This window comes from Mercenaria mercenaria, chromosome 13, assembly GCF_021730395.1.
Source record: "Mercenaria mercenaria strain notata chromosome 13, MADL_Memer_1, whole genome shotgun sequence".
Taxonomy (NCBI): Eukaryota; Metazoa; Mollusca; class Bivalvia; order Venerida; family Veneridae; genus Mercenaria; species Mercenaria mercenaria.
Window position 1 is genome coordinate 67,693,089 of NC_069373.1, and position 144,179 is coordinate 67,837,267.

General features: G+C 36.6%; 4 protein-coding genes across 8 annotated transcripts; 1 reads left to right on the forward strand and 3 right to left on the reverse strand.

The window, feature by feature from the left end:
- Positions 1-20,020: 20,020 nt before the first annotated feature.
- LOC123529346 (uncharacterized) lies at positions 20,021-30,603 on the reverse strand. 2 transcript variants are annotated; one of them, XR_006682115.2, is made up of 3 exons: positions 30,294-30,603; positions 28,558-28,758; positions 20,021-20,550 (listed from the first exon to the last, which is right to left on the reverse strand). XR_006682115.2 is itself a non-coding variant. In XM_045309657.2 (2 exons), the coding sequence occupies exon 1, from the start codon at positions 24,184-24,186 to the stop codon at positions 22,189-22,191; it is 1,998 nt and encodes a 665-aa protein (XP_045165592.2). In that variant the 5' UTR covers positions 24,187-24,327; the 3' UTR covers positions 20,021-20,550; positions 21,064-22,188. The 2 variants fall into 2 exon arrangements, 1 of the variants encoding a protein (XP_045165592.2); XM_045309657.2 differs by lacking the exons at positions 28,558-28,758; positions 30,294-30,603 and adding an exon at positions 21,064-24,327.
- Positions 30,604-36,023: 5,420 nt separating this feature from the next.
- LOC123528544 (testin-like) lies at positions 36,024-66,985 on the forward strand. Of its 4 annotated transcripts, XM_053522160.1 has the most exons (8): positions 36,024-36,840; positions 50,316-50,410; positions 53,881-54,106; positions 57,927-58,154; positions 59,239-59,454; positions 59,895-60,053; positions 60,502-60,567; positions 62,173-62,311. In XM_053522160.1, exons 1-7 carry the CDS (start codon positions 36,799-36,801, stop codon positions 60,529-60,531), a joined length of 996 nt encoding a protein of 331 aa, XP_053378135.1. In that variant the 5' UTR covers positions 36,024-36,798; the 3' UTR covers positions 60,532-60,567; positions 62,173-62,311. The 4 variants fall into 4 exon arrangements, with proteins under 4 accessions (XP_053378135.1, XP_053378131.1, XP_053378134.1 ...); XM_053522156.1 differs by lacking the exon at positions 60,502-60,567 and having other exon boundaries at positions 36,025-36,840; positions 62,173-66,985; XM_053522159.1 differs by lacking the exons at positions 36,024-36,840; positions 60,502-60,567 and adding an exon at positions 39,536-39,586 and having other exon boundaries at positions 62,173-66,985.
- A 12,798-nt stretch (positions 66,986-79,783) lies between these two features.
- LOC123530243 (5-hydroxytryptamine receptor 3A-like) lies at positions 79,784-80,647 on the reverse strand. The gene has a single exon (XM_045311013.2). The coding sequence runs from the start codon at positions 80,645-80,647 to the stop codon at positions 79,784-79,786; it is 864 nt and encodes a 287-aa protein (XP_045166948.2).
- A 29,706-nt stretch (positions 80,648-110,353) lies between these two features.
- Positions 110,354-134,059, reverse strand: LOC128547779 (afadin-like). Its single transcript, XM_053520958.1, has 6 exons — positions 134,037-134,059; positions 130,219-130,339; positions 111,819-112,019; positions 111,284-111,513; positions 110,896-110,972; positions 110,354-110,538 (listed from the first exon to the last, which is right to left on the reverse strand). Exons 1-6 carry the CDS (start codon positions 134,057-134,059, stop codon positions 110,369-110,371), a joined length of 822 nt encoding a protein of 273 aa, XP_053376933.1. The 3' UTR covers positions 110,354-110,368.
- Positions 134,060-144,179: the final 10,120 nt, after the last annotated feature.

Here is a 144,179-nt window from a genome sequence, read left to right on the forward strand (position 1 = left end):
GTAGAACGAACCTTGGTCATGTAAGGGTAACGCACTAGCCCATTGTAGTCATCAATTTCTATTTTCAAACGAAGAGTTCAGCAGAAGTGAATAATGAAAAAAAAATATGATTGCGTATAATTATTTTGAATTCTTTTTCCCCAAATCTATTAATCGCAATGAAATTGCATGTATCTTATTTATTTCGACAACATTCACTCAGACTACTTGTTCAGACCACAACAGATATTCTCATTTTGGTATGCGCATGTGTCGGGAACGTAAACACTAAATTTTCACCGCTCCTCCCCTAATTTAGATCTAATACATTGCCATTTGTTTCACAGAATCTTATCATACTTTCTAGTTTGGTTTGGCAAAATCTAAAACAAGAGCACCACAATGTATCAATATACGCCCGAAGGTGTGACCTTTGACCCCTCAGTGTGACATTGACCTTGAAGCGTGTCATCCGAAACATGCGCTCTGCACGTCGTCTCAATTCGGTGAACATTTGTGCCAAGTGTCTTTAAAATCCTTCAAGCGGTTCAAGAGTTATAGAGCGGACACGAAACAAAGTCATATGACCTTTGACCCACTAAGTGTGACCTTGACCTTGAAGCGAGTCATCTAAAACATTCGCTGTGCACATTTTCTCGATATGGCGAACATTTGTGTTAAGTTTCTTCGAAATCCTTCAAGGGGTTAAAGAGCTACAGAGCGGACATGAAATTGCCTACGGACGGACGAACAGACGGACACCGGCGTCATAACATAATACCTCCTTTCAGGCGTATAAAAAGCCAAATACTAACAAAATTTGTAACCAGGCGGTGGATAAGATTGTTCAGATTAAAAGCAGTGCTTTCGGGTTTCCGCCATTCTTTTTTTTTCCAAACATGAAAAGTGTCCGTCCAAAATACCTAAATACTGGACGGGTCATTGGGCTACAAAACATAATAGTAATTAGAGATATTACAGTATTCTTTTGAAGACTGATGTAAGTAACTTCTACTTCTTTCCATAATCAAAATGCACATACGTGCCAAAAAAAAAAGACGTCAATATTTATTTATTTGCACTCAGCAAAAACGACTTTGATTGTCAGTAATAATAATTAAGGTTGAAATTACTTCATTTAGTATGCAAAACTTGCTATTTATGGTATAGCGTCTTGTATTTCCTGTCTCTAATGAATTCTAATTTACATTGTCACGTGAATGAAGATCATATTCAGATGAAGAGATATAAAGCAGCTGTGTCGAATACTAGAGATATTTGTTCCCATTTATTCTAATAATAAGTTTTGAATACAGTGATAATGAATTGTTACAGCAGTAAAGTTTGTGCTGTCTGTACATTACCAAATAAAAGTCCATCATGTTTGTTTAATTTCCCTAATTAAACCGAATTTATTTTAGTTTTTGTAACAATACGAAATTGTCTCTAAACGTCACTTGAAGGTGAGAAAATTAATGCAAAACTAGTCGATCTGATGCCCATTGGGAAAGATTTCAAAAAGGTGTGCATAGTTGAAGTTTATAAAACTGAAACTGCTTTATTTGATTAAACGCCTAATTTTACACATAGTATATTCACCGGCGTTGTACATTAAATTATACCAGATTTATATAGCGCCTTTACATAGTACAAATGCAGCCACACAGGGCGCATAATTCATCCTCTACTAGTACAGACACAGATCGATCTGACCAGAGGGACAGAGTGAGACAAAGCTCCCACGACAGAGAGATCAGAAATCATATACAGGCTTATCCGGCTAACTTAGCCTAGCTCGTTTCGAATAGACAGCCTGGTTCTTTAACGTGCCCAGTGTATAGCACTGATACACGCAAGGATTGCCTGGGTTCCTGACCAGTACACCTCTAGTTGGGTGGGAAACACTGAAAAGCGTTTCTGAAAATTCCCGAGTAGCTGCCGGGGATCGAACCCCGACCTCAGGATTGGAAGGCCAGTGTGCAAACTGTTTATGAAACTAGGTTGCGACAAGACATGACGCTAGTCATCTGACATTTATAAAGGAAATGTTACTCTCTTGGTGAAACTCAAAGAATGATGAGTTTGTCTTGTAGACAGCTAATTCTACTTAACTGCATCATACATAATTTCACCACATGTTACGTACGGGCAAATAAAACTGGCAACAGGTTGTATAAATATATCGCTATCGTATTCGTCTAGCTGTGTTTGAACGTGGCGGAACCAGTTCTGTAAATATGCATGGGATCGAGCCGAAGACTCTTCTGAACATAGGAAAGAATTGTTTGGTCAAGCTGTGCAAATTATTGATGTTATTTGGACACGAACAATTCTGACACCGATGAAGAACTAGCCTAGAACAACACACGTAAAAATAGACGGCCCTTTTAAGGGCCAAAGAATTGTTCCGTAAGTAGCTCTCCTCAGATTGTCATTGTTTGGTTATGAAATAACTGAATAAATATATGACTTATTTCCAAGTTTAATAGCATTTTTAAAGGACAAAACCGAAGCATGAAAACTATTTCTTCTAGCAAGCATACATTTCGAAGGCTTAGCATAAGTTTAGTCACAAATACGTTTTTATCTGACGTTTTAGTAATACCCGAAGGTAATGCATAATGTAAAGTACGATTTAACATAAAGCTATAGCTTAAGTTTAGTAACATTTTACTGGAATGGACGCAACGTAAACAAACACTACCCCTCTTTTAAAAATAGTTATTTCGTTTGTCTACTTGTACCAAAACTATTGTACGGAGTCTCTTAGATTACAGAAAAAAATATATCTTGTTTTGTTTCATGGAGTTAAAAATTCGTTACATGACGTAACCTTATCATTTATGTCACTTACATGGCTCCAACTTATTGACGAATATTTTGAAAATCTTAATTATACTATACATTTTGCAAGAAGTACGAGCAGAAATTAAATATCTATGATACGCATGTTTAAGGCTGAATTGGATCATTATAACACAAACATATCTGACGACTTTCACCATTTGAAACGGGAGGTATTATTGAAAAAAAAGTGTCAGTTAATTAAACAACTTTTATGAAAACAGTAACTCATTTTTAGAGCGTTTCTTTTATGCTTAACCTTCGAAATGCATGCTTGCAAGAAGAAACAGTTTTCATGCTCCGGTTTTGTCATTTAAGTAATACATCAATACTCTTGTACAACCTCAAATATAAAATCTGTAATGATGCTAGAACGATTCGTTAAACAAAAAAGACTGAAACAGTGTGTTATTATGGAATTCTTTGTGTGTCACAATTATTACATTATATAGCGTCAAATATCATAGAAAGCGCAGACAAAACAGGAAAATATTTGCTGGAAGATGTCAAGGAAGTAGACAGTATTGTTTGGTATCGTGTTAGAATTGAAATAAAATATGTCAAACAGTGGCTCGCTTGATTAAAATCATTTTCGTTCACTTGCGTATTATCATATAATACTCCAAAATAGTTTTATTCAATGACAAAATCAATGTGTTGGATATATTGTTTCTTAAAAAATTATCTCATTTACATGAAAACTGCAGAGTAGATGTAAATAAGTTTATAAAAACTTACCCTTTTCCCCCGAGAATAGCTGTGTATAAGAATGGATTGAGTGCAGAGCTGAATGGTTAAATGGATACCACTATCCAAGCGTACATATCTCCAGGAATGGGATACCCAGTAGAAGCTGCTACCAATTTATGATTGGAAATTCACAAAAATAAGAGAAAAAAGAATGGATGAAAAAATATTAATGCATATTGTTGCACAAGTTAAAGCATACCAAAAGTTCCTTCTAGGGCGCATCTTTATAAATATATAATGATCATCTTGTAAAATTTTGGTTGCAAAGTCTGTTTTATACTGCCAAAAATGTCAAGTAGGTGTTTATGCTAGTTATTATTTAACATAAATTGTTAAATCCAACAACAAATTAAATCTGTTACCACTTTCAGTTGATTAAATACGGCAATAAGACATTGACCCGGTCAATCCGTTATGATTCGATGCGTGAATTTGTTACACATAATTAGAGGGTCGCAATGGGGTTTGTTTTCACATATTAACCAAGCATTTGAAGATAACGATAATATTTAGTTGTGTACATGTAAATCTGTTTGTACATATGTTATGTTCTTCAAGAATGAAGGAAATAAAAGAATCAGTCAACCATCCTCGGGTTTAGTAATATGTAATCCATGGACGCGTTCAGTCAGAGAGTCGCCTCAATTAGGAAAGAATAGTTTTAACGTCTTAGGTTATTTCTAAGGTCGCGGAGTTTGACTGGCCAGCTTGTAATGACAACAGCTTTCGATATCAGTAGCTCAGTCAAGTGTGACTAACCAAACTATAATATTCCTTCTCAAGAGAGGGAATAATAGTCGCTAAAAATGTTAACCCAAAAAGTTGAATTTAAATGTCGAATTAGAATTAGAACTCGAGATAACCTTTCGTGAGATAATTCCTCGTTCTGGTTGTTCAGAACATATTGAAATGTCAGAAGTAATATACTGATACCACTATTGATTTTTGTCAAGTATACTAGAATCTATGAATATGTAGAGTTACGGAATAAAAAAAACACGTGATGAAAATATTAGGAACAGTATAGCAGACAAATATCTATATCATCACAGCACATAATTTCTAACAAACCTTCATTATTGAGCCTAGATCACTCTGTGATTGATCCAAGTATCTCAATAAGTTTGTACAAATGAAAATACTGCAAAAGTGCTTGCCTTAAAAATTACGATATCATTACTCATGTGTCAAAGATATTTACAAAAGAAACGAATACAAAATAAACAATTCATGAAATTCATTGTAGAAACGTTCATTCAAATCAACAATTTTATCTTTTCCTATCAAATCTTAAATTTTCGCTTGAACACAAAGTCCACGATATCTCGTAAGAGAAACGTAATAAAAACTTACGATTGTAATCGTGGAAAAAACAAATATAGGTCCAACAGGAAAAGCCACATTCAAAGAACGCAGCTGCCCATTCATGCTTCATATGGAATTATGGGTACGTGTAAATGTATACACATTTACAAGGCTGAGCATAATGTATGTGAAATGGGTAAACAAAAATGATTTCAATTAAAACACAGAGAGGAACAATACTGGGCACAGATTTGGAAAAGTCAATGAAAAAATCACACACACACACACACAAGGGAGTTTAAACTAGTTTACTGGCGCAGATCCTCACTTTTTAACTCGTAAACACTTATTATAATAATTCTCCTAAAGGTCCTACAGGTTGTTCTCTATTTTCATAGCAGAAACACATTGTAAAATACAAATATGCTAATGTAAATATATATTTATTAATCAAGACCCTATGGATCCTTAAAGGTAAGTACTAATTAAATTTCAGAAGCTAGGGCACCAATAGGAACACCGTTAAGGGAAAGCAATCCGTCCCTTGATTTAATTGTAATGGGCTTAGCACTAATTATGTTGCGTGTCTTAGAACATTAGACCATAACCATTTCAAACAAAATGTTTGACAATTTTTAATAAATAACAGTTGGAATTGGCTATGCCTGTAAACGTTACGAAGTTTGTATATTACCACTTCATACATATCAATAAGTAATAAGGAATCGGCAATAATATACATTTTCAATTGCATGCGAATTACTAACCCATTACTCCTGTAAAGAACCAGTGGTATTATAAAAGTTTAGTTGCATGTGAATTACTTACCCACTATTCCGATAAGAAACTAACTGCGATATATATTCACTTGCATGTGGATTACGTATTCCAATAGAGAACCATCATTTATACATTTTCAGTAATTACGTTTGAATAATTTATTTTCACATTTTAAATAACATATTGATAACTTACCCATTACTCCAACAAGGAACTTATCAGAAGAAGCTGGTTGTTGCGCAAGAATTAAGTTTCGAGCCACTCGAAGGTCTCTATCTCTCGACGTCTTGCAAATATTTTTCATGCTCTTTGACTTCCGCAGCACGATAAAAATTGACAACCAGAATAAAGGTGAAGAAATTGCGACAACAAATGTTGATACGGGATACCCCTGATTGTCGATTGCTAGTAAGCGGAAGTGCGATAGAGACTCACAATCTGGAGTAAAAAGCTACAAAAGATTATAGGAGCAACCGCCAAACCGAATGCAATAACCTATGAAATCAGTGAACATAATTAATGAGCCTGTTTGTTAGAAAATCTTATCTGTCCAAATGGAGACTTAAACACGAGCAGCCTGTCTATTGTGATTAAGCAGACAAATATTTTGCTAGCTTCTGTCGAAACAAAGGACAGTATTCCGGCGACCGGGCACTATACACTGTTCCTCCATTAATTGCCCATGATTATTGTATCTGGAAGGTAAAAAGTAGAAAATAATAAGTACGATATCAAGGATTAACTGTTATGAATGGTGTCATAAATTGCTGAAATTTACAAAAATACAATGTAGCGTGAAGAATGTTCTCAATAAAGGTTTCAATCTCCAGCCACCGGCGAGTCCTTCAGTATTGCTCAAAGTATGCACAAAGATATTGATAAAAAGACGTACGGAACAGGCCAATAAAATTGAAACTGTAATCGTTGCAGAGACTTTCAAATAAATAGCATTGACGAAAAATGCTCCTAATGTTTCAGACACATCACCTTTTCCGGAAAACAGAATCTGCCACAGCAATTATTATGAAGAAAACGCCCATTATGAAATCGGAAACAGCTTATATCCTCACAAATATTCCATGTGCAATTTTAAATCTTCCTCTATCGAAGATTAGACGATATAAGATAGATCCTATATTCCCGAGCAATGCTGACGTCTCAACAAGCCAAGGCATGGTCGAAAGAACTGTAAGGCATACAAGATCCTCGCAGGATGAAAATTCGTCCTTTGGTGTGTAACAGTTCTCTTCAAATACATAATTTGGACGGCTGTAACAATATTTTAATGTTGGTGTTTGTAAAAGAACACCAGTAAAAATGTTTTTGTTAAATAGAATATTTTTGCCATCAAAATGAATGTTTTCTACAGAGAGGCCACTAAAACCTAATTCTGCAAGTTCTTGTAAGGTTTAATTCGGATGCGTGAATGTGTAAAAGCCATTTGTCTTGACAGTTTTGATATTGCATTTTGAAAAAGTCAGGTTAATCTTAAACTGAGTTTTTGAGAAGACAGTACGTTTGTCAGGTCTTTATTTTCGCTTAAAATCTGCACTCCTTATGTTTGTAGGCATAATTTCAATATCTGGAAGATTTAAAAATGATGAATGGCGATTCATTTCTATAAATTGTGCAATTTGTAACATTGGAAGTGGCTGGCTGAAAAAGCAAATATGTAAGAACATGTATCAGAATCTATTAAGATATGAATACATAGGGAATGCTGACAACTGGTTATCGCAGTCCTTCAGACGCACTATGAACATGATGTATTTCATATCTAAATGACAGTTGCTCAAAACGCGATTGACAGCTTTGTGTTCTCTTTCATTTACATTATTTTAATTCATCAAGTGTTCCATAACGCATTTTGTTCGAACAAAAAATTTAAAGGACAAAAAATGGTAACGTTATATTTATGAAAATATATTTTAGTATTTTCTTATAAATTAAATTCCTTTCGAAGCATTGTTTTTTTTTACAAAACGTTTCTTTGCAAACAATGATACATATATATAGATTTCTCTCTTATTCTCTCTTCTTCTTAGGACTTTCTCTCGTTCTGTCCATCTGATCAGAATGCTCTGTATCGTAGATGTCGTAGAATATGAATTAAACAAGCAGAGCGACTACATTTGTATGTTAAGCACCTTTGAATGTATTTATCATGAAAGCATGCTACACGACTGGTATAATGCATGTAATAAGAATGATGATGATGATGATTATGATGATGATGATGATGATGGTATTTTTATATGAAAGGACAGTCTGGACTCGGTGTTTAACAAATTTAGAAAAGACACACCTGTAGGCGAGTCACTTTAAAATGTCCCTGAAGGAAGATTTGCACGTTTGATAAGCCGGAAGTGATGAAGTAACGTCATTTATCCGGAAAACGTAGAATAAAGCCTGGATTCGGCGTATGAAAATGAAATTAATTTTAAAAATTAATGGCGTTAAGATATAAAGTTAAGATATGATATTAAAACATTTGACACGATAAATAATTCAAAATAATGTCTTAAAATCAGCTTGAAATATGCGGATCACTTTAATCATGGGCAAATACCTCAAAAAGAAGCAAACTGACCTATACATTTTATTTCACAATACTATAGACTACATGTTTATTTACAATTATGAGAAATGCCTTTAAAATCTTCATTGTAGAAAGATTTCGGTTCGCGAAAATGTTATTTAAATTGTGATTTTCCCATAGATCCCATTATGAAAACTTGCATGAGGTCCAAATTTTATAAATCAGTCTTGAAAAATATTAAGCACACGATCTTCCCTTTTTTGTTTGCTGAATTTTCTAAGTATATTTTGAACGTTTGAAAAGTCAGGATTTAATCAAATTCGACATTGTAGAAAAAAAAATGACCCGAACGAGCAGAACTACCTCAATAACGTCGTTTATCTTACCTTGACATTTATATCCAACTGATGATAAAATATTCCATCTCCGTATATTGACATTGTTTATCTTTGACAAACTTGTACTTGTCTTGCGAATGAAATTCAATATTAATATTTCGCATGACTCGTTAAATTCGAAAGTATGGAGATTGTGAGATATTAGAAAACATATTATAAGCTGTTTCCGACAATTTCATACTGTCCACGATAAAAGCAATACCATTAATATTGTATACACAATTAACGAAATTGCTTACATACGTTTTATAATTACACATTAATTTTCCCTATAGCCTGGTAAGGTACAACATGTTCCTCCCTCATTCCTTACGCCATATGTTCAATGGAATTTATGGCTGATGCATTTTGTATTTTAGTAGCCGTATTACACTTCCACTTGTATAAAATTTGTTTGCCAGGCATTGAGCTTTCCCTTTCTCGAGACGAGTCCTCAATCAGAATTTTAACTTCCATTTTCATTGTTTGACCAAACTGAAAGAAACACTTTGTAAATAACAATAAGGAACAATTATAGTGTATGATTTGTTAAACAAATCGAAACAAAACAAAAACAGATATGAAGCATAGGCCGACTATTGCGTCCTACAAACAGCGTTATAACTGTCTTTATATCGCCTTTTACAAGTTTCTTACATTTCTACTGGTCAGTACACGTCACATGCAGACAGAATATATTCCCTGCTAGTACTTTTCCAATACCACTAAATCTGGCTTTTCTTTATTTCATATTTATTTCATATTAAATCCACTTACTTTATAAAAGCTTTAGGATATTTTATAGCATATCAGAATCTAAGAGACTTATATTCCCACAAAGAACTATATCGCTACTATAGAAAAACAAAAAGAAAAAAGGGTGCTAACTTTTATATAAGAAAACTACAGGTCGTTAATACAACCCGCTGAAATTACTCTTTCGCGCTTCTTTAAATTCGTTGTCCCTTTCCGAGACATAGAATTCTTACGCAGCCATTTTTCCTAGCATGCGATAGGAACATGCCGATAAAATACTGAAACGCGACAGATAAAAACCGCATCGCTGGCGTAATTGAATCAAGTCAGATTATCAGCTCCAGCTATAGACATCGTTTCCGAGAGTAAATATCGTTAGTTTAAGTTCGTGATTTTAGTCGTATCTTGCGTAAGAAGCGGAAATATAAGAACAATAACTCTGTATGGGAGACACAGCCGTGTTTTAAGTTAAATCATCGTAAAGCAAGGGGATTTACATATTTTACAACAGTTTGTTGTAGGATCGTGCAAGACAAAGGACTTAACAGGATGCGGGATGAAAGCCGAAGTTTCAAGACATTTCGGACATCGTGAAATCTGATGCTTTTCGAAAGGATTGAACATAAAGGTTTTTTTGTGTTTCTGATCAAACCAGTTTATAACCTGTATAAAGGAGCTTTTGTCCTTTGTGATTCAGTCAAAATACAGTCCACTGTGCATTTGATGGCTGGTTTTAAACAACTATAAACAAAACATGATGACCAAACGAATGATTTCCAGCTTCGCTCTCGCCTGACTTGGATATCCTCGACAGCGTATATCCCGTATCCTGTCACTAACAAGCAGTATAACTTAGATTACCCAAAATAATATTTTCCTATAGACATCGATACAGTTTAGTTCATACGACAACTGCACAGTTTTAATGAGTCATCCAGTAGCCACTAGCAAAGCTGGAATCTATATCAGAGTTAGATGTCTTAATTATAAAATATTGTTTTACAAGGTATTGGTCCAGTCTTACAAACATCGTCGTTTAGGAAATTTTGCAGTTATAAGGATCTTAAATGTCTGCTTATTATTTTCAAAATCCCGAGAGACATCATGGAATTTAAAAACGAGTCTTAGCGAGGACTTTTATTCAAGCTGGACCTAGGGCTGAGGTTTGAGAAAGGATTAACACCTGCCTTACTAAGGTAACGATGCTAGTTAATTTGTCTTGCTTACCGTTACTACAGTTATAAATTTTAAAAAAAACGCTTATACACTATGACGTCAAAATATGACGTTTAATTATGACGTTAATATGCGCGTATGAAGCTTGTCTGTTCCGTAGGTTAAAGGTTTCTCATAAATATTGTTTTAGACGGGCTCATTATTCAAAAATCATGCCCAAGATGGATCGCCTTAATGGTCATAATTAAAAAATTATGGCGTGAGAGGTGTTGCACATTTCATTATCTCTCATGAACAGACTCAATCAAACCAATTCTGCTATTATTATTCTTGGTTACATTCTTTGCTTCCAAAGGATCTTTTGACAGATTTTATTAACTATCACAACAGCAATCTGTAAGTGCCGTGTGGCGGCTGTAAAAAGTCTCCCCGTACTTAGAGTCAGTGTTGTTACATTTTCTGGTCTTTTAGGATCATGGAGTCCATTCAACATATGTGTAATAGAGTTCCGTTTAAGCTGGTGCTAGGGGGCGTGAGAGGTTTTGCACATTTCATTACCTCTCATGAACAGACTCAGTGAAACCGAGTCTGCTATTATTATTCTTGGTTGCTTTCTTTGCTTCCAAATGATCTTTTTACAGATTTTATTGTTCACAACGGCTGTAACACATTTCATCATTCGAAATATCCCCTAGTGTCTTTTGTGTGACCCCCCAGTTACACCTGAAACCATGACCTCCAGGTTGAGCAGGAGACACTTATATCACAAGACCGCTGCTCGCTGCATTTGTTTTTAGATTTTAGATATGTATCTAATAATTTTAGTCTACTTCACACTTGACTTAGCTTTCGCAGAAGCGGTGGTTCAAACACCGTGGAGGATTCATCGCAGAAACGATGGATAAATATGGACGGTGAATGTATTTCCACTGTCATTGGTAAGTTTACTAGTTTATTTTATTCCTCACATTTGGCTGGAAACAAAAAGTGAAACAGGAGCCCACATATGTACTCAGCCACACAAACTTGTTCATAACAATTCTTTGCCATTAATGTAAACACTTTTGATGAGGGGCGGCTGATTTTGTACAACTTTGATTAAAATGGTAGACTTTTTGTACAAAACGACCCCTGATTACGTTTGCATCATAGTGTAAGTATGACACTATCAGACAACAAATATTTATTCGTGATCAGCGAACTTTCAATGCAGATGCATAAAATAATTGACCAAAAAAAAATAAGACTGCGTCCGATTCCTTTAATTATTGAACTATTGAACTTACCCGTGCGTCGGCATTAGTCTATGTCGGTGTCCCGATTTGGTTCAGTTTTTACCAATCTTGGAAATGGATTAAATTGCCCACTGTTATTTACAGTGATGAAGTAACGTACCCTGAACAGCTTTTATAACTCTATTTTGCATTTTAGGACAAATTGAAATTTTCAAAGAACTTGACTAGTTTTGTTAAAATAGTCCTCATTGGTCAATGTGCAAAGATAATGAAGTTGCACATCAATATTTTAACCAATGGAATTGCACGGAAAGAGGTTTATGTGAGCTCCCACCAAGGAACCACACCCTTAACCAATAGCCAGTCAATACCAGTGATTACGGGTCAAAATGTAACTTTTATAAATGAGTCGGAAATAAGACACCCTCTCCTCAACTACAGAAAAGCCAGTACTAGTACAACATGTCTCTTTTCAAACAGAACCTGAATCAGAAAAAAAAACTGAAGAAACATGCTTAAAACAAGTTCATGTGAGAAGTGGATCTAAATATGAAAATAGCAAAAACTAAAAATGGTTAACGAGATCGCCAGACTTATGAAGGAGAATAATGATCTGAAGCGAAAACAGCTACAGCTTGAACAGCAAATAAAAAAATAACACACCAAAAAATGCAAACAGATCTTAAAGAAACAACCGCAAAATATTTGAGACTTGAAGAGGAAAACACCACACTATGCAAAAAATAAAAAACCACCACAGATGAAGCAGAAACGTTTGGTTGAGGAATTAATGCAAAGGCCATCAAACGATGACCAAATGAGCACAATAAAGGAAGAAATCAGAGAATTAAGATAGGACATACTTAATGGGCTACAAAATGTAACAACCCGTGTACAACAGGCTGATCCTAGAGAGACTTTACACAGAATTCAACTAAACAAAGATCAACACTTGAAGGACTTACTTCAGATACTGAACATACAGACAAAAATCAGTTGATTAAATTAACAACATCCAATGACTCAACAAAACAAAAAAGTTCACGAAAAATGACTTGAACATGCATTCTATTCTATTAGTGACCATTTTCCTGTTTGTCTGACAAGAAAAGTAATGAATAATGCAGAAAAAGGTGATTGTCCTAAAGTTATTAACTACAGAAATCTTAAAAACTTCAACGAAACAAGGTTTTAGGAAGATTTAACCAATCAGGCCTGGAATGTCATTGATATACTTATTTGATGATCCTAATGATGCTCTTGATTATATCCATAGCACATTTCTTACAGGAACAGGAAAACTTTTGACAATGGCTTTGACTATTGACTGCATTTGTAAGCAATTTATGTGTATTCAAGTTACTGCTCCACATAAAATACATATTTGTGAGCCACAATGATTCTATTTGAAGGGTAGATCTAGATAAGCCTTCAAGTGACTTTAAAACATTGTGGTAAATGCTCGATCAGGGTAGGTTCCTGAATACCAAGGCAAAAACCTGGTGTATGTGAGCTTCGCTATGTACGAGGTACGTTCTCGTTTATTTTGTATTAGGTAAACCAGTTTCTGTATTGTAAAATATCCATACGAGTGCAATATAAATAATTATGTCCAAGTTATGTTTCTAAAAACAAGAATAATCAGTCAAACCGGTAGTGCACAGTCTTAATAAATATATAACACTGAGAGTGTTTCTTTCAGGTTCTGAGAGATAATCTAACATCAATTAGTACCAGAGTATATGATAACTAGGTATCTATAAATACTGCATCTATCTATAAATACTGCATGACACCCTTGCGAGTATTTTATGCAGGTGCGCGTCAGTGCATAAGAGTTTAAAAGCAGGAATGTACAGGAGAATTAAAGTAATACATAAAGTATTTGTGAGAATTTGAGAAAAAGCTGATAGTGCTAATAAAAAGGCGAAATGTACAGTAAAAGGATTAAAAACAGCCTGGTCACTCAGAAGTCCTGGCCCAGTTTGGTTACCCCTTGCCTAAACTGTCCAGGGTAGGTGCTTGAGCAATGTCAGCCGGCAAAGAATTCCAGAGAATGATGGTAGCCGGGTAGAAAGAGAACTTGTAATAATTACAGGGTGTTTGAATTTGCCGGAAAGATTGGGAATGCATGTATCTAGTGAGCCGGGTAGGAGGTAAAATATAAGATGGCATTGGCACTGCAACCAGTCCATGGACAATCTTGTAAAACATCAGTAGCCTGGCATCATTTCTTCTGTTTGCAAGGGAACGCCACCCTAATTTCTTTAACATGTGTGTGACACTGCTGTAATTTGAATAGTCACTGGTGACCCATCGAGCGGCCCTGCGTTGGACCATCTCGATTTTATGTATGTTGAGCTGTGTATGTGGACTCCACACTGAGCTACAGTACTCTAGTTGTGGTCTAACAAGGGTTTTGTAGGCAAATTCCCTAATATTTTGCTGTTTGGAGGGAATATTGCGCTTAATGAAGTTAAGTGTTTGACCAGCTGTTGAAGTGACCTGGTTTATGTGTTTGTTCCAGTTTAGATCTGAAGTGATGCTAACACCAAGGTATTTTGCATCACTCACGGTTTCTAGTGTCTGCCCATGTAGTGTATAAGTGGATTTGTAAGGGTGTTTAGACTTGGAAATATTAATCACTGTACATTTGGATGGATTGAATTCCGTGTCCCATGTGTGTTCCCATTTTTGTAACCTGGTTAAGTCCTCTTGCAGAGTATGTTGTTGTGTAACATTGTTGACTGTGATATAAACAGCAGTATCATCAGCAAATAACCGGACCTGTGAAACAATATTTTCAGGCAGGTCGTTCATGTATAGCAGAAAGAGAAGAGGGCCGAGGACAGAGCCCTGTGGGACACCAGATGTGACCGGGACCTCATCCGACTTATCACCATTGACTAAGACGGACTGACGGCGACCGATGAGAAATGATTTGACCCACTGTAGTGTACAGTCCTGGATGCCATGTTGGTGCAGCTTATATAGTAACTTTAGTTGATTAACCTTATCAAACGCCTTTGAGAAGTCGAGGAGTATTAAGTCTGTTTGGTGACCTTGAATTAAATTCCTGGATAGGTCCTCGACAAGTTGAGTTTCGCATGACCGTTTTGACCTGAAGCCATGTTGAAGGTGATAAAGTATGTTGTTGACCTGGAAATGTTTAGTGATGTTTGATGCGACAATGTGCTCCATAACTTTGCAAAGAACACATGTCAGAGAAATGGGTCTATAGTTAGCAGGGTTGCTTTTGTCACCCTTCTTAAAGAGAGGAGTGACATTCGCCTTGGACCAGTCGGAAGGGATAGTGCCTGTTTCTAGAGATTTTTGGAAAAGTTTGGTAACCAGGGGGCCTATTTGTACACTTAGGTTTTTCAGGACTACCGGTTTTAAGTTATCGGGACCGCAAGCTTGGCACTCTGTAATGTGGACAAAAGCTTTTGGACACCATTTACACTGATGGAAATTTCAGACATTTTGGGGTATTGAGGCTTTGGGGCATTGCTAAACAGGTATTTAGTTTTCATAAAGCATAGCTGACCTAGTTTTAAGGGATTCATTGGAGTGAAGACGGACTGGAATTGGCGGTTGAGAACATTTGCCTGGCCCCTGCTATCTGTGATAAGGTTATCATTTTCCGATAGTGGGGCAATGCCTTGAGTGTCCTGTTTAGCATTTTTGATAGTTGAGAAGAGCTTTTTACGGGAAAAGTTTTGACCTGGTTTGGGGTGTTTTGGATCACCTGAGTGTGCTTCTAGGACATATTCTTGGTAGTTTGTGTGGGCCTGCTTTATCTCCATTTTGACCTGGTTTCTGAAAGTTTTTGTACTGATGTTTGACCTTTGAATTTGAACTGTTTTTGTTTTTTGTACAATTTATTTCTCTTTCTGATTTGTCTTTGATGCCTTGGGTGATCCAGGGAAGAGATGGTTTAGAACCCAACCTCTTGGAGGGAATGAAAAGATTTATTCCTTCATGGATAAGATCTTTAAATTCTTTCCACAGCTCTTCAATAGATTTGGAATGGAAGTCACTAAACATAGAAGGTGACTTTGATTTTACAAACTGTTGGAAATTGACCCAGTTGGCTTTCCGAAATAAGTGTACAATACGAGGTTTTTGTTTATTAAGACGGGGTTTGACCTCAGAGGTAATTTGGACAATATCATGATCCGAGATACCAGCTACTGACTTTACGGATTTAATAAGGGTAGGGTTGGATGTGAAAAACAGATCTAGAGTATTATTTAACCTTGTGGGGAAATTTACCATTTGTTGTAATGAGAAATCATTTACTAAAGATATGAAGTCTTCATAAAGTTTGGGATGGGAGCAATCGGGCTTGACTGTAGGGATGCTCTCGTCCCATGCTAATTTTGGGAAGTTAAAGTCGCCGGTAAGCCAAACTTTACCTCTAAGTTTGCTTACCATTTGTAGTGACTTGTACAATTCTAAGATGCTATTTTCATCATATCCATGGCTTCTATAGTATGATGCTAAGTAAAGAGGTTGTGATCCAAACAATTCCAGTTTTAACCAAATGATTTCACAGTTTGTTTGTAAGCTTTTCATTTCGGAAACTACGATTGAGTTTTTAACCAGTATGAAGACCCCACCCCCAGATTTACCTGTGTTCCTATCACGTCTGTAGGGGGTTTAACCTAAAATATGTGGGAAAATTTCACTATCGGTATGTTTGGATGTAAGCCATGACTCGGTTCCAAAAACTATATCAGGTTTTTCTGTATCAAGGAGAGTATGAAATTCTAATTTCTTGTTTACAATCGATTGAAAATTTATGGTCATGACTTTCAGGCAGGAGAAAAAGTTTTTAACATTCTTTTTCTCGGTTTTGTTTGGAATAACGGGAACTGCAGGATCGGACAGTAGGGTGAAACTATTTTAGGATTCATGGGATGACAATGAAGAGTTTAATAATGTGGAAAAATTTGACGACTCACAGTTCGTACAGAGCCAGGAAAAGGACTGATTGCTAGATATCAAATCAGAATATTGGGATTGACTGAATCCTTCGCAATGAATGTGGAACCAGATGTTACAGTTGTCACACAGGATGGCAGGGTCATTGTCAAGGACATTTAGACCACAAGTTCCGCATGGATAATCTGGACCCGGATTTAATTCTACATCGGCAGACAGAGTCAAGACAAGAACAAATAAATAACTTTTAGTCAGTCTTACCGAGTTTGTTGGTTTTATTTTGCTCACCAGACGACCTGCAAAGATTTTTATCATAAGAGAATTTACTGGGTTATGACGAGGTCTGATGAAGAGGCTACCCGTGTCGACATCACCTTGGGTTCCCTGTAACAGTGACTTACAGATTGAAAATAAAATAAAGCATGTCAGAATACCTGTAAACATTGCTACTTCCTGTAAGTTTCAGCTACTTCCGGTACAGGAATGTTTATATTTGGACAAAGGTCAAGGACGAATGGCGGGAAAACAGCTGATCTGAAAAATTTTACCAAACCGACAACCGCAACAAGCAACCTCCCTGGAATGGATTGGACTACTATTAAAATAAGTTCAATTTGATAAAACCTTAACTAGAACCAGAATATCGCTGCGAAAAAGGCTGGTTTCAATGAAAAATTGGAGAGCGGAAAAAAGCTTGTTAGTTCAGCACGACGCATGCGCACTCTATGGTGAGATTTTCCTTTCAAATCCATACGTGAATATATGCAGACCAATACCTTTGTCCAGCAGACTCAAATGTGACCGCAGTTAGTTGATAAGTTCTGTATTTTAGTGTGCGGCTGATTCAAATATTTCAATGCATTATGTTTCGCAGTAATCAGAAGACATTTTATATTTCATTTTTTTATTTGACTTTGATTTTGCATACTTCATATAAACAACTTTTTATTTCCTTGTTTATCTGTTTGATAATTGCATTCTCATCCATCAGATGTTCGTCAAAATCCCGAGACGAACTAGTTCATCCGAGGAACCTTGGTAGACCTCTGGTATGCGAGAATGGATAATTGTAAATGCTTGCATTATTTGTACACTCATTTAGTGTCATTTGTAACCTTTAGTTCAATCAATCAATCAATCAATCCATCCATCCATCCATCCATCGTCGATCGATCGATCGATCGATCAATCAATCAATCAATTTCGTTTTTTTTTTTTTCGGCTTTTCGGCATCGTAGTTTTGACTTCTTTCTATCGTACTTTTGCTTTTGTACCAACGTAGTATCGCGTACCTGTTACACATGCGCGAAAGATTCAAAACAATGGACGGAAACAAGAGTATCCCCTAACAACCTATTTCCGACCACCACCTATTTACTTTGTATGATTAAAAGCTTTACTAGCCAAATCTCTCTTTGCGATTGTTTACAGCGGAGACAGAACATGTTAAAAACCTATTCTCCCTAAGTTATGATACTTAGAAGTTTATATAAATTCCTTTTATGAATCAGTACTGTGTTTTCCGGAAATTTTTCTTATTACCAAAAAACCTGCATGTTCCCTTGGCTACTACATATGCTTACTTAAACCGAAATTCTTTATTTACATATCTTTTGCACTAAATGTATACCAACATTTTGAAGCATACCATACAAAATAATTATACCAATGCAATTCTGATGCCAGTCTCTACAAAGTTTTCTTCGTTTTCTGGCCCCGCTTTCACTAACGTTCTCAAGTCAAAATCTCAGCTCAAGTCTGAGAAAAATCTCAACTTTGATTCTCAGCTTGAGATTTTTCTCAGATTGGCCTTCACTAAAAATCTCTAAGTAAAATCTCACCTTCCGCGCTGAGATTTTTCTCAGATTTCTTGAGTCAAGGGTAGGGCTGTCTCAGTGCTTTTCTCAAAGAAACAAAATGGCGACTTTTCGACGATACAATATACGCCGCCGCCGTAGTCGGTGCCAGTTTCACGTTGAGTTCACCAGCATGACATGGATGACAACAAACTTCGTCGGAGACGGTAATTTCTTAATTTCAAGGGAAGTAATCCAAGTAAAACTAAAATGGCTGTGACTAAATACAGAGTTGGTGCGCCCGTGATATATTACAGACTCCGGTATATACCGGATACACTAAATTTGAACAAAAATACCTTAAATGTATATATTTTGTAACCATGGTGATTCTAACCCTAACCTTTAGTCAATATATTATGCACATTATACACTAAATGCATGCGGACATGCAAAAAAATGAGTATTTTTTCCGTGCGTTCCATTTGATAATAATTCCGCGCATGCGCCGAACGGCTGCACCAACTCTGCAATGAGAAACATTCAACTAAAATGGCCGATTGTTGCTAGGGACACTGTTTACGCTTTTAAAACACATGCAGCAATTAATTTACCACAAGGACAACATTATCAAACATTTTTACTGTTTCTAAAATGTTTCTTTCTCGTCTTGAATGCTACACACTTTTGAAGACAATATTTATTAAGTACAGTAGACGTTTTACTGTGCCTATGTTTCATACCAAAAACACTCGTACCGAGATATATTTACTTGTGCAGTAACGTCCATAGAAGTCCTTATTCTTGTGAAATTTCGTTTCACAACTTGGGGGTTATCATCAAGGGTTGATAAAAGTGAGCAGTTAGTGGTTGGCTCAAAGCCGGGACCCCTTGTTTACAGGGTGTGCACACTATCATCTGAACTAACCAGCTGCTGAAACAATTCCCCCTTTGTGGTAATCAAGTCCTATACCATAAGAAACTCCCCAGCTATATAAAAGTAGTGTACATAGAGGGGACTATTCCTGGATAATGCCTCTAGTTTATAAAACTGTCACAGTCCAATGTGTGCATCTAGTTAATTGAACAGATGGAGTAAAATGTGCATTCAGTCTACTGTAGGGCTCAATCTTGGGGACCCTCTCATACAGGACTAGTACTCTACCAACTAAGTTAACATACTGCTTAAACAAAATCTCCACTTTGTAGTAGTCAAGTCCTGTTGCCTCATAGGCCTCAGTAGCCAAGTGGTAGATGGCCCACCACTTCAGTGGGATATTGTAGGTTCAGTCTCTAGCCATGTCAAGTGATAAAAGATATTACATAATGGCATGATATTACATACGGCTTTATACACCAGCTTATTTATAAGTAATCACTCATTAATAAGCATTTGGAAATATTTTGTTTTGCATTTTGCAGTGCTGTTAACTATTAACATCTATAATTTAGATAGTTCACATTTAGCAAGTGGCAAATAGCATGATGTAATTGAATAAGCAGAAAAACTGATGGACACAAAGACAATGAAAAATATTTAAGTTCTAATAATTTATTAATGTTAACAGAAATTTTTATAAGTTGACAACAGTTTTATTCATTTATAAATAAATATGGCATTTCATAATTTGATAGAGAGGTACATCAATCTGAAAAGGAATTTTTTTTCCATATAATATACAGTACACTATCACAAATTTTATTTTTGTTATGCATTTATGGAGCAAAATTTCCTTTTTTTGTTTTTTGTTTCAATATGATTCAATTTTGCAACAGTATTTCAGTCATGTAATGGTGTTCAGTTAACCTTTTAAGTGTTCCTGCATTCTTTACAAGAAATGACTTGTGCTCACAGACAACTTCCCATTGTAAATGAGTAAGAAATGGTGGACAAATGTCTTAGACATGTTCTTCTCTCAAACTGTTAAAGATATTGCATGCATAGCATGTACTGGCTGGTAAATGTTCAAATATCAAGACCAATTGACAATGCGTAACTGTTTCAAAATGATCTTTATTACATCATGCTGCATGGTGTTATATCCAGTTCGTTATGTTACGATTGACTGAAAATATACAAAACCATGAATAAGTACTAGCAAATAAGTCACAATACATGTATAATGCTATTATAGCCTAGTAAATTATTATACATGTCAAAAAACAACTTAATTAATGTTTAAAATCTTTAAACTTCTTAACACAATAATAACAAATGTAACAATAGTGAATTTAAGCAAGATGAAACAAAGGGGCATAACTACGCAAGGCATATACAAGAATTTGTAGCAGTTACTTCCCTTGACAATAAGCAAAAGACAACTGAGGTCTTAAACGTAATAAAATATACAAACACAGCTTGAATACAAAGAAAATCGATCCTTGTTACTTAAACAATTGCTGTCCTAAATCTAGAAAACTGTAATAATCATTTACCAGCAACAAAACTTATTAGCGAACAGTCAGATATGGAAGGGGTACGAATGGCGCGTAACTAATTAATAGTTATACAGCATAATTGCTTGATTTTACATGTCAAGAATATTCAACAATAGTAAAGCAAATACTTATATTCTTACCAAATTATAGTACATGTATTTGAACCTTTTCAGTACAAAAAACGAACAATTTTCTAGAAAAAAAATACTCTGGAAACATGGCTAAACTGCTAACGAAAATCAAAGCAACATTATCGTTGTCGTCTCACAAAATGACTAAATGCCGGTAAGTACCGACCGTTACGAGTGGCACTTACATCCCAGCCCCTTAATTGTGAAGATAACATCTGACACAATTACTCAACACAACTTCAAAACTTAAGATAGAGTAACTCAATTTGCAAAAATAAATTCTTGAGGTTTGAACCATGTGCATAATTTAAAGACATTAAAGGTATTTTACAAAATACACTGTATTCTCAAACTAAAGTTTACAACATATGAATTCTCAAGTAATTCTCTAGTAAGGCCTTTCAAATATCTTCAAAAATAAAAATTTAAAAAAAAAAAAAAAAAAAAAAAAATTAAGCTATAAATGCCTCATCAGTTATTTAGCTCAACATACAATAGTTCAACATATCAGATAGTTCAATAGACAAACATGCATGTATAAGGTAGTTCCTTCAAGTAGTTCAATTTTCTCTTGAAACAACACACATAGTTCAATTTCTTCTGTAACAACAGTTTAGACTAGTTTATATCGATCACAATAATTAAACTGTTTCTCTTGCTGACTAGAAAAATTTACAAGATATTGAATACTACTTGTTATCAAGATTGTTTCACGGGGATTATTATGCCCCTTAAGAACAGTGAAGCAATCTATGTTTCCGCTTCAAGAAGCAAGCATAGCTTGTCAACTGGACGTACCAAGCTCGTATTGAACACAGTTTTCAACTTCACTTGCCTAACATGGCCTAATCTATCTGGAATAGTCTCTGTTACTTTACCCATCAACCACGAATTCCTTTGCGCGTTAGAATCTACAACTAGTACAACATCACCAACGCATAAATTTCTTTTGACGTCACACCACTTCTGACGTTCTTGAAGTAGAGGTAAATATTCTCGAGTCCATCGATGCCAAAACAGATCAGTCATGTACTGAACTTGTCTCCAGCGACGTCTGGTGTAATTATCTGTTTTCGCAAAGATTCCTGGAGGTAAACTTGGCTTACGTTTCATAAGAAGAAGGTGATTTGGGGTTTACGTCTCAAGGTCATTATGTGAATCTGAATTCCTGGTAATTGGTCTATCATTGATTATAGACTCAACTTCGCAAAACAAAGTATGTAAGGACTCATCATTAAGAGTTTGCTCCTTCACAACACTATTTAGAGTTTGACGTACAGTCTTAATCATTCGTTCCCAGACGCCTCCATGATGCGAGCCTGCTGGAGGATTAAACTGCCAATCTATGTTTTTCTGTAACATTGCGTCATGAATCTGACACACATTCCAGTCAGTAATCGCTTTCTTGAGTTCCTTATTGGCACCAATGAAATTACTTCCATTATCAGACCGCATTTTTGTCACTTGTCCGCGACGAGCAATAAAACGACGTAATGCATTGATGTACAAGTCAGTGTCTAGAGACGCGGCAACTTCCAAATGAACAGCTCGACTTGCTAAACACGTAAAGATAACACCATAACGTTTTACATAGCTTCTTCCTTGCTTAACCTCAAAGGGTCCAAAGTAATCCACACCTACGCGCGTAAAAGGTGGTTCATTTGGCGTGACTCGATCTTCAGGCAAATCGGACACTTTTTGTTCACCAACGCTGCCTCGCTGTCGTCTACAAACTACACATTTTGAAATGATTTTTCTGATAGCTGACGGTGCATTGATCAGCCAAAATCTTTCTCTTAATTTCGAAAGCATCTGGTTTCGACCAACATGGTTGAGATCTTGATGAATTTGTCTCATTATTAGACTAGAAACATGACAGTTTTTTGGCAATATGATAGGATTTTTGCTTTCAATTGGCATACATGACTCGTTTAAACGACCTCCAACACGCAAAAGTCCATCATCAAGAACAGGGTCAAGATTTCTTATCGAACTGTCTCTTTTCAATTTGTACTTTCCGGACGCGAGAGTCGCGATTTCCTCTGGGAATGCATTTTTCTGAGTATAACTGATGACAATTATTTCAGCTAGATTTAAGTCATGAACTGTTATGTCAGGACAACCACGGTCAATGTCACTAGAAAAATGACTTTGCGAACTAGACTTACACTTTACGCGTTGCAACAACTTTGCGCGAACCTTAAGTATCCAGGCTACTGCTCTTTTAAGTCTTAGCCATGAAGAATAGTGTAATATTAGTTTGTGAATTGGATCCTCTTCAACTGATTCAAAAGTAACATTGTTTGTAACTGATTTCACGAAGTTTATTTTCTTAACCTCGGGGTCATCATCAAGTAGAGAATCTGATACCTGAATGGTAGTTTCCGGTAATATGGACTTCCACAAAAATTCTGGTGCTTCAATCCAATGCCTCGAGAGGTCAGTTGCTGGAATACCCCTGGAAGCAATGTCTGCTGGGTTGAGCTTCGTGCTCACATACCGCCACTGGACGGGGTTCGAACCTTCATGAATTACCGATAGTCTATTAGCTACGAATGTGTGAAATCTTGATGTGGTATTCATAATGTAGCGAAGAACCGACATACTATCAGTCCAAAACACTGAATCATTCAACGGAATGTCAATTTCCGATTTCACCATTCTGTCTGTGCGAACAGCAACTGTAGCAGCTGTAAGTTCTAATCTCGGTATTGTGACCTGTTTCAACGGCGCAACACGCGATTTTCCAATCACAAATGAGCAATGAACTCTTTCATCTGAATCTAATCTGAGATATGTGACAATTCCGTATCCACTTTCACTGGCATCAGAAAAATGATGTAGGACAGCGGAAGTAATTTTTCCAAACAGTGATGGCTTCAAACACCTAGTAACGCTGAAGTCGGATAGCTTTTGAACATCATTTAGCCACAGATACCACCGCTCGACAACTTTTTCTGGGACAGGATCATCCCAGCCTAGACCTAACCTACACAGATCTTTCAAAAGATTCTTAGCTTGAAGCATAAATGGCGCCAGGAATCCCAAAGGGTCATACACGCTGCTAATCATAGACAACATCCCCCTCCTGGTAAGTGGACGTTCCTTGAGGTGGACCTTGAAACAGAACATATCGGACTCAACATTCCATTGCACCCCAAGTGCACGATCAATGGGAAGAACGTCTTTGTCTAGGTCTAAATCTTGGATCTCTTTTGCTCTGTCACTAGCAGGAACTGCCTACATTACCTCGCGACTGTTGCTCAACCACTTTGATATGTGAAACCCGCCCTGACTCAAAGCTTTTTGTAAACCTTTCACAACTGATTTCGCGTGATCAACAGTATCAACGGATTTTAAGCAATCGTCCACGTAAAAGTTTTTCATAACAGTGTCAGCTATTTCTTCATCAATGTCATCACTCCGGTCTTGTACAGTTCTTTTCAAAGCATAATTCGCGCAACTCGGCGAGGACCTTGCACCGAACAAATGAACCATCATTTGATATTCAACAATATGTTTATTAATGTCCCCATCTTCCCACCATAGAAACCGTAACAAACTAGCATCACGTTCTGGGACCCTAACCTGATAAAACATGCTATCTATGTCCCCCATAATAGCAACTTGCTCCTCGCGAAACCTGATCAATGTTCCAATAAGAGTATTCGTAAGGTTCGGACCTTGCAATAATTCTTCATTCAAGGACCTTCCTTGAAAACGTGCCGCACAGTCGAATACAACACGTATTTTGTTTTTCTTTGGATGGAATACACCATGATGCGGCAAATACCAAACACGTCCATCGTTCTGTGTAAAATCCCTACTTGGAACCTTTCGCGCATAGCCATTCTCCATCATCTTATTCATGAAATCACAGTACTGTCCTTGAAATTCTGCATCACCTTTGAAACGCTTTCCTAGTAATGACAGTCTGTGTATAGCTACCTGTCTGTTATTAGGCATTTGTATGTCTTTCGACTTAAATGGTAAGTTCATTACATAGTGTCCATTTTCAAACCTTGCAGATCCTGCCACTATCTCTAAAAATCGCTTATCTTCGCAAGAATGTTCCGGAACATCATCAATTACGCGTTCACTGAAATCAAGGTTAAAATTATTTCTAACTTGCTGATCAAGACTTGTCTGAATGAAGTTACATGTCACTGAAAACGCGTTTAAACATTCAGCATCAACATCACTATAGTCTATGGGACCATTTACAGCCCAGCCGAATAGGGTCTTAACCGCAAACGGAATGTTGTCAACACTGGGAATAACATCCCAAGGCTCCAGTGCCCTAGGTACGTCGACGCCAATCAAGAGTTCAACATCGCAATCCGACTGATCAATCGTAGGTAATTCAACGTTTTTCAAATGTGGCCATTTTTCTAGCTCGGACTTTGTTATTCTATCTGCAGTAGTTACCGGCAACTTTGTCTGAGAGTATATCTTTGGCAAGTCAATAACTTCATTCTCATCTAAAGACAAAATCTCTAGACCCGTAACAGCAAAACAGTCTCGCGTTTGCCTTTCAGTAATAGTCTGGATTGTGACTTTATGTCCTTTCCCTAATACATTTAATTTACTAAGTAAACTTTCAGAACAAAATGTTGATGTACTACCAGTATCAAGAAATGCGTATGTTTCTACAACTTTGCTACTACTTTTAGATTTAATTTTCACAGGAACTATAGGCAAAACTTGACGAATTCCAGCCCCTGTAGACGTTGCAGCCGTTTTTGTGTAAAATTTTTCATTGTCCGTGGGTTCCACATGGAGAATACTTGGGTGTGGTCTCTTGCAGATATGACATTCCATCTTCCTGTTACAATTTGACTTCTGATGCCCCGGCTTCAGGCAACCAAAGCATAAACCCTTTGATCTCAAGAACTGGTATCTTTCTTTAAGTGGCTGTTTGGTGATGTCCTGGCAAGAATTCAGCGAATGTTCAGCGCTACAATACACACACTGCACAACGTGTTCGGATAGACTTGTTTCAGGTAGTAACTCTCTATGTTCGTCATTGCTTGTATTTGTAGCGAAACTTCTATACGGCTTCCTCTGATTTAACGTAGGCACACGTGTACTATGCGACTCCACACTCATCACCGTTTTCCCATACAATGGGTCGTTGGCCTTCTTAGCTTCCCTTTGTACAAATGAGACAAGGTTGTTGAATTTTACAACGCGATTCTTTTCCTTTAACTCATATACTATTGTGTGCCACCTCTCATGCAGGTAATACGGTAACTTCATGATGATGCGCTTAATGTTCTCAGAGTATTCAAGAACCCTAGCCGCTTCCACATTCTCAACTGCGTATAAGCATTCCTTTAAAAATATAGAGTATTGATCTAATGCTTTTGGATTGTCTGCTTTTATGACGGACCATTCTAAGGCTTTTTTAACATACTCGTTAGCTACCACATCGGGATCACCATATCTGTCTTTGAATTCCTTCATTGTAGCTGTGAAACCTACTTCAGCACTCAAATGTGAATATCCTGAAGCTATTTTGTGTGCTTCACCAGTTGTAAACTGTAGTAAGAAATTCATGCGCTCATCATACGAATCAGTGTTATTTAACACTCTTGTCTGAAACTGTCTAATGAATCTGTTGTAGTCCATAGGATTTCCTTCAAACTTGTTAATTTCAGACTTTGGTTTATTCAGTTCACGCGTCACCCTATGTAGGCCATCGTTCTCATTACTATTGTAAATGTTAGTGGTATTGTAGGTACACTCTGGTTTCATGTAACTATTCATTTGAGGGTTTGCAGACTTTGGTAGCGTTGGTGGCGGTGAAACCCTTTCCATATCTGGTTTGAACTCTGGAGCATCAAGATTTAACGGTAAGTTGGTCTCCTCAAAAATATTTTCATCCATACGTATGCTTTTTTCTAATTCATCCATAACCTTGGTTTTAGCATCACTTATTCTAAGTTCAGTGGTTAATTCTAACTCTTCCTCTTTTATTTTCAGTTTTAACTTTTCTTCTTCGATTTTCTGTCTTTCCTTTAAAGCTGCGGCCCTTGTCAATAGTTCTATCTTCCTTTGACTTTCTTTTAACTTTTCTATTGATAATTGGCTGTATACTGAACTATGACGAGATACCGCACTAAATGTACTTCCGGTGCTTGTTTTAGAAGTCTTATTTTCGGCTTGTTGCATCTTCACCGAAAACCACTGTTCAACACGTTTTTTCAAATCACACAATAGTTCATAGGATAATTTCAATGCATCATCATCAGACTTTTTTTCATCAGGAGATAAGAATTGTTGATAACACTCATTAGCCTCAATAAATTCTTCGTAGTATTGAAGCCACTTTGCATGAGACTGTTTTATTACTAGCGGATCTAATGTACACTGTAACATTTGTTCCAAATTATCACTCTCTTTCTTCAATTTGTTAAGCTTCGCTTCTCTTTCCCTTTTCTTCAAGTTCATGGTATATTCACGTCCTTTCTCTGTTAAAGTTCTCTTTCGGCTAAGGTCGTCATCCATTTCCTCCATTTCACTGTATATAATTTGTCAATGTTGTACTGGCTGGTAAATGTTCAAATATCAAGACCAATTGACAATGCGTAACTGTTTCAAAATGATCTTTAATAATAACAAATGTAACAATAGTGAATTTAAGCAAGGTGAAACAAAGGGGCATAACTACGCAAGGCATATACAAGAATTTGTAGCAGTTACTTCCCTTGACAATAAGCAAAAGACAACTGAGGTCTTAAACGTAATAAAATATACAAACACAGCTTGAATACAAAGAAAATCGATCCTTGTTACTTAAACAATTGCTGTCCTAAATCTAGAAAACTGTAATAATCATTTACCAGCAACAAAACTTATTAGCGAACAGTCAGATATGGGTGGGGTACGTATGGCGCGTAACTAATTAATAGTTATACAGCATAATTGCTTGATTTTACATGTCAAGAATATTCAACAATAGTAAAGCAAATACTTATATTCTTACCAAATTATAGTACATGTATTTGAACCTTTTCAGTACAAAAAACGAACAATTTTCTAGAAAAAAAATACTCTGGAAACATGGCTAAACTGCTAACGAAAATCAAAGCAACATTATCGTTGTCGTCTCACAAAATGACTAAATGCCGGTAAGTACCGACCGTTACTAGTGGCACTTACATAGCATGCATAGCCAAAGGATCAAACTTAGAACTTTTCTTGATTCATAGTCTAGTGCTTTATATTCTGAGCTAGGCATGCAAATTGTCATAAGTGAAAGTTTCAAACCAAACCAGAACTTGGTCAAAATCAGACTGATCCATTTCAAACGATTGTAAATGAAGTGCCTCCATTCAGAGTATCAATTTGGTTTCTGTATTATGTTGCAAGCATGATTTTATTTATTGTTCTCCTTTATTTCCTTTTGAGTAAAATTAAAATCTTAGGCATGGTTTGAATTATAATAAAGTTTGCAAATTTAGGAAACATTGAGACTAACTAAGTCTAAACAATACATACTATAGTCTATACTTGAAATCACAGGCCAGACATCAGTATATGTACTGCCTTCAGTTCCATCAGTGTTTTGAAACGTTGGTGAATGATCCTAGAACAACTCAGAATGGATTATCCACTGTCATAAGCATCTTTTGAATCAGCACATAGCTCAAGCCTGACTTCTGTATAATAAGCTGAGGATCTTCATCAGCAGGCTGTGACCTGATATAAATTATATAAAAATGTTTGTCTGAAAATTGATCTGTAACCAGGTTTAAATATATAGTTTATTCCATTTATAAGAAGGAATATCAAGCTTTAAATTACACAAAGATTTTGATAATACAGAAAATCTTAAACACTAAGTTTGAGCCTTAGGTATACAAGATCAATGGTTACTGTGTACATAAGCTTATAATTATTAACAACATAATTTTGATATCTACAAGAATCTTTATAAAATTGTGTGTTGGTGTGTATTATAATATAAACCATAGATAAAATATATAAACATATAAAACTAAATAGATCTAGCATACTTTGAAACATATGCATTGACAATAAACATTTAAAACTGTTATCAAAATCTGTGACATTTCAGGGATGCCTTAAAATTGAAACAGCTTTTTCTTTCATAATGATTTTCAAAAAAAACAACAAAAAAAACAAAAAAAAAACAAACAATTATATTAGCATTTTATTGAGGAATTTTATATTCTGTCTCTATTTAGATCTACAATATAGAGAAGTGTTCAGTAAAAAAGGAAAAGCTTTAATATACAAATATATATTCTAATGATTGGAAATTTCCCATCATAAAATGCTATTATACTGTCATACAGATTTTCAAACTTCTGTTTCAAAAAATATATTTTGTTATCAATAGTTTTTATATAGTCCTGTCTCAAGTTATGAAATATAATTACAAACATGCAACATTTTAAAACAGGAATAAGCTAGGCCTATATATGACACTTGTAGTTTACATCTCAAGTGAGACTAATGTTTATACTATTCTCTAACATAACATATTGGTTATTCAGGAAGTCGGGGGGGGGATGAAAGTGCTGCAAAAATGTAATTAAAAAAATGGAACACATTTCAAACTGAAAGTGAAAGCTGAAATGAAAGTAGAACTAGGATCATGTAAAGCCTTTGAGACCCCCTCATGTAAATTTTCATAAATGGAAATTATACCTGACAGACCAATAATATTCATAGCACATATACACAAGTAGCAGATACTTTCTATAAAGGTCACCTTGTTTGGGTATACTTTGTATTTTGTCTTAAACAGTTCCTCTAACTGTCCACATTCTACCTTGAAGAAATGTCAATCTTTTTTTTTTTTTAAACACATTTTTTTCTAAAAATTTGTTTTTGTTGTGTGTCTAACATACTTACCTAGGTACTCTGGTTAAAAAATCTAATTAACTTTTATATTTTTTGCATTTTCAAAAACATACATACCAGTATACATGGCTTGCAGCACTTTCAACTTACAGAGTACCTGGCGAAATACGTTAGCCACAGAATTAATTTATAATCATGACAGCAATGACAAAATGCTTTGGAAAAAGAAACTTGATATCTTCTACAAAATAGAATGTGAGTATTTTGAACAAATTGTGTTTTTCAAGTTTAAAATGCCTACAGTAGAGAATGCATAGCTATTTATGTCCCTGCAATTATTGATATGAATACACTAATTGCAGTAATTAATATGTGAATCAAAAAACAATATACTGTATACTTACGGCTGCATATCTGATTCTCATAAACATATGCCCGATAACATAAAATTGTCACACGTAGTGTAGTGTAACAACATAAAGCTGTGTTTACCTAATCCCATATTTGGTGAAGAAAACACATGCAATATGACGTAGTACCCTCGACTGTGTGTTTGATTGGTTCAAAAGTGACAGGTTTGAAGCTGATTAATTATAATATTGAAAACACACTGCCATACTTTTGTACAAACACAATTTGGATATATCCCGAAACTGTACATGTTGTTTATGAACATTTCTCAACGCTTCGTTTCGTCTCAATAAATGAATAATTCCACTGCCCCTAACTATGCACTCGTGTTTGTGGGAAAGTTCACGCGGCTCCTTGGATGTTTGGCCGCTTATGTTTTAAAAAATTACGGCTCAGCTGAGAAAAATCTCAAGACTTGAGAAAAAGTTTAGTGAAAGCCAACTTGAGAAATTTCTCGGCTGAGACAATTCTCAGACAGTTCTGAGAAAATCTTGAGCTGAGAATTTTCTCACTTTGAGAACGTTAGTGAAAGCGGGGCCTGAGCATTTTGAAATATTCTGAGATTTAAAAGCTTAGCAGTACATTTGTACACTGTGATCTTTGGCAGTTATCAATGTAGCAACTGTGACACCTAGGTTCTCTCGAGTTACTGTGCAACATGATATAGCTCCTATTTTATGCTAACTGGTGAAATACTGAAAAATATCAGTGAGATATTTCTCTATATCACTCACAGTGCCGAACATTTTTTTCCCAGATAAAATTATCTCCCTTGAAATATATTCTTAAATTATCTCCCTTTGCTGCCTTTGGAAATCTCTATGATTATCCTAATACTCGAGCCATACACGAGTCATGTACAGCTAGACAATCCTATATAGAACAAGCTAGCTATACTAAAAATTGCGAAAGAAATAATATTAATGCTTTAGAAATGTTACCTTGGTTGCTTGGCCTTGCCATTATAGATTTGTTTGTGCTTCCTCTACTTTTCATTGGATCACTATTGTATGGTAGATTTTACTGGCTACAGCACATTTAGCTGGTTGTTGTCTTAGTTAATTATCACATTACATCAACTCAACGTACCAGTTGTGACGAAGTTCAAGTTGTGTTCCAACTTCCAAGTTCCATCCCTATTAAATTGTTACGCTGTGCAGCTCCTAGATCAATAATTCCTAGCTATATGTATTGAATTCGTGATGATATTAAATTCGACAGCTTGATTTACCGAGGACTTCCGCCGGATATTCTTCAGTTGTTTACGTTTTGCGTGTTGTTTTTTAAACTGACCTTCAGCGTGTGTTTGTGGTAAACAAAGCAAGCTTCCGGTTATTCAACGACGGCATTAACCCGAAAAGTTTTAAATATGTTTACTGAACTATTGACATTTGCCACAGTCTGTTATCAGCGGATTGTGTATTTTGTAAACAAAATGTATAAATGCAGTTTTTGCTTTTAAAAACAAAATGGCGTCGTGTTGATTTCACGGACCTAATCACCAATATTCGATATCAATGTGCCTAAGTTTCCATTGTAATTTAAATAAATCCGAATTTCGTCATGAAGTAAGGTCTTATTTGAACATGTAAGCACGTAATAAACAGAAAATTCGTTGATCTTCACAAATTAGCTTAAAATAAAAAGAAAACTTGTTTGTTTTCAGTGAGATATCGAAATATATCTTCACCGATAGTTCAAATAGTTTATATACAGTACATCTCGTTATATGTATATCGACAAAGACACAACACAAATTACAGTTCAATTGAATTTATTTTTATTAAGTTTTGGCGAAATATTGCCACGACTGAGTATATTGTGTAAGTAGTTTACTTGATGAAATTTTGAAATGTTAATCAAATATTATCTTTATAAAGTACATTCTGCTTTTTCGCTCCGATAACGGCAGCAAATACCCGAAATATATGCTATAAAATGCTATTATTTAAAGGAATAAGTTATACTTATATTAATGCCAGACATTAAGGAGACCATAGTTACGGAGTATTTTACCCACAAACAAATGCCATGTTAGCTCAGGTAGAGTAGAGTCGTAATTTCCTTTCACAAACACTGTCATGGTGATATCTTCTCATTTAGTTGCTCAGGTAACCTAGAGTCATGTGTACTTTTCACAAGTACTTTCATGGTGTATCTTCTCATTGACAGATCGGAATATATCACTTCTCAATTGCTTGTCTGGTCTCTCAGTCGGCTTGTGTTTAATCGCCATGGCGATAGGGTTCTTTTGCATTGAAACTATGTAACAAAACGGACAGCCAAAAACAAATTGAGGCGGGAGGGTGGGTTAAGAACATTTTAATTACGGTAAAAAGATTTAACCTTTAATTTTTTTTAAAGATGACGTCAGCTCGCCTACCTTCTTCGTTAGCTTCCATATTGGAAAAGGACGAACATCGAACTGTTCCACGCTTTTCTAAGGAATTTTCTCAATATATCGCTCCGCTACATGATACAATATAAGTAAGTGTTTTTTCCTTGCAATGAGTAATAGGGTTAATAATAGAAGTTATGAACCAAACATTATTAAACTACACATGCCATTCTGAATAAAATGGATGTAATGCAAGCGTTAGGTTACTAGTAAAGCGTGAAAAAGTCGCTTTAAAATAGCTTGAATAAATCTGTTCTGTTGGTTATTATTTTCTTAGTTTTCAACAGTAAAATGTTTTTTTTTTTTTTTTTTGTTCTAACTGTTATTTTGGCTCAGCTGTTTACAAAATCAGTACAACGATCATGTGGTTAGGCAACATAGAAATTATCCTAAATTCGTTGTAAATTGCTGTTTTGGTGACTGTTCTTAAGTCAATAAGAGCTGAAATGCGTGCAAAATACACAGCGATCGTTACGTCAGACCGAGCGTATTTGTCCGTCAAAGCTCGAGAAAACATGGCGGATTTTGACAGGCTTACTTTTTTCTTGTATTTAATTGCATACACATTCCACTTAAATGGCTAGGCCTATGGAATATGTACCCACACTATCAGTCTATTCGCCATTATTTTATATTATTAGAAAACGAGTGGTTTCGTAGTAAAATGCAACAATGTTCGGTGAGTGGTGTTCAAATGACGAACAGGCATGTCAAATTTGTCATATTTTATCATCGCATTATCAATAACGACGTAATCCAGCAATCCCCTGGTACTTATAAAGACACTGTATACAAGAGAACTGGTTCTACCGAACTTATTTTCGGTGGAGGTAATCCTTATGCCGTTGAAATACACTTTTTAAAATGCAACGTTAGGGGGTCACAATATTACCGATCACAATATGCCGTTGATGTTCGAGAACTACTTTCGTAAATGAATTTTTACCTATAACAAACGCCAAATACTTATCCTTTAACACCGAAGTCTTAATTCTTTATTCTTCTACAACATTTTTGTAGGTAGATAGAACTTCATTTTCACATCAATCTTACTAGTTTTATTGTTATTTCTTTGGTCCTTTAGCTGCAGTGTTCCTGTATACATGCATTCAGGTTTCCTATTTACCGGTACTAGAGAGCATATATCATTGTCTGTCACAAAGAGACCCCGTCAAACAAATTCTACCTTTACTTGGTTGCGTTCATGAGCAAGCAATAACGCTGGTAACTTTACACAACTGTGTACTTAGATTTATCCTCCATTAGTTTGGTTTTTCAAAAAATATAAAACAATCTGAACATCAAATTATTTTGACTAGGTAACTGGTACAAACAAATCACCCTCACAAGATTAATCAACAAAACAGCAGTACGGAAATGAAGTGCTGTATCTGAACGTATCCGAATATTTGTTATCCGAAATCATACAGTTTTTCGATTGTTTCTCATTTTTAAAATATCGTTTTGATGGTCTTACCACTGCTTCAGTCGATGGATTGAAGTCCTTACTGTTTATAGCTTTTAGCCAAGCACGCCTCGTATCCGGATTTTTTGGGATATAGTGCATCTTGTAAATCTGAAGACACGGACAGTCTTTGTGAGTTTGCCCAGTATGAACTTTACAATCAGAATTTTGCCAGCTGTACAGTTTCTTTTGATTATTGTTACATCCTACTGCAACACATTGCTTTCCTGAACTGTTATAATATGGCATTTAGTCAAAATATCACGTCAATTCGGCGTAATCAATTGATTTTCACAAAATATTGTCGTATTGTTTATCAGCAGTGGTGTAATGGCGGACGCGGAGAGTATTAAGGGAATATAATCGCGCAAGACTTAATTTATAGAACGTCTATGCTTCCATTCTATTTATAACTTACTGTTGAACTAGAACGTAAACAGAAATAGAGACTAGTGTGATGACTATTTCATCTTTGTTCAGTCTGGTGCTCTTTTTTATCATGACAACATTATCCTCCATTCTCGCTTTCAAATGATATGACGACAAACTTTAGAGAAAATTCATATTTTAATATCATTAGTGACAATTATAACATATTAAGAAGTATTTCATATTTTTACTCTGAGCGCATCTCGAGCGCTCGTGTGTCCCGCTGTTGAAGATGTAGAAGACTCTGCCGAAGCCTTTACGGTTTACAGTAAATGAAAGTATGCCAGTTGAAGCAAGGTTCTATAAAGCATAAAGGTTATGAGGTAATTTGAACCAAAATTCAAGCTCTGTTGGTGTTCTTTATTGGTAAAATATCATCTGAAATACTCAGTTACGTAAAAAGAAACTTTAAATAATAATAATAATAATACGAAATTAATACTGATAACAAAGTAAGATTAATGGGCGGAACATAGTTAATAGAATGTACTTGAGGTGCCTAACTATTCTAAGCTCAAAAATACATTAATCTCTTTTTGTCTACAAAAATATTTGGAGAATGAACGTAGATACGTTTAAGATTAAAAAGATATTTCAGACAGCGAGGATATTTTTTCAGGAAATACTTGTTTGACAGACATTGAAGAAAATGGACAAAGCCTCAGAGAAAGCCAAGGACAGGAAACAAAGATGTAGATGGACCCATGAGAAAATGTTTTAGTGCGACAAGTCAAATATCAACCCCCTAAAGAGAACAGGGTTAACAGTGACAATTTAAATAACAGAAATTTTAATATAACTGAGTGAATACATAAATATACTTATTTTATAGGTCCATTTTTCAATTTTATTTCGTGTCAGCTGAAATAGGCTGAAAAAAGAGAAGTAAAACAGTGAGAGAGCTTTACATTTTGTTGTTTCACCATTGTCGTTTTGTTTTCTTTTTGTTGTTTCGAACTCACCATAACATATTATGTAGCGATGGCCCTAACGGGATATCGTATGATTTTACCATATATAAGGGAAACTACTGCGACTTGAACAACTGATATTTATATTCCTAGTTATTGTCCACAGTCAATGCAAGCTTGTTAATTCTAAGGTTCTAAGGGACAATTAAAGGTGCTGGAGTCGTTGCCGACAGACCGGTACAAAATTAAAGCATTCTATGTACTTTTTAGTATATTATTCTACAAAACATTTTATCTTCCGCAAATAACTCTGAAATAAAAATACTTCTAAAATTGTTTGTTAGTGCGCAGTTAGACCTAACCAAAGAACATGATTTATATCAAGTCCAGCTGTTCAACACCTGTACAAAACAAACAACAAACCAACAAACAAAATTCATCAAAAGATGAATACGCATGCGCAAAATATTCTGGCAAATTATGAACACGTGCAGACGCGAAGAAAAGATGTTATAGTCATTATGAGTACTTAGAGAGCATATCGTGCCTGCATACTAAACATCTGATAGCTCTCACAAATTTATGATTTAGTATTAACATGCAGAAGTTTCATGTAACTTCCTGATTCTAACGCTCTCGGGATACTATTTTATTTCTCAGTTCTCTTATAAAACAACAGGGAAATAAATGTGTTAAGAACCTTCTTTATGGATAATTATTTTTTCTTAAGAGTCTGAAGCGGGAGGATCAATCTCTACATGTTATTTACAATGTTCAACAAGTGTTTAACATGACTTTGTAATTTGCGAAATAATGAATATACAAATAAGGATCCTGTATTAAATGGACACTTCAGTGCTGTATTATTAGTATTTATGTGATGACAAAGTCCAATCTACTCCTCTTGTAATAACCATTATTGAAAATTTGAGTTTAGCCATTGTTTACGATTTTGAATTGTTTCAAGGCGTCTTTTGTGCTCATTTTTTGGATTTACTCTACAATAACACAGAGTACTTTGTGTGTGTTTTTTTTTTACTTTATTCACTAAAACGATACTATTGTTAACTCACTTCAGTTTGTCTATATTTCAATTTGATAGGAAGATTGTTCAACATTAGATTATTCAACATTTGTTCACAAATATTAAATATCAACAAGGATTCATTATATAAGACAAGCTTTTCGTAAAATATCCGCTCAAGCTCAGTGGGGTTTATCAACTTTTCATTTTTGGATAAAGCGCGAATTCGGCCAGTTTGAAATATTAGGGACTCGATATAAAGGGATCTTAAATGGCGACGGGTCAGATGTTCTACAGACCACTTCAACAAGGCGTAAGTATTCTTTTTTGTTCGCACTCATTTTAAGTTCTGATTTTTATTTTATATTTTTTTAAACTACAAATGTACTGTAAGTCGGTATGATTTAAAAATTAAATTATAAAGAAATAACACTGAAGAGGTATTTTAAGCCGAGTCAAGTATACATATTAACTAGATTAAGGAAAATTCATTGGACACTGAAATATATTGCATCATATTTAAATATTTCTAAAAAAAAATTCTAAAAGTAGAATAAGGAAAGAAAAAAAAAAGAATGTTTGGATGTGGTGTTTTGTACTCAGTATTATCGTGTGTTTAAAACTATAAATGAGTTGCTCATTTAGCTCAAGGTCCAATATTTATATACTGAAACGAACTCGAAGAATGTAGACTTGTGCCAAGGGGGAAAATCTGGAATTCTCTATATATTTTTTATAAAGATCAGATTGTTCTAAATCTCGCAGACTTATATAAATAAGTTTATATTATATTATGTTTCATTTCTGCATATGTTAGAGAGAGTCCCTCATACTTGAGCAAAAATATGACAAGTTTTGAGACCAAAGACCTAACGATTTTACAAGGCGGGACAGGGTAGTATTTGATGATCTAAATCAGTATACATGTAGATGTGCTTTACAAAGTAAAATGAGTTTTTATTGTTAAACGAAAAAGATAGGTATGATAAGGCTAATGATAATCGATTTGAAAAATTCACGAGTCGAATTTTATAAAATACAATATCAACAGTATTTTGGGATCTAAATCAGTACACATGTGCACATGTGCTTCACACAATAAGATGAGTTTTTTATTGTTGAAGTAAATACGAAGCTAAAAACATAGGTAAAATAAGGCTAACGATAATCGATTTCATTTTATTTTTTAAACATTGTTGTGCATTGTTTTAGCCCAAAGCCTTTGTCAGATGATATTTTTTTTTGTTTTTGTTTGGTTTAACTCTTTAGTTTAGATGGTTACATTTCAGCTTTTGAGGGTGGGGGAAGACCCCAGGTACCCCTCCGGGCATTATTTCTTTGGGTAGAATCTTCAGAATATACTATTTATTAAATCCTTTACATAAAATTACATTATAAATGAATATTTGCTTTTAATTTTTATAACTTTCTTTTTAATCAGCGTAGTGTCTAGCCTCTCCGTCGTTACAAAACTTTAAATGTAAAAGGAAACTGTTACACTGAAAACAGATACTTAAACAGGGTGATTCACGGTATTGTTAAAATTTGTATTTTTGTCATTAAGGTTTGAAACAGACTGTCTTTGTTTGTGAATAATTCTGTATTTTAATTGTATTCATTGTCGCGTATTTTTAATCCCGTGACCTCATACATAATGAAGCAGGCTATGTACAATGTATCTTTCTCTCCTTCCACTTTGTCTCTGGTTGTAATCTCATTTTTAGATTAAGGTAATGGGCCTGTAAACTCGACAAAAAAAACCGTGTAAGGCAGTGCTAAAAGATCTGCTGATGGTATGGTTGATTCATTACTTATCAAGGAGCTAATAGGCAAATGTCATGCGACTCTGATATTTAATTCAACTTGGGGCTTCCGTGGTCGGGTTGTGACGGAGATTAGCCTTGCTGCCGAATTTTCGACGATGGTGTTTTTTTTGCATCAGGACAATATACACTTATCATGTAATTACCTCTCCGGACGTCTAGTACAGGTAGCAGTCTCGCGTAATATGTATTCAGTAATGACTAGCGAACAAAAAAAATAAAAGAAAAGAAAAAGACACACCAAACAAACAGCAACAATAGTCAATTTACCCCACTGCTAGAAACTAACTCCCCGCACTAGTGCGCTAACTGGCAAAGCTGGATTGTTAATGATCATATCAAGAGCTGATTTTAATCAGGAATTTCAAAACTAGTAAAACGTTTTGATATTATACTGCAATGGTACAGTGCCACTTTTCGATCTTGGACAGCTTGTTTTCAAATCCATCTTTAGATACTTCCATGTTAGCGAAATTAACGTTTATTACCTTGATGGAAGTATGCCCCGGGAACAAACACTGTCCCTTTAAGCCCTGTCCGTACGATTATGGGCAACAGAAGCTCAACAGTGCCAAAATCGTTATTACAGTTGGTTATAAGTAAAGGTTTTCGAAAATGTACGAAGTGCACTACAGCAATGCTGTCAAAGCAGTTTCCCAACTCAGACTTCAATCAATAATGTTAACCCACTCTGTATTTCTTCGCATGATAGATTACACCAAAGTTTTAGTAAATATGTCTCGTGAAATCAAATTAACGTAGACCTAATGCATTTGAAGTTGCCGACATAAATGTGTAGGCGTGGCAACTACACAGTAATACCAAACATTTCAGCCTTTCTGTTTATTTTCGGTTCATTGAAAAATGGCATTCCTAGACTCCAGAACGTTCTAACAGAACCTACCTGCTGAGCGAAATTGATTTACCCCTTCATAGAAGGTATTTAAAATTAGACCATGCATTCCAACAAATTAACATTCGTTAACTGCTACAAGATCCCCACTCTGCGGCGATAATTCGTATTAACGTACTTTTTAAGCGCATAATCTCTTGTAGTCTCTTGGAGCTCTTCCCTCTAAATACTTATCAAACATATTTAATTTCGTTGCTATAGTAACGTTTTTTTCTGTGATAACTGATTTGATATTTCAAACTGATGTTCCAGAAAAGTTTTGTTCTTGTTTCTTATAGTGTCAAATTTTGTTTCGGCCAGGTGTAATGGATTCTTCAGATAATGTGAGTTTTTGTTTTAGTTCTTTGTTTTCTGGGGGGTTTTTTTTATAAGATAGTGTTGTTCTTTTTATAAGAACTTTTTCTCTAGTATATCTTAGGAGGTATCTGCAAGCTCTTGATGGATTATAAACTGTCCGCATTAACTCTTAACAAATGTATTGTAATTTAATTTAAAGTACATTTATTCAGTCATTTTTATATTTGTTAGCCTTCATAAATTCTTTAAAGAGCTAATGGGTCGTAAAATCGGTTGATGGGTTTTCTCAATATATTTGTTTCAAATAATCATAGAGTTATTTGATGTTTATTATTTTCGCACATAGATGATTAGATTTTATGAACTTTTGCACTTTCCGATACCATAAATATTGAAATATGTGCGCCATTTCGGAAAAGATGCACGTGGATAAATTATTGGCTGGTGTAATATAGCTATTTTGTTTTCTCTCTATATATATTTCAGCTTTCACGCATTTGGCGATATCTTTCATATTTTAAAGATCGATGCTTTATCGATAAGTGTTCAAGGACTAAGTGGCGGACTTGCATTTTTATATAGTCTGATATAAATCATCTTAAATATAGAAAATGGATTTCTAGAAAACACAATTAATTTGGAACTGTATCAGTAGTGTATTTTGTTCACAGGAAATATCCTGCGGCTATTCAAATTTTGTTTTAATTATGTCTCTTTTCTTTTCAAAATTATAAGAGTGTAATGATTGAAAAAAAAGAAGAAGAAGAAGAAAAAAGATTATTTAGTCTCTAGCCAGACTACTGTATCAAATGTAAGAAATTGAATGATCTCGGGTGCTTCTCAGGAAATTAGGGATGTTATGGTAAAGCAAAAGTTAAGTATTTTGAGCACAAAATAGTCTTTGTTTTCCTCATTGTCCGATCGGACGTTGTTCAAGCTATATCTCGTGTCGGAAATGGATTATCCTCACAGGATCAGTTCAGTAAGTGTTTTGACACTTAATTAAAAATGTGTTTAGAAAATAATAAGCGTTGATATTAGAGCCGTGCCATGGGAAAACCAACATAGTGGGTGTGCGACCAGCATGGATCCAGACCAGCCTGCGCATCCGCGCAGTCTGGTCAGGCTCCATGCTGTTCGCTTTTAAAGCCTATTGGAATTGGAGAAACTGTTAGCGAACAGCATGGATCCTGACCAGACTGCGCGGATGCGCAGGCTGGTCTGGATCCATGCTGGTCGCACACCCACTATGTTGGTTTTCCCATGGCACGGCTCAATTATATTATGTGGAAAATGATATTTATTATAATGCGTTATGAGGTAGCTAAACCGGTCAAATCCTTTTAAGTTAAATGTTAGTTCATTATTTTGCTACAAACTTTACTTTCTATGTTCTATAAAGGAAGCACTAATCTATTTCACAAGGTGCCAACCACTATGAACAGAAGTAGCGGGCTCGACTTCTATACTGTAGTTTCGGCCATCTTACGGCATCCTTGCTTTTTATCTTTTTCAAAGAAGAGATCGCGGGAATTATAGAGGTTTTAGGTTTGGTTTCTTTACGGAACAGACGAAAGGCAATATTGGCGATATTGCAGGTGGTCTCATTACAGACAAGAAAAGAGGGGATAACGAGCCTCCAAAATTTTGATTCGGCTACTTAGCCTTTTTACAACAGGGTGGAGTTTGGGTCGAGCGTTTGAAAACCATGGGGTCTGAAAGTTTAGAGCAATTATGTAACAACTATTTGAAAGGAATATATCATTCGACAAAACTATTATCGGGACAAAGTCCCATCTATCTACCTACGCGCTTCCATACTGTTGTTTATTTAACATAATTTGGGATCTTCCTTTATCAGTCGATTAGCACCATTTCTTTTTATCTAGTAGATCTATCTGCACTGGATGTTTAATCTTCACAAAAACTAGAGACATCTGTTTGTTTTCAAATTAATGTTAATGCATTTATTTTGTCTCATTTATTTATTTATTTTGTTGGGTTTAACGTCGCACCGACACAATTATAGATTATTTTGACTCAACATTGTATTTGTTAAAACAAACTGCACATATTTTTCACATATCTTTGATGATTTCTCACGACTGTAGAGCTTTTTATTATAACTAAGCAAAAATTCCATCTATACACGATAGACCAAGTTCAACATGCATATCAGGCACATATCTCCATTCTACGAGTTCTTAGAATGTTTTTATTATCAGCCGCAACGCTTTTATCTGTCGGTTATCCACAAGGGTATATCAACGTTTATAGATGGGAAAAATGATACAAAACTATATAATCATATTCACAGATGTTCATATTCAGAAAACTATATAATGATATAGAAACTATGGGTGTTAAAAGTCAGTTTTGACCCTTTACCTTAGATGTCTGAAAACGAGGTCTGCATGTTTATAGATCAAAATCGCTTCATAGATACGTTGCCAAGGAAATGCTTCTACTTGAAACAATATGTCGAATAATGTATGACATTTTAGAATAAGCTTACCTTTAAACAATGATATGACATGCTTTTCAATAAAAAGGCAGTATAGTAGAACCATGTGACGAAGATGGTATACGCATAAGGAATATTATCACGGCTCTAATATATCGTTTATGTTGAAAAATAGGTGAACCATGGAAGCACTATTTGTTGGCGTATGACTGACGTCAAATAACAGGTAAACGTGACGTTAACGTCATATAGCCTTATTAAAAACAGCGAGGGTTTTCGCACTAAATAACCCATTCAGAGTGTGCGAAGTAAGTATAACATCATTCTTTTATACAATTTTGATCATGAAATGTCTTGTATAAAAATGTATGAAGTACGTTAATAGGTCAAATATGGTATCGCTCCTTCTCGTGGGCTCTGTGGCGCCGGATAATATGTGACGTGACTTCGTTATTGCCGTGTTTCATTAAAACGTACTCATATTCTTCCATATTAGATAGAGCTTTAAAATTTTATACGAGGGTTAAAAAACGGATTTTGGGCGCGTCACTTTCTTTTGCGAAACAAAAATACAGTACCTGGGCAATAACATTTATAATAGATGAAAATACAAGAAATTTTGAGCGCATGAATCACTAGCTTTAAACTGAGTTGTATCACTTCTTTGACGTTGTGGGAGTAAAATATAACCATGCTATATTTTAATATTACACTTACAAAATAACATGTTGACGCTCACTTAGCTTCTAGTATAGAATTCGTTGTCCAGAAGCCGTTGCATTTAATAGGAAAGAAAAAGCTGATTCGTAATATAAAGTGACTTACATTCCTATCTTTCTGCACAGACTAGCTCGTAGACTATGATGGATAACTTTTATTTTTAAATTTGTGAATATAACAAGTCTATATCTTTTGTTCATACCATACAATAACTTCTCAGAGAATATCAATATTAGGCTGACAGTTGTCACTACTACATTAAATAAAAGAAATAAAAATACAAAAGTCAGAAAATTTTGTTATAAATTTCGTTATTATCAGTCTAGTGGTTAGTCTACTTTTTGCATTGAATTATTGAACTTATACACTTCTCGTTAGAAGCGCGTATTTTTTTCAATTTATTCAACTTGTTTGATAGAATCGGTATAAAAACACGCTTACACATTTTATGTATTAAAACATCTGAAGAAAGCATCTAATAATTATAGATTCCTGGACCATTTTCGAGCTAATGCATTTCTCATTGTATTTATTATATATAAAATCAAGGGAAAATATAGCCGACCACTTAGGTACTTTTAAAATACCTCGTGCAAGCTAACAATTTAACAGTTCACTATTTATATATTTGTAAAACGTTTGTCAGCGTAACACGAACCCCTCTCATTGAAAATTAATGAATGGTGAAGTATAAACAGTTGATTAAATAACACCATCCAGAAAACAAAAATAACAGAAATTGTGATATGAATATTTGGTTCCTATAGCCAGTTATGCAACGTAGAAAAAAGCTAGGAACCTATCCAACATACTGTGAATATATTTCTGAATGTTCTTCCAAATTCAGAAGCCAACTACATTAATCGCCAATCGAGTGACTCTCCAAAAATTATCCAGTAAAGTTTTCATTGGAACCCCAAAGGAGTACTTAATCTATATTGTGTCCATGAAAACTTTCATTCTTGTAGAAAGTGTCATAAAAGGTATTATTTCAGGACACCTTATATAAAACACAGGTCCAGATTTTGCGCTATTGGCCTATTTATAGTTTTAACACTAAACTGTGTTGGGCTATAGTCAAAACTTAATGAAAAAATTATTGAAATTTATATCTGATGTCATGTAATAAGCTCTTTTGAACGACCTGCAGACCAGTTCTCAAAATTATTATCCAGGTTCCGAAACAATGAAATATTCCCTCTGATAACGGGTTATAATTTTGACTATCGACCGGAAAACCATCTCGTAAGTGTATATTACAATCACTTATATTTGTGGCCTTTTCATTATTTTACTCGTTTCAGTGTATTCATTTGTTTGAAGATGAAATATGGATAGTGGGCAATGATTTTACTTGGTCTATATAACAATTTAGTTTGTGGACTCTAGTTATGATGTTGTTTATAAATTAAATTTAAGATGTTATCAAGCCAGTGATTATAAACAAATGTACAGATTCTGTTAGCCAGATGGATGGCTTCTTTATCATTAACGAGATTTCGAACCTACATTAGTAGGAGGTCAGTGACATTAAACAATGGGCCACGGAGGCCATGTATTTTTGATTCCTCTGTATGTGACAGTTTGGTATTGTTGTTCGACAGTAACTGCGCAAGAGGAAGACGAAATATCATCAATGTCTGACAATTCAACGTAAGAGTATGAGGTCTTATGTCGGGCGTGAAGTGTGCTTTTTTATTAATTGAAGAGTTTTCCACTTGTCTGAGGAAATTATAAAAAAAAACATGTGACTGAGAGTGTTGGAATTTACGTCAAACTCGATCCATCACCCCTTTTGTTTTGTTTTCACTTCACATAAAAGCCACAATGTAACATTGTAATTTAGTATTCTAGTTCTTGTCACTTTTCTGGAGGTGTTTAACAGATGAGGAAATGTGTGTTAACAGAAAGGTTCTCGTCTTCAAGTGTGTGAGAGTAGGCTGAAAAATCTACACGAACCGATTTGCATTCATCGGGGCTTCTTATTCCGCTGGACACTGGGAGAGGTGGTCGTACATTAGGTCACTATTATGTATATATTACTCAGGGGTAGAATTTCTGGGCCAAGTTAAGGTGACTTGCTATTATATAGTTTATTATTATTAATATTAAAGTTTATTTTTTCTATAGGCTAAAGAGAACGCGCAGAAATGATTGAAAAGTACGATGCCGTATATAACTGACGTGCGTTTTTGTTTGAACATCCCCCCCCCCCCCCCCCCAAAAAAAAATACCCTTCACTACCTTTCCTAACAGGTCGATGCACTTTAAGGATTCACACGAATCTTTTGTTTTGAATTTCTCTCATTTGCTTATGCTATAAGATTCTGGATGTTTTTGTTTCTTTTATCGAGAAATTCTGTTGAGTTGAATGTCTGCTGTTTATGGTTCAAGACATTAAATGTTCCGGATTGTTTGTTGATAACCGATAAACTGTGCTGAAATACGTGTTTTACTGACAGAAAACTTGCCTTCAGGGTAAATGGAGCCAAGTCTTGAAAGTACATTAACCTTGAGAAATAACAGAGAAACTCGTGCATTGTGGTGTAAAGTGGCGACATGTTGAACTTATAGTGTACTTTTGTGTATACTTTCGTTTATTTTGTTGGTTTTCAAAAGTATTTCAGTTAAATACGGCGATCAGTTAAACCTGGATTCGTTTTCTTTTTAGTATAAAACATGTTCTCTGCAAATAACTTACAGCGACTTTCTTGCTTAACGCGATGTGATGTGCCTGTTAACATGGCGGGTTCCGTACTTAGGTTCTCCAATCAATTTATGCCCAGTCCTGCACCCATCATCTCAGTAACATTGTTTTTACCGAGTATATTATACCAGATTTTTATTACATTAATATGAAAAACCACTTTGATGAAAGAACAAAAAAAAATAATACAAAAATAATACTTTGAGCTATTAAATGACATAGCGCAAAAGGTATTCAGAATGGTCATAGACTATTTGGACATTCGAACTTAGTAGTACTTTCTTTGAACAATTTGATCGGCTTCTCCCTATTGTTAACTGCCCTTAAATCACTTACCCCTCATCACTGTGTTCGAAACCTCGCTTGGGGTCTTGGGGTGCAAATTCCTTCAGGTTAAGAAATTTCCCATCCGGCTTCCGGAAAGTTACCCGGAACTTAATCGGCCATCAAAAACTGGAAAGTCGGCATATTATCTGAAATTGTTTCAGTACGAAATAAGAACCCTACAAAACGAACAAAACAAGTTGTACGATTTTTAAAAAGAATTTAGCGTTGAGATATTTCCACACAGTGTGTTTTGTTCTATACAGATGGATCTTCTTAAATATTGATGCCAAGAAATATTGTATAGATAACAAGCTATTCGTTAATAATATTCACGTAAGACTGTAGTTCAATATCTTGTGAAAAAAGTAACATTGTTTTAAGGTAAAGACTTACTTTGATCGGCATCCGGTCACTTAGTAGGTAGAGCGGGCAAACTTGTTGAATTGAGCGGTGTGCGGGTTCGATACTCGCTCATGGCGAAACGTGGACTCCGCGCGTAAATCCTTCCGTCCGATTAAACTTATTCATGTTGGTTGGGTGGATTGGTGGGGAGAGTGGTTGCTACCGGTTACTTGCAGAGAACAAGGCGGTTTTGATCACTGATTATATGGAGAGACCAAAAACTAACGATAGGAAACGGGAAAGATAAATTCATGTAGAGTTTATGATATTCTTGTCAAGTGACCTTTGTTTGAGGACGACCAGCAGAAAATAGGGGACGGGATGGGCAGTTTTGGGTCAGATTTACATATATTTAAATCAGAACATGGGCAAGAAGTTTTGTTTACTTTAAAACTGGAATTTATAAAGGATGCAGTTTTCATTTCGAAGATACAGCAATTTAAATTCGTTTCCCAATCTAATTGTTCTTCAACTTTTATAAACAGTATTCAAAAATAAAGAAGCAGTATACATGTACTGATGGTATATGCAAATTGCTTACAGTAAATGCTTGAATATGGTTACGAAGACTGACAAGTTAGAAGTACGACCAACTATAAAAGTCAAAATAGTGTGTGTTTTTAATGGTGCAAAGAAGTTAGCCAACTGACCTAGACAGCTACAAGCATTTTCTTTAAAAATATGTAAGAATTTGCAAATGACGTTGATAAGAAATATATAGTCTCTAGTAAAATAAGAAAGGTTATGGGTTTTTAGGATATTCTTTCAGGAAGGAATTTGCGTTAGATTTTAATTGGCTTGTTTTCTGCCAGTCCACATCCCACTGATGGCCGTCCCCTTAGATGTAAGTATTTCGTAAAACCCCTAACAACTATACCTTGAACTAGGTTTTCTTTACTCAGACCCTTATTTGAATTTGGACTATCTTTTCAGGCTTTTCAGACGGCTATATAGTAAAATGCTTTCATAGAAAAAACATCTAGTCAGTAGCCGGACAAAAAGTTCGTTCTAAGGTCGTAACAACCTATCTTATATCCAAAATGACCAGAGGTCAATTAATTCGGCTCCAGAACCAGACGCGTCTTTGATGATACACCTAAAAACCAGTAGATATTATTGATAACACCGGTGTTGACGTTAATGCCCGGCCTAATGTTCATCTGTTGATATGTATCTTGTCATTGAGTACTGTGCAAAGGTAATGAGCTATGTAACAAGCCAGGAGAAGTGAGAATGAGAAATCACATATGACTAATACTAATATCAGCTCTTTCCAGAAGCCGGTAGATACAGCTACCAAAATATTTTGTTACTCACCAGTAGTTAACCAGGGTCTTAATCATCTGCTTCTGTTGATAAGAATCGCCAGTCCAGGTTCATGGTCAGACCATTTCTTCATAACGTAAACTATTATTGTTTTCTGTGTTCAGACCATGTGTGTTGCTCTACTATCAAGCTTGGTTTCACTTTCATTAGCATTCTAATTCATGTTTTTTGCCGACTCGGCAATTTTGTTGGGGACTGAAATTCGTAGATTTATACTTTACAATGTACACGCATTATACTCAACTTCGTGAATTGACCTAACCCTGAAGACCACGAAAGTTCATCTCCCATTAATGATTGATGATTTTACAGTATTCGAATATCTATTACATTTATGTCTCTCACCTATTATAAATATATGAAAAAAGTAAGAAATAAATATATAAATTCTGCGATTTCTTTAGTAACCAGACTAATGTAGTGAGCCTATATGGGGCGCCCTAAATTGCCGTTTAAGTCAAATGGTCCAGTGTATTTTAACACTATTTAGAAAAAATTCCTGACAACTTGTGTGATCTTTGTTTGTTGTTGTGAGAGGACAGTCGACAGCCAAATAAATATAAACTTTAATTCGTCCCAGTATTTGTGCCATAATGATACTGGATAAATGGACTTGATATCACTTTTAACTTTTAGCCAGCTTGCGGCAAATGATTTTGCCTTTGCAAACAGTAAAGACCAAGATCAGCCTGCACATCCATGCAGTCTGATCATGGTCTGCACTGTTCGCTATTCAGTCAGTAAATTTTCAGTGAACACACCTTTGAATAATAAGTGTTAATGCCCAAACTGAATGATGGACTAGTCCATTTTAGAAATATAGCAGGGTAATGGTTAACTGTGCAGTCATCTGGAAATGACTTTGATAGAGGTTACCCAACCATACAACAAAATTTCTAAAGTTATATTCCGTGTTGTGCTGTTGTTTGTTTTTATTACTTTGAAATTCTTGTTTGGTCGCCCGTTTGCAAGCTTTATGTCATTAGATTGTCGAGGAAAAGTAATTTATAGTCTACAATATATTACAGCATTATGAGTACATTGGATAGGATAATGAGGACACTTGACTTAGGAAGACTTGATGGATTGATTATTGTTTTTGACGGAACGATTATTAGCTCTGGAAATATGCCCAAGCAGACAGGTATAACTTGGAGACAAATTGGCGAGGTTTTCCTACATTGTTTATCCGAGTCTGACTCGAAATATTCTGTAATACAAATTTATAAAAAAAAATGACATAAAACAGGTGAACATACTAAATTAATCATTCTCTGTAAGAAAAATGTTGTTTACCAAATCAAAATTTGTAAGAGCGTTCTATAATATGAGTCATATTCGTCATGATCGACAGTTCATCTAACGGCATGGCTATATTAATTCGTATATTTTTTGTGTCTGCAGGTAAAAACGCGATCAAAAAATATAAGATTACAGTTAACTGTTATATGACCGAGAGCATTCAGACAAAATAAGAGCGTGTGTATACGTGTCGATTTTCTCGAAAAAAAAGTTTTTCTAGGATTTTTCGAAATACTTTATATTTGCTTTTATATGTTCATGATCCGTCGTTTTTATGCAAAACAATTCCAACAAAAAGCAACATATAGTCAAACGTCAAGCAGCGATTAACTCCCCTGGCAAACATTGATCACTGCCAGAAAAACCGAATGAACTGTTGCATATAATTTCTTCATGATATCACATTCATTAGATTTTTTCTTAAAACAATGCCAATACCTTCATATTTACTGTCAGACCGTTGCGTAGGCGATTGATACTTTATTGCTCATGAGATATCTATGTTCCTTGCAGCATGGTAGATAACCTATTATGAAATTGAAGTATCTTTAGAATTATGTCCCTTGCCTCTCAAACTAGACTTTTGGCTTTCACAATATAAAAAGAAAATGTAGTCTGTTATTTTTATTTCCACAAATTGTCGGCTTTTGGCTAAAGAAATTACAAACTTAGCTTGAAATTTAGAGCTGCCACATGATGTACGATCAAACTATGAACAAATGGTGGCTGCCTACTTTATTTCAGACACTTCAAATGGTGAAGGGGCTGTCATCAATATGTTACTTAATACAAGATTGAAGTCGGACTTTGTTTTCGGTAGTTAGAGTCCAATGACAGCTTTCAAAGTTCCTTGTTCACTGGTCGGACGATGTAGTATTACGTTTTGTCATTTTACGACGTCTTCAGATACTTTTAGTTTGATAAAATGACTTGTCACTTATACATTGGCCTAAACGGTTCCAGTTCACCGTGGATGCATTTGATGAAAACACCATTGAAAGTAGCATGTAATTGTGTTAAAGGTTTAGACATTCTGGAAAACATTGTATAGTTTTTTACACAATGTAAAATATCTTCATCTTCTCTGCAAGATTCCAAAATCTCTACAGAGCGTGAAAAATCAACAAATATTTCTGCAGCATATTTCATCGAATGATAATATATGTTACAATCTGATAAAGGCACGATGTGATTGATAAACCGTGTACATTATAGTTTTTTGTAGTTGTTGAACAAAAAAGTTGCAGTAGGTATGAAATATTTATCTTATAAAAGATAGAGGAACGGAAGGAAATAAAGCAGTAACAAAAATTTTGCAGTTTTTACTTTCGAGCAGCTTAAAATTACAATTTTCATCTGAAAAAAAGAAAGAAAGAAAAAAATAGGAATGATGAAGTCACTTGATCACTTTTGTACTTTGGTTATCCTTAATTATATAAATATCTTGTGATCTAAGGCAGAAAAGAAATTAGTTTTTTATCTTTTAAGTTTCTAAACTTTGTTTCAGAGTTGTGGCGAAGTAAAAGTAATTCCCAATGTTGACAAGCCGAGATGTCTTAAATGCGGGGATAGGTGCCCAGGGCTTGATCTTCATTACTGGAGGTGAGTATACTTATAGGAGCCGTGCCATGAGAAAACCAACATAGTGGGTTTGCAACCAGCATGGATCAAGACCAGCCTGCGCATCCGCGCAGTCTGGTCAGGATTCATGCTGTTCGCTTTTAAAGCCTAATGCAATTAGAGAAACCATTAGCGAACAGCATGGATCCTGACCAGACTGCGCGGATGCGCAGGCTGGTCTGGATCCATGCTGGTCGCAAAGCCACTATGTTGGTTTTCCCATGGCACGGCTCATAGTATGTTTCCGATTCATAGGCAGGCCGATGATGAGATTTCACATTTGCAAGGGTAGGCGTACCGTACGAGGTGTTGAAATACAGAATAAATTATTTCAAGTTAATCGCACAATTTAGCGTTTTTATTCAACTCGTTGGCACTTTTTTTTGGTAAAACAAAAGAAAAAAGTATTTATCTCATTTTATACATTAAAATGTATATCTTACGTTGTGCGTTTCCGTATTATCTTGCTAACATAGTTTTTTTTTCAAATTATTCCAATAAAATTCATAGTCATGTAAAAAAGGAAATAACTTAAAAACATACCACTGTTAGTTCGAATATCCCCAAATATTAAATAATGCTACGTTTAATCAATTCAGACTTGTAATATGTCTAACAACTTCTTTGTTTCCAGCTCACTTCAGGTCCAACTGTTCAGGATGATCTATTAGTATAGGTGGATGGTTCATCGTCAACATTTTAACATATACTTTTACTGTATTCTTCGAAACTGCTGGTCAGAATGACACAAAAGTGGGGTTGTCTCATCCTGACAATGACCTCTCTAAAGTTATTTCAATGGTTTCACTTTAGGGGCCGCGAGACGTAATAAATATATAAAACTTTTAACACCTATTAAATATTACCAATGTCTAGCAGTCTTGTACATTTTTACAATCCGTTCATATGGGCCCGCTTTGCTACTTTAAGGGTCAACCACAGCTAAACTAGGGGTGGGGGGCCTTTAAACGTCCAGTCCGGGCATTATATACTTGTTTTCGAGGGAAGGAAGTGGGGGCGAGTAAGGACCATTTAATGCCGTTGGGTAAAGGTCAAGGTACCAGTTACTGAAATTTCTTTTCGCTAGGATAATCAGACAGAACATATTCGTAACATTAATTAGAAAAAAAGAAATTGCGTAATAACTTGATAAGACAGAGATGTTGGGGCAATAGATTCAAGGTCACTGTTAGGTCAAGTTTACTGTTACCTAAAATAGAAAACGTTCGAAAAACCTGTTGTCTTTTTTTTTAATATCTACGTCTCTTGTTTTATCTTATGCTGACTTGTGAAGTACTTAGAAGTACATATATATATATGTATCAGTGAAATAGTTCTTTTTATCTCTCACTGTATCGGGACTTCAATTTCCGAGAAGAATTATTTTCCTTGCAAAATGTTCTTTTATTACCTCCCCCATTTGTCATATCAGATAAATCAGATAGAAGAAAACCTTTCGCTATGACGGAAACAGATATAACATTTACTTACTGAATGCAGTCATATCTAATGAAGAATAACATTCCAGAAATGCAGCATCAGGCAACCTTGGTACCTTACAATGTGCAGCGATCATAAAATTCCTGCGTGGGAGAGTGGGGGAAGGGGGTTCAAGTTCAGCTAAACAATCTGGTATTGGTCAGAGTCAGACTAGCCGTACCAGAGATTTAAAAAGAAAAACAGAAGAAATGCTCTAGAAATGTGATCGTGATTGCTTGAATTTACATCAAGTTATCTGCTCTGTGTACTTTCATTTGGTAGCTTTTATTTGCGACAGTTCAGTTATTTTTGTTATTGTCAACATAACGTGATGTGCCAGCAGTTTAGTCTTGTCATCATTTACAAGTAGTTTCCTAGGTTGTCTTTTCCGCTTTGGTCCATCCTGTTTTCGTGAGTTTCTGCAGATCAATATTTCCTAGTAATTTCTTTTATATATTTCTGCGTTTAAATGCAAATGGTTTCTCTAAAACTAGCCGTGAATGTTGTTTATAAATAAAAAATGGCGTCGTGTCACTGTGCAATAGCGTCAATGGTTATTTAGCGCATGCGTAATGTTACACGGCAGGATTTAATCATAAGCATGTAACGTAACAGAAAACATCGTTAAATATGAAAAGATATCATAAAGTGAAAGTAAAACATTTCTCATACTTGAAAATATTTAATGTCTTTCTTATCATTGAAGATATAATTATGTTGATACCGTCCTGAAATCAAAGCCTTGAGATTACTGATGGGGGTGGGGTTTTTTTTTGTAGATTTATTTTCTGTTTTGTGGCATGTATTTTATACCTCACTGACAGCTGGGATAAAGCAGAGAATTCCAGAATTTACATTTTGTCTGGGAAAATGTCATGTCGCCTGTATAAAATGTAAAACATATAAATTGCATGCAAATCAAAAACAAAACTTCACTGTAAAATATCAACATTCACCAACTTTACTTTATAAATATCTCATATATCAATTGCGCTATTGATAATATACTTCTGACATATTTGTAACACTCGATTTGTAACGAAACAAATGCCAGACTATTAAAATACATGCATAAGTAGCAAATACAAATGCGCTTGAAGTCTAAGCTCGACATGACCTCACATGAAGATATCTAATTGGTCAGCTGGCATATAGTGATGTAAGCATGGGCTTGAATGTCTTATCATTGATATATCTTATATAATCTAAATGATCGGTTGAATGGAAACATGTTAAATTAGGACTGCTTGATCGCTGATAATTTATCCGCTATGTTCATGAATAGATCTATTTTGTGTAGCGCATGAACACATTTTTGTTGTGATTTGGAATGCAATAAAGGTTCATGCACTTATAACTTTAGTAGCGGGTAAATCGCGGTCCCTCCCCAAACAAAACAAATAACCTCTACAACTTTACCATGATTGTATTCTCACTTGCAGTTGCGAAAGGTGATATAGAATTACTATGTACAGATTCCACCACATTGATTGATACTTTTAGTTTAATGGTTTATGCTTTGATAGGAGATTTACAGTTTAATGTTTTATCTATTCTATAAGAAAATGGGTCAGAACATTTCTTAAAAATTAAATATACTTGTTGTTTTGTTTTGATGCTGCTGATAGTGCCACACAGCAATAAATGTCGGATTTCATGTATGGGTCGTATCTATTATATTTTATGCTAAAACAATTGTTCTCTTTCACGATACCATGTGACATGAATATATTCAAGACCAAGGTCATTTGAGCGGCCAAGGACCGTCATGGCATTCTTGTTATTTAAGTTATAGTACATTTGTATACAATTTTGACAAACTATGTACTCATGAGGTTTTAAATCTCTGTATTTATTCTTTGTCTTCTTGACTCATGGTTTGAATCACCTTAGCATGTTTAATTTTGAATGACAAATTGTTATGTTTAACTTACCATTACATCAAGCTTAAAAGGAAATTTATTTTTAACCAGAAAAATATGCAAACACTGTCGTTGCGGACCAGAGGATCATGATCTCACAGATGATGACGACAAAGAGAAACAACCAGAGAAATTAGTTTTTGATGGTCGCTATAGCAACGCACGTGAGTTGTCCTCAAGGTTACACAAACTGAATATAGAAGATCCTGCTGTACAATCCGAGATAGTGACTCCGGAAAATGACCTGGTCATACATAGGATTGTAGCAGAAAATCTGGTAATTCTTGGAAATGAATTTATTCAAGTTTTTATTATCCTCTCTCTGTGTAACTCATGACCTTGATCTTTTGTTTTTTGTTCGGTTTGGCTGAAAGTCTGCGGTAAAGTCTTATGCAGCTTTACTGGGAGATTAAAATACCAAAATATTCTGATGAACAGCTGAGTTAAAACTGACTTCTCAAAAAACCCTCCCTCATTATTGCCTGGCATATAGGGATTAAACCAAAGGCTGTCTGTGTTTCAATATCAACGACGCTTATCACTTCAGTGGCAGTAGTAACATTCAGATTTACGGACAAAGCTTTCAGAGGCACAAAGTTTTATTTCTCGGTTGAATGTTTAATACTGTGTGTATTAAATAAGGATTTGATACTGTATATTAACATGCTTTTTGTTGGACGATATTCGTGCTTGAATAGTGGGGTATTTCCAAATATTATCAATTCTCGGCGAGGAAAATAGTCTATAAATACGCTTATATTTGATATGAGTGAATCATTTAATTAACTAGAGTATATTTACATTTTATTTACTGACAGATCTTTGTGCATATATCACTTATCAAATAATAACGTGTATGTATTGATTACTACGCATGGTAATTCCATATGAAATGAGCCGCGCCATGAGAAAACCAACACAGTGCGTTTGCGACCAGCATGGATCCAGACCAGCCTGCGCATCCGCGCAGTCTGGTCAGGATCCATGCTGTTCGCTTTCAAAGCCTTTTGCAATCAGAGAAACCGTTAGCGAACTGCATAGATTCTGATCAGACTGCACGGATGCGCAAGCTGGTCTGGATTCATGCTGGTCGCAAACGCACTATGTTGGTTTTCTCATGGTGCGGCTCAATTATTACTTGTCGGGTAACCATGTTTAATTTTTTCCATTATAATCTCGCGGCTTGCTAAATTATACAGTTGTAATAACAAGCTAACCTATGTTATACTCCGTTCTCTTGTAACCATTTCGTCTTGAATTGATTGCTAATGGAGTTACAATCAAAATAAAACAAGAGTTAGTTTATGTGCCAAGACTGAAAATCTTGAATTGTCTGCAAATGTTTGGCAATGTTCCATACCGCCCGTGTCGAGTTAATGCAAGTTTTTACAAGTGTTAAAACAGATTGTTAATAATGTGGTAGAAGAATTTAGAAAAAATAACAGATTTATAGCACTTAGTTACTTTTAATATAAATATTTTTTACGGAATATAATATGAATGATTACACTGATGGGTTTTTTTTAGGGGAGTAGGGTGTGGGTGGCGGGGGCGGATAAATAAGTTAATAACAGTTATTACTTATTTCATGAACACTGGTTGTGGAGTTCGAAACGAACGGTTGGAATTAGTATTGATATATTTTCTATTCCTTTGGGACAATGGACTAATTACTGATTCACTATAACAAATTTATGGTTAAGCCGTTACTAGCGTGGAGTAAGGGATTTTGCACATTTCATCATCTCTCACGAACAAGTTCGGTCATACCGACATTGCTATTATTTTACTTGCTATTATTTTACTTGCTATTATTTTACTTGCTATTATTTTACTTGGTTGTGTTCTATGCTTACAAAGTATCTGCTTATAGTTTTATTGGTACTGTATTTAAAGACGCTGACCTCCAGATTTTTACTTAAAATGATTTTTCTTTAAAAAATGAAATGTGTTCATAATATGAACATTAGAACATGAGTTTTTATTTCTGAACTATCTTAAAAATACCAAATCGAGAAAAAAAGGATGCCCGAGTCGGAAATCGAACCCGGGCCGGCGCGGCATTAAAAACTCTTTTGCGTTCTTGACCAATACATCACGAAGGAATACGTATTTTATCGAGTAACCCGTTACAAACGCTTTTTTTTAAATGTAAAAAATAGTAAAAAGACCTAATTCACCTTAGTTTCCGTAACATATAGTCTGACAGTAATTACGTTTCAAAGCTTTCTTAAGAAATATAACATGAATTCCTTGAAACCTAAAAATTTTCTTTGTATTGTTGTCGTACGATCTGGAGGTTAGTGCCTTTAAAGTACGATGCATTTGATAATTTCACGCAACAGTTTCATACGCCCGCACATACCACTCACGTGCTCAAGTAAAGCAAACTCAGTGACCTAAGGAAACTGATGGAAAATAATAACCATGTGAAAAGTTCATAATCGAAAACATGTTTGGAAGAAGGGTAAGGATGGGTGTTTTCTCTATAATTAAGTGTCGGGATATCAGGTCAAGAGGTCAAGAGGTGAAACAAATAAACTATTTCTTCTCCTTTTTTTGAAATATGATCACAATAAATAATTTGATAGCTTAAGTGGACGTCTTGAACTGTCGAAAGGGATTAAAAGATCAAGTATGGGAAATATTTTGTTTGCGTCCGTCAGACCCTATTAGGGGAGCAGAAGGAGACGACAAAGAACAAACGGCAAGATCTCGGTCTGTCGTAGTGATGTGGGCGACTTTGATTTTAACGTCAACTTTTATGTGTTTGTTTTTTTCGTTGAAACAAGGGAAATAATTATGACATTTTATTTTTTGACTTTAGCTCATTTTATTTCACTTCCTCTGACATAAGTAACAAAGTCGAAACTTGAAATGAGTGGTTATATTTTTTTAAGTACTAAATGAAAAAAAAAACAGCCTTTATAAACGTTAAAGGTAGAATATTTTGCTATATGTTTCTTACTTGTACTTTAAAACGGCGGTGATCCTATGTCAGATGAATTATTGAGTATATAAGTATATTTACGAAACCTGTGTGATTTCATTCAAATTTACAACTCGCATTCTGTAAGAGGTAATGAAACGAAGGTCGGTTGAGACTGTTGAATATAGCTAGGCAAGCGCGATGTTTGTTAAGCCTTCCCCACCTCTTCAACCCCTCCCTCCCTCCGCTCCCCACAACCCATACAGTAATTTCCCTATTGCTAGCATTACGAGGGAGAACGTTTCTGCTATTTCTTCGACCTTACTGCATATTGTATATTTGTACATTTTTTTTTTGTCGATTGCTGCTGTAATAGTCATCTATACTTTGTTTATTTGATATATTAGTTCAGTAAGCTTAAAACAGCCGGACTTTGATCAAACCTAGATAATTCGCTTTACGGTTAAATATAATGTAGTTTATCTGCTTGGATTCTGATTCCTCCATAGACATAATGACTGCGCTGTTGCATAAACCACTTCATTTTAGTTTTAATAGCGAGCTCGAAGAGCAGGCCCGAAGTGCTCGAGAATCGAGCTTTACGGTAACGCAAGTATACTTGCACACTTGGTGATGGATTTGAAAAGTTTCGTCGGAAGTTTTTAAAAAGCGCACCCTAGCGGATAGGTGCTCACAGGAAGTACTTCTTTCCGGAGTGAATACAGAACTTCATTCAGTTGCTAAAAAATATTCATCACTCAACAATAATTAAAGAATGATTTGAAGTTGTTTGAAAAAAAAAAAAAATTTTAATTTAAAAGATCAAGCATCGGCCAGAAAATGGAAAAAATGTCATTAATAAGCAGAAAGAAAAGGGAACGCGATAATGACGTCACCGTGACTCCGGCTTCCCATTAATTTTGCAACGTATGACATTCACTGTTTTAGGTATGGTGACACTAAATGTAGACTTTTTCAAGTGAATAGGTTCTCCTGAATTCTTGTGAGTAGTGAATAGTTTCTTTGTGACAATGATGCATATAATTTTTAGCTTAATCCGATTTCTTTGAGCTCGCTTTGAGGCTTTGCCTTATTTCATATTATATTTTAATATACATAAAATACGATGTTTAAAAAATAAGCACAGTTTATTTTCCTTTTGTTACAGAGATCACAGACTTATATATCCATGTTACCAAAAGACAAACAACTTTTTGCCGCTCAATTACGCAGACGACAATTACAGCGCCAACTTCCGCTTCACGATCTCCACGCAAAATTTTGTGACAGTCTGACAGAAAAAGAGTTTCAAAAATTCCAGAAATTTGCCGAAAAACGTAAAAATAAAGCAGTTGGGATAGGAAATGTTGGCCCAGTACCTCAGAACGGATTAACAGTAAGTCTATGTATTTATGTCCGTTTCTTTTTGTCTGCATGCTTAACTTGAAACGTGATTTGTATACATTAAATATGTATTAATTTAAATATTTATTAATATCTATCACGAAAAAAAAAACCCACTAATAAAACTATTGTTTAAAAAGACTTTGTATTGGCGGTATTTTAGAAAAACAGATAAAAGTAAGTGACAACTTAGGATATTTAACACAAAATTAAGATATTATGTACATGTATCTCGAACGAACATAACTATGCTCCTCAACACTAAAAGTTTTTTTTGAAAGACAGCTGTAATTTAAAATAACACTACGAGTTTCACTAGAATTTTCAAAAATCAAAATATATTCATTATTTCTGTGTCTAGCCAGGTTTATGATATTGCGATTTTCAAGACATTATGTTGCTGTGTGTTCATTTTAAAGACGTCTAGATGCTTAATTACGATAATTTGAGTCTCGATGAGTTCGGCTTATATTTTGAACACTGCTTTATTATCTTGTCATGTCATAATATTTCAGATAGAAGTTAGGGGTATTTGCCAAAAAGATGTCTCTTGAACAAGCTGTTGTAATCTATCTTGAATACCAAAGTCTGTTTAACGAAGTCATTTTGTAAGATGAAAGAACTATATTGGCCATTCCTTTGATAAGATGTGTTCGCTTTCAGGCAGTTAGAAATCGAACAGTTATCTGTTTAAAAAATAAAATATGCAAACATGTATACAGGTCACTGGTTTCTAATGGTGGAAGTACTTATATAGTTGGTCTTATACTTCATCCATAGTACATTGCAAGGTTAAATTTGTTACAGGGAGGCTAAAAGAACTTACACCTACCCCTCACTCACCCAACGGCTGAAAATTTATTACGTGATGATTGGCTAATCAAAATTGTATTAATTTCATTTAAGATATATATATTTTAATAAATGTACATCAGCCTTGCATTTATTTCGAAAATACCTGATAAGATACGACAGCAATAGCTAAATTGATGAAAAGGCAGACAACTGTTAAAAGTAAAGTACATGTATTTCGTGGCAAACAAATACGGGTACACAACTTTTTTGTATCCTTGCAGAGATGTCATAGATGCGAATTAACTATAGACTCGAGAGGTTTCGCAATGATCACTAACAGAATGGGTCCTTCAGTATGTTTTCATACCGGATGTTTCACGTGCGCCACGTGCAAGGAACTCCTGGTAGACAACATCTACTTCTTCAGAAATAGGGATATATATTGTGGTCGCCATTATGCAGAACTTGTGTATCCGAGATGTTCCGCATGTGACGAGGTTCGAGCTTTTTCTTTACATTTTCACGCAATCTCTCAGTTTACAAGACTTTTTATTTATTTATTTACGTCCGGTTAATATCTGTATTTCAGCGAAATGAACAAAATATGAACTGCGTTTGACTTTTGATTTATTATCTATAAGGTATTATATTTAATGTATGTACTGGCTTCGTCCTGGGATCGAACTCATGTGATATGGAGGACAGAGAATCGCTTAAGGTCGACTTGTTGCTAGAAATAACATTCCCCCTTTATAACTTTCAATGTGTACAATTGCTTCATAATTTATGCAATGTTTAGTTGATTACTTTTTCAAGCCTAACATATACTGAAATATTTCCGAGCGGGACTCTATCGTATCAAACAAGGGGAATAATTCAGTAGAAACAATAAATGACCACAGAAGAGTTACCTCCAGTGTTACTTTTACACTTGCAGGTTATTTTCGCACGAGAATATACACAAGCAGAGAACCAGGCTTGGCACGTGCAGCACTTTTGTTGTTGGTACTGTGATACTCCCCTGGCGGGACTCCGATACATCGCCCAGCAAAACAACCCCTACTGTGTCCAGTGTTTTGATAGACTGTATAGCAAGGTATGTGAAGACTTACTGTGTTATAGTTTTTCAGCAACATCCCTGTAATGGTTTTTATTTAATTCGAAGATGTAGTTATGCGAACAAAAAAGATGTTTTAAACTCTTAAATGTCAAAATGTCCTGACTAAATGTTTTGAAGGTTTTTGAGTCAGAGTCTTTCAAAAATTTGAAATTTGGTTTCAGAAAAAATCATATTGAAAGAGGACCAGTAGTAGGTCGATCATATAGCTTTATTCTGTTAATCAAGGGAGATAAACCTGCCATATGTAATACATGCCCTGTTCTGAATAGGTTTCAAACCAATTTTCATTCAGTGCGGCCACTTGGTTCGAAGAGGAGGGAATTCAGTATATAAGCTGTATTTTAATGTCACCCAATGGATAATTTTGAGGATATTTTAGAAAAATCTAGGAAGCAAATAAAACTAGTCATATATGATTTTCCAGATTCTGCAACGTAACGGCATTCCTGTGTAAAAATGATGTAACTTGGGTCATACATTACGTAACGTGGTATGTGTGTTGTTTGTTCTAGTTAACTATCTGTAGAAACTATGTTCAGGTATACTGCTGATATGTATTTAGGCTGCTTCAATCCTACGAGTGTTTCGAATGCATCTACTAAAACAATGAAAAAAAAAAATAACCAAGTCGAATGTAAGAATGTATAAAATGCGGGAACAGTTTGTTTGTCTAAAGTCTACCGACCATAAGAGAATTATGACTTTTGGCGTCGTTATAAAACAGCAATATTGGTGATGAAATTCGAAATCTTATTCTAACACGGTAATACTTCTAACATGTACCTTCAGTAGTTTAATGATTTTGCAAAGCGTCAGCTTTGAGGTATTTTAAATGTTTATTGCGAACTAAAAATTAGCTGGACTTTTCGTTTTTAATTTAGCAAAAAACTGAGCTGATACAGTAAGCATGTATACTATGAAATATTCGACAGTACTTAGAATGACTTTTTGTGTTATATAGAGTGAACGATGGCCAGAAAGGCGTGTCCGTTTTTAGTTCTTAGAGATATCTAGGAGTCATCAAACCTATTTATTATGAAATGTTCGTTCCGCTTTTATATACTAGTAAATGCATTTTTATTCTTCCATGCGATGTTCTGTGCATAGCCTTCTCAATGCTTCTGTGATGTCATTATTCATACACCTGTCTTTATTCTATATTATTTTTGTGTTATTTTCAATTGTTTATTAATGTAATGCATGACCCAAGTTCTCGTTTTTTCTAGAAACTGTTTGGTCTGCACTTATGTACATTCAAATGTATGCATTCTCATGCCGTTAAAATATTTTAGCATCATTTCTGATGTTAAAAGCTTGTCATTTATATGTATTTAAATTCAAATGTTCCAAACTGATTCAAATATGCTCTTCTGAGGCTATTTTCCTTTTTCGAACTGACAAAAAACAAAACAAAAACAAATCAGAAGTACATGTACATATATGTAAATACATGGATGTACATTATTAATTGCAGAGTGCTTTGCAGAATATATATATTCATAGTTGAAGAATGTTGAATGCGTCCTGTCCTAGTTTCATATAAAATTATGACATTTTATTAGTAATTCTGCTCGTGTAAGGGACGTTTCTAGGTATATGATATACCTCCCCAGCTATATTTTTATACGATTTAATCTTTACGAGTTCTTTCCGAAACGTAATATTGCACGACACACAGTGGTTGGCCATTAGTGAAATAGAAAATCTCTGAAAAGATTACGCTCTTAGCAATACTTGGGCTACTGCGTACCTCTTGCAAAAACATGTCCCAAATTCGTTCAGATGTAACTTTGATCTGCCCCCGTACGTTATATATTTATCTCAATACAAACCGAAAGTATGCGAAAACTGCATGTATATTTCGTATTAATTTTGTTCTTCACTTTCATCTCCATAAAATTTCAGAATCTTTTTCATATATTAAATGATACAAACATAAGTACACAAACTGGTATGTAAAAGCTGCCCGATAATCTAAAACAATGTTCTTTTCAAAGTTATGTTGCACTAAAGAACATTTTGATATTGTCACTGAGCATGTTTTCTTCTGGAGGATGTACTTGCATCATTACTGTATCATTCTACTGTTTTGCAGGTGTGTAGCACGTGTAGTAGGACAATTACAGCAGATTCGCCGGGTTTGTCGCATGGGGAATTCCACTGGCACGCGTGCCCGCACTGCTTTTGTTGTTATTGTTGTGGAACAAATCTGATCAACCAGCAGTTTTTACTCAAAGACGGGAAATTGTTCTGTAGTCTAGACTGCCGGCATACTTTTGTTAATTCGCCAAAGAATGCTTTTCAGCGACCTGTACACATTCATCATCATTAATATTAATTTATATATTTGATTTGCCACGTGAAAAGGGACCATCTTTACATTTCGTACTTTCGGTATTTTTCTTCAAAAATAAATCCGGATTACATTGTCAAACTATTTCTTTTCTCAACACTGTTTTAAAATGGTAACTGAATTGCCCATTTTCAAGGTGATGAGATATACTTTGTATTTGTAAGACGCCTCTTGTAGAGCAAATGACGTTTGAAGTCTGTTTGTTCTCTGACGTTTACGTCATATTTTCTAAATTAAACATAAATAGAGGTGTAATGACTTTCTTGCAGATAAGTTATGTTTAAAAGATTGAAAATACATTTATACTTCTTTTTATGTGAAAATTAAGATATTATGAACTAAATACTTAAAAGCCAGGAATGAAGCAACGTTTATGACAACGCTATACAGCGTTGTTCCTTCATGATGATCCCTTTAACGTGGCAGCTCACCAACGATATTATTTATTATTTGTATATAAAAATTTGGTAGTTTCATAAGTATTCATCTGTTTCTTCCAAGCTCATAACTTTTGGATTAGCGATTAAAAAGAAGCTTATTGCAAGGGTTAAGAAGTCCTTTTAAAATAAATGTTAAATTGATTTTGGTGTCAAACATACAAATAAAACAATCTTCGAACAACGTCTTCTATTCAATAGCTTGTCCGATTTCAAAATAATTTTACAGAATTTATTTGTGACCCGAATTTATAGTGATCAAATTATTTAGACTCATGGAAAACATGCCCGCTAGGTGCGTTGCCACTTTCCCCAAGATGTATACAGTAGGAACTTTTTAACGTTTCTGTCAAACTACTAGCCCAGTCTTGCAATAATTTCACGCGCATGTTTCATTGCTGACCATTTACAAAATATTATTCAAGTGGCTAAATCCATGGCCGTCAGGAGTTTGATCTCTTTTCCCTAAATGTATATACATGTAGTTGAAATTTTCAAATTTTTGACAGAAATAAGTTCATGAAAATGTTCCTTTTTATGATCATCTCCAAAGTGTGTTCAAGTTATTTCAATTTGTAAACCAGATCTAAAGACACTCAGTCGACATCTCTCCTACACCTCTGGTCTGATAATGATGCAACGGCTAGGTAACTCTCTATCAAGAGCGTTAACAAGTTCTTATTAGTCCCCTACTGGTTGAAAACCAGATTCGGGGACTATAGGAATGCGCTTTTCCGTCCGTCCGTCATTCTATCATTCCGAGCTCACATTTGCATACTTAGGTGGCTATAGGAACAATAGGTAACTGTACTTTTTCTTTGATGTCATTCATTCCGTAAGGCTTTTATGTGGCTATTTTTCTCTTACGTGGCTAAAAGAACAAATAGAGAGAACAGAAGAGTAGCCACATAAGTATCCATATGTATGAACATACGTCCTTCCGTCCGTCCGCAATTTCGTGTCCGGTCCATACTCTGTCATCCATGAAGGGATTTTATTATTACTTGGCACAAATGTTCCCCATGATTAGATGACGTGTCAAGCGTAAAACCTGGACCCCTAGCTTAAAGGTCAAGGTCACAATTGGAGGTCAACGGTCAACAGGGCCTTTTCCTTGTCCGGTCCATAACTCTGCCAGCCATGAAGGGATTTTAATATTACTTGGCACAGATGTACCTCATAATAAGACGATGTGTCATGCACAACTTTCAGACCCCTAGCTCAAAGGTCAAGGTCACATTTTGCAGTCAAATGTTAACATGGCATGAACAGGGCCGGTTCATAACTCTGCCATCCATGAAGGTATTTTAATATTACTTGGCACAAATGCTCCCCATGATGAGGTGACGTGTCATGCGCAAAACCCGGACTCCTAGCTCAAAGGTCAAGGTCAAATTGGAGGTCAAAGGTCAGTAGGTTTTTTTTTCTGTCCGCTCCATAACTCTGTCATCCATCAAGGGATTTTAATAATACTTGGCTTAAATATTCCCCATGATGAGACGACGTGTCTTGCGCAACACCCAGAACCCTAGCTTAAAGGTCAAGGTCACACTTGGAGATCAAAAGTCAATGGGACATTTTTCCTGTCTGGTGTATAACTTTGTCATGCAAAACAGGATTTGAATATTACTTGGCACAAATGTTCAGCACTATGAGACGGAGTGTCATGCGCAGTTGCCTGGTCTCTAGGTCGAAGGTTAAAGTCACACACAGAGGCCAAAGGTCAGATACAAGAATGACTTTGTCTGGAACACTTCTTCTTCATGCATGGAGGAATTTTGTTGTAACTTGGCATAAATATTCACTACCATGAGACGGATTGTTGTGCGCAAGAACCAGGTCCCTAGGTCTAAGGTCAACGTCACACTTAGAGGTCAAATGCCAAATTCAAGAATGACTTTGTCCGAAGCATTTCTTCTTTATGCATGGAGGGATTTTGACGTAACTTGGCACAAATGTTCATCACCATGAGACACTCTTGTTTTTAGAATTATGTCCCTTTGTTTTTACTATAAATAGCTTATATTGTAACTTATTCATTACAGGCCGTAGGGAAAAATTGAGACCAGCTTTCTGTGGTACAACATGCATATTACATCCGATATTTAGGTGTTGTTTTTTGACCTATCTTTACCTGGTAAAGAGTTTTGTGCGGACTTATATAGATTTTTTACTATAATAAATAACTTATATTATACCTTTTTGATAATTGCACCCCCTCCCCCACCAAAAAAAATGGTATATGAAAACAACTATAAGTTTTTATATATACAAATTCTAATCCAAGTGTTTTGTTATAACATATTTTATATATAGTACAATATTGTTTATACATCATTGACAGATATCAGTTCATTATGTTATACTGCAGTAGAGAAAATTAGGTGCCTTCCAGTAGGGGACTTTGTATTGCATGGCAGTACTTCATTCACTTGTTTATTTAGAAACATGGACACCAGGAGTCTTGGTCACTTTACCATTCATTAGTACTTTGGAAACAAATGTAATTGAAGTTGTTTCAAAGTTTCATACCAAAAATTACAAGAAGCTTAAAAACATTGATCATGATACTCATCCCAACAGGGAACAATTTTAGACTGCATATTTTAAATGTGGTTTTAGTTTTAAATATGTTTTTATGTTGCATTTATATGGACTGCAACTTTCAATGACTGAAGACTTTTCAGAGTATATCATATTCAATGTACATTTGTATATCATACATGTATGTCCTTCAAATGCTGCTAAACTAAACTTTTGAAAACGAGATGAGCCGCGCCATGAGAAAACCAACATAGTGGCTTTGCAACCAGCATGGATCCAGACCAGCCTGCATATCCGCGCAGTCTGGTCAGGATCCATGCTGTTCGCTTTCAAAGCCTACTGCAATTAGAGAAACTGTTAGCGAACAGCATGGATCCTGACAAGACTGCGCGGATGCGCAGGCTGGTCTGGATCCATGCTGGTCGCAAAGCCACTATGTTGGTTTTCTCATGGCACGGCTCAGATGGTTTTAGTAACAGTTTGTGTGATATGCCGAGTATGATAGATCTGGTCAGATACCGCAGTCTCATATCTGCCTATTCCATCTGTTACGAAACAGGAGTGGTTTCGATAGCATTGTATTATTTCAGTTATTTAGATATTTAAATGTTCCTCGCAATCATACGTGGCAAAGAAGTGCATAAATAGCGAAATAGTAACTGTCATAGACTTTGTACTCTTGGTTTGTTAGAAGTGTGATAGAAAACGGATACTGTGCATTTTAGGTTGCTAGGTCTATATATTTTGGCACTTCAGTGATTAATAAAATATTTGTGATTACACTTTATCACATTAGAGACTGCATTTCGTAAGCAATTTTCTTGACAATCACACAGAATATACATGACAGTAAGATGACAGACAAGTTCGAAATGCTATATATCCACTAAAGAGTACATATGCTGAAGCCTAAAGTAATTAATTTGTATTTAGATATCAAACGATATGATCCTTTCTTCATTATATTATATTAGAAAAATTAATGATAATTTTTAGATTTGGAAAAGTATACAATAAATGAATTAGGGAAGTAACCCAATAAGAGAACATAGAAATCAATATTGATAACATTATTTTGAAAATGAATGAACAAAGTCCCCAAAGGAAGTAATATATCTTTCTAGTTCAAGTAAATGGCATTTGTTTGAAATTGATATTGTGTAATTTGTAAATATCGAAAATAGATTATTTATTCACTTTAGTTTTGGATTAATCCTTATCATGCTGAATACGATTGATTCTGCCTTTGCGACCAATGTAGATCATGATCAGCCTGCACATCCGTGCAGTCTGATCAAGATCTGCACTGTTCGCCATTCAGACTGTATCCTTTTTTGTAAGCACCCCTCAGTTAATGGTACTGTCCAAATTGAAAAATGGACAAGTTCATTATAGAAATTTAGCAGGGTAAGGGTTAATAAAATAACGGGTTGTTGTTATTCTTCTAGTCTTGTTCAAGATGCTCAATCGTAACTTTGTATATATGTATATCTGAAAAAAAGTTCATTAAAATTCTAGTTTATATGATGCATACAACTGTCTTCTTTTGCCATTATTAAACTGATTATATCATATCTGATTGTTGTCGTTTATTAATCACATGTACCAATAAGCTTTGATAATGTGGCAGTTGAGTTCAATAAGTCCAGGGGTGTTCAATGATAATCCGTCATAGATCCATTGTAAAACAAATATTGGATTTACCTGTATGCGAAAATAAACAGTGTCGATTATATTTAGGTCAACTGACACATTATCGAAGTTTATTAGTACTAATCCCCAACGATAACGTGGTTCCCGCCGAAACGCGAGGACGAGTCTAATTCATGATAACGGATGAAATAACCATTCATAATGCTTGCACATTACTTGACAAGTAAATATCAGTATTTCTTTCATTTCAAATACCCACTAAGTATATGGCAACATAGCTCAGTTGGGCGAAAGGCAGATAATAATTGGGTGCAAGCAGATCGTTTTGTGGGTTCGAATCCTCACGAGTGTTTTTTTTTTTTTAGATTTTTTTCCGTATTTTTGTTTCTTTCTTAGATGGACGCCACTTTCGGTGTATGTGCGTGCGTCCGTACGATTTTGCCCGGACCAGAACTTTGACATCTTGTTTATATTTCGCATTAATGTTCAATGAGAAGGCGCAAACCCCATGTTCCTATCTCAAAGTTTGTCCGCAGCATTTCTTCTTCATGCATGGTAGGATTTTGATGTAACTTGGCATGAATGTTCACCATTATAAGACGGAGTGTCATGCGTAAGAAGCAGGTCCCAAGGCCAAGGTCACACTTAGAGGTCAAAGGTGCTGGTGGGCTCGACATTCTGCCCGTGGGCATGCTTGTATTTGTATATATGTCTTTTTATAAGACACTATTATGTTCATTATTTGCATGGCTTAGTGCATGCATTTAATAATATCATCTTTGTTATGTAATACACTTTTCCGATCTGCCATCTCGCCTTTAGATACCTCTGTCGTGTTGTCACAGAGCTCATGAAGGAATCTTAATTTTTATTCAAAAGTGAAAAAAGAAAATGTTGATGCTGAGTTTCGAACCCACACGGCAAAACATCTGTTGAACATGGACTGTATGCTTTACCACTGAGCTAATTCTTAACTGGTACAAAACCTCGAAATATTTAGACTGTAACATGTTAGTAAAATGTTGAATTCCCTATGTTCCATTTTAACCTATTTATAGTCATGTTTGTAAATATCAAGTTATCGTTGGGGCATAGTACTACTCTCGCACGGTATTTGTAACAATAACATGTTAAATGTTACTATTGAGAAAAGGAAAATCGGGTAGTGAAACTATTAACCGTGTCAATATAGTTGTACTACTTTTGAATCGTATTGACTACAAAGAAAACTGATTTACCATGAAGTAAACCCTGAATTACCAATAAAGACATAATCGACTTTTCCGATAATGTTTTCGTTATCGTTCATATCGTTTATTCTTCTTTCTACACCACGTGACCTGCTTTACCAAACATCCGGGTACTGATTCACTGTCGTCTGCATAATACAGTCGCAGATTAAAAATTGTTGCCAATGTGATACATATACTTGTTGCTAACATGGCAATAAGATAGTAACTGAAAAGAGGCATAGGGTTTGAAATTTTTGGTAGATTGTCACCAACCAACGTAAGAAACAAGGCAATTGCAAGAAGCATTATAATAGTGTACGAGATTCTTTCCCCGCTGTCAACTGGAATAAGAAATACAACATCGCTTAGAAAAGACATAAATATAATTGGCAATGGCGAAGCGAGGCTTCCTCTCAAAATTTAAATGCACATTTATACTTGAATATTCAGCAGTTGAAATGCTCTGAATGAGGCGCCATTTGAACTGTAGTATGTCATATCAACATTGTTTGTTGTTGATTTTATGCTCATTTCACTGGATGTATATCCTGGTGGAGTGAAACTTAATACACAGGCGTGACTATCCCATGGATAAAATGATCATCCATAGTATATGAAACTGAAAATATTTCTGCGGCGAAGTAATACACTGAGCCGTCAGCCATGAAACGAATAGACTGCAAATCAGTCCCAGTTCTACCAGTCATATCAATATTATTAGAAAAAAGCAAATTTGGCGTCCAAAATCTGCCGCTCTCTGTTCGAAAGTTTGTCATATTCCCATAATCAGCTGGGTTCCATTTCATCAAGTCATCAATCCAAAATAAGAACAATGAAGCAACCACTGAAAGTTTTTGAGTAACCTCGTCAAGTTCGTGCAAGGAGATTAAAGCGAAACTAAACTGCACCGTAGTTGTTTCTGACTGGTTGCTTGTAGGTCTGATGGTCCTGTCATAATGAGCCAGTTTATCATTCAGCAGTCTGTAGGTATCATTTATGTGATGACAGCTGACGAAAGTAGTTCCCATGAACAAAAAGGTGATGAGAAACTTTGAGTAGTTGCGTGAATACATTTCTCGTGCTAAAAGGAATTGCGGCTATTGAAGGAACAGGTATCTCTGGTTCTTAATTATTTTTTCTGTGTCTTTTGACACGGAAGTCCACTAGCTGTTATGGTATTCGTTGTATCTTAAACGTGCAAAAAGAAAAATGTAATGTTAAATGTTCATTACAATGTTCTGAGCGTTAACTAACTATGTAAGAGGTTGATTTATAAAAATATCAGATAAACACAACTCAAACACGACCATGAATACAAAAAGAAAAACGAAAAGGGACAAAAATGCAAAGTTTAACGTTAGAGCAGAACTTTCTTTTTTTATCAACGCAAATAATGAAGTTTGTTTGAACTGAGTTCGATTTTGTCCCATAGTCTCATACTTGGTCTGAAAAATTAAATTTCTACTGATATGACATTTTTCGAATATGATTTTTCTGTATGTTTTAGAAAATGGTTTGTACGTTTTGGGTTTAACGCCGTTTTTCAACAGTGTTTCAATTATGTAACGGCGAGCATGCTTTAGAAAATAGCAGACAATTTCAACACATTTATCAGTAGAACACTGACTTACTGAGCAGTTTGTGTGTATAAAGGTGGAAATCTAAATGTAGCAAAGGAAATTTACAGGAAAATATGTATGCAATTCATGTGATGAGATACATAAACAAATGAACACATCCTCCATGGAAATCGAAACAAAAATCTGATAAGGAAAAATACTAAGGAGTTTACTAAGAAAGACACACAAAAAAAGATGTAAAGGACCTAAAATGTAATGTAGCTGGACTGGTAGACAGATGAGAACATCAAGATGAGGTAAAAGAACTGCATACGGTACAAAGGATGAGATTAATCTTTAAAGAAACTCTTAATATTGGAGAAAATCAATAGAAAAAATAATTTGCTATTTTATGAGTTTCCAGAGAAAGATGAATGAAAAATAAGTACATTCTTAGAAACTGTGGAGAAAATGCAGCTCACTAGCTGTCACCGTAAATGATGAGGGGAAAGTGGAAAGTACAAGCAATTGTAAGGTTTCTGTCACTTGGTTTACACCAAATTCTTAATGAAAAACAAGGATTCTGTCAGGCTGTGTTCTGGTAGTTTGTGCAGAAGAAGCTTACATGATTAAAAGGTAAATTTGTAGGTAAAATATTATTATGGCAAATACTAAACTTTTTGAAATAATGATGACCTTGGGAAAATTCAATCTTGTTTTACAGCTACAATGTATAAAGATTTGTTTGCAAGAAAATGTTTATCAGTGATATAGACAGCACTCCAACTTTCATTTCTCTACACAGCACCAATAAACATACATGTAAAACTGTAGAAGGCATTGAGTACAAAAGATAATGCGACGGACGGACTGCCTTAAGGACAGCTAAAATACTAAATGCCTGTCGGGGATGGAGAAGTGGGGGTATAAGGTTGCTGTTTGGATCGATCGATCTGGAATGATTATAAAACGATCAGGATGTTTTGTTCAAATTACTCTAATTCGGAATTTTGGTACGAAGTTTTGCAGTAAAAGCATTTTAGTAATAACAGAGACAGAGTGAAAGTGGAAATTGCAATCGTTATACAATAATGTAGGCAGAGTTATGGACTTTGCGTCGTATCATATGATGGAGCAATTGCTAAAAAAACAAAACAAAGAAAAATATCAAACAGGGAGTGCCACGCACCAAAAGCTCAGCCTCCTCAAAACGAACCCCCCAGCACGCAAACGCGTGCACCACACACACACTCAAAGCTTACACATCAGGGCAAAACGAACAACACACACACACACATACACACTCAAAGCCAACACATAAGGACAAGACGAACAATAAGCATACACACACGCGCGCACACAAAGTCAACACACAAGGACAAAACGAACAAACAAAGGAACACAGTGGGGCACCGCCTTGGAACGGTCAGTGGCAAAAACACCACTGGGGAGCTTAAACCGGTTTATGGTGCGCACCCAACCTCACTCTTACCCCCACCATGTTCCAAAGACATGGGACAGTGTAAATAAAAGTAATCCCCTCCAGGTGAATCTCTAACACACGTAATGGAAACAAAAAGGCATGGCATGTAAAACACAAAAATGCTCGTGTATAAATATATAAAAAGCAAACCTTAAGAACCAAAAACGTATGTACTCAATGCCTTTTCAGAAGATAGAGCAACAAGAGAAACACCCTTAAGGGCCCGACGAAACAGGCCAGAAGACAAATATCAAAACAGTTCAGTCCTGGTAGGATTTAAAAACTGCTCATCATAGAGTCCTCCCCCTCTTCCGTCAGACGCAATCAAAGAGGGAAGCGTAGTGTCCAGCTGTAAACGGGTGAATCCATTCAATGATAACAGAAATGCAGTGAAAGGGCATCGAACATTTTACCTAAAGGCTTAATTATAAAGGGGCATAATTCTTGAAACATTTGTAATTATATGGCCTCTAGAGAGGTCACAAGGTTTTTCTATTTTTAGACCTACTGACCTAATTTTTGACCGCACGTGACTCAGTTTCGAACTTGATCTAGATATTATCAAGATGAACATTCAGACCAATTTTCATAAAGGTGGAAATCTAAATGTAGCCAAGGAAATTTACAGGAAAATATGTATGCAATTCATGTGATGAGATACATAAACAAATGAACACATCCTCCATGGAAATCGAAACAAAAATCTGATAAAGAAAAATACTAAGGAGTTTACTAAGAAAGACACACAAAAAAAGATGTAAAGGACCTAAAATGTAATGTAGCTGGACTGGTAGACAGATGAGAACATCAAGATGAGGTAGAAGAACTGCATACGGTACAAAGGATGAGATTAATCTTTAAAGAAACTCTTAATATTGGAGAAAATCAATAGAAAAAATAATTTGCTATTTTATGAGTTTGCAGAGAAAGATGAATGAAAAATAAGTACATTCTTAGAAACTGTGGAGAAAATGCAGCTCACTAGCTGTCACCGTAAATGATGAGGGGAAAGTGGAAAGTACAATCAGTTGTAAGATTTCTGTCACTTGGTTTACACTAAATTCTTGGATGAAAAACAATGATTCTGTCAGGCTGTGTTCTGGCAGTTTGTGCAGAAGAAGCTTACATGATTAAAAGGTAAATTTGTAGGTAAAATATTATTATGGCAAATACTAAACTTTTTGAAATAATGATGACCTTGGGAAAATTCAATCTTGTTTTACAGCTACAATGTATAAAGATTTGTTTGCAAGAAAATGTTTATCAGTGATATAGACAGCACTCCAACTTTCATTTCTCTACACAGCACCAATAAACATACATGTAAAACTGTAGAAGGCATTGAGTACAAAAGATAATGCGACGGACGGACTGCCTTAAGGACAGCTAAAATACTAAATGCCTGTCGGGGATGGAGAAGTGGGGGTATAAGGTTGCTGTTTGGATCGATCGATCTGGAATGATTATAAAACGATCAGGATGTTTTGTTCAAGTTACTCTAATTCGGAATTTTGGTACGAAGTTTTGCAGTAAAAGCATTTTAGTAATAACAGAGACAGAGTGAAAGTGGAAATTGCAATCGTTATAAAATAATTTAGGCAGAGTTATGGACTTTGCGTCGTATCATATGATGGAGCAATTGCTAAAAAAAAAAACAAAGAAAAATATCAAACAGGGAGTGCCAAGCACCAAAAGCTTAGCCTCCTCAAAACGAACCCTCCAGCACGCAAACGCGTGCACCACACACACACTCAAAGCTTACACATCAGGACAAAACGAACAACACACACACACACACACACACACATACACACTCAAAGCCAACACATAAGGACAAGACGAACAATAAGCATACACACACGCGCGCACACAAAGTCTACACACAAGGACAAAACGAACAAACAAAGGAACACAGTGGGGCACCGCCTTGGAACGGTCAGTGGCAAAAACACCACTGGGGAGCTTAAACCGGTTTATGGTGCGCACCCAACCTCACTCTTACCCCCACCATGTTCCAAAGACATGGGACAGTGTAAATAAAAGTAATCCCCTCCAGGTGAATCTCTAACACACGTAATGGAAACAAAAAGGCATGGCATGTAAAACACAAAAATGCTCGTGTATAAATATATAAAGCAAACCTTAAGAACCAAAAACGTATGTACTCAATGCATTTTCAGAAGACAGAGCAACAAGAGAAAGACCCTTAAGGGCCCGACGAAACAGGCCAGAAGACAAATATCAAAACAGTTCAGTCCTGGTAGGATTTAAATCTGCTCATCATAGAGTCCTCCCCCTCTTCCGTCAGACGCAATCAAAGAGGGAAGCGTAGTGTCCAACTGTAAACGGGTGAATCCATTCAATGATAAGAGAAATTCAGTGAAAGGGCATCGCACATTTTACATAAAGGCTTAATTATAAAGGGGCATAATTCTTGAAACATTTGTAATTATATGGCCTCTAGAGAGGTCACAAGGTTTTTCTATTTTTAGACCTACTGACCTAGTTTTTGACCGCACGTGACTCAGTTTCGAACTTGATCTAGATATTATCAAGATGAACATTCAGACCAATTTTCATAAAGGTGGAAATCTAAATGTAGCAAAGGAAATTTACAGGAAAATATGTATGCAATTCATGTGATGAGATACATAAACAAATGAACACATCCTCCATGGAAATCGAAACAAAAATCTGATAAAGAAAAATACTAAGGAGTTTACTAAGAAAGACACACAAAAAAGATGTAAAGGACCTAAAATGTAATGTAGCTGGACTGGTAGACAGATGAGAACATCAAGATGAGGTAGAAGAACTGCATACGGTACAAAGGATGAGATTAATCTTTAAAGAAACTCTTAATATTGGAGAAAATCAATAGAAAAAATAATTTGCTATTTTATGAGTTTGCAGAGAAAGATGAATGAAAAATAAGTACATTCTTAGAAACTGTGGAGAAAATGCAGCTCACTAGCTGTCACCGTAAATGATGAGGGGAAAGTGGAAAGTACAAGCAGTTGTAAGGTTTCTGTCACTTGGTTTACACCAAATTCTTAGATGAAAAACAAGGATTCTGTCAGGCTGTGTTCTGGCAGTTTGTGCAGAAGAAGCTTACATGATTAAAAGGTAAATTTGTAGGTAAAATATTATTATGGCAAATACTAAACTTTTTGAAATAATGATGACCTTGGGAAAATTCAATCTTGTTTTACAGCTACAATGTTTAAAGATTTGTTTGCAAGAAAATGTTTATCAGTGATATAGACAGCACTCCAACTTTCATTTCTCTACACAGCACCAATAAACATACATGTAAAACTGTAGAAGGAATTGAGTACAAAAGATAATGGGACGGACGGACTGCCTTAAGGACAGCTAAAATACTAATTGCCTGTCCAGGATGGAGAAGTGGGGATATAAGGTTGCTGTTTGGATCGATTGTTCAAGTTACTCTAATTCGGAATTTTGGTACGAAGTTTTGCAGTAAAAGCATTTTAGTAATAACAGAGACAGAGCGAAAGTGGAAATTGCAATCGTTATAAAATAATGTAGGCAGTTATGGACTTTGCGTCGTATCATATGATGGAGCAATTGCTAATCCATTCAATGATTACAGAAATGCAGTGAAAGGGCATCGAACATTTTACCTAAAGGCTTAATTATAAAGGGGCATAATTCTTGAAACATTTGTAACTGAATGTGGAAGTTGAATTTTGTGATGTTGCTGATGTGTCACAACACTTAAGTTTGAATCAAATTCATTAATCAAATATAGATATAAGTGAACGTAAATAAGTACTTACCTGACATTCTTAGCTAAAAGGGAGTACAATTCATTAAAATGTTGCTGCAAGACTGATAGTCAGAGAAATAATAAAGTTAAAATTAAAATTAACACAAAAACAACTAACCAGGAGTCTGGACGGACACGGACGCCAATGCAAGGCTGAGAAGGATAGCTCCCGATAATCGAGTTAAAACTGACCAAAAACATGACCCATTTGGACCAGACTGTTTCGCTTTAACCAGCATGGCACAAACGAACGATATTCCTACACGTATATATTAGCCAAATGAACCATAAGACATAAATATCGAAATGTGTTTTAAAACTGAAAACGTAGGCGCAAAGAGAAACATTTATACTATATTTTTTGGTGTGTACACTTTCATCTTGTCAGAGTATTTCGTGCTCAGGTAAGCAATATAAGAATTTTACACTTGATTAATGCCACAGACTGAGAGATACAGGACGTACCTTCGGAACCATAATCCAGGATTTATTTAGGTTGTTTTTAAGATAATTTTCTTCATGTACTACTTTTTTTTCATTTCCTGCAACTGACAGCCATGTTGTATCTTCCAGATTTAATTATCATGATGGGTACTAGATTGTTTGTTTTGGGTTAACGCCGTTTTTCAAAAATATTTCAGTTGTGTAACGGCGGGCCGTTAACCTAACCGGTGTTCCTGGAGTCTGTACCAGTACAAACCTGTTCTCCGAAAGTAACTGCCCCACATAATTCAGAGGTGGAGCACAAATGATGTCAGACAAAATGGCTTTAGTCTCTGTCCGGGGACCGAACTCCCGACCCCTCGATCCGTAGATCTGCGGTCTACGTATTGAGCTAAGCGGGCGGGCACATGATTTGTAGTAGGGAGATACCCCGTCTTTGTACTAAGGGGAAATACTTCTGAAAGTCGTCTACAGACAACTACTTGCTGCTCAGAATGCATGCGTTTTACTTGCATTTAGGGTCAGGGGACAGTAAATTTGAAAATTCCACAAATGCGCGTTGATATCAGTATGTAAAATACAATTTTGAACATTGTATTGCATATACTAAGTACTGCATCATTTGACATTTTCAACCTGTCGATTCCGTTGTTTTTATACTGAAAACGAGTAAAAGTTCCGTTCAGAACGCTCAATTTTGGGGCAAAAATGGCCAAGATTGTACATCTTGCTAGACATGTCACGTATTATCTGCAAATGACTGACCTAAAGCGTACATGTATATTTTAAAGCATGTGACCATACGAAAATAATGGTGGTGAGAAAAATGTCTCATAACCGTTTACTTTTTGTTCGTAAATTTGAGATAAATCCGTTTCGTTTGGCTTGCGACACCTCAGGTAATATTTTAGACCCGATTGTCTGCATGGAATCAAGCATTCATTTAATTCGAACGATAATTACTCGGCCATGGAAATTCTCAGTTCTATAGACATCATAAGTTACCGGTTGAAAATAAACCTTGATCGCCCTGTGTCCGTCGTCCGTCCGTCGTCGTCAACAATTTGACTGTAAACACTCAGGAGGTCACAATTTTGGCCTAATCTTAATGAAACTTGGTCAGACTTGAATTTTCCTATGGCGGCCTCTTTCGAATATTTACTATATACATAAATTACTGTCCCGGTCCCGGTCCGTTCGCTGTATACCACCACAGGTCCCTTTTCTAACACATATGTATACATGAATGTAAAAATTGGATAAAATTTGAGAAGATTTAATAAAATTTTCAGCTTTTGCGGAGAAACGAAAACACAAAGACTCAGAACTGACTTTTAATTGTACCAAAATATTATTAAAAATCTGTTCTAATTAGTATTTTAAACTTATTTTGTAAAAACAGGTGACAATCCTTGCCGAAATGTAAAATGGGCGGAAGGATTTGTCTCCTAACTTTTAAAACTGCAGTCTACAATTGGCCATTATCTGGCGTAAACTTTATATATGTTTAAAATTAGATTGTATTTTTAAATATGCGTTTAAAAGATGCTGGTATGCTGTTAAAGGTAATTGTATGATTTATTATAAAAACAGTATCAATAAAACATATATATTGTGGACTCTGAAAGATGTGCATTAAAATAATAAAATGATCAAATAATAAAATTAACGAGAGAGCTCTTTTAGGCTGCCTTTGTTAGTTATACTCATATACAGTCAGCTCCTGATACTATGGTTGTTTTTGTTCGTTTTTTAAAAAAAATAATTTTTTTTGAGTTTTGTCGCCAAGGCTCACAAACCTTAATTCGTATTTATAGCATCCTTTACTCAGCTGGGACTATCTTACCCCTATTGCAAATACCGTTGCTATTGCTATAAGCCTTACATGGTACGCCCAGACGGCCTGCATATACGAGTTCAAATCCTCTGGCAACTGGCGCTATTACTATAAAGTTGAAGAATCTGTATAAGTGCACTCTGATGCTGTACTACCCCTATTGCTGAAAGCCTTACATGGTACCCCAGACGGGCTGTATATAGAGGTTCAAACCCCCTGGTACTTCGTGCAATGTTTGTTTTTTTTTTTTGTGTATTTATTTTGCAACAATAAACAGGAAGGTCTAATACGTTGTTCCAGCAATAACATAGGACGGATCCAAAACTGTCGATCATTAATGTTTACATAAAACAGACTATCCGGTCGGGACTGTCAAAGTCGATTGACCTAGTTTACACAACAGACCACGTGCGTTTTGTTTGTGATACCGCTTGTGAGCACTTGGCCTTGGTATGAATAGAATAACAATAGAGGGCGTAGTTAGACGAAAATTAATCAACAAAAACTGGAGCTGTCCAAATGGATACTCATGTTTCATTGTTAATCCAAGCGGTTCATATAGTATTATTGTGCGTTTTATTCGACCTGGCGGGGCGGAGTTAATCTCTGACTTATGCAAATAATGTTAATCTCAAAATGCGAGCAAAATAGGCAGAGCAATATAACGACTAAAAATCAACGCTACTTTGGTTACAATGTAAGGTAGATAAATCAGGTTGCCGAATATACCACATATCATGCACAATAATGCAGTGGACCGTCGCGAAACCCCGCCCCGTCAGGTCGATTAAAACGCACTATATATGTGTAACAAATTGTCATTATGGTGTACAGGTGTGTTTGTATACGTTTTATTTGTCATCACGAGTGTTATGATGTGCTTATTTATACGATAGCTGTTATTGTTACCGGTCAACGCTATGTCGCATAGTAAAATATTTTTGGGGGTTCATTTGTAAATAGGTTAGGGGTATATTGCAGGGGTGTTGTGTGGCGGGATAAGTTTATATTGATGGTGTTGCTGATGCATAAACGGAACCATTGCTGGACGGAGAGCGCCGTCAATGTAACGCCGGACATTAACATTGTGACGACCAGTTCCGATTTTCGACCCTTAATTTTCTCGCCCAGACCATAACACTGCCAACCCCCGAATCGATCCCGTTCCAACATGCAATTATCAGTAAAAAGTTCATATTGACACCGAAAAATGTGTAGGCTACTCTACCATCAGCAACGCTGACATTGAAACGGGACTCGTCGTTAAGCAACGACGTTAAGCGACACCCTTGGTCACCTTGATCAAAACCTTAAATAAATACCTGCATTCATTAATGGCCCTTACGTGATAGTATTGACTTTCACTATACCGTTTAGAAAAAAAAGATCATGTTTGTTCTTTTCTTGGTTTTAAAAAGACAAATTGTTATGTCATATGGTGAATTTCAAGTTTTTGAGGGTGGAGGAAAACCCCAGATGCCGCTCCAGGCATTATTTAAGGCATGAGCGGTCACCTAGATAAACCCACTGACATTCCGAAAGACAGCTTTATGATTTCCTTACTTGAATGAATTCAACAATCAAAGCGAGGTTTCGAACCCACAAAGGGTCAAGATTACTGAAGTGATCGGATAAATGAAAAATACATGTTGTTATTGTTTATATAGGCTCTGGTATATGGTTAAATATAAATTTATGAATGGGTCTCTGAAAAAAAGAAGAAATAAAACTAGAGCTGCTTTTGAGAAAAAAAGCATGTCTCCCACAACTGCCTAATAATCTAGATTGGCATTTCTTCTCCATGTATCTGAGTCAACCATGCACCAAGACCTGTATCACTGGCATCAGTATTTTCGGTAATTCAATGGCAATAATTCCGAAGTGCCCAGGCCGATTTGGCTAGTTATCGAACTTGGCCGAGGACTTACTGACAAACACATTGTATTCAAGTTTGGTGAAGATCGGATGAGAACTGTTCGAGTTAGAGTGCGGAGAAGATTTGTACACACACACACACATATATTCTAAGGCTTAGATGTTTTGCGTCTCTTATCAAAACGTGATCTCCAAGTGATATATAAGCTATAAATACTCGGATAGAAATTTGATAAATGTGGAGGTATCTTAGGTCAGGCCTGTTTTAACCTTGACCGAGTAATCAAAAATGTTTGGTTATTTATTGTATCATGGAGCAAACTGATAACTCATTTTTTTAGACCGGGCATCGATCAGCTTCTATGTTTCTTAGGCCTGACTCCGCTAAGATAATATATTTGGTAGGCCTGACACCACTATTGTTTGACAGCATCTAATGCATCATCTATAACCACACGTGTACTGCTAAAAACAATAACGAAATACATAACTGTTGTTATAACAAATATAACAAAAAGAAAATAAAGAAAGCTATGTCAACGACATCACTGGCATCTTTCAATGTGATATTAATTTCGTTGTCTTTATCTTTGTTGTCGACATCTTTCGAATACACTGCCATTGTGATGTGTTTGCGTTTTCCTAGGTTGTGATGTATGGTTGACACTTGTCCATTTATTCTGCCATGACCTTCGATCTCCGTCTCTTCATTTGGTATATAAACACTGTTTATATTCGTGTTTGGGAGCCAATGAAAAGAGTCTATGTGTCTCGGGTTCTTCTTTTTTCTACACCACGTGACTAGTTTTGTCAAGCATCCGGGCACTGATTCACTGTCATCTGCATAATATAACTGCAGACTGAAAATTGTTGCCAGTATTACACGTATACTTTCTGTTAACATGCCAATCAGATAATAGCTAATATATGCCATTGGGTTTGAATTCTTAGGTAGATTTTCACCAACCAATGTAAGAAACACGGCAATTGCAAGAAGTAGTGTTATAGTATATGAGATTCTTTCGCCGCTATTAGATGGTATAAGGAACACAAAAATGCTCAAAAACGACATGAAGATAGTTGGTACTATCACATTAACGATGGCAAAACGAGGCTTTCTTTTAAAGAGTAAAAACACATGTATGCTTGAATAATCAGGCGTAGTGAAACTCTTTATTCTTGAATCTATATACATGTATTTCCAAGCACCGTTCTCGTTTGGGATATAATGCGCTGAGCCATTAGCACAGAAACGCGTATGCCTCCATTCTGTCCCAATTTTATCCATCATTTCAGCATCATTTGAAAGAACTAAATTTGGTGTCCAGAATCTGCCACTCTCCGTTTGAAAACTAGACATATTCCCATATTCTTCTGGATTCCATTTCATCAAGCATCAACCCAAATTAGTGACAGTAATGCAACGACTGAAAGTTTTTGGTTAACCTCGTCAAGTTTGTGTAAGGAGAGTAGTATGAAGCTAAACTTCACCACAGACGTTTGGGACTGGTTGCTAGTAGGTCTGATAGTTCTGTCATAATGGGCCAGTTTAACTTTCAGTAGCCTGTAGGTATGATTTATGTGGTGACAACTGATGAAAGTCGTTCCGACAAACAGGTATGTGATAAAAAACTTTGTTATTGCGACGAAACATACCTGGCTGATCATGAAGACTAACGCTTGACTGCCTTTTGGGATCTACAATATATAAAGTAAAGAACAGCTGTTCTTAAAGGCCTAGATTTTGGCAGTGGGCCAAGGGATTTCTGTCTTCACCAGCACAGTTGGGGGCTAATGACCATCACAGTATGGTTCCAGTTAACAAGGGTCATTGTTTATTGGAGAGTCAGATTACCTTAAATGTAGAGATGGTACCTAAAAAATTCAAATTCATCTTTACATGTTTTTTTCAGAGTGAAATGATAGCTAAGTGCACCAATTTTCTAAATATATTTATGATTTTCCTCTTCTCCATGTCAAAAATAGAAATATTTGATATCTAAAAAATGACTTTCTCAAAATATCTGAAGCAAAATGGACAACTCTTGTATTGACCGTTTTTCAAAGATTTTAGGACTTCCCCAATTATAGTCTATATCAAAAGCTCCCACAGCTAAATAAATTCAATAGAGTATAATGTAAGTTTACTCTACTTTCAACATTTTGAAAGAGCCTATACTGAACTTCCTTTTGTCTTTTAATAAAGTCAAATTCCAAGACTAGCCAAGAGTCTAAAATGCTTGAAAAAATTCTGAGTGAAAGAGACTGACATGCTCTTTATTATAAGCTTACCAAAACCATACCAAAAATATACCTTAAAGAAGTTATTAAAGATTTTATATTGTAAACAAACCCCTACACCATTTTACCATCAATATTTCCACTCATGAATGCACTCAATTCAGGTGATAATTGTTGATATATTTGTAAATGAGAGGCCCCAACAAAAACCTTTTTTCAAGTTGTGTGAACAGTATAAGTTTTAAATTAATGTTGATATCTGAAATTATCCGATTACTTTGTTTTCAACAATAAATAAAACACCTTTTAGTTTGTTTAGGGTAGTTGACCTGTAACGAAAATCATCAAATAGAGTAATCTCCATTTTTCAGCATTTATTCGTTTTTCAAGGAAAGCAAATGATCATGCTAGTTCCCTCCAGAGAATGTTTAAATTGAGAATTGCTTAAAATACATTACATAGAGTCATTACCTGTCAGCTACCTTAACATGTAGTAATTACAATCACTACCTCAAAACATTGTAATTATATTTGATGACAATGAATTTTTTGGTTACCAATTTAACTTTTTTTGTTATTTTTCATTGTTGGATATATACATTTTACATTTTTATATATAAATGTTGTGTAAAGCAATGTATCACCATTGAGAACAATAAATAAATAACTTTGGCTAAAAGATCAAAACTTAATAACGTTTCTTAATGTCGTAAATTTTCTTCAAAGGAATGTATGCAGTATTCTGTATAATGTTCATGCATTACTTAACTTTCTATCAGGGCCTGACTACAACTTACAAAATAACTGTGGTGTAAGTCATGAGAAAAGCGTGCGCATTGCAACTGAATACAGAGGGATTTAAACAAATGTAGGTCATATTTTGTCTGCCTGATAAGTTGTTTGAATAAGGACCTATCTGATTTTTCTTTCACTTTTGATCAATGTTTAATGTTGGCTTCAGTTTATTGGTCAATTCAGAGTTGTCTCCCTTTGATTTATTTGGGTAGGTACCATCTCTATTAAATGTGTATCAATTAGTGAGAAGGGGAAACAATGTTATTTATCTTAAATTGATATATAATTGATAACTTTTAAAGTTATACTAGGTTTTTTTTGGCATTTCTATGTAAAGAAAAATATTTGTTGATCAAACAAAATAATAAGATAATCAGAAACTTATTTTCACAATAATGAAATAATGATAAACTTACTTAAAGAAATATGCAGGTTTTTATTTTTTCAAAGTCTGTCTGAAGAATTGTGATATTTCAGAAAATTGTGATTTTCAATTGTGACTTTCACTCATCTAAAGCTTGCAGAATACTGTAAATAACATTTGTCTAAAAAATGGAAACAGTACGTGCATTTCAAATTCACAAAGCAAAGCATGAAAAAAGTCACTTTTGGCAACATACTGAAAATGAAAATTCAGTATAGATGGAACACAATAATTTTAAGTTCCGATAATGTTGATTACATGAATACAAGAAACCCAGTTTCCAATTAAAAATAATACTTGTGTTTTATTACCATTATTATTTTCTATATTATTACTGTATCTTTAATAATCCTTTATGTAATATAATAATAATTATTATGATTATTATTTTATTATTATTATTATTATTATAACATTAAAGTAATACTTATTATCATCTATATAATATCAAAATAATAATTAATATTATTATCATTCCACATTCACTGAAGAAAAAATAATTTCTTTCACCACCACTGCACACATCTTCATGGTCTAGTTGGGGTCCCTGCTGTGCTAATTGCCCTCTAATCAGTTACGGTTACATAATCGCTGATAAGCAGCAGATAAGATGGGAGTTGTATATTGGATTTGGGGGGGGGGGGGGGGGGGGGGGGGGGCACTTATATAGTAGTGAATCTAGGCCTTTAAGATCGTTAACAGATTATATTAGTAGTTTTATGTTTTTGTTAGGTTTGACGTCACACATAGACAATTATAGCTAAGCGGGCGGGCTGAATAACTTTAAAATATGCTTAGTTTGATAAATTAAATAAATGTTTAAGAAAGAGAAAGCAAATCTGTAAAATTATTATACGAATCACAAATTTGTAGTTTACATCTATGGATATAGTTTCATGAACTCATATAGATATACGTATATATAGAAACTGGTAAACTGCAGTTACGTAAAATGGTTGACTGCCCGTTCACGAACGCAAATCTCAACACAAATTTTTATCATAACGGTTCGCTAGGATTTTGATTCTATTATATAAATTCGGTTTTACCATTTTTTATGGTTAATTTTCGAATCCGCGGGATAACTTTTATCTCCGCTGTCCTGTAACTTTATGATATGGTGTAGATAAACAGTTAGAATGTGATTTTTTGCCAGTGACCAGTCTAAAGCGGTGCCGTTCTATGTTTCTTATTATTGTTAGTTTCGTCATGGTGTATGTAGATACCGTCCTATACACGATCAAACATACATTCATTGGGGTTGTTTTAGCATGTTCTTTTGGGTCTTGCTTTTTTGCGTCCTAACTATGCCTAAAATAAACTAGTGGTTATTGCGTCTGTGTGCCTTGGGCGGTGCCAAACAGTGTTGTTATATCTTACTTGTCTGTTTATCTACGTTATTTAATTGTGTGGGTGTTTATCTTTGGTATATGAATTTCTGCGCTACTGTGGTTTACGTTATAGTGTAACTGTGTTTAAAGAACGTAGCATTCCCCTTGTTCTACTTTCCCATTCAACCCCCTCTCCCAAGCCACTTTTCTACACCTTACCTCTTCCTCCCCCTCTATCTATATTTTGCATAACATTAAAATGTACTTGTTGGATTTTTGAAGCAACCCGTCTGTAATATTTTTCCGTTACAGCGGGCCTACTTTGCAAATGCACCGCTCTGGGGCTGTGTTTTTGGTGGTCTGTGCTTCCGAGAAGTCTACCCTTACTTATTATCTTTCATAACGGCTCCGTGCGATAGACTAACATTTGTTATTCACTAGTGTCAGCTTCCAAAGACAAAGACAAAGGTTTGTCCTAAACGAGTAAACGTACACTATTTAACAACTTTCTTTCTTTTCACAAACTAGCACAAGAACGAAAGAAAACATATTTGTTTCCAGTGATTTCGACATATTTCGTTAAGATAACAGTCCTGATATTTGCGCTAATGCTTCGCATCCTTATTGGTGACGATATATATCGATGACGATATATACCGATATCCCACGGAATCAAACACATGTTCTCTTAGATTATTAATTTTGTTTTCACAAAACACATATTCCTCCTGTAAGGATGAAAGTCTGAATTTCATTTCAAACAGATGTAAAACATCCATATTCGTATTTTATCGGCATTACAATTTGCCAAATGTTATTTTCTGCAATATTGAATGTAATGCTGAACAAGTGAAAAGATCAATTGTATCACCTAGTAATTCAGTTAAATGCATATAAAGTATGATTCTGTCCTTCAGTTCGTTCTATTAATACGATGGTAATTTGACTTATATTAGCAAATCGTTCATCCGTCTCAATAAGTACTATTAGCATGTGAAGTTTGAAGGTCCTGGGTGCAGTGGTTCGCGAGTGAAGTGCCTTCATGCAAAAAGTTAACATTGGCCCCTGTGACATTGACCTTTGACCCTAAAGTCAGTAGGGGTCGTGTACTCAATAAGTACTATCAGCATGTGAAGTTTGGAGGTCCTGGGTGCAGTGGTTCGCGAGTTAAGTGCCTTCATGCAAAAAGTTAACATTGGCCCCTGTGACCTTGACCTTTGACCCGGTGACCCCAATGTCATTAGGGGTCGTGTGCTCAATAAGTACTATCAGCATATTTAGTTTGAAGGTCCTGGGCGCAGTGGTTCGCGAGTAAATTTAGATTATTGCCCTTGAATTAGGCAAAGTTCGATGACGGGCGTATTTTGTGACAGTCAGGCACTCTTGTGTTTTGTGACAGTCTGGCACTTGTTTTTTTAACGTTGAAGACCTATACGGATGTTCAAATTCTAATTTTATCTTCTTTTTTTAAGTTTTGATCTACAACATAAGCATTTTTGTCGAGCCTGTAAGGGAGCGAAGACGTAGTTGTCCAAATGGCTGTTTGGTGTATGTGCGTGCGCCCGTCAGTGCGTCCGTCCGGATTTCTTTGTCCGAACCATAAGTTTGTCATTGATAGTGGGATTTTGAAATAACTTTTCACAAATTTTCACCACCATGAGACGGCGTGTAGCGCGCAAAGCCCGTGTCAATATCTTTAAGGTCAAGGTCACACTTAGAGTTTAAAGTCAAATATGGCTATAATTGACCTTGTCCGGACCGTAAGTTTTTCATTGATTGTGGGATTTTAAAATAACTTGGCACAATTGTTCACCACCCTGAGACGGTATATCGCGCGCAACACCCGTGTAAATATATCGTAAAGGTCAAGGTCACACTTTGAGTTCAAAGGTCAAATATCGCCATAGTTCACCGTGTCCGGACAATAACTTTATCATTGAATGTGGGATTATAAATTAACCTGGCACAATTGTTTACCACCATCCACTCGAAAGAATTCTTTTAATAGTATCATAACTGTCATTCCTTTTGACAGCTGTTGGACTCAACATGTTGTCCGCCTCGTAGTTAAATACATACAGCTGTTCAACTTCATTAGTTGAAATTTAAGAAATATATCAAAATGTTGTAATAGAGTAATTACATTGCAAAACAACTGGTGAATCAGTAAAACCTAGATACAATTCACAATAGGATATTATATATCAAAGAGTTCACAAACGGTTACTTGAACCTAATGCAAAAGTATGCATATTACTTTTAAAGGCGTGAAGTACGTTAATATATTTTATTGCAATTGTGCAGCGCGGCTGTCCATTATATTCCATATTGGATGATGTAACAGCTTTGATTCGAATCTTCGAAGTTTGATTGTTTTGCTGCTTTTACTGAGAAAAAATGAGCATAGCAGAAAAAGATTATTTGACATTGTCGGAAATATTTCACTCGTAAGCACTTTGTTTGGAATTGGCACTGTTCCAAATATTATCGAATGTTAATTGATTTAAGTACTTTAAACTTTAAGTATGAAGTATGTGTACATTAAGGTGGAAAGCGTTTATTTTTTAAGTTATTGGTTTCCTTTAATATAGAATTCAGCATATTCCTTATAGAATGCGTATTTTGTTTTTTTGATATTTCTGTATTTTTTTTCTCTGCAAGCCTTCAAACACGAGCATTAAAGTCCATTTGTTATGAATCATGATTTCACGTTGATATATTTTTCTATTTAATAATTGCCGTTAAGTTCTATAGCAATAGAGAAACCTCTATATGGCTGAAAATAGAAAATTTTCCGCTTTCAGAGGCGTAAATCTAGAACCCATGAGGGATTCTGGCCGGTTTTCGAAAGAAACTAGATATTATTAAAACTTAAGTTGTACGTAAGTGTGGTCAAAATCGAGTATAAAACGTCACTTTTATCGTGCTCACAAGGTACAATTAACTAATTTTGGCTCTTTCAGGGGCCAGTAACTCCGAAACATATGATTGCATTTGCCGGATTTATAACGGAATCCAACATCTATTGTAGTTAAAGATATTTTGCAAGTTAGTTCTAAATCAAACCATAAATGAAGTATATATGGCTGCAAAAGCAAAAATAGCACATTTTGGCATTGAAGGGACCATAACTCTCGAACAAATGACGGAATCTGACCAGTTTTCGAAAGGAAACGAGATATTATGTCAATACAGGTTTTGTGCAAGGTTTATTAAAATCAATTGCAGAATGTGATCTCTATCTTGTTCACAAGTCAAAATAGCAACTTTTGATCTTTCATGGTCCGTGACTCTTGAACCCATGAAGGGATCTGGCTAGTTTTCGAAATTAACGAGATATTATATCAATACAGGTTGTGTGCATGTTTTATTTAATCAATTGCAAAATGTGCTGACGATTGTGTTCACAAACCAAAAAAAGCAAATTTTGGCCTTTAAAGGGCCATAACTCTGGAACCCGTAACGGGATCTGGCTAGTTTTCGAAAGGAACCGAGATATTATGCCAATACAAGTTGTGTGCAAGTTTTATTAAAATCAGTAGCTTTGATTAAAATACATTTCAAAATATGGTCTCTATCGTGTTCAGAAGAAATTGTGGACGTACCGACGCACAGACGACGAACGAAGCGCGATCACAGAAATCTAAAAATAGTACAACTAACTTAGGTTAATAGTAGAAGGAAAGGTGTTCTTATTAAGAGAGATAGTCTGTTCTTGGTTATAGAGTAGTGCAATTATTGTAAAAACCTTACTAGTGATGTCACTAATTACATAGTTAGCTGACTACCTCACGGTTAGATTATTGTTATGTATTGTTAAGTGGTATTCCAAAACGCAAACCGCAGTTGAAAAACTGCAACATGTCCAGAACTCAGCAGCTCGCTTTTTCACTAGGATGATCCGTCACAGTCATATTACACCGGTACTGAAGGAGTTCCATAGGTCACCAGTGAAATACAGGGCACAGTCCAAGGTTCTGATCCATATCTTTAAGGCTCTACACGATAAGACCCCTGTCTATGAAAGGAATATTATAGAAGTGTATAGACCAGTTACAGACCTCGCAAGACACGTTGTATGTTGTTGCGCAAAAGACTAAAACCATGATGCATGGCTTGACGATAGTTTTTCATTCACCCCTTCGAAGCTGTGGAACTCCCCTCCCCCCCCCCGACGAGTAGGGAAGCTGACACGCTGTCTAGTGGTTTTGCCATCATCGACAAGGTATATAACTTCAATATTTTTACTTATAAGTTTACTGGTGTTAACTTCAGTCTTTAACTCCCTCTACTGTGCTCTTACACTTCAAGACAATGTAACTAAAATTTCTCTCCGCCAGACCAATTCCTTATATAAGTAACAGTATAAGAATGTTCATGTAATAAAATGTAATTCAGAAACCATGTATGTATGTTCTTTGCAAAAGCCAAAGCACCAAGAGACAAACCATTTAGGCCAGTTCGACTCTTGAGATGATTTTATAGCTGATAGTCATGGTGTCAACCACTTGTCTCGCCATCGTTAAATTAAATGGGAACTATAAAAGGGGTGAACACAAAACTACGATTTAAGGGCAATAATTTTAAGGCTGGCGATATTCGCTAGACTATTATAACCATATATCGGGTTTCCACAAAGTTAAACAGGTGCTGAGACAGACAACACAAAATACAATTTCATGCGCAATTCAAATAGTCTGCCACGTATATCAGTTTTGCCATAGAGTTGTATAAAGATTGTTAAACTTTCCTGTTTCAATAGACCTACTTGTTCAAACATGTTATAATAATGTTTTATTTTTCTAACGTAAGTACTTGAAAGATAACATTAGAAAATATTACATGATGATGGTAAATTAATTAGCCTCTATGAATAAAATGTCCGTATGAATGGAACTTTTTCGTAACTCAACACTGTTGACCGCTTCGTTATAGATTATGACCCCGGTCTATAAATGCTAATCAAACAAACGCTGGTTCCGAGAAACAATTGTCGATATGAGTTATACTACTGTACATTACTCGACGACCTAAAAAGAGATATGAAATATCAATTAAAATGAACTTATAGTGATACGAGTTATGTCGGGTCTTATATTGTAGGCTTTAAGAATCTATTCTTTAAGATCATTTGCTATAGGTACTACGGAACGAAATCGCTGCGTGGAATTGGCACAGTAACGTGAAAAGAAACAAATGACCACATTCTACGTGTTATATACCTAAACAGCGTACATGCTATATTTTGCTATAGAAATAATGTTTACATTTACAATAGAACTATTACATTACTTGATTTAACAGCAGTTTTTAAGGCTATTTTTATACTAAATTCGTTTTAAACATTCTGACGAATACTGAAAGATATAATGTAAAACGTAATTCATCACCAATTTCCTTAAAGGGTGGGGGCGTAGATGTAAGTTATCCGGACGGACGGACGCACGCACAACGAACAGCCATTTGGACAACTATGTCTTCGCTTCCGAGAGCGGGCTCGACAAAAATGTTCCTCATGATGGTATCCATAGTAGCACAGCTACTGATAAATCATGATTGTTATTCTATTATTATTATAAAGCTCTTTTCAAGTGCATTTGCACTTATAAACGTGCTTTACAGAATACGCTGCAAAAATGCAACCAGTCACAAGTTTATCGCCAAAAAAATTCTTTTTTCATTTTGAAATTGTCAAGTTCCCCCACTTTTGATTGAAATGTCCGTCAAGCACTATATTTCACAACTTATTCGTTTTGCAAGAGCTTGCTCAATAGCATTTAAATGATAGAAATCTTCATATCACCAAACAATTATTACAATAGGGTTACCGCAGTCTGACTAAAGTACATCTCCTATTACGCTACGCACAGGATCTGAGAACGACCTATTCATAGCCTCGTTCTGACGACCCTTTTGCTAGCCAATCAGAGCTTAACTTACAACATTTTGCAAATCTACCTGTAGCCTTGACTTTTGATATTTACAATTCTTATGCTGTAATCTGCCAGATAGCCAAGTTTCAAGTTTATTGGTAAAGTCAAGGTCCGTTAAGGGCATCTGACAACAACAACAACATGAAATGTTAACAGTAACAAAATAATGAAAATGGCAAAAAAACAAACCCCAACTGCGATGGCATGATAAATGAGTGTGACAGTTAATTATTATGAATGTTAATTGTTGCATATTTTCAGTGAAAGTTTGGAAAATAGGATGGTGTATTACCAGTAACTTTCGCAATGGAAACAAAAAAAAAAAAAAAAAACTAACGGACGAAGCAATTTCACTGAAAAAGACAATTTAGACAAAACATGCAATAAAAGGAAAGGAAGTTTGCCTGCTCTACATGTGAGACCCAAATATCCCTACTCACAAGCACCAGATCCCGCATCCCCACTCGTAGCTAAGCCACTTGTGAAAATACCGCACCCGGCGCTCGCACGCAAGAGACACCCCACCTACATACTCAAACAAACAAACTTTCCCTTTTATATATACGTGTATACAAGTGTGTAATATAAACGGAGAATGAGAGAACTGAAAGAAGTTACTTGCATATGGACATAATATGTTTTCAAAAGATTGACAGTTTTACTAATACTACTTTGTCGGTGCTGTTCATTAACTGTGAAAGTTTGACAGCATTTGGATTTTTATAATAGTACTATAATATTTCTTTCTTTCAACTGTAAAATGGTCACATTTAAACAGATAATGAAATTCATCACCCAAAGCATTTTGATTACACAAGTTACAAGTTCTAATGTTTCTATCAATGTTAAAGAATCTTCCTTTTTCAATAGGTAATTTGTGATTCATGCATCTAAATTTACAAAAAGTATAAGATAAGTTCAATGACAAAATGTTAAAATATTTTTCAAAAACAAAATTTTCTTTTTAAATACGATAATTGAGACATTTACTGGAATTTTCTAATGTACTTCTCCATTTTTGAACAAACTGATCTTTAAGCCTGGAGTTAACAATATTCTTAAACAAAGTTGGAGACAAAACTTGTTGTTCTAACCAAAAATTTGACAAACCGAGGTTATCTAACGTGTTCTTAACATACCGAATCCAGTCTAACTTCACATTTTCACGTGTGTATAGCATAAATGATGTTTTATACAACATATTGCATAACTTATCACTTTTAGCATTAAGAACTTTACACCAGTAATTAAGAATACGATTACTAATTTGCAGTGATAAAGGAGTTATGCCGAGCTCGCCATAAATCATACAATTTGGAGTGCTCTGCTTAAGATTTAAAACAAGTTTACAATATTTATGTTGGAATCTATCAACAATATCAACATTTTCTATACCACATACCTCCGACCCATACAAAATGATAGGAGCAACCATTGTATTAAACAAACTTAACTGCATGTCAATAGGAAGTGCAAGTTTGCGTGATTTTTTGATAACCGAAAACATAGCCTTTCTAGCTTGGTCAACCAGGTGCCTTTTTGTCAAGCCAAATTTACCATTGTAAGAAAACTGTACACCTAAGTAAGTAAAATGGTCAACAATTTCTAAAGTATTATTATCAAATAAAAAATCTGGAATGTTTCTAAGACCCCTTTTATTTTTCCAAAAGACAACAATCTTAGTTTTTGCAGAATTTACTTGCAGCCCCCAAAGATTACAATAACTGGACATAGCATTCAAAGCTAGTTGTAATTCATGTTCACTATCAGCTAAAATAACAGTATCATCTGCATATAAAAGCATAAACAGTCTAAGAAAAACAGCCGATTAGCTCAGCCGGTAGGCCACTTGCTTTGTAAGCGCCTGGCCCCGGGTCCGAGCCCTGGAATGAATACACATTTTTCTTACTCTCTGACATTCGAACAAGTCGTCTGATTGGTTAAAATAAAAATAGCAATACTGGAAATCCAAAATATACAGAAGACGTATGTGAATGGGTCGTTCTCAGATCTTCGTTTAGAAGATCAAGTACTTAAGTCAGATTGGGTTTATCGTTATCATAAGGTACGGAAGGTTTTTACTAAATTTTACAACAAATCACCCAAACTGTTATAGAAATACCTGGTATAATTCTAGCAGAAAACACCTTTAAATCCTGGTTTTACAGACCCGGGATACTATGGAGATATAGTTTAAAAAAATAGGAAAAATAAACACATTCCTGATTTTAATCAGATATTTGTAAAATGTGTTAAAAATTTTATCAAAAAGGGATACAATGCAAACATCGGGAAGCACAGTGCCTATTTGGTGATAACTCCTCTAAAGTTAATTGCTACGCTTTCTTATTTGATGGTGCGATGACTAATAAAATGTAAGAGTCGATGATGCTTTTCTCCAAATCCTAAAAACGGGCTCTTGGTGCTCTTGACTTTAGACAAGTTGTTGAGCACATTGTTGTAATATACCTTTGATGTATCATAATTTCATGTTTAACTAAATATCTGGTTTTATTTCGCTAATGCTACAGCCTTTCTCAACAGGGGTGGGGGTGAGTTTACATTGTGCTGTTTAACTTGTTGAAAATATGGTAAGTGCGAGTTGGTATGCGCTAAGCGCGTTTAAAACGCCCAGTTTCCTTTATATAGGTTACAGACCGTTTATAGGCGGTGCCCCTATTTTCAACTTGTTTGCTGCCCGTCTTGTATTTTGTGTTGCGTTTGTTGTAAGCATTTCTTTCCTCTTTCCCCACACTCCCACTATCGCTCCCTCCATCCCTTATCTTGAATTTGCGCTTCCTTGCTTTTACATCCCCTCTCCTTTATACTATAAGTAAGTTAACGTGCCCACCTTAATTTTGGCTACCGGAGTCCTTGTGCGATGTCCTATTTGTTGTTTTTGAATATTCACCCTTGTTCTACTTTCCCACTCACCTTCCCCCTTTTTCTATATTTTACATTAAATTAAAATGTACATGTTGATTTTTTCTGTTACAGCTTCTTTTTGTTGTGGGCCTACTTTGCAAATGCGTTGCGTTATGGCTGTTTGTTGTGCTCTGTACTTCCGGGAAAATCTATCCTTACTTTCTTTTCACATTAACAAAACACGAATATAAGATCATATAGATGTAAGGGACTAACCATCTGAACTTCTGCGAGTGGGGTGGGAGGCGGTATAGATTTGTCTCGGAGGCAAGAAAAATGGTTTTCGTTTACTATTATCACCTAAATACAACGGCTAATGTCCACTGCACCAGCCCTATCATTAGGTGGATGGCTCCTTCGTCGGATGTTTCAGCGCAGTCCACATCCTCCAGAGTTGTGCCGACCAAGGTGATCAGTCTTGGCCAAGGACTGGCTGAGCTGTCCATCGCTGCTCTCTCTTCTGTCATAACCATTGTGAGGCTGCCTCCGCTTGCCGACATATGGCTGTGATTGCCCGTATTCTTTTCATCCCAGTGATGCCATGTATGCTGTAGGGCTCCATCAATGTTTGGTACTTAGCCTTCTTTCTCTCATGGGCTTCTTCTATCCTCTTTTCCCGTTGCACTGTCAGTTCCAGAAGAACAATCTGTTTTATCTTTCTGGACAACAGCAGAATATCTGGTCGTAGAGTTGTGCTTGCAACATCTGGTGGGAATCTCAGCAGCTGTCTCTTCAAATTTACAAGAAGCTCACAATCTGTTGCTGTGACCAGGAGTACTGTTGATCTGTAGTTGCTTGAAACCGATCCTCCCTCCTTCACGAAGTTGAAGAGTGCTGCCCTTGCCTGTGCTGGGAACTTCTTTCGTGCTGCATCCAGGCTGGCCGCAATCTCGCTCAGGATCTTGTCATGTTGCCATCTGCCATGAAAGTCAAAATTTGTTTAAGACCGGCATATGTTTTCAGAGTGAACTATTTTTTTTCAGAGGAAATCAAATATACTTTTTTATATTTTTTTTTATTTACAAGTTAATATGCACGATAAAAATATTATCCATAGCGAATACTTTACTTTGGTATTGAAATAACTGAAACAAGACGCAGTTTGTTTAAAATCATCGTTTCCAATCTTAGGCAGTCTATAATTCTTTAAGCAAAATGGTTCAAAGATCTGGTATTTATGTTCACATCTATATACTCATTACCATATCAAAGAAAAAATGAGCCGTAAGGTGCAAAGCCAGCCAAAATCTGAATTTTTCATGAAGCTCTGGTGCATATTGGAGTCATTATGATAGATTATACCTGTCAAAATTATGTGAAGGCCCAACACTTTTTAACTAATAGATGATTACAATGTATGCCAATATCCAGTAGCTACCATGAAAATTCAAGCAAAAATTTGAAAAGTATGAAAGTTGCTGCAAGATGCAGCAAGGATAATCCGCGCCAAACAAATGAGTGCAGGTATTACTAATATAACAGATGATATAACGATGCTCGTGTCTTTCTTGTAGATCCCAGGTACACATACAGTCTGATGGGGTATCATGAATTTTTGAGAAAATGTATTGAATTTTTGAGAAAATGTATAGCCGTTGTAGTGTGAGCAGGAATTTTATTGTTGTATTTAGTGACCTGCTAATTGGCTAATCATGACCAATATGCGAGATTGATCTCTAATTTTGGTATATGGAATAAAATGTATACACAAGGTTGTTCTTAACTTCAGACTTACTAGTTGTTCATTCGAAATGACTGAATTTCATAGCCTTATACACAACACATTGTGTTCTGTATACCTGTTCTCTCTATACTTTATTAAGGTTTAGGAGTATATTATCAAAACATAGGAATATTTTACATTTTACCTGACCATTAATGTTCTGCCGTACTGTCCCGAACGTTAGATACTAAAACTATTCGGAAAAGTAGTTCCCTTTTGAAAATGAATGTCATCTATAAAGAAATAAAAATAAACAATTGCTAAAAATTGTGTTCCACCAACATATTAACAGTTCGTTGGAAATGATGAGTTTTTAAAAGTGTTTGACAGTCAGGAAGTGCCTTTAGGCAGTCCTTTTCAGTGTTTAGACTATATTAATGAACAGCGGAAATCCAGTCTACTGGCAGCCGAGATAGAACAATTAAGAAAAGAGAAAGACATGTTACAAAAGCTACTAGTAGAGCACGCATTAACGTTTGCACGTGTATAATATATCTTAATATATACATATATAAAGTTTTATCGTGTTTTTTGCGTTATGCACTTAAATCATTCATTTTTATATAAAGCTTTTATATCAATTTCTTCATATATTTTTTAAATTCCTCCCACTGTTGCTACGGATAATGTTTAATATACCAATATATATATATATATACCCCGGTATGAGTTTTATCAATATCTAGTATCTACAGGAGATTTTCATATGCAGCGGCGCAACTGAAAAGATTATGAAGTATGTTTGTCAGTGTTTCGTTGTTACTATGATATTACAGGACTATATTAATGAACAGCGGAAATCCAAAAGCCGAAATCGAACAATTAAGAAAAGAGAAAGACATGTTACAAACGCTACTAGTAGAGCACGCATTAACGTTCGCACGTGTATAATATATCTTAATATATACATATATAAAGTTTTATCGTGGTTTTTGCGTTATGCACTTAAATCATTCATAGCTATATGAAGCTTTTTTATCAATTTCTTCATATATTTTTTTAATTCCTTCCACTGTTGGTTCTATCAATCTCTAGTATCTACAGGAGATTTTCATATGCAGCGGCGCAACTGAAAAGATTATGCAGTATGTTTGTCAGTGTTTCGTTGTTACTATGATATTACAGGACTATATTAATGAACAGCGGAAAACCAGTCTACTGGCAGCAGAGATAGAACAATTAAGAAAAGAGAAAGACATGTTACAAAAGCTACTAGTAGAGCACGCATTAACGTTTGCACGTGTATAATATATCTTAATATATACATATATAAAGTTTTATCGTGGTTTTTGCGTTATGCACTTAAATCATTCATTGTTATATGAAGCTTTTATATCAATTTCTTCATATATTTTTTTAATTCCTCCCACTGTTGCTACGGACAATATTTAATATACCAATATATATATACATTTGTATATAAATACACCCCGGTATTAGTTTTATCAATATCTAGTATCTACAGGAGATTTTCATATGCAGCGGCGCAACTGAAAAGATTATGCAGTATGTTTGTCAGTGTTTCGTTGTTACTATGATATTACAGGACTATATTAATGAACAGCGGAAATCCAGTCTACTGGCAGCCGAAATCGAACAATTAAGAAAAGAGAAAGACATGTTACAAACGCTACTAGTAGAGCACGCATTAACGTTCGCACGTGTATAATATATCTTAATATATACATATATAAAGTTTTATCGTGGTTTTTGCGTTATGCACTTAAATCATTCATTGCTATATGAAGCTTTTTTATCAATTTCTTCATATATTTTTTTAATTCCTTCCACTGTTGGTTCTATCAATCTCTAGTATCTACAGGAGATTTTCATATGCAGCGGCGCAACTGAAAAGATTATGCAGTATGTTTGTCAGTGTTTCGTTGTTACTATGATATTACAGGACTATATTAATGAACAGCGGAAAACCAGTCTACTGGCAGCAGAGATAGAACAATTAAGAAAAGAGAAAGACATGTTACAAATGCTACTAGTAGAGCACGCATTAACGTTTGCACGTGTATAATATATGTTAATATATACATATATAAAGTTTTATCGTGGTTTTTGCGTTATGCACTTAAATCATTCATTGTTATATGAAGCTTTTATATCAATTTCTTCATATATTTTTTTAATTCCTCCCACTGTTGCTACGGACAATATTTAATATACCAATATATATATATATATACATTTGTATATAAATACACCCCGGTATTAGTTTTATCAATATCTAGTATCTACAGGAGATTTTCATATGCAGCGGCGCAACTGAAAAGATTATGCAGTATGTTTGTCAGTGTTTCGTTGTTACTATGATATTACAGGACTATATTAATGAACAGCGGAAATCCAGTCTACTGGCAGCCGAAATCGAACAATTAAGAAAAGAGAAAGACATGTTACAAACGCTACTAGTAGAGCATGTTCTAAAAAGCGGCCACCCTAAAATGTAAATTCACCACGCAGACGCGCACACGACCACACACAATCAGGAAAAAAAAGCAAGAGTGGGGCACCGCCTACGGACGGCCGATGGCCAACAATATGGTGGGCACATAATCGCACTCGCAGTAAAAAGAGAGAGGGGCGTAAATGAGGACGACGACGGGCGTGGGATGGAAGAGGAAATAAACACCAACAAAAAACTGTCTTACTCTCAGTTATAAAAAACTGTGCACTTCAATGTAAAAACATTTTCCTCGTTTGGAAAGGATGTGTTTCTAAATGCAGAACGTTCTCGTATAAAAGAAAGCTCTGAAGGTAATGGCGGAAGTCTGTGAATAAGTTTTATTCTGGGAGGCATTTGACCGCATCGACAATGATGTGTGTGTAAGATGGTTTGCGTGTAATTGTTGATGGTTCCTATGCAGAACAGAGAATACTATCTTTTCTCAAATCTTTAAAAGACATTCTAAATTTTAAATGCTTACAATTCGTCCTTTGAGGCAACTTTTAAAAGAACTTCACACAAAAACAATAATAGATATCCAATAGGGAAAGCCACGCTCAAACACTAGTCTATCAATTCGATTTAGGAGTCACTTTAGCGGTAGACAAAACCGGTCAGCCGACGACTAGGATAGTTTTCCCTGGCTTTTAACTTGCTTCAAAAGATGAGGTCAGTCGTATTTCTTAAATTGTTAGATTTAATGGAGAAAGAGAATGCGTTAGCTAAATCAAAAACAACTTAAGTGCTGTGTGGCGGCCGTAAAAAGTCGCCCGACTTCATCTCAGAGTTGTTATATTTTCTGGTCCTTCGGGATCATTGATTTCAACTCATTTAGATTTGAAGATTGAATACTGCTTAAGCCGGTGCTAGGGGGCGTGGGCAGTGTTGCTTTTTCCATTACTGCCCATGAACAGACTCAATCAAACCGAGTCTGCAATTTTCACTATTTGCCTTGTTCTCGGTGCTTCCGAGGGATCTACTTTCCAGATTTTATTTATTGAAGTTGCAATCATTAATGTAGCATTTCTTTTGCTTTCTACGCTATTCTTTTTATCACTCTCTTTAATCGCTCAGTGATATATTCAATGGTAGGTAAAGCACAAAATAATCATTTTAGGATAACGCTTGAAATAAAACGGTCCAAAAATTGATAAGCATTTTCTCTCTGAACACATGGGAGTTTCTGTTATACATGATTGACCAGAATTTATAAGTGATAGCACATGACATAAGGTTAAGGTAAGCCTTTTAAACGGGTTAAACCATAACTCGGTTTAAGCTCGAAGTCGCCATATTACCTATAAGTGTGCAATTCCGATGTTAAACCCATCAAAATAAATAACTATAGAACGGTTTAAGCTCCCTACGGTGGTTAAGCCGCCGGTGCCTTGCTGTGTTTAGTCCATGTGTGTTAACACTTTGTGTTGGTCGTGTGCACGTCTGCGTGTTAGATTTAAGTTTGGGGAGTCTGCGTTTTCACAACGTCGCTTTCCCTATTGGTTTGTTTGTTTTGGGTTTAACGCCGTTTTTCCACAGTATTTCAGTCATGTAACGGCGGGAAGTTAACCTAACCAGTGTTCCTGGATTCTGTACCAGTACAAACCTGTTCTCTGCAAGTAACTGCCAACTTCTCCACATGAATCAGAGGTGGAGGACTAATGATTTCAGACACAGTGTCGTTTATCAAATAGTCACAGAGAACATACGCCCCGCCCGAGGATCGAACTCGCGACCCCGCGATCCGTAGACCGACGCTCTACCTACTGAGCTAAGCGGGCGGGTTCTTTCCCTATTGGATATTCATTTGTTTTTCACATGATTACAGATTTTGAAATGCTCCCGTTGTTGTTCCAGTTTTCTTATTGGTTGATTATCAGTCAAAAGATCGTGTAAAGGTGTGACTATATGGCAGTCATAAGATAAATTCAGTAACAAGCAAATCAAGACATCTTGGTTCTCGTTTGGCGCTACTATGTTTGAAATTCAATTTATGCTTTTAATGTGAACACATTTGTGGTACAACGCAATAACAGATGCTTAAATTTCAGCGTTTCCGAAGGCTCGCACAAGAAACAGTATATTACCAAAAAACAAATAAAATCTGGAAAGTAGATCCCTCGGAAGCACCGAGAACAAGGCAAATAGTGAAAATTGCAGACTCGGTTTGATTGAGTCTGTTTATGGGCAGTAATGGAAAAAGCAACACTGCCCACGCCCCCTAGCACCGGCTTGAGCAGTATTCAATCTTCAAATCTAAATGAGTTGAAATCAATGATCCCGAAGGACCAGAATTAACAACACTGAGATGAAGTCGGGCGACTTTTACGGCGCCACACAGCCTTACACCGCTGTGTGAAGTAATAAAAACTGTAAGTAATCCTCGAAGCACCGAGAACAAGGCAATAGTGAAAATGCAGACTCGTTGATTGAGTCTGTTCATGGGCAGTAAGTAAAAGCAACAGCCACCCCCAGCACGGCTAAGCATATTCAATCTCAATCTAAATGATTGAAATCATGATCCGAAGGACAGAAATAACACACTGGATGAAGTCGGGCGATTTTTACGGCCGCCACACAGCACTTAACACCGCTGTTGTGAAGTAATAAACTGGAAAGTAGATCCTCGAGCACCGAGAACAAGACAAAGTGAAATTGCAGACTCGTTTGATTGAGTCTGTCATGGCAGTAAGGTAAAAGCAAACTGCCCACGCCCCTACACGCTAAGCATATTCAATCTTCAAATCTAATGATTGAATCAATGATCCCGAAGGACCAGAAAATATACAACACTGAATAAGTCGGCGACTTTTTACGGCCGCCACACAGCACTTACACCCGCTGTGTGAAGTAAATAAATCTGAAAGTAGATCCCTCGAGCACGAGAACAAGGGAAATAGTGAAAATTGCAGACTCGGTTTGATTGAGTCTGTTCATGGGCAGTAATGGAAAAAGCAACACTGCCCACGCCCCCTAGCACCGGCTTAAGCAGTATTCAATCTTCAAATCTAAATGAGTTGAAATCAATGATCCCGAAGGACCAGAAAATATAACAACACTGAGATGAAGTCGGGGCGACTTTTTACGGCCGCCACACAGCACTTAACACCCGCTGTTGTGAAGTAAATAAAATCTGGAAAGTAGATCCCTCGGAAGCACCGAGAACAAGGCAAATAGTGAAAATTGCAGACTCGGTTAGATTGACAAATATCAAACAGGGAATGCCACGCACCAAAAACGCAGCCTCCTCAAAACGAACCCATGCAAGTAAAGTGCGGGCACATCTTCAGTTATAAGCTGATTATATTGTTTCAAATAATTTGTCGGGTAATACAAAACTTACCTATCGCTACACAATTATATATTTGAAAGCAATTTAGCACAGAAATGGGGCTAGAAGGCGTGGACAGTAGCATGCATTTCAACTACCGTCCATGAACAGGCTCAATCAAACTGCAATTTTCAATATTGCCGTGTTGAGCGACCTGTGAAGTTTCCACTTTTTCTGTTCTATTTTGTTTAAGACTGTCGAAACCTGCGTGACTTTTGCTGCTATAATTATGTAGCTTACGATTTGCAAATAAAATGTAGAAAGTAGATCCCTCGGAAGCACCAAGAACATGGCAAAGAATGGAAATTGCAGACTCGGTTAGATTGAGTTTGTTCATGATCAGTAATGGAAAATGCAACACTGCCCCTCCCCTAGCTCCGGTTTAAACAGCATTCAATCTTCAAATATAAACGAGTTGAAATCAATGATCTCGAAGGACCAGAAAATAATTTAGTTTTAAAAGAACACTGAGATAAGTCGGGGCGACTTGTCATATAACTTTGCTTATTTTTTCTATTGTGTATGTTAAGAAGTGTATGTTAAGAAGCACTGTTCCATGACGATTGCCATTTAGATAAAATGTATTTGTTTATATTAGGCCTAAAATCGGTATGTGGTAATTTCAAATTAGATTGCGATAATAAAAGGGATTTCTTTGCTGCAATATCAGCATCCGCGTTTCCATGAATACCAACATGACTGGGAATCCAACAAAATATGATACACTTTTTTAAAGATAGGTTCATGAACCCTGAGAAGAATATTTTGAATGAATGGATTTTACATATTTCGGTTATGATTTGACTGTAAAACAGAAAGCGAGTCGGAAAAGATAATAAATTTTTCTTCACTATATTTTGATATAAATTTAGAGCTAAATCAATAGCTTTGGCCTCGGCTGAAAATATTGTTGCATTATTTGGCAAACGTAATTTTGACTGAGCAAGGGAAACACCCGTAAGAGCCCGACGAAACAGGCCAGAAGACGGAAATCATAACAGCTCAGTCCTGGTGGGATTAAAGAACTACTGATCATAGAGTCCTCCACCTGTTACGTCAGACACAATCAAAGGGGAGGCTTAGCGTCCAACTCGCAAAGGGCTGAACACTAAACATGCGGTATGTCTCAAAACAGTTGGGTCATAACCTCTTTTCAAAAAACGTTTGATGACTTTCCTAAATATAATTGAAAAAATGCCATGACCCAAAATCTTACGAAGTTTGTAAACCACATCCCCATAAATAGCAGGTTTTTATATACCTTCTCGCAGAAGTGTCTTTAAATTGTTGTTGTATTTCAAAATCAAATCTGAATTACGAAAGTAAAATTTGGAAAAGTATTTACGAAATTTATAACGGTAGCCCTGTTGAAGACGCTTATTTGTAATATATAAGTTACGTTCATTAAAATCCTCAACATGACTACACGCTCTTGCAAACCGAATTAACTGAAAAATATATATCCCATAAGATGTAGCGTGGGTACATCTCCATCCAAATGCGGGAAATTTACAATACTGAAATTAAAATCATCCCTCTTGTCATAAATTTTGGTATAAATAAAACTGTCGTAAATAAAAATACTGCTAAATCTAGAAATGAAGCAGTATTATACGAGTTGTTAGTTTTATTTAACTGTACCTCCCTGAGATAAATATTTTCCCCTAACTGATAAAAAAAGGATTATCCATATTAAGTATATCATCATCCAGATAGCGTGATGTATGATTAAATGCACTGTCTGCCTGTGTATCTTGAGAAAGGCTCAACATAAAATCTCTTTCATAACAATATAAGAATAAATCTGTGACAAGGGGTGCACAATTTGTTCCCATGGGAAAACCGATTACTGTCTGAAAACTGCATTCCCAAACCCGACGTGAATATTGTTCAATAAAAAGGAAAGGGCTTTATAAACTTCGTCACAGGTCCACATAGTAAAATTCTTTACAATGCAACTAGTTAAAAACGCTTTATTTAAACTGCAAGCGAGAAAATAAAATCTGAAAAGTAGATCCCTCGGAAGCACCGAAAACAAAGCAAACGGTGAAAATTGCAGACTCGGTTTGATTGAGTCTGTTCATGAGCAGTAATGGAAAATGCAACACTGCCCACGTCCCCTAGCACCGGCTTAAGCAGTATTCAATCTTCAAATCTTAATGAGTTGAAATCAATGATCCCGAAGAGTAGCATTTTCCCTGGCAAAAGTCTTTTGAATTAGGGCAGTTAGTTTTTCATTTATTAAGTCATGAGTTACAAAGCGGACATTAAATTGCTAACATACAGACAGACGGACACTCGGGGTATAATAGTATACGTTCTTTCGGCATCCGCAGATGTGTTCATGTTTCTCAGCTTACTCGTTTTGCAAGAGCTTGCTCAAAGATAAGAGGATTTCAATGACATAAATCTTAATATCACCATGAAATTGTTACCACAAGGTTACCGTTTCCATAAGCTACGGAAAGCTTTCAGTAAATTTAACTACAGGTCGCCTAACTTCTAGAAAAATACATTACGAATGTAAAAACACTAAAAAAAAAAAACAAAGACAAGTTTAAACAGGGAATGCCACGTACCAAATTCGCAGCCTCCACAAAACGAAACCCACAGACGTACACCGCCTTGGAACGGTCAGTGGCAAAAACACCACTGGAGAGCTTAAACCGGTTTACTGTGCGCACCCAACCACCATGTTCAAAAGATTTTGTTTGTTTGTTTTGGGTTTAACGCCATTTTTCAACAGTATTTCAGTCATATAACGGCGGGCAGTTAACCTAATCAGTGTTCCTGGATTCTGTACCAGTACAAACCTGTTCTGTGCAAGTAACTGCCAACTTCCCCACATGAATCAGAGGTAGAGGACTAATGATTTCAGACACAATGTTGTTTATCAAATAGTCACAGAGAACATACGCCCCGCCCGAGGATCGAACTCGCGACCCCGCGATCCGTAGACCGACGTTCTACCTACTGAGCTAAGCGGACGGGTACGGGACAGTGAAAATAAATAGTTATCCCCGCCAGGTGAATCTCTTAACACACGTAATGGAAACAAAAGGGTATGGCATGTAAAACTCAAAAATGCTCGTGTGTAAATATATATATTAAAACTTGGACTTACACACTCTGCTTACTCGTGATGTATATAGTTTATACAATTCGGAAAATTAAACATTGTCGTTATTTTAATCAAATGTATGTAAAATGGGTCATGGTAATTTTCCAAATGTATTTGGTAAAATTATAAAACGTTTTATTAAAAGAGGTTACGACCCAACTGTTTTGAGACATACCGCATGTTTAGTGTTCAACCCGTTTACAGTTGGACACTACGCTTCCCTCTTTGATTGTGTCTGACGGAAGAGGGGGAGGACTCTATGATAAGCAGTTTTTAAATCCTACCAGGACTGAACTGTTTTGATATCTGTCTTCTGGCCTGTTTCGTCGGGCCCTTAAGGGTGTTTCTCTTCTTGCTCTGTCTTCTGAAAAGGCATTGAGTACATACGTTTTTGGTTCTAAAGGTTTGCTTTTTATATTTTTATACACGAGCATTTCTGTGTTTTACATGCCATGCCTTTTTATTTCCATTACGTGTGTTAGAGATTCACCTGGAGGGGATTATTTTTATTTACACTGTCCCGTGTCTTTGGAACATGGTTTGGGTAAGAGTGAGGTTGGGTGCGCCCCATAAACCGGTTTAAGCTCCCCAGTGTTGTTTTTGCCACTGACCGTTCCAAGGCGGTGCCCCACTGTGCTCCTTTGTTCGTTTTGTCCTCTTGTGTAGGTTTTGTGTGTGTGCGCGTGTATGTTCCTTTGCTTGTTCGTTTTGTCCTCGTGTGTTGGCTTTGTGTGTGTGCACGTGTGTGTGTGTGTGTGTTTGTGGTGTGCACGTCTGCGTGCTGTAGGTTTCGTTTTGGGGAGGCTGCGATTTTGGTACGTGGCATTCCCTGTTTGATACTTGTCTTTGTTTTTAGAAAATTTATCAATAGAGGATACGATGCGAAAATTTTATTATTATTATATTATTATTCCAGATTCATATAGCGCCCTTTTCATGATAAACACGTTCAAAGGCACTTTACATAAAGCAAACGCAGCCACACAAGGCGCGAAATTCATCCTCTACTAGTTCAGACACAGAGCGATCTGACCAGAGAGACAGAGTGAGATAAAGCCCCCAGAACAGACAGAGAAAATGTTTATTAGATATCGTCATGGAACAGTGCTTCGTTCAATAAACTTCATGATATCAAACCTACTCTAGGGGAATGGCACCAAGGGAACAGATCTGTTCGCAGGGAGGAAGTTGATCTTTCTCGCTGTCGGATAGGTCATACCCGCTTGACTCATTCTTATCTTTTGAATAAAGAAGGTCAACCCAAATGTGTACCATGTCAAACACCAATAACTATTAAACATATTCTAATCGACTGTGTGATCGGCGATATATGACCATTTTGTGTCGATTCGCCGTACAATCCAACTCACTCACTAATCGACTGTGTGGACTTTGCTACACAACGCAGTACATATGACGTTCAATCTTTGAAAGAGTTATTTGAAAACGTTTCAGTCGGAAATATCTTATCGTTTTTAAAGCAGATAGGAATATATAAAAAAATCTAACATTTCATATTTTTGTTTACATCTTGCAATATTATTGTTTGCAGCTGATATTTTAACACATACGTATATACATTTTTACAGAACTGATTTTAGATATGCTTTACATGGATGTTTTTATGTATGTTTTACATTACTCATAGTGTGCTTTACATTTTTACATGGATGTTTTTGGGTATGCTCTACATTTTTACATCGGTGTTTGTGCTTTGCAGTTGGCGTTTGCAATATGACTTCTTCTCGGCGATATATGACCATTTTGTGTCGATTCGCCGTAAAATCTAACTCACTCACTCACAGACGTGTCCGGCTAACTTAGCCTAGCTCTGCGAATAGACAGTCTGGTTCTTTATCGTGCCCGGTGTATAGCATTTCTTCAACAATTCAAGTAATACACAGAATGGAAAGATCCTTGAAGAGTTCCAAGAGCTTAATTAGTTAAATAGGACAAAAGTTATGTGCCCCTGACATACAAAAATCGCTATATTTTACACTGTTCAGTCCTTCAAGTATAAGTTTTCCGAGAAATCTACCCTTAGCTATTATCAATCAGGTGGTCTAGATAACTCTGGACTTAACCTTCCTTTACTTAAATTTGAATGGATATTTCTCAGTAACTTCTGACAAGATAGATTTGAAATTTCATCAGTGTCATCGGTGTACTTAGATGACCAAGTTAATCACATCTGGATTGATTTATGTCAGATTACCTCCCTTTGTTATTAACCGCACAATAGAATTTATATTCCCAGTCCATTTGTTTAATATTTATGACATATCAGATACTTTCATTTACATAAATATCACTCGTGTAAGCAATCTTGTCCTACATAACATGCCATCAGTGGGCATTGCTTATAGTAGTGTTGGTATGAATGAGGTTAGGTGCACCATAAACCGGTTTAAACCCCTAGTGGTGGTTTTGCCACTGACCGTTCCAAGGCGGTGCCCCACTGTGTTCCTGTATTTGTTTGTTTTGTCCCTGTGCGTTTATTTTGTGTGTGTAGTGTGCGAGTTTTGTTCGTGTTGGCCTTTGGGGAGGCTGCGTTTTTAGCTCACATGAGTTTTTGTGATCGCTTGATGTCCGTCGTCTGTCAACATTTAGCTTGTGTATGCAATAGAAGCTGTATTTTTCAACTGAACTTCATGAAATTTCGTCAGAATGATTGCCTTGATAAATTCTAGGCGAATTTGAAATTGGGTCATCTTCGGTCAAAAACTAGGTCACTAGGTTTAATCAAAATAAAAACACTTGTGTATGCTATAAAGGCTGTATTTTCAATTGATCTTCATGAAATTTAGTCAGAATGATTGCCTAGAAGAAATCTAGGTAGAGTACGAGTATGGGTTTCCAAGGCGGTGCCCCACTGTGTTCCTTTGTTTGTTCGTTTTGTCCTTGTGTGTTGACTTTGTGTGCGCGCGTGTGTGTATGCTTATTGTTCGTCTTGTCCTTATGTGTTGGCTTTGAGTGTGTGTGTGTGTGTGTGTGTGTTGTTCGTTTTGTCCTGGTGTGTAAGCTTTGAGTGTGTGTGTGTGTGTGGTGCACGCGTTTGCGTGCTGGGGGGTTCGTTTTGAGGAGGCTGCGCTTTTGGTGCGTGGCATTCCCTGTTTGATATTTCTCTTTGTTTTTACCAGGGGTCAACAACATGGTCACTAGGACAAATAAAAAATCTTAGTGTATGCGATAGAGGCTGTATTTCTAAATTGATCTTCATGGAATTTGGTCAGAACGATTGCCTTAATAAAATCTAAAAAACAAAAGAAAAATATCAAACAGGGAATGCCACGCACCAAAAACGCAGCCTCCCCAAAACGAAACCCCCAGCACGCAGACGCGCGCACCACACACATACACACCCAAAGCCAACACATAAGGACAAAACGAACAACACACACGCGCACAAAGCCAACATATAAGACGAAACGAACAAACAAAGGAACACAGTGGGGCACCGCCTTGGAACGGTCAGTGGCAAAAACACCACTGGGGAGCTTAAACCGGTTTATGGTGCACCTAACCTCACTCTTACCCCCACCATGTTCCAAAGACACGGGACAGTCTAAGCCAAGTTTGAATATTGGTCGTCTGAGGGCGAAAAGTAGGTCACTAGGTCAAATCAAAGAAACACCTTGTGTATCTGATAAAGGCTGTATTTTTAAATAGATTTTCATGAAATTTTGTCGAAATGACTGCCGTGAAGAAATCTAGGTCGAGTTCGAATACAGGTCATCTGCGTTTAAAAACTAGGTAACTACGTCAAATCAAAGAACAAGAGGACCATGATGGTCCTGAATCGCTCACCTGTCCCCACATGACCCAGTTTTAAACCAAGTGTGATGTCGTTTTTGTCTATTATTTGACATTGTGACCTAGTTTTTGAGCTCATGTGACCCAGTGTTGAATCTGATCTAGATATCATCAAGATAAAAATTCTAACCAATTTTCATACAGATCCCATGAAAAATATGGCCTCTAGAGAGGTCACAAGATTTTTTATTATTTGACCTACTGACCTAGTTATTGAAGGCACGTGACCCAGTTTCGAAATTGACCTAGATATCATCAAGGTGAACATTCTGACCAATTTTCATGAAGATCCATTCAAAAGTATGGCCTCTAGAGAGGTCACAAGGTTTTTCTATTTTTAGACCTACTGACCTAGTTTTTGACCGCAGTTGACCCAGTTTCAAACCTGACCTAGATATGATCAAGATAAACATTCAGACCAATTTTCATATAGTTCCCATGAAAAATATGGCCTCTAGAGAGGTCACAAGGCTTTTTGTTATTTGACCTACTGACCTAGTTATTAAAAACACGTGACCAAGTTTCGAACAAGACCTAGATATCATCAAGGTGAACATTCTGACTTACTTTCATGAAGATCCATTGAAAAGTATGGCCTCTAGAGAGGTCACAAGGTTTTTCTATTTTTAGACCTACTGACCTAGTTTTTGACGGCAGTTGAACAAGTTTCGAACTTGACCTAGATATCATCAAGATAAAAATTCTGACCAATTTTCATACAGATCCCATGAAAAATATGGCCTCTAGAGAAGTCACAAGGTTTTTTTGTTATTTGACCTACTGACCTAGTTATTGATGGCATGTGACCCAGTTTCGAACTTGACCTAGGTATTATCAAGGTAAACATTCTGACCAATTTTCATGAAGATCCATTCACAAGTATGGCCTCTAGAGAGGTCACAAGGTTTTTCTATTTTTAGACCTACTGACCTAGTTTTTGACCGCAGTTGACCCAGTTTCAAACTTGACCTAGATATCATCAAGATGAACATTCTGACCAACTTTCAAACAGATCCCATGAAAAATATGGCCTCTAGAGAGGTCACAAGGTTTTTTTATTATTTGACCTACTGACCTTCTTTTTGATCGCAGTTGACCCAGTTTCGAACTTGACCTAGATATCATCAAGATGAACATTCTGACTAGCTTTCATACAGATCCCATGAAAAATATGGCCTCTAGAGAGGTCACAAGGTTTTTTTATTTATTTGACCTACTGACCTAGTTTTTGATGGCACGTGACCCAGTTTCGAACTTGACTTAGATATCATCAAGATGAACATTCTGAATAACTTTCATGAAGATCCCGTGAAAAATATGGCCTCTAGAGAGGTCACAAGGTTTTTTTTATTATTTGACCTACTGACCTACTTTTTGACCGCAGTTGACCCAGTTTCGAACTTGACCTAGATATCATCAAGATAAACATTCTGACTAACTTTAATACAGATCCAATGAAAAATATGGCCTCTAGAGAGGTCACAAGGTTTTTTTATTATTTGACCTACTGACCTAGTTTTTGATGGCACGTGACCCAGTTTCGAACTTGACCTAGATATCATCAAGATGAACATTCTGAATAACTTTCATGAAGATCCCGTGAAAAATATGCCTCTAGAGTGGTCACAAGGTTATTTTTATTATTTGACCTACTTTGACGCGCAGTTGACCCAGTTTCGAACTGACTAGTATCATCAAGATGAACATTCTGACAACTTTCATTAGTCCCATGAAAATATGGCTCTAGAGAGGTCACAAGGTTTTTTTTATTATTTGACCTACTGACCTAGTTTTTGATCGCAGTTGACCCAGTTTCGAACTTGACCTAGATATCATCAAGATAAACATTCTGACCAACATTCATAAAGATCCCGTGAAAAATGTGACCTCTAGAGTGGTCACAAGCAAAAGTTTACGCACGGACGGACGACGGACGCTGCGTGATCACAAAAGCTCACATTGTCACTTTGTGACATGTGAGCTAAAAACCGATATCTTCTGCACATGTAACAAGTAAATCTTAAATTTATCGTAAGAATCAAGTGCAATGAATAAGACACACAACATCTAATGTCGAATTATAAAACAGAACATTCACCTCACTTTGGGATCAATTTCACAAAATCTTGATCTATTTGGCAGCAAAAAGGGTGGGCTAATATAGAAGACCTCAAGCTAGGTCTTAATTTTTTTTTTTTTTTTGAGAAGTCACTACTCCCTCCAGCCAATTTAAGGAGAAATGGAGAGACCATGGGGAGAAGTAGGTGACGTATAGAAAAGTTTAAGAAAAGTATAAAACAAAGTTACAGCACCTGCCTACAAACAAGTTTGTGAGACGTGATTGTAGTTTCCTTGTTTCTGAATAAAAACCATTGAACAACCACTGGTTTTTCTTAGTTACAGTATTTCTCAGATAAGGATTATGGTTCTGATCCAAAATCATGAAAAAAATTGTTTTCAAAAATTCCAACTAAGCTTTGCTAAGCATACGTTATCAAGCTCAACCTATCACACTGACTTATACAAAATCTATACTGGTTGGCGAGATAGTGTTGCCGCATGGATAACTTCGGCGTCTCAAAATAAAATCGATTAAACTCTTCAATCCTTAAAATCAAGTTCACCATCGGTCAGAAACATTCAAAATCTACAATTACTGAACGTCTTGTGAAAATCGGCAAATATTTTATGTATTTACAATTACTTGGAAGTTTTGTTTATAAAAATCGCTGTCAAAATAGCTGGGGATTCCGCTTCTGATGCGCATGCGCAAACTGCAGTTTGTTTCGATGTGCAGATTATAACACATTACAGACGAGTAAAATATCGCCAAAAACTGCGATTTTGTGCCGAGGTTATCTCGCCAACCTGTACTTTATGAATAATTACATTGCATTAATTTTCAAATCCAACCATTCAAATCAATTGATACAAAATCTACATACTTGTATTGCTTGTGGAATCATCTGTGCTATTTTGTTCACCACAGACGTCAGTTTGTGTGCTCGATCTGATGGACTGATGGATCTGATGGTTCAGGTCTGTATGCACTCGAAAGTCTGAACCTGACTGCTAGATACATCGTGTATGTTGGAGAAAGTTTAAACTGTGTCGCCGATGCATTTGTGTCTAAGATAACAGTGCTAAGGAAATCATTCTCCTCTGAAATTACAAATTAAAAACCTTAAAGCAGCAGTTTGAACTAATAAAACTATGAATAATATTAACCATAAACCGCAAGCATTTCAACAAGGCATAAAGCCTATTTCTGCTTACATTACTGCTAAATTACTCCTAGAAACTATAACTGTAAGCATAATAATAAGTTTATACTGGGACATTTATATTTCAAACCAATCAAACCCGTTGCTGTCACCATTCTGTCTGTAATTTAGAATAAGACTCTTAAATCTCTAACATTTTACAGTGGCTTTGTTTTCTTTTGTAAATTTGTACATTATTTTAAATAAAACAATGGAGCTACCTACAAAATCGCACTACAGTTAAATGTATACATACTATCATCTCTAAACTCTAGACTAGCTGGTAATGCATCTTCAAACTTGGTACCATCCGGCCGGCTATCACGTGGTGAACTGAAAATACACAGAGTAAGTTCAGAGACAGACAGTTCAAATTACACTAAATTGATTTAAATGAAATCAAACACTAATGTTAATTATTCACTTGTTTCCATGGTAAACGTGCTAAATTCATCCAATACTATACTGCTGCATATACGGCTGCTTACTGTATTGTCTTTATAAAACGCAACTGCTTCTGGTTCATGCTTTTCCACTGGGTTGAATACCCTATGTGAAAACCCAGTCCATCTGGCCTGATGAAGGTAAGTGTTTCCATACAGGAACCTTTACAAAGCTGTTCCTGTAGTACTTAATATACTAACCCTCTGGGTACATCATCATGAATGCTGCCCTGCATACTGCTGCCCTGAAGACTACTGTGAGCACTTTGCCTACTCTCCTGCCTCTGTGGGTGATTAGGCCGGGAACCATCTGTCATTGTCTCTACCCTACCATCCATGTCGAAATTGGTCTCCTGAGGCCGGTTTGGGAATGGAGGAGCTGTGGCTTGTTTTTGTGCTAATTCCTGAGGCATTTGACCCTTCCTCTGTTTCTGCAAAAGTAAATTACCATGTCAACCCAACAGTAAGTGAATTCTGAAAGTTTCCTTCTTAACATCAAGCATGGACAAACAAAAAATTTAAGATGTGGATATAGATCCACAAGTAACTGAAACTTCCACAAGAGATACTGAGAGAAGACTCTTGATAATTAGTCCTCAGTCAAATCAGTAATTTTTTAAATCACCCCTGATTACCTGATTGACTTAGAAATTATCTATTGCTGATTGCCCAGTAATGTTATTACAACATAAGTCATAACTGTTTCGAAACCAGAGAAAAAGAGAAACATATCTACCCCTTCCCAAGAAGGATCAAAGAATCTGAATGCGTTCTGTTTTCCAAACTTTACGGTCATTCCATGCTGAAGTAGTGTTGTTTCATGAACTCTCTGGTTATTGACATACGTCTCGGACTCCCTGCTGGTTGGTGTTACTGTGACTATACCACTTGTGTGAGCTATTACACAATGACGAAGCTGGATGTTTGGTCCAAATAACTGAAAGAATTAGATAACCTCTGGTTAGAAGTTTCTGCGTACACATCGGAGTAACCTACTTTAATATTCAATTGATTGAACTCTTATTTATAATAGTTCCTAACTCTCTTGATTAACTCTACGCAACTGCTTCTGACAAGAAGCAAATCTGCAAGACAGCTGAATACAAAAGTAGGGTCCTTTTCACTAAGTTTATAGCTTTTCAAACCCAAAACCGTGATTCTGGCCAAAATTTCAAGATTCAATATTCTGTTCTAAAACAACTCTAAGCAAAGTGGTGAAACATATTTTACCATGAATTAAAAACAAGAGCACCGCCTTGCGGGTGCTGACGCTCATCTGATTTTTTGTGTGTAATAGAAATATTGTCCTACCCATGATTTTCTAAGTCTAAAAAGGGCCATCATTCTTGCAAAAAGCATAATAGAGTTATGTTTCTTGATGTACAGTGTCCACTTATGATGGTGAAAAACTGTTGCAAGTTTTAAAGCAATAGCTTTGATAGTTTATGAGAAAAGTTGACTTAAACATAATACTCAACCAAGAAAATGATTTTCTAAGTCCAAAAGGGGCAATAATTATTGCAAAAAGCAAGATGGAGTTATGTTGCTTGCTGTACAGGGTCAGCTTATGATGGTGAACAAGTGTTGCAAGTTTCAAAGCAATAGCTTAGATAGTTTAAGAGAAAGTTGACCTAAACATAAAACTTAACCAAGAAATCTGATATTTTCTAAGTCCAAAAGGGCCATAAATCTTGCAAAAAGCAGGATGGAGTTATGTTTCTTGCTGTACAGGGTCAACTTATGATGGTGAACAAGTGTTGCAAGTTTTAAAGCAATAGCTTTGATAGTTTAGGATAAAAGCTAACCTAAACATAAAACTTAACCAAGAAAACTGATTTTCTAAGTCCAAAAGGGGCAATAAATCTTGCAAAAAGCAAGAAGGAGTTATGTTTCTTTATGAACAGGGTCTGCTTATGACGGTGAACAAGTATTCCAAGTTTCAAAGCAATAGCTTTGATAGTTTAGGAGAAAAGTTGACTTAAACATAAAACTTAACCAAGAAATCTGATATTTTCTAAGTCCAAAAGGGGCCATAAATCTTGCAAAAAGCAAGATGGAGTTATGTTTCTTGCTATACAGGGTCAGCTTATGATGGTGAACAAGTATTCCAACTTTCAAAGCAATAGCTTTGATAGTTTAGGAGAAAAGCTGACCTAAACATAAAACTTAACCAGGCAACGCCGACGCCGACAACCGCTCAAGTGATGACAATAACTCATCATTTTTTTTCAACAAGAGGACCATGATGGTCCTGAATCGCTCACCTCTTTCCACATGACCCAGTTTTGAGTATGATGTCGTTTTTTCTATTATTTGACATAGTGACCTAGTTTTTGAGCTCTTGTGACCCAGTTTTTAACTTGACCTAGATATTATCAAGATAAAAATTCTGACCAATTTTCATGAAGATCCATTGAAAAATATGGTCTCTAGAGATGTCAAAAGATTTTAATAATTTTAGGCCTACTGACCCAGTTGACCCAGTTTCAAATTTGACCTAGATATCATTAAGATGAACATTCAGACCAACTTTCATACAGATCCCATGTAAAGTATGGCCTCTAGAGAGGTCAAAAGGTTTTTTTATTATTTGACCTACTTTTTTACGGCACGTGACCGAGTTTCAAACTTGACCTAGATATCATCAAGGTGAACATTCTGACCAATTTTTATGGCGATCCATTCACAAGTATGGTCTCTAGAGAGGTCAAAAGGTTTTTCTATTTTTAGAACTAATGACCTAGTTTTTGACCGCACATGACCCTGTTTAGAACTTGTCCTAGATATCATCAAGATGAACATTCAGACCAATTTTCATACAGATCCCATGAAAAATATGGCCTTTAGAGAGGTCACAAGGTTTTTCTATTATTTGACCTACTGACCTAGTTTTTGATGGCACGTGACCAACTTTCAAATTTGACCTAGATATCATCAAGATGAACATTCAGACTAATTTTCATACAGATCCCGTGAAAAATATGGCCTCTAGAGAGGTCACAAGGTTTTGCTATTATCTGACCTACTGACCTAGTTTTTGACCGCACGTGACCCACTTTCAAACTTGACCTAGATATCATCAAGGTGAACATTCTGACCGATTTTCATGAAGATCTCATGAAATATATGACCTCTAGAGAGGTCACAAGGTTTTTCTATTTTTAGACCTACTGACCTAGTTTTCGACCGCACATGACCCAGTTTCGAACTTGACCTAGATATCATCAAGATGAACATTCAGACCAACTTTTATACAGATCCCATGAAAAAAGTGGCCTTTAGAGAGGTCACAAGGTTTTTCTATTATTTAACCTACTGACCTAGTTTTTGATGGCACGTGACCCAGTTTCGAACTTGACCTAGATATTATCAAGGTGAACATTCTGACCAATTTTCATGAAGATCTTGTGAAATATATGGCCTCTAGAGAGGTCACAAGGTTTTTCAATTTTTAGAACTACTGACCTAGTTTTTGAAGGCACGTGACCCAGTTTCGAACTTGACCTAGATATCATCAATATAAACATTCAGACCAACTTTCATAAAGATCCCATGAAAAATATGGCCTTTAGAGAGGTCACAAGGTTTTCTATTATTTGACCTACTGACCTAGTTTTTGACGGCACGTGACCCAGTTTCAAACTTGACCTAGATATTATCAGGGTGAACATTCTGACCAATTTTCATGAAGATCTTTTGAAATATATGGCCTCTAGAGAGGTCACAAGGTTTTTCTATTTTTAGAACTGCTGACCTAATTTTTGAAGGCACGTGACCCAGTTTCGAACTTGACCTAGATATCATCAAGGTAAACATTCTGACCAAGTTTCATGAAGATCTTGTGAAATATATGGCCTCTAGAGAGGTCACAAGGTTTTTCTATTTTTAGACCTACTGACCTAGTTTTTGAGGGCACGTTACCCAGTTTCGAACTTGACCTAGATATCATCAAGATGAACATTCTGACCAACTTTCATCAAGATCCCATGAAAAATGTGACCTCTAGAGTGGTCACAAGCAAAAGTTTACGGACGGAAGCACGGACGGACGACGGACACCGCGCGATCACAAAAGCTCACCTTGTCACTTTGTGACAGGTGAGCTAAAAACATTGTGTATGCAATAGAAGCTGTACTTTTCAATTGATCTTCATAAGATTCGGTCAGAATGATTGCCTTGATGAAATCTAGGCCGAGTTTGAATATGGGTCAGCAGGGGCCAAAAAGTAGGTCACTAGGTCAAATGAAAGAAAAACATTGTGTATGCAATAGAAGCTGTATTTTTCAATTGATCTTTATGAAATTTGGTCAGTCTAATTGCCTTGATAAAATCTAAGCTCAGTTTGAATATCGGTTATCTGGGGACAAGAAGTAGGTCACTACGTCAAGACATCTTGTGTATGTGATAGAAGCTGTATTTTCCAATTGATCTTCATAAAATTTGGTCATAATGATTACCATTATGACATCTAGGTCGAGTTCTAATATGGGTCATCTGGGTTTTAAAAGTAGGTCACTAGGACAAATCAATGAAAAACCTTTTGAATGTAATAGTGGCTGTATTTTGCAATTGATCTTCATGAAATTTGGTCAGAATGATTGCCTAAATGAAATATATGCCATGTTTGAATATGGGTCATCTTTGGTCAAAAACTAGGTCACTAGGTCATCTCAAAGAAAATGTTTGTTTAAACTCAAGAGACCACATTTAAGGTCCAATAATTGTGAAAATTGGCCAGAATATGTTTCCATGAAATAACTAGGTCAAACATGCTTACTGTTATGTGTTTCTCAGACGAGCGACCTTGGGCCATCTTCGCCATCTTGTTGGAACGTGGCTTTCTCTGTTGGATATTTTTTCTTCTTTTTATGCTCACAATTGTGTTGTTTGTGCCGTGTGTCGGCCGTAAAGTCTCCCCGTACATTCAATCAATATTGATATATTTTCATCCTTCAGGGATTGTTGTGCATTCTAAACTCTCGGCCTCTGTCAAAGATGAGTTGTCTATACCTTGTAGAAGGTTCTGTGTTCACTGGCATTCGTGGCAATTTTAGTTATCCCGTCCCACGGTACCTTTAAAAACCGCCAGCGCTTTTTTACCGTTTGTGTTTAATTTTCGCTTAACATTTTCACTTAATTTTGAACTTTTGGCTTTCTCTATCCGAATGCCACTTTTCACAGAATGGTATACATCATATTATTATAAAAGTACATACAATAGGGTTCCGAAATTAACTCTTTCACCTCTTCGGTTACACTGCATCTTCTATACATCTGCCTAATGACTTAATACTTTTAAGCCTAGCGGTAGAGCTTCCGCTTCGAGTGCGGGAGGTCGTGGGTTCAATCCCCGGCCGCGTCATACCAAAGACGTACAAATGGTTCTAGTAGCTTCCTCGCTTGGCGCTCAGCATTAAGAGGATAGTGCTAGGACTGGTCAGTCCGGTGTCAGTATAATGTGACTGGGTGGGGTACCATGTCACGTGTCTACAGCGTGATATTCCAGTGAGGCAGCGCTATAAAGTTGGGCATTGTGCTCACTCACACACTGTTTTAAGACATGCACCTTTTATTAGCCTTTTTCCATTGAAGCTTCCTTCTGCGGAGTCATTTTGTATTACTCGTACTTATTCAAATTCTACAGCTATCTTTCGTGATAATCTGCCACTCACCTTTAAAGAAATATCAAATTAAACATAAATTTTCCACAGAGATGTAGAGGGTACCGTTCTTTGAACAAGTGCAATTACAAGGCGATTGTTGCAATCATTTATCGCATAGGTCTACTAAAAAACAAAGACTAATATCAAACAGGGAATGCCACGTACCAAAAACGCAGCCTCCCCAAAAAGAAACCCACAGCACGCAGACGTGCACACCACAATCACACACATACACGCGCACACACACAAGGCCAACACAAGAAGACAAAACGAACAAACAAAGGAACACAGTGGGGCACCGCCTTGGAACGGTCAGTGGCAAAAACAACACTGGGGAGCTTAAACCGGTTTATGGTGCGCACCCAACCTCACTCTTACCCCCACCATGTTCCAAATACACGGGACAGTGTAAATAAAAGTAACCCACTCCAGGTGAATCTCTAACACACGTAATAGAAACAAAAAGGCATGGCATGTAAAACACGAAAGTGCTCGTGTATAAATATATAACAAGAGGACCATGATGGTCCTGAATCGCTCACCTATCCCCACATGACCCAGTGTTGAACTGAGTATGACGTCGTTATTTCTATTATTTGACATAGTGACCTAGTTTTTTGAGGATATGTGACCTAGATATCATCAAGATAAAAAATTCTGACCAATTTTCATGAAGATCCATTGAAAAATGTGACCTCTCTAGAGTTTCTAAGGTTTTTCTATTATTTGACCTAATGACCTAGTTTTTGAAGGCACGTGACCCACTTTTGAATTTGACCTAGATATCATCAAGGTGAACATTCTCACCAATTTTCGTGAAGATCTCATGAAAAATATGGCCTCTAGAGAGGTCACAAGGTCTTTCTATTTTTCGACCTACTGACCTAGTTTTTGACCGCACATGACCCAGTTATGAACTTGACCTAGATATATCATCAAGCTGAACACTCTCACCAATTTTCATGAAGATCCATTGAGAAATATGGCCTCTAGAGACGTCACAAGGCTTTTCTATTTTTAGACCTACTGACCTAGTTTTTGACCCCAAGTGACCCATTTTCGAACTTGACCTAGATATCATCAAGATGAACACTCTGACCAATTTTCATGAAGATCCATTGAGAAATATGGCCTCTAGAGAGGTCACAAGGTTCTTTTTATTTTTAGACCTACTGACCTAGTTTTTGATCCCACGTAAACCAGTTTTGAACTTGACCTAGATATCATCAAGGTAAACATTCTGACCAATTTTCATGAAGATCTCATGAAAAATATGGCCTCTAGAGAGGTCACAAGGCTTTTCTATTTTTAGACCTACTGACCTAGTTTTTGACCGCACGTGACTCAGTTTCAAAATTGACCTAGATATCATCAAGCTGAACACTCTCACCAATTTTCATGAAGATCCATTGAGAAATATGGCCTCTAGAGAGGTCACAAGGTTTTTCTATTTTTAGATCTACTGACCTAGTTTTTGACCACACGTGACCCATTTTCGAACATGACTTAGATATCATCAAGGTAAACATTCTGATCAATTTTCATGACGATCTCTTGAAAAATATGGCCTCTAGAGAGGTCACAAGGTTTTTCTATTTTTAAACCTACTGACCTAGTTATTGACCGCATGTGACCCAGTTTCAAACTTGACCTACATATCATCAAGGTGAACATTCTGACTAATTTTCATAAAGATCCCATGAAAAATATGGCCTCTAGAGAGGTCACAGTTTTTCTATTTTCAGACCTACTGACCTAGTTTTTGACCGCACATGACCCAGTTTCGAACATGACCTAGATATCATCGAGATGAACATTCTGACTAATTTTCATGAAGATCCATTGAGAAAAACGGCCTCTAGAGAGGTCACAAGGTTTTTCTATTTTTAGACCTACTGACCTAGTTTTTGACCGCACGTGACCCAGTTTCGAACTTGACCTGGATATCATCAAGTTGAACATTCTGACCAATTTTCATGAAGATCCATTGAGAAATATGGCCTCACGAGAGGTCACAAGGTTTTTCTATTTTTAGACCTACTGACCTAGTTTTTGACCGCACGTGACCCAGTTTCGAACTTGACCTTGATATCATCAAGTTGAACATTCTGACCAATCTTCATGAAGATCTCATGAAAAATACGGCCTCAAGAGAGGTCACAAGGTTTTTCTATTTTTAGACCTACTGACCTAGTTTTTGACCGCACGTGACCCAGTTTCAAACTTGACCTAGATATCATCAAGATGAACATTCAGACCAACTTTCATAAAGATCCCAAGAAAAATGTGACCTCTAGAGTGGTCACAAGCAAAAGTTTACGCACGCACGGACTGACGGACGGACGGACGCCACGCGATCACAAAAGCTCACCTTTTCACTTTGTGACAGGTGAGCTAAAAAGCAAACCTTTAGAACCAAAAACGTATGTACTCGATGCCTTTTCAGAAAACAGAGCAAGAACAGAAACACCCTTTAGGGCCCGACGAAACAGGCCAGAAGACAGATATCAAAACAGTTCAGTCCTGGTGGGATTTAAAAACTGTATATCATAGAGTTCTCCACCTCTTCCGTCAGACATAATCAAAGAGGGAAGCGTAGTTGAACACTAAACATGCGGTTTATCTCAAAACAGTAAATAAAACGTTTTATAATTTACCAAATACATTTGGTTTGTAAACCACATCCCCATAAAAAACGGGTTAAGAAATACCTTCTCGCAGAAGTGTCTTTAAATTACTATTGAACTTTAAAATTAAATCAGAATTACAATAATAAAATTTAGCAAAATATTTACGCAATTTGTAATAACGGTAGCCTTGCTGAAGAAGTTTACTTGTAATATATTGACTACGTTCATTGAAATGCTTGACATGACTACACGCTCTGGCAAACCGAATTAAATGAGAAAAATATACCCCATAAGATGTAGCCTGAGGTATATCCTCATCTAAAAGGGGAAAATTTACAATACTAAAATTAAAATCACCCCTCTTGTCATAAATTTTGGTATGTATAATACTGTCATAAATAGAGAGATGTGAGTGTAAAAATGATCAGTATCCGAATTGTTAGTTTTAATTAACTGAAGCTCCCTAGGGTAAATAGTACCCACCAATTGACCAAAAAACGGATTAAACCATAAACCGGTTTAAACTCCCCAGTGGTGGTTTTGCCACTGACCGTTCCAAGGCGGTGCCCCCACTGTGTTCCTGTATTTGTTTGTTTTGTCCTTTTGTGTTCATTTTTGTGTGTGGTGTGCGAGAGTTGTTCGTGTGTGTCTTTGGTTAGGATGCGTTTTTTTGAACGTGGCTTTCCCTGTTGGATATTCTTCCTTGTTTGTTATCCATATTAAGAATATCATCCAGATAGCGTGATGTATTATTAAATGCAGTTATAATATCTGCCTGCGTATCTGGAGAAAGACTCAACATAAATTCTCTTTCATAACAATATAAAAACAAATCTGCGACAAGGGGTGCGGAATTTCTTCCCATGAGAACACTTTAACACTTCAAATGTTAATGGAAGAAATCATTTATCGCACAGGTCTACTAACACTTCAAATGTTAATGGAAGAACTTTTGATGTAAAACTGAATTCTGACATTGATTGAAATACTTCCCATATCATGATATGTACTGACGTGAAACGTACCAAATTGTTCAGTATGTTGACCATACTGGGCGATCTTTGAAAATTCGCTTCCGTGAACATTCATACAAAATACGTAGTCGGAACAAGTTTACTACCTTTTTATACCAACACTTTCGTAAGCCAGTAAAACAACTCGTATATGATTTAAATACCACCTCTAGGCCTAAAATTCAAGCCAGGCATTTAGCAGCATTCAAATAGATCAAAAATTTATTGTCACCGTTTCCGTTGGGCTTAAATGATGATATGTATCAGGAAACATATCTCTAAAAACCCTGATTATGACATCTTTTCTAATCTTAACATTAGTAAACTTGAGGAGGCTGCGCTTTTGGTGCGTAGCATTCCCTGTTTCATATATTTCTTTGTTTTTAAATCTAGATCGCATGGAAAAAAACTCGATGTCAGTATTAAGCGTGAATATAAGGTCAGTATATATGTACCAGATTCCTTAAATTGTACTGAAAGTAAATAGTTCTATATTTTTCCACGCATTGAAAAACACCGTATATATTATATATTTTAGCTCACCTGAGCACAAAGTGCTCCAGGTGAGCTTTTGTAATCACCCTGTGTCCGTCGTCGGCGTCGTCGTCGTCGTCAACAATTTGACTGTTAACACTCTATAGGTCACAATTTTGGCCCAATTTTAATGAAACTTAGTCAGAATGGTACCCTCAATAAAATCTTGGACGTGTTTGATATTGGGTCATCTGGGGTCAAAAACTAGGTCACCAGGTCAAATCAAAGGAAAAGCTTATTAACACTCTAGAGGTCACAATTTTGGCCCAATCTTAATGAAACTTGGTCAGAATGTTACCCTCAATAAAATCTTGAATGAGTTTGATATTGGGTCATCTGGCTTCTATAACTAGGTCACCAGATCAAATCAAAGGAAAGGCTTGTTAACACTCTAGAGGTCACAATTTGGGCTCATTTAGATTTGAAGATAGAATACTGCTTAAGCCGGTGCTAGGGGGCGTGGGCAGTGTTGCATTTTCCATTACTGCTCATGAACAGACTCAATCAAACCGAGTCTGCAATTTTCACTGTTTGCCTTGTTTTCGGTGCTTCCGAGGGATCTACTTTCCAGATTTTAATCAATCCGAATAAAATTTGGTCAGAATGTTACCCTTAATAAAGTCTTGGACGAGTTTGATACTGGGTCATCCGGGGTCAAAAACTAGGTCACCAGGTCAAATCAAAGGAAAAACTTGTTAACATTTATGACTGTATCTAAATGATACTTGGTCAGAACGTTAAGCTTGATTATCTATAGGTCAAGTTCAAATCTGGGTCAGGTTGGGTCAAAAACTAGGTCACTAGGTCAATTCAAAGGAAAAGCTTGTTAACACTCTAGATGCCACATTTATGACTGTATCTTTATGAATCTTAGTCAGAATGTTAATCTTGGTGATATTTAGGTCAAGTTCAAATCTGGGTCATGTGGGGTCAAAAATTAGGTCACCGAGTCAAATCAAAGGAATAGCTATTTAACACTTTAGAGGCCACATTTATGACCATATCTTAATGAAACTTGGTCAGAATGTTAATCTTGATGACTTTTAGGTCATAGTCAGGTGAGCGATACAGGCCTTCATGCCCCTTGTTTTAATAGGTCTAAATAGAATAAGTGGAACCTCCACAGGTCGTCAACACAACAAACAATGAAAAGTTGCAGGCTCGGTTCATGGACGGTAGTAAAATGCATGCTACCGTCCACGCCTCTAGCCCGGGTTGAGCAGAAACTCAACATTTCACATGCTAAAAGTACAAAAACATGCTTTAACGGACATCCGCAGTGTGTTCTAGCAGGTAACTCAACATTTAACATCTAAAAGTACAAAAAACAATTTTAGAGACATCCGCAGATGTGTTCATACGGCGGTGAACATGGAACCTTCAAGCTACACTTGCGTGTAATTCCATGAAAAGCGGCGTATGGTCCCCAGTTAAAATAATGGGTTTGCCCTAACGAGAAAACAATGAGCAGAACTAAACAAACTGGAATTTAGAAAGGGGATCTGAGGTTATGGAACCAGCATATCCCAGGAACTGCCAAAAGGTAAAATTAAAAAGCAGGCACCATATCCAAGGGGTGATTAAACAATACCCAAAGCTATGAAAGTGGGAGTATTGGAACCACCTAGGCCGAAATGTTCATGCTGAGAAACTAAACAGTACCAGTAACACGACATAAAAGTCGTGCTGAACGATCTGAGAAGATCGAAATATAATAGCCCTGACTGAATGTACGAGGAGACTTTTTACGGCCGCCACACAGTACAAACAACGCCGTGAACCTTGGTGACTACCACAGGTATCAGAGGCAAACAGAATGGCAGTAATGTATTATGATACAGCATATATACATGTATACTGTCACGCACACTCGAGGAAAACAAAGGAGTACAGTGGGCCACCGCATTTAAACGGTCAGTGGCAAACCACAACTGGAGAGCGTAGACCGGTTTAAGGTGTCCCTGACCTCACTCTTACCCCCACCATGTTTAATCAGCTCAGTAAGTAGAGCGTCGGTCTACGGATCGCGAGTTCGATCCCCGGGCGGGGCATATGTTCTCCGTAACGATTTGATAAACGACAGTGTCTGAAATCATTCGTCCTCTTGGTTTTACGCCGTTTTTCAACCGTATTTCAGTCATGTAACGGCGGGCAGTTGACCTAACCAGTATTCCTGGATTCTGTACCAGTACAAACCTGTTCTCCGCAAGTAACTGTCAACTTCCCCACATGAATCAGAGGCGGAGGACGAATGATTTCAGGCACTGTCTTTTATCAAATCATACGGAGAACATATGCCCCGCCCGGAACTCATACCCCCATGATTCCTAGACCAACGCTCCCCCTACTGAACTTGGCGGGCGGGCCAATCATGATCCAGTCATAGGACATTGTTAATGAAAATTATTCCCGCCAGGTGAAAATAAATCATGGAAGAATATCAAATAGGGAATGCCACGTTCCAAAAACGCTAGTCTCCCCAAAGGCCCACACATACACAAAATAAACAAAAGGACAAAACAATCAAATACAGGACACAGTGGGGCACCGCCTTGGAACGGTCAGTGGCAAACCCACCACTGGGAGCAGTTTAAACGTTGTTGTCCCTAAACGCGCCCACACATTTCCAAAGTCACAAAGGCACATCTAAATAAGGAACAGTGCCCCCGCCTTAACGGCGGGCAACCAACTGGGAGTTTAAACCGGTTTATGGTGCACCTAACCTTACTCTTACCCCACCATGTTCCAAAGTCACAAGAAGTGTAAATAAAAGTTATCCCCGCCAGGTGAAACCCGAACATAAGTAAAAGCAACAGAAGGCAAGTAAAAGCAACAGAAGGCATGTAATGTTAAACACAAAAGTGCTTTTATATATGCAATCCTTAAGAACCTACTGCGGATTCATAGAAAGTTACAGTAACTTTGATATAAAGGAGTTTGTGACACTTTTTCTTTCGTTGTATTTGCTCTATTTTGATTAATATACTTGATTTTTAAAATGTCAAATGAAAATCACATGATCTTCAATGAATACACGATAAATATATCTGTCCCTTACAAAAATGTGTATACATCTGTCATAATGTTAAGAATAATTAGCAATTTTTTTTCAAGAAATGAAACTAATCTTCAAATCGAGGTTATTCCACTTACCAGACGGCCCAATGATGAAGATTTGACAGATTCAACTCGGCGTAAAAATATTTAGATTATATTCCCCTGGCCGCAATAAGTTTACGGATAGATTAGGCATTTACTGTCTTGGCAGAGAATCGCCTATCTTTTTAAATGTAAGTAGTAGCAACACAATGGGGCCTCCGGGCCAAGTGGTTAAGGTCACTGACTTCAATTATTGTTGAAAAAGACGTTAAACCCGAACACACACACACACACACACACATTCTCCTCATCCTATGGAATCTCCGAGGTCTTACACTTGTGGGCACTTGTAACTGTATAGTTACACATACATACAGTTTCACAAATACCTCTGTCTTAATATATTTTGTGTAGAAGTTGAAATTTGCAATAAATGTAGTTTAGGAGCGAGTGATAATATTTTGTTTTATTATATTCCTATATAAATTCTGTAAAAAGTCGGCTTGTATTTCACAATTAAATATGAACAGACAGTCAAAAATTCCGTATTGTACCTTTTAAATTCCGTATTGTACCTTCCGTATTGTATGCTGCCGGACTATTTTCATAAATATTCATGACCCGACACATTTCTATAAATAGCGCACATAAAAACTTCACGAAGTTCCATTTAATATCGATAAACATTGAAGATTTTGTTCAAGAACAAAACAAGAATCAAAATGGTAAACGTATATAATAAAACGGTCATTATAACAGTAGCTAGATCTGGGACTTTGTATTCGGCTCGAGTGGATTTTGCAAGGTCCGATCACACTCGGCGCTTGCGCGCCTCGTGAGATCCGATCTGGCAAAATCCACTCGAGCCGAATACTGCATCCAGAGCTCCAGATAAGCTTTTGGTGCAATTGGGTATTTACCCATCACTTTTTGTCTGAATTGGGTATTGGAAATTTGAATTGGGTAAAAATAATATCATTACCCAGCCTTTTCAGAAGTAATGGGGTATTTGCTAAAACCAATTGGGTATTTTACCAATCTCGCACTAACAATTGAGTATTTTTTGCTACAGTATACATGGTATATATCATATAAACAGGACTAAGTATTAATGCGCCCTCAATGTTTAATACAAAAATGTATTTAAAATTGTAATGAATGTTTCATACTGTTGTTTTCTTTTTCACTTTTAATGCAGTCTGAGATCAGTTCATCCACAATATCCCGAACGATGTGGTCACCGCAATATGCATTCTCCCAAAAGATGTCATCCAGTATTGGTGACACTACATCGTCACAAACAGATAACTGTCATTGTTGAACAGCAAAATATCCCACTAATTTGTTTGTTTGTGCTGCAACAATGTTTTTTCCTGCAACCTCTTTACATTTTATCGGCGTAAAATTGTTTACAAAGCGTCCAAATAACACCGATCAGCCGACTGAATGGTCCTGTTTTTTTTCCGATAATTGCAACCTGTTCTGCAGTAACGTATAACCATCAGTCAAATCTAGCGTTAAAGTCTCGTACCCGTTCTAGTTATAAGGAAAATGCGATACGCAAGCTATTTTTTACGAACTGGGTATTAGGAATTTTAATTGCGTTTCAGTACGCACACTGTATGAATTCAATTGGGTTATCTGCAATTTTAATTGCGTAAATACGCAAATACGCAGCTTATCTGGAGCTCTGCTGCATCCCTGATCAATCTACTGTTATAATAACCCTATTACATTTCACTGCATAAAAATCAAAATTTAGAAAACAAAAGTACTTAATTCAGCGTTGCGTTAAGTGCAAATGTGCTCCTATTGAATACTTACAACTGAATAATGTGTAGGCCCTCCAAGGGCCGCTAGGCAACGTCGCCTCATTAACGTTACGTAACGATGTTTGTTATCTGTTCGAAGAAGGAGGGGATATTGTTTTGCAGATGTCGGTCGGTCTATAGACCTATCCGTTTCCGGATGATATTTCAAGAACGCTTGGACCTAGGATCATGAAAGTTGACATGAAGGTTGGTCATCACCAGCAGATGACCTCTATTGAATTTTGAGATCTGTATGTCAAAGGAAAAGGTCACAGTGACCCTGAACAGTTAAAACGGTTTTCAGGTGATAACTCATGAACGCTTGGGCCTAGGATCATGAAGTTGATAGGGAGGTTGGATATGACCAGCAGATGAACCCTATTGATTTTGAGGTCAGTATGTCGAAGTTCAAGGTCACAGTGACCTGGATCAGTAGAACGGTTTCCGGATAACTCAAGATTGCTTTGGGCTATGATCGTGAAAGTTGATATGGAGGTTGTTCATCACCAGCAAATGACCTCTATTGATTTGAGATTAGTAGGTATAAGGTCAAGGTCACAGTGACAAGGAACAGTAAAACGGTTTCCGGTTAATAACTGAAGAACGCTTGGGCCTAGGATCAAGAAAATTGATAGGGAGATTGGTCATGACCAGCAGATGACCCCTAATGATTTTGAGATCATAAGGTCAGAGTTCAAGGTCACATTGGCCAGGAACAGTTAAATGGTTCCTGGACGATAACTTTAGAACGTTTGGGCCAAGGGCCATGAAAGATGATAGAGAGGTTTATCATGACCAGCAGATGACCCTTGATGATTTTAAGATCAGTAGGTCAAAGGTCAAGGTTACAGTGACCTGGAACATTTAAACTGTCTCCAGACAATTACTTCAGAACGTATGGGCCTTGGATCATGAAACTTGATAGGGAGGTTAGTCATGACCAGTAGATGACCCCTATTGACTTTGAGTTCACTAGGCCTAAAGCCAAGGTCACATTGACCCGGAACAGTTAAACCCTTTCCAGGCGATACCTTGAGATTGTATAGGCCTAGGATCACGAAACCTTATAGGGGAGTTGATCATGATCAGCAGATGACCCCTACTGATTATGAGGTCAGAGGTCAATGTCACATTGAACCAGAACGGTAGAACTTTTGTTTACAGTGAGCAAATAATTTATGTTCCTTGTGCAGTTACTGAATGCATGAAAGGGGCATTTCGTGTTCGACGAGCTCTTGTTTTCGGGAATGTTGGTCCATTCCTGTACTAGCCCAAACAAAAAAAAAGGCCCACTAAACACTGTCAATAAACGCCACTAAAACCATGAACCGCAAGCGAGTTGTTAATCCAATAAACACCATCAAAACTGTATTCCAATTTCACATGCAAATGAGCTAATGGATCGCTAATTAACACAAATGTGTAGTTCGCTACACAACACAGTATATATTATGACGTTCAATCTTTAAAAGTTATTTGAAAACGTTTCAGTCGGAAATATTTTATCGTTTTTAAAGCAGATAGGAATTTATCAAAAAATCTAACATTTCATATTTTTATTTACATCTTTTGCAATGTTATTTTGTTTGCAGCTGATATTTTACTACATGCTTATATACATAAAATAGAAAAAGTGGAAACTCCACAGGTCGCTCAACACAACAAAAACAAAAATGTTGCAGGCTCGGTTTGATTGAGCCTGTTCATGGACGGTAGTGGACATGCATGCTACCGTCCACGCCGTCTAGCCCCGGGTTGAGCAGAACTCAACATTTACACATGCTAAAAGTACAAAAAAGCAATTTAAGGGACATTCGCAGATGTGTTCATACGGCGGTGAACATGGAACCTTCAATGCTACACTTGTGTGTAATTCCATGAAAAGCGGCGTATGGTCCCCATTTAAAATAAAGGGTTTGCCCTAAACGAGAAAACAATGGGCAGAACTAAACAAACTGGAATTTAGAAAGGGGATCTGAGGTTATGGAGCCTGCATATCACAGGAACTGCCAAAAGACAAAATTAAAAAGCAGGCACCATATTAATACATTTTACATATTACTGCTTTTAGATATGCTTTACAGTGTGCTTTACATTTTGACATGGATGTTTTTAGGTACGTTTTACATTTTGACATAAATGTTATGATTTACAGTTGGCATTCGCAATATGGCTTCCTCTCGGCGATAAATGACCATTTTGTGTCGATTCACCGTAAAACCCCACTTACCCATTAACAACACGCTAATGGAGCGCACAATAGATCACTCAATGCTCCTCATCGATGTGGGTTCGATCCTCACTCGGGGCGTTGAATTCTTCATGGGAGGAAGCCATCCAGCTGGCTTACGGAAGGTCGGTGGTTCTACCCAGGTACCCGCTCGTGATGAAGTAATGCACGTAGGGGCACCTAGGGTCTTCCTCCACCATCAAAAGCTAGAAAGTCGCCATATGACCTATAATTGTGTCGGTGCGACGTTAAACCAACCAAAAATTAAAAAGATTACTCAATGGAACGCATAATAGATCGTATAATGGATCGCATAATAGATCGCATAATGGATCGCTTAATGGAACGCATATATAATAGATCGCTTAATAGATCGCTCAATGGAATGCGTTTCATCAAACTGATACATTCCTAAATACAGGCTGTATTTAATTGAAACCATGCATTCAGTTTTGGCAAATCGTTTATGTGACTAGGTGTAGCCTGGATTTGCAGAGATATGTTGTAACTGTTTTTTAGGCCTTTCTGTTAAAATTATTCAAATATTAATTTGTCACAATAATGTTAACTATATATATATATATGATAATAGTTACAAATTTAGCAATCATTCAATATTTTCATGATCATTTGGATGCAGTTTTTTACAAATCATTTGATAAATCATGCAGCTAACAGAAATTCCATCTTTGTGAAATATTGATAGACAAAGAGAAACATACATTTATTAACTAGTTTCCATATAAGTAAGTATACAGGTCATTTGAATCAGCGTTTCAAAAACTATTGCGTTATATTTAATAAATCTTTGAATTCTAACATACACTTATCTTATTGAAATCTTACCGTCGTTTATATGACTGAAAAAATGTTGAAAAAGACGTTTAACCCGGACACACACTATAATGAATCACAATGTAAACATGCATTTATTAATCCCCCGCCGTGGCGGAGGGATTATAGGAATGACCTGCGTCCGTCCTTCCGTCCGTCCGTCCTTCCGTCCGTAACAAAATCGTGTCCGGGCCATATCTCCTAAACCCCTTGAAGGATTTTCATGAAACTTGGGTCAAGTGATCACCTCATCAAGACGATGTGCAGAACCCATGAGTCAACCTTGTCGGTTCAAGGTCAAGGTCACAACTCAAGGTTTAAGCCTGCCATTTTGTGTCCGCTCTATATCTCCTAAACCCCTTGAAGGAATTTGATAAACTTGGGTCAAATGATCACCTCATCAGGACGATGTGCAGAACCCATGAGTCAGCCATGCCGGCTAAAGGTCAAGGTCACAACTTAGGGTCAAAGGTTTGAGCCTTCCATTTTGTGTCCGCTCTATATCTCTTAAACCCCTTAAAGGAATTTTATAAAACTTGGGTCAAATGATCACCTCATCAAGACGATGTGCAGAACCCATAAGTTAGTCATGCCGGCTCAAGGTCAAGGTCACAACTTAGGGTCAAAGGTTTGAGCCTTCCATTTTGTGTCCGCTCTATATCTCCTAAACCCCTTGCAGGATTTTCATCAAACTTGGGTCAAACGATCACCTCATCAAAACGATGTGCAGAACTTATGAGTCAGCCATGTCGGGTCAAGGTCACAACTGAAGGGCAAAGGTTTGAGCCTTCCATTTCGTGTCCGCTCTATATCTCCTAAACCCCTTGAAGGAATTTTATAAAACTTGGTTCAAATGATTACCTCATCAGAACGATGTGCAGAAATTATTAGTCAACCATGCCAGCTCAAGGTCAAGGTCACAACTAAGGGTCGAAGGTTTGAGCCTTCTATTTGGTGTCCACTCTGTATCTCCTTAACCCCTTGAAGGATTTTCATCAAACTTGGGTCAAATGATCACCTCATCAAGAATTCACGAGTCAGCCATGTCAACTCAAGGTCAATGTCACAACTGAAGGTCAAAGGTTTCAGCTCTGTATCTCCTAAACCCCTTGAAGGATTTTCATGAAACTTTGGTCAAATGATCACCTCATCAAGACAGAATTGTGCAGAATTCATGAGTCAGCCATGTCAGTTCAAGGTCAAGGTCATAGCTAAAATCAAAGGTTTACCCTTTCACTATCCATAGCAGTGGCGGGGGATTTAGCTGTCCGTCAGACTGCCTTGTTTATACTGAATTGAAAGTACATTTATTAAGAAAATACCTTTAGTTGTAAATCATAGAAAATAGCAACAACCATTTTCTCTTCAATAAATCCATATCCTGTCCATCCTCTACACTTGTTACATACAAAATGCACTAAATTCTGTCCCTCTATATTATACCTTAGATGAGATTAGATAACACAACCATAGCAACTAGAACTAGAAGATCTTCTGTAATGGTACATTGGATGGAATTAAAACCATAAGTTTATAAAAGAGGGGGAAGCCTTATGAATGGCTGTGTAAAGTTAGTAACTCGCTTCAAAATCGCGATCCATTTAATGGAACACGTTCCGTTAGCGATCCATTGCAACCATTTCTTGATTGTTTCAATGGATCACTAATAGAACGCACTAACAAACACCAAAGAAGCGGTTTTGATAGTGTTTATAAGGTGTTTTTATAGTGTTTATTCGGAATTTTTAGCTCACCTGAGCAATGCTCAGGTGAGTTTTTCTGATCGCTCAATGTCCGGCGTCCGTCGTCCGTCGTCTGTCAACATTTAGCTTGTGTATGCGATAGAGGCTGTATTTTTCAATAAATCTTCATGAATATCGGTCAGAATGATAACCTTGATGAAATCTAGGCCGAGTTCGAAAATGGGTCATCTCGGGTCAAAAACTAGGTCACTAGGTCAAATCAAAGAAAAACCTTGTGTATGCGATAGAGGCTGTATTTTTCATTTAATCTTCATGAATATTGGTCAGAATGGTAACTTTGATGAAATCTAGGCCGAGTTCGAAAATGGGTCATCTCGGGTCAAAAACTAGGTCACTAGGTCAAATCAAAGAAAAACCTTGTGTATGCGATAGAGGCGGTATTTTTCAATTAATCTTCATGAATATTGGTCAGAATGATAACCTTGATGAAATCTAAGCCGAGTTCGAAAATGGGTCATCTCGGGTCAAAAACTAGGTCACTAGGTCAAATCAAAGAAAAACCTTGTGTATGCGATAGAGGCTGTATTTTTCAATTCTTCTTCATGAATATTGGTCAGAATGATAAACTTTATGAAATCTAGGCCGAGTTCGAAAATGGGTCATCTCGGATCAAAAACTAGGTCACTAGGTCAAATCAAAGAAAAACCTTGTGTATGCGATAGAGGCGGTATTTTTCAATTGATCTTCATGAATTTTGGTCAGAATGATTGCCTTGATGAAATCTAGGCCGAGTTCGAAAATGGGTCATCTCGGGTCAAAAACTAGGTCACTAGGTCAAATAAAAGAAAAACCTTGTGTATGCGATAGAGGCGGTATTTTTCAATTGATCTTCATGAATTTTGGTCAGAATGATTACCTTGATGAAGTCTAGGCCGAGTTCGAAAATGGGTCATCTGGGGTCAAAAACTAGGTCACTAGGTCATATCACGTAAAAACCTTGTGTATGCGATAGAGGCTGTATTTTTCAATTGATCTTCATGAATTTTGGTCAGAATGATTACCTTGATGAAATTTAGACCAATTTCGAAAATAGGTCATCTGGGGTCAAAAACTAGGTCATTAGGTCAAATCAAAGAAAAACCTTGTGTATGCAGTAGAGGCTGTATTTTTCAACTGATCTTCATGAAATTTAGCCAGAATGATAACCTTGATAAAATCTAGGCCATGTTCGAAAATGGGTCATCTCGGGTCAAAAACTAGGTCACTAGGTCAAATCGAAGAAAAACATTGTGTATGCAATAGAGGATGTATTTTTCAATTGATCTGTATGAAATTTGGTCAGAATGATTGTCTTGATGAAATCTAGGTCGATTTTGAATATGGGTTATCTGAGGTCAAAAACTAGGTCACTAGGTCAAATTAAAGAAAAATCTTGTGTCTGCGATAGAGACTGTTTTTTTTCAATAGATTTTTATGAAATTTGGTCAGGTTGATTGCCTTAATGAAATATAGGTCGAATTTGAATATGGGTCATCTGAGGTCAAAAACTAGGTCACTTGGTCAAATCAAAGAAAAAACTTCAGTATGTGATAGAGGCTGTATTTTTCAGTTGATCTTCATGAATTTTGGTCAGAATGATTGCCTTGATAAAATCTAGGTTGAGTTTGAACATGGGTCATCTAGGGTCAAAAACTAGGTCATATCTAAGAAAATGCTTGTTTTATCGCAAGAGACCAATTTTTTGGTCCAATCTTAATGAAAATTGGTCAGAATATTTGTTTCCTTGAAATCACTAGGTCAAACATGTTTTACACTGTTATGGAGTGTTTCTTAGGTGAGCGACCTAGGGCCATCTTGGCCCTCTTGTTTGTTTGTTTTGGCAGCCTTGCTCTCAGCTGGGGGAGGGTCTGCGGCACGTGGCCATGTCTTTTTACTCATAGATTGAGTTCGTCCCAAAAGTTTTCCGTAATGTACAATTCGAGAAACTTGGACGGCCAGTCATACGTTAACGTTATTACTACGAAACAGCGTTAGTGTAGCTCTTGCGATATGACAGGAGGCTCGTCCTGTACAAGCCCAATACTACGTTTGTTTCGCACTATGGAAATACCTCGGAATACTGTACCGCGTTCAGATTGCCGTCGATGAGTACTATGTTCGTCTTATGGTGCATGGACACCCCTGCCCAAACCATAACTGATCCCCTCCGTACTTGTCACGTTCGATGGCATTTTCAATAAATCTCTCTCCCCTTTCAGGATATATCTGGCATTTTCAATAAATCTATCTCCCCTTTCAGGATATACTCGTGTACCATCATTGCCATGTAAACGAAACTTATGTTCATCTGTGAAAAAATGACCCCATTCTGCTTGCGTGACCCGGCGATGACGCCGTGCCCAGCGGTCTCTCTGTGTCTCTGCGTAAGGACAATGATCGTCTACAACGCATGTTACTAAAACAGCCGCCTGTTTAAGCGGTAGTACATTCCTCGTGTTTCTCTAGCTGTTTGAACAGCAGTGTGTCGTCGCTGTTGACGATGGATCCGTACCATCTGCTAGTCATGTACGGTACTTTTAACACGTCGGCGTTGCCGGTGAGAAAGGTTATCCGGGCCGCCTTTAACTTTGTACTTGACTATCAGCACTCCAATTCGCCTTGCAACCTGCATGATACACTCGAGCTCTTTATAACAATATTTGTGATAATATTGATCAGATGACACTAGATTTATTTACATTATAAAATCCGTTTAAATATTAAAATGATAATGGTATTATATAAGTTAACACTTACCCGTGATTGCGGGACTCCAGCGTTGAAAAGCCCCACGGCCATTCCCCTTTATAGAACATACATCTGTCCCACAGTTTTGTTTTTATTATATGGGTCGTTAAAGTATATAACTTGACCAGGTGCGATTTTATTTCTCGCCGTTCCACCATTTTCTTGTGAAATTTGCCCAATGACAAAGATTCAGTGAACCGTGAAATTTTAACAGCGGATGACATTATATACATACTTTATAGTTAATAGAATGTACACAAACTTTCGATCAAAAATAGAAATAAAATAAAAATATAGGGGATTGAAAGCAGGAGAAAAAACAGTGTCCAAATGTATTTGGAGTTAATACTTTTTACGGTTTTTATGTGACTTACTTTGTTTTTACTTGTTTGTTGAGACTTAAGTTTCGAAAAGAGAGGGTAATACTGATAACTAGCACCGTAATTTTGAATTGTGCAGTAAAACTGTCGCCGTATGAGGTAAGAATTTTGTGATTCTTTTATAGACTGTAGCAATATACCATGCTTCTGATCAATCCTATGCTTCCAAGGGGTCGTTTTAATAGATTTCATTTATTATCTGTTCGAGATAGTAACTTGTTCAGATGAATGTTGTCTTGTGCTTTTTGACATCGCTTTATCCCTACTTACCTTTCCGCTAACTGAGGGGTCATCGCGACTTGATTTTATCAAAACAGTTTCTAAACGGGTTGACATACAAAGAGATCTTCATTCTTTTATTAAGACAAAAACATTTTGTGGAGTCCCGGCATCTGAAGCGGATGCTAAGTAAACAAAAATTAATATTCAAAAGTTCTAGCACTATTTTCTCGTATTTGTCATATAATTTCGCAGTAAAGCTTAGAATTTTTCGAACAGACGTGTATGTATATGTAACAAAGATCAAAAGATGAAAACAGTAAAATGAACACATTTCAAAATTTTCATGCACGTCTCTAAGAAAGTTTGAATTCAAAGATTCAGTTTTGAGATGATCACCTCACGTGTACCAATTCAAACTAATGCAAAGTCACTTGCACTGTCTCATGATTTTAAAATGTCAAGACGTCACAACATGTATCTTAAAGAAACGTTGAATAATCTTTCAAGATTTCTAGGTTTCTTTTACATTAGAAAGCGCTGAAGGGTATATCTATGTAGGTATTTATATGCATCTATATCTCTACTGGCGTATAGTTTAGAAAGAATTTTTGATTATTGATTATTCATATTCTTTCGCATTCAGGTATACTTCCTCACTAGTAAAAAATAAAAATGATATTTTCACGGCTTTGAAACAGCAAATATTATATTCCGGTATTTCATCGAAAACTAGAAAATCAACATTACCACCGTATGTGTTATCAAACATTTGGAATGTAAATCCAGTCGGGTTATCTTTTAATGTGGTATTGAGGCCAGTGTCCTATCTTAACGAATTCAACATCAATGAAATTTGATCAATTTTCTATGCTTGATTTAAAAACCCTTGTACCTAACGTAATTTTAACCAGAAAACGGTAATTTGTTCTCCGACTGGATCGTGAACTGCACAGACACAATATAATGCTATGTGACGTTGTAGAATTCAAGTCAATTATTTACGCTGTAAAAGGTAGCCATTTTCAGACGGGTTCTGAGAGGCAGATCCATTATTTTCCTATTTTGTACTAAATTGCTCAAAGTAGTCGACAGATGGATTTTCAGTCAAAATTATTCACGTGAACTTATCGCTCCCAGAAAATGTGTGCGGAGTGCATTTATTTTTAGGTATTTTAGGGGTATATCTATACTTCAGCGCAGTTATTTAGTAAAGTACAAGTTGAAGGTAATTTCCTACCATACCAACAACCGGGTTATTAGTTGCCACTACGATACAACAGTTAACGTGTATATGATTGAATTCTTTATGGTTATTATCACAGTAAAATGCCTTAAGGTTCATTCTATAGCCAAAATATTGACATTTTAGTGCTTTTCTTTACTACACTTTTGCGAGTTTTTACTGAAGAATTCCACAATTTGATGAATGAAACGCCTATTGAAATTGATTAAGCTCTCTTTTGAAGTATATAAAAATAAATGCCAACTTTTTACCTGAAAATCCTGATAAAAGACGGAAAAAATTATTTTTAGATCGACAGCTACTACACGCAAGCAGTATTCTGTTTAAAATTGTGACCAAAACCTACCTAAATGAAAGATCTACTTCCTGCGAGTAATTATTTTTTAAATAAATTTGATAAAAAGGCCTGTTAGAGTCGATCATTTCAGATAATATTTATTTCTTTTTTTTTTTTTCATACAGACATCATCATTTCACTATTGATTTGAAATAAACATGTGTACTTATGATAAAAATCCATAATATCATTACAAGGCCAATACACATAAAAGTCGGATGTGTCAATTTTATTTTTAGAAACGGTTGCGGTCACAAAGTAATTGACAGAATTAAGGTATAGGTCCATGTTTCGGAGAAAAAAGTTCGAACGTCATTAAATCATAGAAAGAAAGCATTGTTTTACTTGAAAATTTAACAGTGTATAAAACATTTATATTATTCTATAAAATCGTCAATTTACTGATATATTTATTGAATTCCGGAACGGGACTGCATGAAGGGGCCACTCTTCTGGACAGTTCAGCGCCTTTGAAAACTCACCATTTTTTTTAAAAGCTGTAACACGTCTTCGTTTTGATGCATTTGCAACATCGTGTGAGTGTTGAAACTTTACATAACTAGGTAAAACACCGTTTTTGACAATTGTTTACATTTATTTCTTTACAAATGGCATTCTTATTTAAAGGGGGACAACTCATTAAGAATATTTTAAGTATCCAACTCTGTGGGACAGAACAGTAAAATAGAAAAAGTGGAAACTCCACGGTCGTTCAACACGACAAAAACGAAAATGTTGCAGGCACGGTTTGATTGAGCCTGTTCATGGACGGTAGTGGAAATGCATGCTACCGTCCACGCCCTCTAGCCCAGGGTTGAGTAGAACTCAACATTTAAACATGCTAAAAGTACAAAAAGCAATTTAGAGACATCAGCAGATGTATTCAAACGGCGGTGAGCAGTAAAACATGTATTGGCCAGAGTTGTGTGTCAAGATGCTGTTCATTCGTTAAAAAATCTGTTGTTTTGTCATATACTGCTAAACCTTAAATGTAACTTTCAGCATATTTTTTTCACACAAAAATGTGTTTGTGCGTAGAAATGTGATCAGGCTGAGCACATGGCCTTATGAATTACATAATTTTCCTCGCTTAACGTGAAAACAGTTTAAGGACAGGATTCACAAGCATTCAATTTATACTTAAAAAATACTGTTGAAAAACGGCGTTAAACCCAAAACAAACAAACAAACAAACAAACAAACGGAAAGCTTTCAGTAAATATTACTACAGATGGTCGGAACTGATAGAAAAATACAATACCAATACCAACCTTAAAACACTTTTAGAACTTTGACTTACACACCCGGAATACTAAGGTGATGTAGTTTATAAAATTCGGAAAATTAAACGTGGTCCTTATTTTAATCAAATATTTGTAATGTATGATAAAAAGCTATGAAGAGGATACGATGCGAAAATCGTGAAGCACAGTGCATGTTTAGTGATTGACCCCTCTACAGTTAATCGCTACGCTTTTCTATTTGATGGTGTGATGACTAATAAAGTGTAGGACTCCAAGATGCTTTCCTCCTAAATCCTACATACAATGGACGGAGGGAGTTGATTTTTGTTTCGCAGTTTTCTTAGTCGTGCCCTTAAAATAAGGCTCTTGGTGCCGACTTCAGGCAAGTTGTTGAATACATTGGTGTAATTATACTTTTAGATTTACCTTAATTTTATGTTTTACTTTATTATACTGTTATTTTAGCACTAATGTTAGAGCCTTTCTCAGAGGGGATTTTATTTACAGTGTTGTATAACTTGTTGAAAATAGGGTAAATGCGAGGTTGGCATGCCCTAAACGCGTTTAAACCCCAAATTTCTTTTATATAGGTTTCTGACCGTTCTAAGGCGGTGCCCGTATTTTCAACTGGTTTTCAGGGGCCTCCGTGGCCGAGAGGTTAAGTCGCTGACTTCAAATCACTTGCCCCTCATCGATTTGGGTTCGAGCCTCCCTCGGGGCGTTGAATTCTTCATGTGAGGAAGCTATCCAGCTGGCTTACGGAAGGTCGGTGGTTCTACCCAGGTGCCCGCTCGTGATGAAATAATGCACGGAGGGGCACCTGGGGTCTTCCTCCACCATCAAAGCTTGAAAGTCGCCATGTGACCTGAATTGTGTCGGAGCGACGTTAAACCCAACTAAATCAAATCAAATCAACTGGTTTTCTGTCTGTCTTGTATTGTATGTTGCGTATGTTTTCTTGTTTGCTGTAATCGTTTTTGTCCTTGCTTCCCCTGTTGCCCCCCCCCCCCTTTCTCCTTGCAATTGCGGCACATTTTGGATCCCCTCCCCCTTTTACTTTAGGAAGTTTCCGTGGCTGCCTACTCTTGCTACCATAGAGCTGTGGCGGTGCACGGTTGTTTTTGCCTGCTTATATGGGTGTGTTTGTGCCGTTGTTTTCCTGTGTCTTACTTGTTTGTTTCTCTATGTTATTTAGTTGGGTGTGGCTGTGTGTTTGATTTTGGTGCATGACTTTATGCGCTTTTGTGGTTTACGTTGTAGTGTGACTGTTATTAAGGTACGTAGCATTCCCTTTGTATATTCATCCGTCCACTTCCCCCTTCAAATTCTCTCTCTCTCCCCCCCCCCCACCCCCCATTTTTCTACTTCCTCCCCTACAGCTTCTTTTTGTTGTGGGCCTACTTTGCAAATGCGTGGCTCTGAGGCAGTGTGTTTGGGGCTCTGTGCTTCCGGGAAATCTACCCTTACCTATTATTTGTTTGAGTCAGGCGCGTCACAAGGTAAAAATTGAGGGAGTGACTTGGGTTTTACGGCGAATCGACACAAAATGGTCATATATCGCCGGGAAGAAGTCATATTGCAAACGCCAGCTGTAAAGCCTAAACATTGATGTAAAAATGTAAAGCATACCTAAAAACATCCATGTAAAAATGTAAAGAACACTATGAATAATGTAAAACATATCTAAAAGCATCCATGTAAAAATGTAAAGCCTATCTAAAAACAGTTATGTAAAAAGGTATGTACGTGTGTGTTAAAATATCAGCTGCAAACAATAACATTGCAAGATGTAAATAAAAATAAGGAGTGTTAGATCTTTTGAGCCGGTTCGCCGTAAAACCCAACTCACTCACTTCATTCTAACACAACTTGGTTGTGTGAAATCTTCTTCCGCCCATAAGGGTCAATTTTTCCCAGGTATTAGTTGTTTCCAGTCCCTCGTCCACAAGGCTATGCCAAACAAACAGAGCAAACATTCCAACACAAAACGCTCGACATCAGGGACAGCCTCATGCAATCTGGCAACTTCATTCGTGTGTCCTTTACGTTTCGTTTCAGAACACCAGTAACGTCTATCATCTCTACCCCAAGAAAGTGATCGCCCTCTCTCAATCGCCTCTCAAAATCGCCCTTCCTCCATTGTCTAACATTTTTTGCAATTTTCCACTAGAATACAAGCAGCATTAACTAGTATCTGATGGAGTAGTTCTTCCGCCCCTAAGGGTTGGGTTTATTATTGTTGCATTTTTTCCATTCGGGTACAAGTAGCATCCACTAGTATCTGATGGGAGTAGGTCTTCCGCCCTAAAGGTAAATTGTTGCATTTTCAGAATACCAGCAAAGTTCATCAAACATGTATCTGATGAAGTAGGGCTTCTGCCCATAAGGGTCATTTTTTCCATGTTTTTCCAACACGTTTGTCTTTTCACAGCCATCCTCCGGATGTAAAGAACCAGTTATTATTTTGTTAAACACATTTTCAATCGTGCATAACAGTCAACTTGTTTTCCAATTTCTCACTCTTCTTTTCGGCGTATGAGAGTGCAGGATTAGGTAGCCATGCATTAAATAAAACTAAGTAAACTAACCACCGTAATACGTCGCCTCGGCCTACCCGCTTAGCTCAGTAGGTAAGAGCGTTGGTCTACGGATCGCGGGATCGCGAGTTCGATCCTCGGGCGGGGCGTGTGTTCTCCGTGACTACTTGATAAACATTGTGTTTGAAATAATTAGTCCTCCACCTCTGATTCATGTGGAGAAGTTGGCACAGTTACTTGCGGGGAACAGGTTTGTACTGGTACAGAATCCAGGAACACTGATTAGGTTAACTGCCCGCCGTTACATGACTGAAATACTGTTGAAAAACGGCGTTAAACCCCCCCCCCCCCCGCCAAAAAAAAAATACGTCGCCTCCTTTTATAAGTAAATAGTATCATGTGACCTAGCCAGGTCTCGACATTATTCCGCCATTTTTGGATTTGAAAGCAAAGTGTAAGTTTTTAAATCATTTTCTGTTCTGCAACGTCTTCTTCCGCCCATAAAGGTCATTGTTTTTGCAATCTTTCTGACTTGTGGCTTTTCCATTTTCCAAGTTCTCCAATTCAAGACCGAGCAAATTAAAATTCACTCTTAAATTACCATGTACACAAGAACCACAACCTCTTTGCCTCCGGGTAATGCTATTCTAACTCAACTTGGTTGTGTGAAGTCTTTCGCCCATAAGGGTCAAATTTGGTTGTGTGAAGTCTTCGGCCCATAAGGGTCAAATCTGGGGCCTCCGTGGCCGAGTGGTTAAGGTCGCTGACTTCAAATCACTTACCCCTTATCGACGTGGTTTCGAGCCGTTGAATTCTTCATATGAGGAAGCCATCCAGCTGGCTTACGGAAGGTCGGCGGTTCTACCCAGGTGCCCGCTCGTGATGAAATAATCTACTTTTCAAATTTTATAATGCACGGAGGGGCACCTGGGGTCTTCCTCCACCAGCAGGGCAATATCCACGTACGTCCTTAACAAGGTCCTGATACGAAGATCGAGCAAAACTTCCCAGATCTCGCATCTTTATGTTCATAGATCTGAAATAATGGAAATGAAACATGATCACTTCATATCATTTTGGAGAAAAATGAGTAATAATTGCTTAAATACATTTATACTTATGTTGTTTCAAATTTGAAGAACAAGTACTTACAAACAATTCATAAGTGCCATCTTCGGCGAGCTTTGGGTCATCCAAGGAACGGATCCAAAGGTTACGAAAGTTCACTGCCCTTTTCATATTCTGCGCCAAAAGGATCAGCATGATGCTGTCTCGGTACATCCAGGATTTCCTTGTTAGAAAGTTTGGGCCCGTATAGAATATCCTTAAGTCGGACGAGTTCATCATCTTGGCTTTGCAGGAACATGCCAATCATCCAGTCTTCGATTCGGTTTCGGAATCCTCCACCACTCAACTTCTGCACATTCCTCTTCTGGACGTCATGCACCAGCTGCTGGACGATGTTTTGCATCATCTTGTTCACAACGTCAATGCACTCCTGGCCGGACACGCCAACATCCTCCAACCACTTCTGCTCACGGCCAAGGAAAGCGATAAACCTTGCCAGGTTACTTAAATAAATTTGCAGGCTCTGTGGCTGTAGTCTGAAGATAGATTTTGTCATTATGGAACAATAAAGAAAAACGGACAGGAGCGCTTCAACTGACATCAAATTGCAAAGTAGAGCTGACTATATTATTGTTGGGATATTTTATCGCTTGTTATCAATTTATTACAAGTGATATGAATGGTTATGTCAAAGTAATAGGCGCACAATCAGTGATTGGGTATACATTCACTGCTTTGGGTTGACTTTTCTTCTGACGATGGAAGAAGACGGACCACGGCTGCTACACGGGACAACGCACATCGTGTGCACTACAACAACGATAACAACAGCTGACTAGAGACCGTATGGCGGACAATGACGATAACAATAGTTGATGTATAGCGGACGACAACGATGACAAGGTATCAGTGATTTGGTAACACAGTAAATGCTGAAAGCAAAATGAGAGCATATGCATTGTACCTTATATGCTGAGGTGAATTTTTTCACCGCAGATTATCTCTCGGCCCTCAATTGACCCTTGTAATACCTGTCGGCGGTATCCACTATGTGAGCCATGCGGCTCGCCAGGGCTGTCTGCTCCTGCCTATCCGCATCCGCCTCCCGATGCGTGGTCACAGCCAGCTTCCTTTTGCCTGAATCCGTGAGTTTTGGCAGATCATCTTTTATTCGTTTCCCGAAATCCGTCCAAGTAAGCTTTCTTTATGGTTGGGATGATTGCTGGAAGTGAACTTAAGGTTGGCGAAATTGTATTGCCTTCCTTTGTGGTAAACATAATAGCATTTTGGATTTTTCTCAGGGTTTACCTTTGCCAGATGACGTGCAAACAGCTGCAGGTCGCTAAATACCTCAGTGTCGATAGAGAGAGGGCATCACTTCCACGATCTCGCCTCTATGTTGAATGATCTAAAAAATGACGGATATCATATGAGTGGACAATTCCATACGCCATGTCGGTCGACCATCACTAGACTACAATCACATTTCAAAGGAATACAAGTATACAATCACAAAGCTTTAGGTAGCCAATTACTTTGAATATCGACTAGTAAACGTATTAGTACATAATCCTAGCTTTTAGGTACAAGTTTGCAGTGAAAAAAAAAGTTTTTACTTGCAAAAACCTCCACACCTTCCTCATTTGGTCCACGTGGGTCAACTGTTGCCTCGAGGACAACACTCCTCTCTAGGTGTGATAGATCCCCTGATCTCTTGAAGTTTGATACCAGCAATTGTAGCCCCATGTGGTTCTGGGACGATCTGTGTATTAAAAGAATTGGAACCACTGCTTTACCCTTGCATGATCGTAAGTGGCGACTAATAGGGTCTTAACACTTGGTTTTGCAGTAACTCTGTGATTCCAGCAGGTATGCAAATTTTGATTCCATACCTCATGTTTTTATTTCGATGTAAATGAGTTGTGGAACCAAAATCTGTGTGAGTGAGCTAGATTTTACGGCGAACCGACACAAAAAGGCCAAATATCGCCGAAAGCAAGCGCCTTGAAAACGTAAATTGTAAAGCATCTCTAAAAACAATTATGTAAAAATGTATAAACATATAAAATGTAAAGTAAATTGTAAAGCACGTCTAAAAACATTTATGCAAAAAGGTATATAAAGGGCTAAAATATTAGTGACAAACAACAGTATTGCAAAATGTGTAAAGAAAAATATATGATTTCAGATTTTGTGATAAATGCCTATCTGCTTTAAAAAGGACAAGATATTGCTGACTGAAATGTTTTCAAACAACTCTTTCAAAGATTTAACGCCATAATATGTACTGCGCTGTGGAACGAAGTCCACACAGTCGACTAAAATATGTTTAATAGTAAGCGGTGTCTGACATGGTACACATTCAGGTTGTTTTTCTTTGTTCAGAAGATAAGAATGAGTCAAACGGGTATGACCTATTCGACAACGAGAAAGAACAACTTCCTCCCTGCGAACAGATCTGTTCCCTTGGTGCCATTCACCTAAAGTAGGTTTAACATCATGAAGTTTTTGAACGAAGCATTGTTCCATGACGATTGCCATTTAGATAAAATGTATTTCTTGACATTTGGCCTAAAATCAGTATATGGTAATTTCATATTAGATTGTGATAATAAAAGGGATTTCTTTGCTGCAGTATAGCATCCTCGTTTCCATCATTACCAACATGACCAAAATCTGTAGTCCTGTTTGGCGCCATATAACCTATACTGTGTTGGTGCGCCGTAAAACCCAGATAAATAAATAAACCAGCAATTGTAGTATGAGGCTGTTCCTCACAGTGCACCATTCACGTGGCGACAGGGGTTGTCCGGCTGATATCTTGCTGTGAATCATCTGGCGGGTCACGTCACGTTCGACTCCCTCCAAGTATTTGCCCGCCAACCAGGGCTGTAACTGTATAGACCCATCTGGGTTTTGCCCAGCCTCCTCCATCACCTGCCTGTTAATGTCTTGGTGGAAGGTCTGGGCAATGGTTATTATATTCTGGCGCACGGTGTCCAGATTATGGGTTGTCATGCCTTATCCGCTTAGAAGACTGCCTTACCCCGCCACAAAACCGATGAAGCCAGCCAGAGCATGAAGATAAGTTTTCATCAAGGTGGTTTGAGTCTTAAATAAAATGGAATATAAACATTTTGAGTGCAAACATTTTTATAATGAATGAATTAAACAAGCGTATAATTGACTATTGTCGATGCTATAACACGAGGTTTATTTTTTACTTACTTGCCAGTCTCCAACATCTGGTCGATCTTTCCTCCTTTGACGCCTAATTTTGGGAGCTCAAAGAGGGCTTCCTTCGAGAACTCCGACAGGACAGTCTGCCGTCCTATGAGAGGTGGCTGTGAACTCCATCCATACAACGCCGGAAGATCGATCCTGCAGCTTGTCACTGTGAAATAAAAATTGGCATCGATTAGTGCCGCGATGGAAGGCAAACTGCTATATTTAGAATAGGCAGTAGACTTATCAGACGAGATAATTTAAAGCATATGTACCTGTACAGGTCCAGGGCCTTGTCCAAATCAGACGTTTCGTCAGCCCCACCGAAGCAGTGGCCCGTTCCATCATCGAAACGTACTCTGGACTGGTTTTTGCACCTTACGCATCTTCGTGATGTGAAGGTCCATCCTCATGGTAACGGTCTGACAATCTGCACATCGCTTTTTGAGCTAGGCTCGTCACGAACTTCGGACGTCCTGGCAGGCTTCTTCCTTCGTTGGTAGTCTCGCAGGTCTAGGCTGGTATGTACCTTTCGAA

Bases quoted from the DNA above. Each gene is read 5' to 3' on its own strand.
- LOC128547779 (XM_053520958.1), bottom strand. From the start codon at position 134,059: ATGACCCCTCAGTTAGCGGAAAG. The intron at 130,340-134,036 runs GTAAGTAGGGAT...ATCTCATCTAAG, and splicing joins ACCCCTCAGTTAGCGGAAAG to GTATAATATAGAGGGACAGA. The intron at 112,020-130,218 runs GTATTTTCTTAA...TAATTCTTTCAG, and splicing joins TCTATGATTTACAACTAAAG to TTATTTGGACCAAACATCCA.
- LOC123530243 (XM_045311013.2), bottom strand. From the start codon at position 80,647: ATGTCTAGTTTTCAAACGGAGAGTGGCAGATTCTGGACACCAAATTTA.
- LOC123528544 (XM_053522156.1), top strand. From the start codon at position 36,799: ATGGCGACGGGTCAGATGTTCTACAGACCACTTCAACAAGGC. The intron at 50,411-53,880 runs GTGAGTATACTT...ATTTTTAACCAG, and splicing joins CTTGATCTTCATTACTGGAG to AAAAATATGCAAACACTGTC. The intron at 60,054-62,172 runs GTATGTGAAGAC...ACTGTTTTGCAG, and splicing joins TTGATAGACTGTATAGCAAG to GTGTGTAGCACGTGTAGTAG.
- LOC123529346 (XM_045309657.2), bottom strand. From the start codon at position 24,186: ATGTTCTGTTTCAAGGTCCACCTCAAGGAACGTCCACTTACCAGGAGG.